General features: G+C 37.0%; 3 protein-coding genes and 1 long non-coding RNA gene across 5 annotated transcripts; 2 read left to right on the plus strand and 2 right to left on the minus strand.

Moving 5' to 3' along the window:
* The first annotated feature begins 14,111 nt into the window (after positions 1-14,111).
* Positions 14,112-26,191, plus strand: IGFBP3 (insulin like growth factor binding protein 3). The gene is made up of 4 exons (XM_007500448.3): positions 14,112-15,025; positions 19,793-20,022; positions 21,550-21,669; positions 23,431-26,191. The coding sequence occupies exons 1-4, from the start codon at positions 14,650-14,652 to the stop codon at positions 23,554-23,556; spliced, it is 852 nt and encodes a 283-aa protein (XP_007500510.1). The 5' UTR covers positions 14,112-14,649; the 3' UTR covers positions 23,557-26,191.
* Positions 26,192-43,931: 17,740 nt separating this feature from the next.
* On the plus strand, positions 43,932-113,237 carry CCDC201 (coiled-coil domain containing 201). Of its 2 annotated transcripts, none has more exons than XM_056804873.1 (4): positions 43,932-44,161; positions 93,442-93,909; positions 111,308-111,769; positions 113,024-113,237. In XM_056804873.1, the coding sequence occupies exons 2-4, from the start codon at positions 93,892-93,894 to the stop codon at positions 113,108-113,110; spliced, it is 567 nt and encodes a 188-aa protein (XP_056660851.1). In that variant the 5' UTR covers positions 43,932-44,161; positions 93,442-93,891; the 3' UTR covers positions 113,111-113,237. The 2 variants fall into 2 exon arrangements, with proteins under 2 accessions (XP_056660851.1, XP_056660852.1); XM_056804874.1 differs by lacking the exon at positions 43,932-44,161 and adding an exon at positions 90,044-90,092.
* IGFBP1 (insulin like growth factor binding protein 1) lies at positions 47,248-56,374 on the minus strand. The gene is made up of 4 exons (XM_001379919.5): positions 55,887-56,374; positions 52,854-53,038; positions 50,905-51,033; positions 47,248-47,963 (listed from the first exon to the last, which is right to left on the minus strand). The coding sequence occupies exons 1-4, from the start codon at positions 56,278-56,280 to the stop codon at positions 47,832-47,834; spliced, it is 840 nt and encodes a 279-aa protein (XP_001379956.1). The 5' UTR covers positions 56,281-56,374; the 3' UTR covers positions 47,248-47,831.
* LOC103101805 (uncharacterized) lies at positions 78,921-101,040 on the minus strand. Its single transcript, XR_470904.3, has 3 exons — positions 100,908-101,040; positions 99,837-99,949; positions 78,921-90,654 (listed from the first exon to the last, which is right to left on the minus strand). It is a non-coding gene; the product is annotated as an uncharacterized LOC103101805 (long non-coding RNA).
* Positions 113,238-144,179: the final 30,942 nt, after the last annotated feature.

Genomic DNA, 144,179 nt, shown 5'->3' on the forward strand with positions numbered 1-144,179 from the left:
TTGTTAAAGCTAGCTTTAACAACTTAACTGAGTTGTTATCTCTTCCCTTTAAGAGGAGGAATGAACTCTTCTACCTCCTTTTTAGATGGGATTTATAGCGTTCTTATTTTGTGCTATATACTGTAAGTAGGCACTAGTGATACAAAGATGACAATAAATTATTTCAAGGAACTCATATTATTATGATAAGAACACAACCTGTGCAAAGAATATGATACCAGATAAAGAATGATTGGGAAAGAGAAGAGATCTATGTTTGCTAGGAATATTTAAGATGAGGAAGAGAAAACTATTGGATTAGGGATGGCATAGGACCATCTTGTAAACATGTGCCCTTTGGCAACAGTGCATTGGTCACAAGCGAGGCTAGCCCTAAGGGAAATTATGAAGGCTAAAATGTTTCTTTAGTACTCTCCTGCCCCACTTTTCAGGGACTCTGTCCTACCTTCTGCTACACCAGCCCTCATCCTCTGGCTACCTACTTCTAGCTCACCCCTACTCCCACACAAATCCAGTAACTAACCCATAGAACCTTGCCCAGATAGAAGGTCATACTCTAGACTTTTCTCTTTATTATCTTTTCTATAAAAACTTACTTGTTCTTTGTCCCAGTTCAACTGAGAATCTAGCCTCATTTGGTTATCAATAAGTGACCACCAAAGTATATAAACAAGCAGTTCTCAGAAGAAAAATGTAAAACTATCCAGTCATAGTCATATGAAAAAATTTTCTAAATCACTATTGATAAGAAAAATGCAAATTGAAACAACTCTGAGATACCACCTCATACCCACCAGATTAGCTAACATGACCAAAAAAGAAAATGATAAATGTTGGAGGAGGCGTGGGGAAATTGGGATACTAATATACTGTCGGTGGAACTGTGAACTACCACAACCATTCAGGAGAACAATATGGAACTCGGCTCAAAGGGCCACAAAAGTATATATATATATACCCTTTGACTCAGCAATACTCAGTCTTTGGCTCAGTATATCTCAAAGGGGAAAGAACCTATTTGTACCAAAATATTTTTAGCAGCTCTTTTTGTAGTGTCAAAGAATTAGAAACAGAGAGCCCATCCATCACTTAGAGAAAGAATACTATTGTGCCACAAGAAATGAACAGGGTCAGAAAAACTTCGAAAGACTTCTATGAACTGATACAAAGAAAAGTGAGCAGAAGCAGGAAATAATGTATATAGTAACAGACATATTATAAGATAATCAGATGAAAAGTCTTCAAGCAAGTCTCCAAAATTATCACGAGGCATTCATGATCAAAATGCTATCCATAGCCAAAGAAGGAACTGTTAGATTCTGGGTACTGATCAAAGCATGCCCCCTTCCACTATATTTCCTTCATGAAATTTTTATTGCATGTGTGATATGTGACTTCTGTCATGACATGAGCAATATGGAAATATGTTTTACATGAAAGAATATATATAACCTTCATCATGTTATTCATCGCCTTGGGGAAGGAGGGAGTGTAGAAAAGGAAAAAAATTGAATTCTAAAATGTAAAAAAGAAATCATATTGATCAAAAATTATTTCTCCATGTTACTAAAAATTAAGAAATAATTTTTAAAAATCAATAACTGACCTATGAAACCACTTTCAGATTGTTCTTTGTTATGCTAATAGTGACAAACATCTTAAAAGGATGCTCCTCCTAGGAAATTTCACTTCCTAAACACTGAAGCAGTAATCTAAAGGAAAAATAGTGGAATTTAAGAATGCTAATCCTTTACCAGCATCCCTTAAGTCACAGCCCAAAGACAGTCCCTCTCCTTACCTATATGAAAGATGCCCTCTCCCCACCATGGAGACAATGAATTGTTTGGATATTCCTTTGTAATACAGGTGTAAAATAAGAGCTTCTCAGTTGACAGTGGAAAAAGAAGACTGGAATAGAAGCAATCTCCAACTTATAAAATGATTGTGTTCCAGTAGTGCATGTCTTAGTTGGTCATTGGAACTCACAATGCATTTTCCCTCAATACAGCTATGATTAGCCACTCTTACTGAGGTTTGTGTATTGGAGAAGGACTGGGTGGCTGCATCAGAATTCTGACTGCCTTGGGCCCTGAAAGGAAGAGACAATTTCAACCAATGGAACGAGGCAAATTGGTGGGGAAGGATAGTGGTCAGAGGTGGAAGTCTGTGGAGTCTGAGTTCTTCTATGGGAAAAGGGAAGGGGGTGGCTTCTTCTAGGCGAATAATTATTGTGGCTCCAGTGGTGATATGAATGCCCTCAGGGACTGCGGAAGTTCTTGGCACCAGTTCCCAAGCTATTCATATGGGTCCTCCAAGAAACAGGAGTCTTAGTGCCACTGTGGCAATGTTGGCAGGCTCTAAAGCAATGACATCAGGGGCTCTGTGCCAGGCATTTGTAACTTGGGAACTACTTGTAACTGGAATTCAAGAAAAGGCCAATAAAAGACGAGGACACAGAAAATAAAAGGTCAGCTGGAAATGAATGAGAGATGAATTAGATTAAGCAGAGGAGAAAAAGAAGGAAAGTATGGACCTGAGAAAGAAGGATAGAGGAAGAGAGAAGAGGAGTGACAAGGAAGGAAGGAAGAAGACAAGAACAATAACTGGAGAGAACTAAAAGGAAGAGGAAACTGAAAAAGAACAGAAAAAAGGAGTAAGTCAAGAAAAGTAAAAAATCAAAGGAGTTAGAAAGGAACAACAAAAGAGTGATAAGTGATTATAGTTATTATATTGACAAAAAAGAGGGCAAAGAAAAATTCATTTTGCTCTAAAGAAGCAATTAAGTTAATTAAGAACAACAAAAAATGCTTAGATTTCAGAAAAGAAACACTTGTAAGGAAGTGACAGGCAGAAATACCTGCTAAGATGAAAATCCAGCAATTCCTTGTAGTGACTGCTTCTGTTTCTTTCTCTCTCTGTTTCCTCCCTTCCTGCTTCATCCTTATGGTGACCAGAATCATAATCTTCTATCTGAAAGGTACCTTAGGAAGTTCTAAATCTATCCACTCACTGACCTCTGGGAATTGGGGCCTGCGTAATAAAATGACAAAAATACTGAATTCAGAGTCAAAAGATTTTGTTTCCGAACTATCCTGAATTACTAATGGTCTGACACAGACTGAGTCACTTCACTTTTTCTGTACCTCAATTTTATCCTTCAGAAAATGGGGACAAAAACCGGTACTTCATAGGGCTCTCATGAGAAAAGCACTAAGTGAGCTCTAAGAGTAATATGAATGTGGGCTATTATTCACTTAAGTACTCCCAGATAGAACAATGCCTGGTTAAGGTCTCCATGAATCACTTGGGCTGTTCTTCATTTCAAAATTAAATGTTATTTAAGTATATTCTATGAATAGGAGGGAGTGTATTAAAAATGGCAAAAATGCTTTTCAAATGTGGCATCAGTTCTAAATCTGAAGTCCTTTTTTAAAGGAGAAACTTAAATAGATACATAAGAAAACCAACATGATTCTCCAAGAAAAAAAAGGCTTTCCATGTAATATTTTCTAAATATTCAATTTAATCTGACAAGAATTTATTAGGCATTGAATGTGTTCTGGGAATTTTGTCATTATGTCCCCAGGATGGAATATTTTCCGTAGTTCCAGATGCGGAATGTGGATGGATGCATTAGGTGCTGGGGATACAGAGAAAAAAACTAAACAGTCCCTTGTAGACTCTAAATGGTCATTCTATTGCAAATATCAATAATATGGAAATAGGTTTTGAACAATGATACATGTAAAACTCAGTGGAATAGCTTGTTGGCTATGGGAGGGGGGAGGGAGAAGGGAAGGAAAAGAACATGAGTCATATAACCATGGGAAAATATTCTAAATTAATTAAATAAATAAATTTAAAATAAAAAAAAATAAACAGCCCCTGTGCAAAAGGGGCTCAAATTATTTTAGAAGAAAGCCATGTGAACACAGAGCAGTAAATATAAAATGCATGCAAAGTCAATAAAAAATAATTGGGGGTGGACCACTACGTAGCTTAATGAATTGAGAACCATGTCTCAAAATAGAAGGGGGGGGGGGCAGCTGGAGACTCAGGACAGCATTAGCACCAATTTTACATAGATTAGCAATGGCTTCCCTTTAAGAAGGCAGGGAGGCAATCCTTGAGATTTGACTAGTCCAGAGGAGAGTTAGTGTACCTGAGATTTTGCAAACTTAAATTTGAGTTAGTGTTGCATTCAAGAATATGTTTTAGGGGGGCAGCTGGGTAGCTTAGTGGATTGAGAGTCAGACCTAGAGATGGGAGGTCCTAGGTTCAAATCTAGCCTCAGACACTTCCCAGCTGTGTGACCCTGGGCAAGTCACTTGACCCCCATTGCCTAGCCCTTGCCACTCTGCTGCCTTGGAGCCAATACACAGTATTGACTCCAAGACAGAAGGTAAGGGTTTAAAAAAAAAAAGAACATGTTTTGTTTTACTCCTGTTAATAATTTGTTTTTATAATATTGTTAATGATATATTTAAAAGTATGGATCATAGATTTAGAGTTAGGAAAGATCTTGGAGATCATCTAGTCCAACTTCTTCGTTTTTTAAATGTGAAAACCCAGAGCAGTGAAGTGATTTCCCCTCATTCATCCAGGTCTGTTGGAATTGCTGATATTTGAAATAAGCCCCCCTGATTCTCAAATGATTGCTTAATCCAATACATTACACTGACCAGTCATTCTTGGTATTCTGGGGATATAGGCAGCCAAGGGTACATTTGTCCAAGTTTTCTGAGTGCATGCTATAGTCCAAGAAATAATAATAACAATAATAACTAGAATTTCTATAGTGCTAGGTTTACAAAGCATTTTCCAAATATTATTTCATTTTGTTGTCACAATAGCAATGGGAGGTAGGTGCTAGTATTATGCTCACTTTACAAATGAGGAAACTGAGGCTTGGAGACATGAAGTGACTTATTTAGGGTCACATAGCTAGTAAGCCACCAAAACTGAATCTGAACTCTAGTATCCCTGATATCAGATCTGGGTTCTATCCATTGGCCATCCAAGGATGGTCCCTAGAAATATTTCCTGACCCTTATTATGAGTCAATTCCTAATTCAAAGACTTCAAGTGCAAAGATATATAGCCAAATTCTTCATCCAGTCATTGTTTCATGAAGAAATAACTTTAGTAGATTTCACCTGGGACCTTGTGTGTATAAAATCACTATGACAAGGGAACTTAGAGTATGCCATATCCAATTTCCTCATTCTACAATTAAGGATAGGTGAGCTTAGAGAAGTGAAATAACTTGCTTAAGATCTGTAAGAAATAATTAGCAAAAACAAGGATAAGAAGGAAGCTAGATCTCCTGATTCCAAAGTCAGTGATCTTCCTACTACACCGGTGTTTAGCAGAGTGCCTGACACACTGAAGACACTTAATTAACATGTATTGATTGGTCGATGCCCCTTGCCAGGTGGAGAATTTTGCCCAGACTTCCTATGCATTTGAAAGCATCTTTGTGTGGTAGAAAGAGCACTGGACTTGATGTTAGAGGGCTCTTCCACTTCCAACCTGGGTAGCCCTGGACAAATCGTATTAGTGGCCTAGGCCTTAGTCTCTTTGGCTGTAAAATGAGAGGAGGCTGACCAAAATGACTTTCCAAATCTATAAAGATCCAAAGATAATCAGAGATTATGCCTATGCAAATCTAGCTGAAAACCGTGAGTAGCAAATGACTAGATTCTTGGTTTACTCCAGGATGATGACCACAAGATACAGATTTAGAACTGAATCAGTTTTTTCTAGAAAAGTTGCAACAAAAATACATAAGCAGACTCTACTTTTAAATGAAATGGTTTCCTAGAGATTCTTTCTAAGCAGATCACTGAAGGCAGAATTTTAATGGCCAGAGCTTTTGCCTGCATAAATATTAGCAGAAACCATCAAACGATGGCTAAAGGGCAAAAATCAAATGATGAGTAAACATAGTAAGAAGTATAGTTTTTTATTAAGCAATGTTTAATGAACACAGTAATGGAAACAGTCTAGCCAAACTAGCCTTCTCTACTCTCATATATCTCCTTTCTCCATGCATTTTTGTACTGGCCTTTTCCTGTGTCTATAATGCACATCTTTCTCATCTCTACCTTTCTTTTGATAATCAACTCCTTTACAAAACTTCTCCTGATTCCCTTCCTCCATTTACTAGTTCCCTCTGACCTTAACTACCTTGCATTTATTTTGTACTTATTTTTTCTATCTGATTGTATCTTTTACATTTATCCTGGAGAGTCTAGCATAAGTGTCTAACACAGGGTAGACACTTTCTGATTGGAACTTGGGGCAAGGAAATTCCAGGGATTTCAGGATTCTCCAGTCTCTGACACTGATATGATTTGAGGGAAAAAGAAAATGTGTCATTGATGTGGTGATGCCAAGGGACCCTACTGGAAGAGATCCTGTGGCATTCTCTGTGCCTTGGATAGGAGGCAGGATCATTGCCCAGGAATAGCAGTCCAATCAAAAGTAATAAGTTCATTGAGAACAGAGATGGTTTTATTTGGAGGTATTGGGAGGGTGGAGGTGAATCCTCATCTCCTTTTCCCCTGTCTTGAACATACTAAGCATATGAGTTCAAATGAGGTAAGATATCTGTGTATATGTATAGATAAATATGCATATATAAAGACATGTGTATCTATATCCATTCACAGCCCTATATTACCTCTCATTTGATTTCATATACATAAAGGTCACAGCAAACCTTCAAGTGCTAAACAAATGTTAGCTATTATGATTAGTCTGATTAGTCTGATTAATTGCAGCCCCACCAGTCTGCTTCCTTAACTCTAAGTCATTATTGAAGGCTTAAGATCTGTTTTGCCATCCCCTGTGGTTCATTTATTTGAAAAGCAAAGTCTCTGTGTGGCTTTATCCTTCTGACCCAAATTTTAGTAAAGGAAATAGCCAGTAAACATAGTGATTTGATATCAGTCTATAACATGTGTTTCCCTTCATGTCAGATTTTGTTCCCAAATCCATGTGGTATGGGCATCCTTAATCGAATTCAATATTCTACTTTTCCTTTCCATGTTTATGCTTTCCTTGAATTGACATTTTGACAAACCATGCAACTGTAGTTAACTTATCAAATTCATGCCAAATGTTGGCAAGTAAGATAGAAATCCATTTAAACTGTGCAAATATAAGATCTCCAAAGTAGTTTGATGCCAGATACAACTGCAGACACTTACTTGATAGAAAAAAATAAGCAAGAAATTGGTATTTCCATCAAAGGCAGGGAAGTTGGGAGGGAAGGAAGGGAGAGGAAATGTCTCTAACCTCATCTTATTGGATCATTGATTTGGGAAGCTAGAAGGAATGTCAGAGTTCAGCTATTCTAAACTCCTCATTTTACAGAAGAGGAAACAAAGGTCCAAAGAGTCAAGGCAATTTGTCTGATGAGGTTGTTATTTAGAAGACAGCTTGTATAGGCCTAGAGATGGGAGGTTCTGGGTGCAAAGCTTGTTTCAGACACTTCCTACCTATGTGACCCTGGCAAATCACTTAACCCCCATTGCCTAGCCCTCACTCTTCTGCCTTCAAACTAATACACAGTACCGATTCCAAAATGGAAGATAAGGGCTTTAAAAAATTAAAAAATAGAGGGGGTGTCTCTCGATCAGGGAATGGCTGAACAAATTATGGTATCTGATGGATATGGAATAATACTATTATGCTGTAAGGAATGATGAACTGGAGGATTTCTATGTGAACTATAAAGACCTCCTGGAATTGATGCAGAATGAAAGGACCAGAACCAGGAGAACATTGTACACAGAAACAGAAACACTGTGGTACAATCAAATGTAACAGACTTTTCTACTAGCAGCAATGCAGTGATTCAGGACAATCCAGAGGAATTTATGAGAAAGAAGACTATCCACAGCCAGAGAAAGAACTGTGGGAGTAGAAAAGCAGAAGAAAAAACATATGATCCATAACCTGGTTCAATGGGGATATGATTGGGGTTTGGGCTTTAAAAGATCACTCTATTGAAAAAATAACAAACAAACAAAAAAAAACCCAACAACAAAAATTAAAAAGAAATTAAAAAAAATGTTTTGTGAACTTGAAAGTCTTATAAAAATATGTCACTTGTAATAATTAAAGGGATTGTAGAGGATACAGGGAATAAGGAAGGGTTTGTCATAGGGAATGGAGGGGGTGAAGGGAGAAAGGAGATATGGCTGCCAATAAGGTAAAAGGAGATCCCCCCTGCTGAGAGGCTGTCTTTGAAATTGGGGGTCCCAAAAAATGGGCCTGAGGGGATGTCTTCTCTATTGATTGATGTTAAAGATATCCCCAGGAAGGTAAGCATGGACTCTCTTGAGGGACAAGCCTCTCCCCAGGACCAAGGTCACCCAGTAGGGGTCCAATAAGGACTGTTTATGGTTGAATGCCTGTCCTTGTGTGCAGCTCCCTCTATGTCCCCCTGAAATGATAGTCCTCTTATCTGACTGTGGTTTGTTTAAATAAAGGTGAATTTTAATAACAAGTTTGGATTGGGAGGTATCAGGGAAGAGGGAATCTGGATCTCCCTAGATTGGGTTTGAGTCTCTCTCAGTTTTGAGCTAAGGCCAGGCCTCACAGGCTGGTGGAGGGTTTCTTTTATTTCTGTCTATGCTAATCGGTGCTAGTTTTCTTAAGTTCAAAGTTTTTAGCAGTAGTCAGCAAGAAGGATCTTCAGAGCTGGTTGGGCCTGTCTCTTCGGGCTGACACTCCTAAAGAATGGCCTTACAGTTCAAATTGCTCCCCTTAAATCTTTTTTTCCAATGAGATGATCACAGGAATCCAGGTAGCATAGACAGTTGAGGAAATCCAGGAATAGAGGTACTTCTATTCTGAGACAGGGAGAGAAGCTACTTCCAGTCAGAGGGCCAGGAAAAGAGAGGCAGTCAGGAGACCAATTGACACTCCAAGTTCCCCTCCCCCCACCAACTGTTATTCTTGTCAATATCTTCTCCCTAATATTCCAACTGCTATTTGTTCCACCTGAGTGAAAGAAAATCCAAAACTTGCTTCCGTTTTCCTTTCCACACACTATTATTATAGTGAAAATAGCCCAATTGTAGGCAGTCATCTTGTTGAGTGTATGAAGTATCATGCCACTGGGTCCATCTTGGTATTATCTTCTGAGGCTCCATCTCTCTGTGAATTCAATGGACTGATTATAAAATTACCTGTGTGGGTCTAAGATCATGGCTTTTGCTGCTCTAGAGCCTACACAATCAGGCAACAAGCATTTAAGTGCTTACTATGTGGTAGACACTGGGGATAAAACAAAAGCAGAAATAATCCCATTTCTCAAGAAGTTTGTATTCTAACAGAATAGATAGCATGCGAAAGAAAGAAAGAAAGAAAGAAAGAAAGAAAGAAAGAAAGAAAGAAAGAAAGAAAGAAAGAAAGAAAGAAAGAAAGAAAGAAAGAAAAGAAAAGAAAAGAAAAGAAAAGAAAAGAAAAAAGAAAACAAGCATTCAAGATATATTGTGTAATAGAAAGTAATCTCAAAGGCAAGGCATTAGCATGAAGCATTGGGAAGACCTCTTGCAGAAGAGAGAATTAGAGCTGCATCTTTAGGGAAGCCAAGAAGGCAACAGGCAGAAGAGAGAGCATTCCAGACATAGAAGACAACTACTACCATACATAAGGAAGATGAAGGGCATTGTATGAGATTACAGAAGGTGTAGAGGGGAGTAAATGGTAAGAAGGAAGGTAGGAATGAGTCCAGATTGTGAAGGGCTTTAAATGTCAAATAGTACACATCCTACTTGGTAAAATCAATAATGATAAATTTGGGATCTGATTATTAAATAATAGCACATTGGTTTATTCTTAATTGTGTGCTTGCAAGAAACTATGATAGGTATTGAGAGATAAGGCTAACTTCTATTAGAAGCAAAAAAAAAAAGCCAATTGTCACCACAACTCTATTTTTTAATTTTTAATGGTTATTTATTTATTTTGCTTAATATCACATTCATTTCTGAATATTTGTATAGATACACTATATATACATTATATATATACATAAATATACACATGAATATGGGTATATATTATATACATATTTACAATTCTTATAACAAAGAAAAAGGGAAACAAAGACAGTAAAAGTGATAGACAGAAAGATAGACAAGCAGGCAAACAGAAGCAGCTTAGTAAAATTGAGGGTATGAATATGATCTGAGTGATCTGACCTGGGATGTTTCCATGGAACTAACAGGCAAGTGTACCATCTCTATGGGGACACAGCTAACAGTTCCTCCTATTCACCTCTATTATATAACCAACATATTGACCAAGCCTAACACTATATGCAATGTTACACAATCACAGTCTCCTACCTCTTCAAAGAGTGTATGTGAGGCGGTAGGGGGAGGCATAAGTGGAGCTGCATTTTTCTTCCTTAGGGCTAAACTTAGTCATTATAATTACATATAAAGTTAACTATTGACTTTTGAATTAACCAGAGACAAGTGATTTGATCTAAGAAAAAAAATCTTGAAAATCAAGTTTGATTCCAATCCAATTTACTGTTTAGGGCACCACTCTCCTCCCTTCTAGGCTAGAAACCTGAATATCATCCTCAATTCTATTCTTACACTCATTCTCATATCCAATCTGTTGCCAAGTCCTGTAGATTCTACCCTGGCAATACACATACACATATACACTTACACAAGCAATGAGTATATACATACATATCAGATCTTTCTATATACATATACATACATACACATACATTATATACATCCCCTTCTCTCCCCTGATATTGCCATTACAGGTCATCATCACTTCTTTCCTGGATTATTAAAATCCAGGATCGTCTTCCTGTTTCATATCTATTCCCCCTGCCAAACCATATACAACTCAGAGGTCAAAGTGATTTTCCAAAAGTTCAGGTCTGTCTCCAGGTTCAAATTAAGATGCTTTGTTTGCCCTCACCTTGGCCTCCTAGTTTCTTTAGCTTCCTGCTGTTTTCACCTAAAAAGCCCACCAATCAATCGGAAAGTAGCCTTTCCCTGTCCCACTCAGTGCTAGAATCTTCCTTCTGAGACTATATCTATTTTGCCTTCTCTATATATGTAGTGATTTTTGTATTGTCCCCCCCCCCCCCATTAGAATGTAAGCTCTTTGAGGGTAGGGGCTGCTTTTGCCTTTCTTTGTGAGTGCTTAGAACATAATGTGATTAACAAATGCTTGTTATTTTTAATTTGCTCATGCAATGGTCTGTGCTTTTTTTTTTTGCACTCCTTTTTTTCTAGGTAAGGAAACCATTGTAAAGTTTCATTCATGACACAAAAATGCTAGAGATGTGCTTACTTTATTACAAAGTATATGGATCAAAGTGATTGAAATCTGTATAAAAATTCAATATTTTGGAACATTTTGGAAAACGTTCAATTAGCTTTTAACCTGCAATGCTTTTTTTTTAGTCTCTCTGATATTGTGAGAGATTCAAAGCAGCCGCCCAGTAACAATGGTACTCTGGCTCCCCCTAAGTCCTCTAGAGTATTAATGTTCCCTATATATAAAATATAGATTTCTTCAACGCTGTAAAAACTGCAAAAGAAATTCTCACTTTCTTTTAAAGGGAATGGAAACAATAATAAAAGGTTTTTTCATTTAATTTTTCTCATTTTCTGACATTTCACAAGGACGTTGATTAAAAAAAATCTGGGTCAATTTGCACACATATTTTGTAAAATACTTATCAGTCAAGGTCTCACAGTTAACATTTTCTTCAACCAAGAGGCAGAAATGTGATCTTAACTATTTTATTTTGAATGCATACCCAAGTTATTTTAAGTCTCAAGGTCATTATGGCTATTTTAAGAACCAGATCTAACTGGAAAGGTTTGCTTTGTGTCCATTTATTTTCACATGAGAGGAGAGACAGTGACCAGTGGGTAATAGAAATATGACGAGTTTTCAACCTGAAAGAGCTGAAAAAAATGTTAATATTGATAAAAAAAATCATGTGATAATTGCATTATAGTTAGGTTCATATGTAATCCATATGTTTAAAAAAAGATAAAGTAGAAGGATTAAAACAACCCTATGTATATGTGATAAAGGGAAACAAATTTTCTCATTTCTAACTATTTATTCCCCTTCCACCTTTCTTTTTCTTTTTCTTTTTTTGAAAGCTCCTTTACATTTTTGTTTCACAGATACAGAGAATAACCCAAATGGTGTTTACTTTTCCGAACAGCACACATTTTTTAAAAACATAATCATTTTCCTATAGTAAACTGTTCATAGTAGGATTAGAAATGGGAGTGAAATAATTTCATATTTCTTAAGGACCACTTTTCTGGATTTCCTTTCTATCTAAAATATCCAACTGAGCCCCCAACATATTTAAAAGTAATAATGCATAAGGTATTAAAATAGTAATATAAAATCTTCCCACAATAGTTTCTACATAAAATTCTCTTAGTTTTGAGCTAGGGATCAATAACTTCTTTGTAAATGAACTCCATTAAATCTGCAAATTTAATCCTGGACAGCCAGCGACCTCTCTTGGTGAATTGGGAAAATGACTAAGAAGACAAAGAAATCAGTAAATCATCCTTTATGCCAGGAAAGAAATTAGATATGAGATAGCTGAACATTTTTAAAAGGAGTTTTCTCCTTCGAAACATTTATAAGTGATTTCAAAACATTTTTGCCACGAAATTAAATTTCAATTTCAATTTGGGTTTGATGTCTAAGCATTAGAAAAGTATGAGTAAAGGACAGCAAAGTAGTATTTAGAAATTGAAGTTTCCAAAATAACCTAATTTAAAGGACTGGTTGTTAATTACCTGATATAATTAATGTCCCCTTATTTTTAAACATAAATGAAGCATTAATTGGATGAGGTAAAAAAAAGGATCTGATTTGTGCATTTCAGAAAATGTCTGCAAACCAAGTTCAATTACACTCCCTATTTCCCCTTCCTAGCACCAAGAAATAAGAAGTCATATCCTTGAGATTTGGAAGCAATAAAGGTGAGAAAAGAATATTTTCACTTATTTTCACATTTCTTGATTTGAAAGCAGGCCAAATATACATATTCAAATGAATTCTCAGCATATCTAAAGTTGTGTCCACATGAATTAGTATTGATTTCATTAGGAGTTTCAGGATCATTAGGACCCTGCAGAAAATTCTTATCCCTTTCCTTCACATGCTCTGTAATTTTTAAAGTAACAGTGGGTGGGGAAGGGGGGACGGGCAGGGATTTGAATTCGGAGATGTTTTTGTTTTTTTTTTAATTCTAGTTAGAGGATTTCAAAACAAACTATGCTTATCTAAAATTTCAAGTGGGCAAATAATAATAAATAATCGATTTCTAATTATTCACCAGGGGTGCGCTTTGAGTCTGCTACTAGTGGCTTCCTTTGCCTAGCTGGTTCCTCTGTCCATTCAGTTTAACAAAGAGTTCTGTCTTAGAGCTAGAGAAAGCTAGGAGAAAAGGCAAATATGTCAGTTAGAACCACCGTGCCATGTGGAAGTGCTGGGGACAGAGAGGAGCTGGAAACATGGAAAGAGGGGTGTGGTGCGGAAAATGAGGGGGGGACCGCAAATTTTTTCCAATTTTTGTCAACGAATTGCATGTCATGTGAATTCTTTCCAAAGTATTTGCTGGAAACTCGCTCCATGCGTGTGTGTGCATGTATGTGTGAGTGCGCCCGGGTGCGTGTGTGTTGAGAGGGCACACTCCACACACCGCCCAGGTTGTGTGTGCTTTAAGCCAAAGCCAAAGAGCACAGGATTGAAGATGGAAATCCAGAAAGGCAACTCCCATCCAGTCCTCGTGTAATATACCTCATGGTGCCAAAAACGAAGAAATATTGAGAAACTTTTTCCTTGAAACAAGAGACACATGATGCATCTTTAAAAGATTCATCCCGTGCATCTCCTTAAAGGAGAGTTTCTAAGAAACGCACTTGAACTCAAACGAAGGGCCCAGCCCTGTATTGCAGGACTTTCTAAACCAAAACCTGAGTTTCTAAGTCACACCCCTTTAGCATGAGCGCCAGTTATTCATTATTCATGTTCCGGGGCGTGTCCTAGGCTGGGTTTCTATATAGGCAAGACTTCAGCTGAATGAGAGAACAGATGGGACGAAAGAGTTACAGGGAGCAGGAGCCTACAAAGAGAATAAAATAGGGAACCTTGTTTCCTTATTTTATTTTAAAATAGCATCTTTTTCTTACATCAGCACTCAGTTTTGTAGCAGTTCTTCTGACTTTAGAGCTTATATATTTTGCTGAGTTTTTTTTTTTTATTCCCCCCTGGTGGGGAGGGAAACAGTAGGAAGTAGGTATTAGAAGGAATAGATTTAGTTAGGGTTTAAAGGATTGATTGTAATTTGAGAAGTTGGAAATCAAAGTTGGCTCTTTACTACTGGTCTTATTGTATCAGTATATAATAACACGATTATTATAGGGGAAGAGTTGCGGAAGTGCTCCTGCAAAGAGACTTGCTTTCTCCCAGGTTTAGGGGCTGTACTGTGTGTCCTTCTGTTTCCCACCCTCCCCCAGCCCCTCTCTCTTCCTATCCCTCTTTCCCTCACTCCCTCTCTTGTGGCCGCCTCTGCAAGGCTTCCTTTAGCCCTCCCCTCTGCTGGTTGCTATGGTGTCCAAGCTTTACTTGCTCTGGGCAGTGGCAGTCGCTGCACTGGCGCTGCTGAGCCGCCTGGCGATAGCCGTAGGTCCGGTGGTCCGCTGCGAGCCATGCGACTCACGGGCCCTGGAGCAGTGCAAGCCTCTGGTGCCTGACTGCGCTGAGCTGGTGCGCGAGCCAGGCTGCGGATGCTGCCTGACCTGCGCCCTGCAAGAGGGTAACTCGTGCGGCGTATACACGGAGCGCTGCGGGGCGGGTCTCAGCTGCCAGCCCCAGCCCGGAGAGCCCAGACCCCTGCAGGCGCTCTTAGATGGCCGGGGCCTCTGTACCAATGTGACGGCCAGCAAGCTGAAGACGTTCCTGATGCAAGGACCGCATGCTACAGGTAAGAACCTGCAGAAGAGTGTAGGGAAGGATGGAGGGAGGCAAGAATGGGGAAAGGGGGGTTGCCGTGAAACCTGCAAAAAAGTAGCAATGTCTTACTAGTTAGACCTAAAAGAGATCTCAGAGAATGTCCTGTCCAACCTCCTCGTTTTACAGAGGAGGAAGCTGAGTCTTGGAGTCCTTCTAAAGACTTGACTCACGTTTCAGTAGAGAACGAGAACTATGTTCAGGGCTCTAAGCATACCAGACTGTCCTGCTAGTTGGGAGACCAGAAGATGAAACATGATACTATTTTCTTGGGGGCGGGGGCTCATGATCAGCGCCAACTATTTTCTTAGAAGCTACTCTCCACGAGAAAAGGATGCAGCGGGGAGAAACGAGGAAATGGTGATGTTGATGGAAACCAAACCCTGCAGAAGGGGGGTGGGGGGGGGGTGAATTGTTAAGGCGTCTGAGAACGCATATACCTGGGTGGATTTAATGGAAAATCCTTAGAGAAGGCGACCCGGTGTAGTCCCCCTAAAACCTCCACCTTTCAGTGGAGCCCTTGGTTCTCCTCTGGCTGGTGTGGGTGCAAATGACTGGAGAAAAGGAGAATGAGAGTGCTGGGGCATCCTCCCGTTGGCACGAGGTGGGGGAGGGGTGCGGGGAAATGTCTTGGACTAAGGAAAGCCAGACATAAAATGTACTCTTCCTGCCTAGTTTAACTGCAAACCAGTTAATTACACTACCTTGGGTGGGGGGGAAGGGCGCGGTAAGAGAAGAAGGCAAATGAGAAGCAACTCTTCCTTTCTGCAATTTGTTGCGGGGGGAGGGGTGACGGAGTGGGGAGGAAATTTGTGGAGGGGGTAGGTGAGAATTTGAATGAACTTGAAGGAGGTACTGAGAAGGGCTGGGGTTTTTATAAAGAAAGCTATACACTCAATACTGCCGGGAGTAGCCACGTTATTTATTAATATTTTTCTTAAAAACGGATCTGGCAAATTTTCTGCTGAATTCCAAGCCCCCAAAGAGGATTCTCCTTACCGTAATTATGGTAGGGAAAGTCCTCGCAATGTCACTATGAAGCCAGACGCCAGTAGTACTCACCATCAGCATCATCGTGACTTTGGAAAATGTGCGTTAGTAATTAACTCTATGGGATCCGAGAGAATTGTGGTTCCTTTTTAATGACCACCGAGACCAAAGATTTACATTCAGTAATAATAGTTGGAGAAGCAACACAGAAGAGTGGACTGGGGGCTGGCCTCAGTCACTAAGACCTAGGTCCAAGCCACGCCTCTGACCCGTTACTGGCTGTCACTTGTCTCTGCCCCCAGCCACTCAAAGGCTTCAGGGTGCCTTCTAGCAGATCCGGAGCTAGGGAAGGGAATTTACCCTACGGGAGTGCCTTCGCCTTCCACTCACTAATCAAGACCAAATTAAAAATAGGAGTAGGTGATTTGAATAATGCCTTAAGATTTGCAAAGCATTTTACACATATTCTCTCATTTGATTCTTGTAACAGCCCTGCAAGGTAGGTATTACCAGAGCCATTACTACCTTCCATCTAAGGAAACTGGGGCATAGTAGTTAATTCATGGTCACCATACACTAGTTTGCACTGCCAATAAGTACAAGATGGATGATATGAACCCAGCCCTAGCAGTATGGCAAAATGTCTTAATGTCTTGTCAAGTGAAAAATCATTTTTTGAGTTTTGATGATGGGAAATAAGAATAGAATTATTTAATATGTATCTTTATAGATGTGTTTTTTAATTAATTAAAATGGAACAATAGATTTTTGTTGATATTTAAAAGATGATTACATAGAGGTTTTGTTATAAATATTTAAGTAGGTTTTAATGGGCACTGTGATTAATAGATAATAACACTGTTGCAGAGCTTTGAAAGATTGTATATAAAAGGGAACAGGTGACTTATCAAAGTCATTTGGAAAAATATCAAAAAAGTAACACAGTATGCTCTGTCAAAAGAACACCAACACATACTGCCAGAGTCATATTTTTTAAACTTCATAACAACAGCTTATATTCAAACCAATGAAGCTTCATGATTTTGGGGGGGAGGAAGAAGAAACCTTTTCTAAGGGGATTTACATGTCCACTTAAGTCAAGTTTTCTGTCCTTAAATTATTTTAATATCCTTCAAGGGAAAAGGACATGAAATTAAATATCTAATGAATAGCTGCTCTGTACACTGTTAAACATTAAAGACATTCATATAACAAAATAAAGGATACAGGGTAATTCAAGTAGGTAGCCTAGGGTCTGTCCAGTCTGAGGGAGAGAACACATGTAAAAATCAAAATAACAATAAAAAGGGGTCAGCTGGGTGGATCAGTGGATTGAGAGCCAGGCCCAGAGATGGGAGGTCTTGGGTTCAAATGTGGCCTCAGATACTTACTAACTGTGTGACCCTGGGCAAGTCACTTGACCTCCCATTGCCTAGCCCTTACCACTCTTCTGCCTTAGAACCAATACCCATTACACAGTGTTGGTTCTAAGGCTGAAGGTAAGGGTTTTAAAAAAATAATAACAATAAAATAGCACAACTAAGAATTATAGCCAAGTACCAAAGAGATGCAGGCTTCCTATGAATAACTTCTCTGGCAAGTCAGAGAATTTCTTTAAAACACAAACAACATATTCAAAGATTTAGATACCATTGCCAAGACAGCAAGATTTTCAAAGTCATCTGATTAGTAGTGGTAATATGTTATAAAGTAATAATGATTTATATTTACTGAATACTTTTCAATTTACATTATTTCTGTGGATCCTTGTGGCAAGTTTATGAGATGGATATGATAGGTGTTAACCCCATCTTACAGATTTAGACTTTGAAGCCCAGAAAATCTGAGAGATCTTTCTATCTTCACAAAATTATTAAAGAAAGAGCAGAGTTTTAAACCCATGTCTTCCAACTCTAAGGAAGCTCTCTTTCCATTACTAAGCACTTTGTGTCCTGCCTTTTTTGTTTAAGATTAGGTCTCTGGCAAAAAGAAAAAATAAAAATACTGAGAAAGGAGCTCCATTCTTTTATATTTTGATTGTTGTTGTAGTTATTTATTTATTATTCGCCCCCATAGAAGTTTCCAAACTGAGTGTCTACCCAGGCGTTACAAGTAGGAAGTTATGATGGGATTTCCCTTTAGACTGTGGTACTTGAATGATACCATACCAGTGAAAATCAGACTAGTCTCTCTCTCTCTCTCTCTCTCTCTCACACACACACACATGAATATATCTTGGTATTTATTTCACATTTTAAAATCAGAATTTATTTTGAGCATTTATTTCAAAGCATAGAGTTTAAATACCTAACAATCCCTATTAAATGAGTGAAACAGATTTTTAGTTTTAGAGAACTCTGTAAGCCATTCTAACTCATTTAAACTTGTTTTTTTTAAATCCTTACCTTCTGTCTTGGAGCCAATACTGTGTATTGGCTCCAAGGCAGAAGAGTGGTAAGGGCTAGGCAATGGGGGGGTCAAGTGACTTGCCCAGAGTCACACAACTGGGAAGTGTCTGAGGTCAGATTTGAACCCAGGACCTCCCATCTCCAGGCCTAGCTCTCAATCCTCTGACCTACCCAGCTGCCCCCTCATTTAAACTTTTAAAAAACAGAAGTTTTAAAAGCAATTCAATGCCCACTCTCACACAGGTGGTGAATAGAGCAGAACAGAATTTGAACTCAGACCCTCTGACTAACCTCCCCTACCCCCACCCCACCCTCTTTCTACCATCTGCTGTTTCTTTGTAACCTTGGATATATCAAAGGATATTTGAAGTATCATATTTTGTAGATGGTACTTCAGTTCATCTAATCCATTTGATGATTGAATCTGACTCTGAAATAGCTGTCTGTGTTTAGATACTTAGGTAACTTGCATTGGTTTTGCTGCTAACAGATTTCTGGTTTAGGTCCAGATTCTAGAAATGATCACAGATGATATCTGCCCCCTTCTGGTAGAAAGTGACAAAAAGCAAGACAAACTCCCCTGGCTCTGTAAAAAGACTTTTTATTTTTTTTCAAAAAAAGCATTTAAAATAACCCCCATCTTTAGTTATAATTAAAAATTACAAGAGAATTTAGAAATTTCAGTTAGTAAATCCATTTAAAATAAATGTTTTAATAGTTTCTAAATTTGAAATGATGAGTAATTTTAGGGAAAATTTTATAAATTTCAAAAATTATTAGTCTCAAGAATAAGGATAAGGCCTAGTAGACCTATAATTTCATTGATATTGGAAGATCCTCCTACTGATTTAGATGTATACTTTCATCTTTAACTTTTGGCTTTCAATTATTGCCTAGGCAAGAGGTATCAAATTTTCAATCCCCCAAACTTTCTGAGGATTAGTTAGATTTAAATGCAAATGGGAAATGCTTAACAAAATAAGTAAAAATACAATGAAATATGGATAATATTAATTTGTAGTTTTGTAACTCAGAAATTAGTTTCTTTTTGAATTTGACACACTGGCACTGGGAATTTAAATGCCTTGCCCAGGGCACAGATCTGACATGGGTGGGAGGCAGAACTTAAATTGAAGTCTTCTTGATTTCAAGGCCAGCTCTCTATCCACTAAGTCATGCTTCATCTTAAATATATCAACAATTAATAAAATACTCATCGTTTCCTGCCCCTTCCCATTTAGGTAAATGATTATATCTCCTTGTGGAATATAAGCTCTATTATTGCAAGTTTTGCTCATGGATTATATTATATTGTTCCATTTTTCTGTTTGGTCTATTTCCAGGAAATGCCAGTGATGAAGAAGAAGACCGAAATACCAGCAGCATGGAGAACCAAGCAATCCCCAGTGTACCCCGGGTACCTGATTCCAAATTCCATCCACACCACACCAAACTAGACATCATCAGGAAGGGACAAGCCAAAGACACTCAACGCTACAAATTGGAGGAGTATGACTCACAAAGCACAGATACACAGAACTTCTCTTCTGAATCCAAACAGGAGACTGAATATGTAAGTATTTTAAGTTTGCATTATCCTCCTTGATCCTACATGTTCCCTCCACTCAAGAAGCAGTAAGAAGGGAACACTCATCTATTGGCTCTTGACATACAGCATCTAGAATATTCATTACCAAGTATTTTTTCTGTTACCAGTAAAATTGGAAATTGGCACTTGAAGTGTATAATAATAAGGGGAGAAGAAACCCACTTTGTGGCTAGGCTTTCATTTTTTATTTTAATTAAAAAAAAAGAGTATTAATAATCTCCATTTCTACTCAATAATGAAATCTATTAAACATGGAATTATGCCATCCAGAATCTAAGCAAAGGCAGAGTGGATAGGATGTGGTGGACTAATTGTTATGAAGACATATTTATGAAATAATAGCATTTTTGGAGAAAGGGATATCTTTTGAAAGCTACCCACCCCCCACTAACCCCCCAAAACTGCCCCACCCACCCACCCTTCCACTTCTTCTGCTTACATTGTACTCATTCAGTCAAGCCAGTATGTATTGAACTCCAGCCAGATATAAGATTGATGATAAGGGCTCAAGGGCTTTCAGGTTTCAATAAGATCCACACTTTGCCCTTCAGGGACAATATGGGCTAACATAAGAGTCAGTAGGATACAAGCAATATAGTTCAGAGGAAGATACTTTTTTCCTAGTTGCAGGGATCAGGAACATCTCTGGTGGACATTTTTAAGTCATACCATATGGTATTAGAGCTAGACTTTGAAGAACTGATAGAATGTGGATAGGGAGAGGGAAGGAAAAGAGCAGTTCTAATTAAAATTCTGTTCTAATCAATTTTATTTTAAAATGAGGGTAATAATAAGCCCTACTTATTAATGTTAATTATTAATAAATATCTAAATTATAATAATCGGCTATGTTAATATTAATAAATCTTTATAGTATTTTATCAGCCTAAAAAAGAAATAATGCATCCAAAAACACTTTGCCAACTTGAAGGCAGTATATAAATGTTGATTATTATTATTAAACCACAAATAAATATCCTTCTTGGCATTCTTCCTAGAGGTGGAAAATGGATGTAGTGGTGAAAGTGTATGTGTTTATACAAGGGTGTGAACATATAGTTCCTATTTTAGCATGCTTACATACCAGATGGCATCCATATCTCATCCTTAAGAGGAAACACCTGAGCCCTAGTAGGAAGCATATCAAGATCAAAGCCATAGACTCAGGAACAGGAGCCCTGTGTATCCCTCCTGTCATTCACTTAGCAAACATTTGAGTGTCTCCTAGATACCAGGCACTCTGCTAAAAGCAGGGTGGGCAGAACAGAAGGGAGGATGAGACAGAAAGAATTCAATATAGTACCTATCCTTGGGGAAATTTAAAGTGTAATATCACCAAAAATATGGTCTATTCACATTTTCTTTAAAAAATTTTAAATATTAGTTAAATAATAATATTTATTAAGACATTAATAAATAATAAGTAAATGTAGTTTTAAATTACTGGAGGGAAGGAGGTTTTAATTTTTTTTCCTATTAAATAATCAACAGGGTCCTTGCCGCAGAGAAATGGAAGACACCCTGAACCACCTGAAGTTTTTGAATGTCCTGAGCCCAAGAGGAATTCATATTCCAAACTGTGACAAGAAGGGATTTTATAAGAAGAAGCAAGTGAGTAATATTCTTCCTGAAGTTTTTTTTTCCTTTTCATGCCCCACCCCACCATTAGCATTTGTTCACTAATATTCAGGAAATATTGCCTGACATAACAGTGAAATCTTAAGTCTGTCACAGATACTTCTCTACTCTGTCTCTTAATTTGTATATTACACTTATTTGGGTCAATAAACTGTTAATACCACCTAGGAGGAGGCCAAAATTATAGTGCCAGTAGTGGAGAAAAAGTTCATTGATTAATGACCACTGGCTAATTTTAATTTGGATTACAAAGGACAGCAGACTCCCTTGACAACTGCTGTCCCTCTTCACATCTAAGCTGACCAAAATTACAAAATAACTAGTGTTGAAAAACAGCTCCATTTTCCAAAGCACTGCTTGCTTATGTAGCTTCTTGGGGCAAAAGGAAACAGCTTCCATACAAATACAGTAGGGATTTGCTTATTTGTAAATGGATGTGGGAGAAATCCCCAAAAGAATCACTTTGGGTCATATTAAAATTATTTGAAAAAAGGCCAGATTTTGCATCTCTATGAAATTTTAGGTAAAGTAGCATTACGAACAAATAGCAGCAAAGGTATGATTCCTTCAGGGTAATTTAAATTAGGAATCCATATATCCATGTCCAGATAGGACATGGGCTACATTATAGGAAATCATGTGTGGAAAGATCTAATGGACCCAGCAATTGGGATAGAGATAAGCCTTAAGATTTTTATCCTCCACAAGAGAACTGATACAAGAAATTGGCATGTTTAGTTTGGAGAAAAGGATCCTCAAGTATTTGAATGGCTGACACAGAAAAGTCTGTCCAGTGGAATTCCCAGGATGGATTGGTAGAAGTTACAGAGAGACACGTTTAGAATCCTGGTAAAGAAAAACCTCCCAACAATTAGATATTTCTCTCTGTTAAAGTGAAATAGATTGCCTTGGGGTAGCAGGCTTTCTGTGTAGTCAAAGTATTTAAGATTTCTTGTTACCAATATTGTAGAAGGGATTTGGGGTCAGGTATTGGTTGGTTTAGATAGCCTATGAGTTCACTTAACCAATATAAGCTATAATATTGAGTAAGTAAATATGTGCCTAACCTTAGCTTTCAAATCAGAATGATGGATGGACTTTTTTTGGTTATCACATCAGTACATGGAGATTAGCTATGGGATTATCACTTCCCAGGATCAGAGACCTAAATTTTGAAGGAGACACAGAAGCTATCTAATCCAGCCTTCTTATTTTTTTTTCCTTGCAGATGAGAAAATTAATGAGAAATTTTCAGGGAGATTAAATGGCTTGCCCAGCATAGCAAATTGCAGAGCCAGGTGCTCTGACTCCAAATCCAGTAGTCTTGTATACACCAAAATGTCTTTGTAGAGCATGGTAACTTCAGATAGTTGTTTCTTTACCCTAACATGCAAAAAAAATTATTTTTTTCTGAATGGACAGTGAACAATGTAGTCTTCTATAAACACAGCAAAAAGGCATAATATTTATGAGATAGTCCTTTGTGTTTATATCATCTTCTAAGAGCCATAATTTTTGTTCTGTATAAATTAGACCTTTGATGATCTAATGGAGTTGATAGTGAGCTTACATCTCCCCACCGCTGCCCTCTGAGGCTAGAAATCAGAACTCTTTACACTTTTTTCACCAAAGGGTTGATATGTCCTTTGCTCAGAGCAAGAATGGTCAGAAACTTTTATGATAGTGTGGCTAGGGAGAGAGGCTTCCTCCTGACCCCTGTGCTTTGTCCCACAGTGCCGTCCATCCAAAGGAAGAAAGAGAGGTTTCTGCTGGTGCGTGGATAAATACGGACAGCCACTTCCTGGATATGATGCCAAAGGGAAAGGAGATGCCCACTGCTACAACTTGGAGAACAAATAAGTGCCAGATGCCAACTCCTATGGAATCTCTGTATGGCCACAGAATTCATCCATCAGAGACCTTTGGAGTGGTTGGGAGAAGGCATGGACCACATTGGAGTTTCAAGTTCTGCCTTCTCTTATTGATTTAGGGGATTTTTTTTAGACTCTGTGGACACTGCAGCTGTGCCCTGCCATTGCTCCTGCCTTCCTCTTTGCCTTCTCTACAACACCGAGGGAGGTCTGAATTCCCATGTAAATCTGCACTATTGATCCCCAGAGACAGAGAAAAAGGCACTTCAGAAAAGATTCAGGGAGTCTCCACTGACTTTAAAAAAACAACAACAAAAAACGGCCTGTGACCCATTTGATCCCAAAAGATACTGTGTGTTATTTTAAAGAATTTATAGAGTGTACACTTTTAAGATATAAAAAGGAAAAAAAAAACAAGGAATTTAAAATTTTAAGTTTTTCTTTAAACAGGTCTTTATGGGACAAAAAGTCTTCACGGGTAAAATGTTTTATAAAAAAATCTCAAAGAACTTTTTAAAGAATCATGTTTCTAAAATAAAGACATGGCTATTTTTCTCTGTAAAATATATTATGAATATTCTGTTAGTCTGTATTTAATATAATTTTTTAAATAAACTTTATTTAAATGTAACATGTGAATATGAAATGTTACACCATCATTTTGAAGTATGCCGTTGAATCTGTGCAAGTTTAAAAAAGAAAGAAAAACTATCATAATAGTGATAACCTTCTCCTTCCAAGATGAATTTATCAAGTGGAAGAAAAATTTTTTATGAAACTATTATAATAGTAATATCCTTCTCTTTCCAAGATAAATTTATCAAGTGAAAGAAAAAATTTTTAATTAAAATTTGTTTTGCTTTTTGGAGAAAAAAACCCTTCAAACCATGAGGTTTTTGACTATGAAATCTAGACAAATTATCTTCCACAATTTTTTTTCTTTCATTAAGATATTTTATCCCACAATGTACATTCACCACATAATTTGACTTCAGTATGTCTTATGTTTGTATATGCAAGGGCAAAATGGAGCCTTTGGGGTTTTTTCCCAATTTTATGTCAATGTGTATCTTTTTTCTTCTTGTTTTAGTTAATGTGGAGCTCAATTTCGCCTTATTTTGCACAAGTGACCACCACTGCCATCTGTAATGTGCATGGATCAGCTGCAGGCTACAGCCTTGATTTTCATTTCTTGCCGTGGTGAACTGATTTTTAACCAAAGTTTAGAAAGAGGTTTTTGGAATGCCTGATTATTGCAAATAGGAAGCTGAGTGTATTTCTAGCAATTTGATTGTCCTTGTTGCTTCATATAAAGAAAGTGTCATAAGCATCAGCCAAATGTTGCCATGACTCGTAGCCTATGGTACACTGCATATTCAATGAACTGATTCTCTGACTTTGCTGGTTATTCCTAAACAATTTTGAATGGTGTGGGTTGAATAGAATCCATGCTGCCATTTTCATGCTTTGTAAAATGGAAGTGGACATCACCAGGAAGGAACAAAAACATTTAACTCTCCTTTTCTTGAAATACTGACTCACTCCTGTAATGGGTAGCCTGATGCCTTCTGTGACTGCCTCTGAAACAAGGGGATGGTTTCATGTAAGGAAGAAGAAGTCAATTTTTCATGTTTTTGAAATCATGTGGACTGTTTTGTGAAGCATTGAGGAAATATGCTAGAATTTAATCTGGAAAGAAGGAGAGGAATCCTTTGAGAAGTCAATTGTGGACTCTTAGCAGGCAATCCAGACTTTTTTCCCCTTGTTTTTGAGTTCTAATGAAGTTAACCACAGTATAGAACTCTTAAGCATTTCTATGGTGCTCCCAGGTCAGATGACTCCAAAAGGAGTAAAATGAGGCTCTGGCCTACAACTTGAAAAACAATAATCATCCTTCTGCTGCTTGTATAGTAATATGTGCAAACCCAACAACTTTAAAAGCAGACATTCTTGTTGGGAATGTTTTCTAAAGCCAATAATTTTTTTTTCTTAATTACCATCCCCCCCCCAACAATGTAAAAATAGCAAAACAAAGGATAACCAAACAGTGGAGACTCATCAGTAACACAGTATATAGCAGTACATAGAGAATCATCTGTATTTTTAAAGTTTGAAATCTTTTTTTATAACATACAAATATATGCAGAGAAGGAACATTTATAATGCATTTTGAGCATATTATATTCCATATAGTCAAAATAAGTGTAATAGAAACATATACTAGATAACACTAGATAATGTGCTAGAAATACTAGATAATATAAATATATAGACAATTGATTAAAGGATTCTATATATTAAGGAACAGACCTGCTCTATTTTTAGAAGCCAATCTCATTTCCATTAGAATATTGACAGCTCAAATGAAATGGTTTCTGATGGACTGAAGCAATTGGAGTCATCAATGCCTTATGTTGATTTGATTCCCAAATATGTGTAGTGTACTGCCTTTGCACCTCAAATGGATTTCTCTTGGGAGGAAATAAATTAACCAGCAGATTCTGGCTATTGACAAGGTTTTTGTTTTTGAGAGAAGGTATTTTTTGAAAAAAAAATCAAGTCTTGCGATGTATTTGCAAATAGTAAATAAAATTGTTTTTGCTATTAAAAAAAATAATCGCTTACCCCCTTGTTCAAGAGTTGACTGCTTCTGGATTTTAAACCACTCTATGCTTTATGCCCAGCAAACATCCCTGGTGTGAAATGCAAAGTATTCTTATCATTATCATAGACACACTCATACCAGAGAAGGAGACCTGCTCTTTTCTCTAGCTTCCATTTGCATTAAAACAAGGGCTCTATTTAACTAGCAAGCTACATGGATATTCATTTGTTTTCCTATAGAACCATTGCATGAGAGTGGAAACACTTTTATCATTCATAAAAATGAATGATAATCACTTACATCACATAGCATTTCAAGATTTACAAAAGCACTTCCCCAAAACAGTCCTGTGAGAGGAGTACTAGAATTAAGATCATCAACTCCATTTTATAGATGAGGAAACTAGCTTAAAGAAAATAGATGATTTACCCATTGGTACACAACTGACAAAAAAGGTCACAACAACCCATATCTACCTGGCCAATTTCCCACCAGGTAAAGATCATTATTCTCATTCTTTGCTTCCAATTTCTGAAGCAAAGATGTTAGTAAAATGCTAGTGAATTCATTTCAGCCTAACCTTTTCTTTGGCCACTTCTGGGTAGTGGCATATGAACATGATTCCACAAACTTACCACTATTTTGTTGTTGGGTGTTTTATTTTATTTTGTTTTCCTCTCTTCTGAGGCATGACTAATCTCTGTCCTTCCGCTCTTTGTGGTTTGTAAGTAATAGTTATCTTTCCTGAAATTCTCAAAAGCTAGAACCAATCAAAGACAAGATAAAACAAAGGATGGAGCAATTTTGTGTGCCTTGGCCACAAACAAGTTAAATGAGCTCTATTCAGACTACTTTGGTTCACCTTATTCCCTGGTACTTTCTGCCTCACTCTTTAATGAACAGATGATGAGCTTGGAAGAGGATAAGAACAGATTTCCATGAAGGCCCCAGGAAAGATCTGAAAGATTAATAGGTTTATGGCATATAAAGTTAGTAAACAATCCTTCTATTTTACAGATGGGAAAATAGACCTCTAATAGTTTTTTTTTTTTAAATGGGATTTTTCAAATGTCAGTGTACTTCTCTGCCTTTTCTCTTTCTCAAAGGTAAGTGCCTTTAAAGCAGGAACATCAACTGGAGTTTATTGAATACAAGGCTTATAAAAGGACTCTAATTCTCTATTTTTGGAGATGTTTTATCAATTGATCTTCAAATGTTTGTAGAGAACATATTTTGTACAAAGCACTGAGTGGTCTGTGGTGAGATGCATCTATTAGATACCTTTGGAGAGATTCATAATCTAGTTAGGGAGATAGGATGAATAGATATGAAAAGACAGCTTCCAATACAATGGACCATATGATAAATTCTCAAGTGACCAATGCAGACAAATCAAGAGCATTCAAAAGGAGAGGTTATTTGTAGGTTAAGGTGGCAAAGAAAAGAAAGCTTTGTAGAGAGGATGGGACTAGTTCTGGACCTCCCAGCCCAACCTTCTAATCTTCTGCCTCTTCCCATTCCTTACTCCTGTTGAATTTGTTCTTCACCATCTTTAGAACTCCACTCCCCCTCCCCCACATATCTCAAATCCTTCTTCCCTTCCTATTCTCCCAATTCTGCCCTTCCTTCTGGTTTCACTTGTCTTTCATGCTCCAGGGGCCTCGTGATTAGCCATTTCAATGATTTGTTGGAGCATTCTAGAGTCTTTTACTTCCTTGACCTCCAGCCATTACTTATCCTACCAATTCTCAAAGCTAGACAAAAGCCATCTTTCTTTTTCTGTTCCTAGAGCCAAATGCAGATGCCGGGGTCCACTATAAAATCATGCTATTCAGCTTCCACTTTGGTTGGACTTTTTTTTTTTTAACACATCCCTGATGAGAGATATAACTGAAGTGGGGTTAATAAAGTTTTGTCACAGAGCATCAAAAATAAATGGTGCTGATAGCACTGAAACTTTCAGCATCAAAGAAACAATATAGCACTGAATTAATAAGAATATTAGTTAAAAGAGTTAAAGTAAGAAACTACTGGATGATATGTTCCATCCCTTCTCAGTAGCTGCACAATCAACTGCTACTGCTTCCCCAGCAACAGCTTCTTCTTGGGTACCCATAAGGCAGGTTGGCAATATTCTCCCTAACTCCTAGTTAGGCTCATTCAGAGTCAGCCTAGTGCTCTATCTCATAACAGTTATTACAATATTAATAGCTAACATCTATAAAGCATCTACCATGTATATTTCATTCCTAACAACAAGGAAAAAGAGGTGTGTAATGTTATTATTATTCCCATTTTATAGATAAGAAAACCAAGGTAAACAGAAGTTAAGAGACTTGCCCAGGTTCACATAGCTAATAAGTGCCTGAGGCCAGATATAAACTCAGGTCTTCCAGACTCCAGGACCTGTGCTCTATTCTATCTATACTATATCACACAGTTACATTTATTTTAATGAGATTCTTGAAGCAATTTATTCAGTAGATAAAACATTTATTAAGTGCCTACTATATGTCAGACACTGTGCTTAGTAATTGGACATAAATTCAAGTTAAAAATGTCAGCCCCAACCTGGAGGAGTTTATAATCTAAAGGGGAAAGAAAACACAGAAGAAAGTTTAAAATTGGGGTTGGGGAAGTGGGAAGTAGCAGGAGCATAAAAAAGAAGTTTGGGAAGTCCAAAAGCAGTGAAGGTAGTGGAAAATAAGCCTGAACTGAAACCTTTCCTTAAATAGAGGCCTTGGACTCCATGGTCCTGTCCTTGGGTCAGAGGGTCCAATGAGATGGATACTGATGAGATGTCATCCAATCCAGGCAAATTCAATCTTGAGAGATAATGCAATTTCCAAAAGATGAGTTTAGGGGGGGAAGAGGCATGATGATGAGGTCCAAAAGCAGTATAAGCTGGTAGGAAATAATAAATAATAGATAAAATTTATATAACACTCATAATAAACCAGGCACTAGTAGTAGTAGTAGTAGTAGTAGTAGTAGTAGTAGTAGTAGTAGTAGTAGTAGTAGTAGTAGTAGTAGTAGTAGTAGTAGTCTCTCGGTAACCTAAGATGAGTGTGCACAAAGACACTTGTGCATGAAGATATAAGTGGAAAAGCCAATGCACAGAGACAGTCCCACTCTCTCGGCATTGGAAGCCTGGGTCCAGTGGCATGAAAAATCGTTACACCTGGAGACTTCCTCAGCTGCATTGGATGGCCGTGTTGTCCTTTGTGCTCCAACACGCCCTGAGCACTCCACAGTGCTTTGCTGCATCACCCTCTCAGCCGTTGAACCTTCTTATTGGTTTCTTCCATCTGTTCAGCCAAAGCAGTCTTCACATGCTGGGTGAGCAAAGCCCTGGTTCACCAGGGGTCCACAACGACCCGATGGCTACCCACACAAGGTTTAGCCGGCCTTTCGAATCCATTGCCCACGGTGTGGCTGTTGCCGCATGCTAGCAGCTACTGGGAGCCACAAGTGAGAGCTGGGTGTCAGTTGAGGATCAGAGGCTGGAGAGCTGCCCTAGGAGGGCACGACAAGCCCTCCATACCAAAGATATTACTCCTCCCTGAGCACCCCATACACCCCAAACTAGGCACTAAGGAAAGTGATTTTATAATTATCTCATTTGATTCTCAAAACAGCCTTGGGAGTAGATGTTATTATTCCCCCTATTTTACAGATTAGGAAACTGAGGGAAATAAAGGTGATATAACTTTTCCAAGGTCATATAGCTAGTAAGTGCCTGAGGTCCAAAATGAGCTTCTGGCTCCAGGTCCAGTGTTCTAAATTTCCAGGCTACCTAGCTACCAAGCTCTCAGGACTCTTATCTTCTGAATTTCAAAATGTCTCAGTATCACTCCTTCCCTGGTCATTCAAAGTAAAGAAAGTTTGGCTGTCATTTGACACATATGCTCCCTGCCCACTGAACCTGTTTCTTCTGGAACTTCTAGAACACTGGAAACTCTTGATTCTTTTCCCATTTTCCAATCCTCAGTTTCTCCATCACTTACCCAACTCTTCCTTCTCATATACATCTCTCTCTCTCTCTCTCTCTCTCTCTCTCTCTCTCTCTCTCTCTCTCTCTCTCTCTTCCCACTGCCATCCTTCAAGTTCAGGTATTTATTACCTGTCAGCTAGACTATTATAAAAACATCTTATTCCCTAAATCCAATTTCTGCCTTATTCAATCTAGCTAACCCATGGCTGTTATTTGAATCAGTTTGTATCTGGAGGGGATTATAGAAGACATCTATGTCAACACTTTTTTATTACAGATGAGGAAAGTAAAATCAGGAATTATTAAGTGACCAGTTTTCCCACAGTCATATAGATGGCAGACCTGAGACTTGAACCTAAATTCTCCAATTGTGAATCCAGTTACCCCTTCAGTATTTCATGATGCATCTTTCTTCTGAAAACTGCTCAGATACTGCTGCCTCTGTGACTAAGTCTTCAATGGTCCCCAATATCTACTGAATGAAGTCTTTTAATCATTTAACTTTTCATCTAAAAACCATTATGATCTGGTCCCAAATCATGTCAGAATTGAGTAGAAAGGATACTTAACAGATTTCATTATCTGATTTCTTCTCTTATCCATGCATTAGTTAATCTTGTCATTTAGGATAAGTAAATCATTTAGATTCTCTGGTCCTTGGTTTCTTCACCTACTACATTAAAGTACTTTCCTGATCTAAAATTCTATACTTATACCTTTCTAGCCATAGCAATAGTTACATGACACAGCAGATAGAGTACCAGACCTGGAATCAGGAAGACTTTTTTTCCTGAGTGCAAGTCTGTCTTCACCCACTTACTGGCTGTGTGATCCTGGACAAGTCACTTAACCCTATTTACTTCAATTTCCTCATCTGTAAAATGAGCTGAAGAAGGAAATGGCAAACCACTCTATTATCTTTGCCAAGAAAAATGTCTCAGTATCACTCCTCCCCTGGTAGTTCAAAGTAAAGAAAGATTGACTGTCTTTTGACACTGGTGCTCCCTACCCACTGAACCTCTTTCTTCTGGAACTTCTAGAAGACTGGGGTCACAAAGTAGGACTGAAATAACTGAATAACAATAAATAACAACAAAGCCACATATGAGAGCCTTTTCACTTTAAAAGAGACTTTAGAAATTATCTAATCCTAATATATGTATAAGCCAGTGGAATTGTTTGTCAACTCTGGGAGGGGGGGAGGGAAGTAGAGAGGGAGACAACATGAATCATGCAACCATGGAAAACATTTTTAAAATAAGATTTAAAATAATTTAAAAAAAGAAATCATCTAATCTGACCCGTCCGCTCCCAATTTCCCTTCATTTTTCAGAAGGAAGAATTGTGATCCATAGAAATTATGACGACCAAAATCACACAGGTAAGTGATATTCTCTGTCCGATACTGCTTTATTCTCATCCTTCTCAACTGAACCCCCAAGCCTACCAGCATCCTACACTAAAACCCTTCTACTGGACTCTTTGGAATGTCTATTCTACAGATTATCAACTTGCTTTCACCTTAACACTTTTCTTTTCCCATTACTTCTGTCTTCTTCACTTCTTCTTCACTCAAACTTGGTTCCCTCCTGATGTCACAGATTCCTTGGCTGCCATTTTCAGCCCTGGGTGTACTCTCACTCATAATCCCAAATCAGTCATGTAGCAGAATTGGGATTCTCTGCTCTCCATGACCACTTCTAAATTCAACCAGTTCAACCCCATACTATTCTCTTCTCTCTAAACTTTTGGCCTCTTATCTTATTACTGGCCTTACCTTCTAAGACTGTCTTGGATTATTCCCATCATCTGAGGCCTGCACTCCTACTCATATGTTGTTGAATGAGAAAGTCATGAAGTCTTGCTGATTGGGTCCAATACAAATATGTGTTACATAATCTTAAGGGATCCCTCACAATAACAAAGCAATCCTTTTACTCTTATCAGTTCACTATTTTACTTCTTCCAAAGCTCTTCATTCCACCTCAAACTTCTCATGATTCCTTCCCTTCTCCCTACTTCCCTACCCCCACATTTATCAGTTAAAAGCCTTTTTATTAGGAAAAATTGAAATAATTTGCAGAAAGCCCTTCTCTTCTTTTCCTCATCTCATGCCATTCAGACACTTTCCTCTATTGTTTCCTCCTTCATTCCTATTAGGCAAACACCAGAGATCCCATTCCATCCCATCTTCTATAATAAATTGCTCTCTCTAGTACTCCTACCTTTTTACTAATTTCCTCTCTCCCTATCTACTGGCTGCATCTCTATTGCTTCCAAAATGCACATGGCTCCTCCATCCTCAAAAAACTCTATCTATTCTTCCCCTCCAATTATATGTCTCTTCTCTTTTGAGGCTAAATTCTTAGAAAAGATCTGTCTTTGATACTCAGTGCCTCCACTTCCTTTCACTCTCAACTTTCTGTAGGCTGACTGGCTGGCTTTCAATCTTATCATTCAGCTAAAACTTTCACACATCCCTAAGCCCTTTTTTCTTCATAACCTCCCTATTATTATTATTGAAGAAATTACCATCCAGGATTGCAACCTAGGGGTCAAACTCAACTCTTAATTGTGTTTCACCACTCATAAATAAAATTTGTTGCCAAGTCTTGTTGTTTGTACTTTTGTAACATCTGTTGTGTCTGCCCCCTTCCTTCCTCTGATATCAATACCACCTTTATCAGTTCATGTCTAGATGATTACAGAGCTTTCTGCTTGGTCTTCCTTTTTCAAAGGTCTTCCCACTCTAGACCATTCTTCACTAGGCTATTAAATTGATATTTCTAAAGTGCAGCTTGGACCATCCCTACCACTCCCATATAAGAAACTCCAGTGACTATGATTTGCAGAATCAAAATATAAAATCACCCCGTTGATATTCAAAATCTGTCATAAACTGGCGTTTGTATCCCTTCTTCTTAGCACAGTACCTGCTACATAGTAGGTGATTAATAAATGCTTATTAACTAATGGACTTGATTTGCAACTATGCTTTTTGGTTCTAAATCAGGCTTTCTTCCTATTTCATCATGCTTCTTTTGACCTTTATGAACTCTATGTTCCATAGACCACAAAGGCTAAAATTGGTCTAGTGAGGGAAGTTGTGAACGTTAAGGTCAGTGGCAGAAATGTGGCAAGGGGGGAGATAGACTCTATTATTATCACCACAGAGAGGGAAAGAAATGTAAGGAGTTGCACAGAGAGCACTAATAATGTATTTCTACTTCATACAATCTTAAATTTGAGAACAACCTCAGAGATCATTTATCCAATTTATATCTGCCCAAAATTAGCTGCCATAATATCTCCAGTAAGTGAAAATTATCCAGATTCTCCTTGAACCTCTTCAGAGAAGGATACTTATTAACATTCCAAGAAAATTGTTTTTCCTTTACAATGAGCTGTTTGGAGGCTATCCACAAATTACCAAACAGAACAAATCTAATCTTCCACATTTCAGGTCTTCAAATACATAAAAACTGCTATTAATCTCAGCCTACTGTCTTCTCTTCCCCAGGTTTTCAGGGGGCCTTATCCTCTCCATCTTCTGATTTCACTTCAGCTTGTCATCTATATCCTTCATAAAATGCAGTGTCTAGTCTTTAACATAGTACTCAAATGCATACTGAGCAGGACAGGGTATACACAAAACATTTAATTTTTCACTCTCTAGACTTTACCTTTCTAAATGCAACAGAGGACAGAATTAGCTTTTATTGTTTCTCTATCATTCTACTGTGTCATAGTAACTTTATGAGCTATTAAAACTTTAATTTTCACATTCTGTCCTTGTGACATTGATTTTTTGAATCCAAGTATAAAACTTTACATTTATGTCTATTAAATTTCATTTTATTCTAGTCAGGTCATCATTCTAATCCATCAACATATTTTAGAATCCTGAAGTGGTAGGCCAAGTGTTTGCTTCCTCTTCCAGTTCTTTTCATTTGCAAATTGGACAAAGGTAGCCTCCCTCCTAAGACTTCATCCAAGTCATTGATCAAACCTTTGGGAGCTCCTAACTGACAATACCTCAAGGCAACTAGTGTTTGCATTGGGCCAGGACTGGACTTTTCTAACTGACAATCAATGGCAGAGGAGTAAGCCTACTTATACCACAACAAAAGGCCCAAAACAGGTGATAAATAAATAAAGCCTCTTCTAAAGCCCCCAGCAACTCAGCAACAGAGCTCATTGAAGTGTGGCCACCACACCTAACTGGCATGAGAATGAGCCATGAAAGTGATCAATAAGAATGACAATCACCTGAGGCTCTTGATTCCAACAAGAACTAGGCTCAAGGAGAGTTTTGCAAAGCCTTGAACTGGGTACTTTGCTCCTTTTCCCTTTACAGCTTAATAATAGCTAAGTATACACAATTAAGGAGGTGAATACTTTTGCTGAAGGGAAGGTGAAAATGCTAGAAGACCACTTTTCTCCTATAAAAAGGGAAGAAAGAGTTCCTTGAATAAAATAGAAAAGTGAGAGAGAAAGAATCTGAAAATTAAAAACAAAAAAACAAAACAAAAAAACAAGAACCCAAAGGAACAGTTATGGTAGGTGGAATAATATGGCAGAAAAGGAAAATCACTGTTCTTATGTTGCCCCATGTAGAGTAAAGCTGAACCCTGACATTGAGAAGTAGTTTCTTATCCTATAAGGAATGATGATATACATATCTTTTAGTGCCAACTTTCCCCCCTCCCTGGGCTGATATTCTGTAATGAGCAGAGCAAAACTAACTCGGTGACTTCTAGATGGTGTGACAGACACTTTTTCTCTAGTGCCAGCCTGTCACAATGGAGATAATTGAAGCAGTAATCTGACTAAATATCAATTTATTTATCTGTATACATGTAGACATGCATACATATATCTATATATACACATATGCATATATACTTACTACTATATAAATATATATTTAACATATTTGTTAACATTTTTGTTAAATAAATAATTTATATTTATCTAAATAAATAAATAAATAATAAATAATAATAAATAAATAAATAAAAATTTTATTTGTTAAATATATATTTATACTTTATATATATAATGTATATGTGAATATATATGTAATATATATGTGTATATATATGTTATATATATATATATATATATATATATATATATATATATATATAATGTGTATGTGTATTAAGGACAGTGTTCTAAAATTCTGTTTTTTTCCTGGGGTATGTATCTGAGTTATGGACACTCTCCTAATACTTGCCACTCTTGACATTATTACACTTTTATTTTTAAACCCCTACCTTCAGTCTTAGGGTCCATACTAAGTATTATATTCAAGGCAGAGAAGTGGTAACGGCTAGGCAATGGGGGTTAAGTGACTTGCCCAGGGTCACACAGTTAGAAAGTATCTGAGGACAAATTTGAACCCAGGACCTCCCCTCCGGTCTTCAGGACTGACTATCAACTCAGCCACCTCTTTGCTCCATTATTACACATTCCTGCTGATTCTTATAGGGATAAAGCACTACACAGGTGGTAACCTAGAAATGATGAGCCTGGCGTTCAGCGCAATTAACTAAAGGTCTTAGAGGCACAAGTGGTTTTCCTCATTGCTACTAACTTTAAAAAAAAATTACAAGGATCATCATATGTGTATACAAGCCAATAGAAAAATCTTAATTTTTTTTTGTTTTATTTTCACAAAGACTAATAGGCAAGTCTGCTCTACTGAACTCAATGAAATAGTCCGTCCATCAATAAGCATTTATGAAGCACTCACTGGGAACCCTCCTTGTCTTGACTTATCTTAGGATCCTCCAGCAATCCTCCCAGCAGTGGCAGGTCCTTCCAACATGGAAAGACTTGAGTGAAGGGCAACTAAATGATGGATTCTGGTTATTGTTTGTTGTCCAGCACAGTTAGGTTCAGAGAGGTTCCTCACGGAAGGAATCTGTGATGAATTTTGACACGTCAAGACAACATTTAATTGAATTTGATCTGCACTGGTGGAAGGTGGCCCCATATTAATGATCTCACGGCTCCTTGAAGAAATGAGGCAATAGGCAAGTTAGTTAAGATGAAGAGGCAATTTATGTTGGAGTGGGATTGAGAACATTACTTAAAAAGACACATTTCAGGGGAAGCTGGGTAGTAATGAGAGTCATGCCTAGAGACAGGAGGTCCTGGGTTCAAATATGACCTCAGACAAGTTTTCAGCTATATGACCCTGGGCAAGTCACTTAACCCCCATTGCCTGGCCTTTACCACTCTTCTGCCTTGGAACCAATACCAAGACAGAAGGTAAGGGTTTTAAAAAAATACATATTTCAAACTAAAATGAGAGGTTGATGAAAAGTAGAAAGATTGTATTGTTTTCTTTTAGCCTTCCTAAATTAGGGAAATGAATTTCATTGCTTTTTTTAATCATTAATTCTCAAGTGGTTACTTCCCCAGAGCAGTATAGCACCTTTTCTTGACAGAACACACATCTCAGAGGTCGATTATGTCAAAAACGGTTGAAAGTCACATTGAAATTATTTATAATTAGATCTGTTATTGTTGTTATTTCAGGAAATCTTATTTGACTAAGTCCAGAATATCCTTTTCCATCCTCATTTAGTGCAGAAACCCTTATGAATAGTCACCATTCCTTCTTATGATAAAGAACCTTTAATGAGAAGAGAACCACAAAATTGATCATTTATTAAAGTATCTGACTTTTCATGACAACATTCCATAAATATATTATTGAAAAGAATTGTAAAACAAAGGTCTTCTGGGAATTTTATTTTGGTTTGTTTTATATGTGTGTCTATTCATTTTTAAAACAATAATTATGGATGTTTCCACAGAGATTGTGTTTGTTAGTCATAAAAATTACATTAGAAGGAAGCAGCCTTGGTGAAGGGAGCCCTGGGCTTAGAATCAGGGGACCTGCATTCTGGTTCTCCATTCTTTATTTACAAGCTGTAGGACCTTAAGCAAATGATTTAATTTCTCTGTTGGTTTTGGCCTATAGAATAAAAAGATGAAGGACCAAATGATATCAGGCATGTAAAGAACAATAAAAGTAGATGTGAGCTTTCATCATCTTCATCTTAATCAACATAAGTATCACTAGGGAAAGCATTAAAAATGCAGAACAACTTTAGTTGAATGCCAAGACTTAACACTTCCAATTGAAAGGAAGTGTGTGGGCTTCTAGCCTTTGGGCCCTAGAAATGGGCCTCATTTTGCAATTCAAAATGAAAATTTATTTTATATTCCCATAATGAAAATTAGCTAGCAATAAAAATGACCCATCTGGGATACTCACACCTCCACTCCAAAAGGCTGGTCTGTGCCTTTTGAATATTCAGGACCCATTTTTGGCTGCTGTGTGCATTTGCAAATGTATGAATTGTCTTCTGTTCTGTGCCTTTAGCTGGGTTGGGGCCTCTGGCCTTCCCTTCTAAGGGAAATATGCAGATTCATTCAACTGTAAGTCATTTATTCTGTCAGCATGTGGTGACTTGGTGCCCAGGGAATTACTTACTACTGAGGCACCAGTTTGGTTGAGATAAAATGATTAAGTATATATTTCCCCCTAAGAAAAAAAATGAAAAACAAAAAATAAAAATAAAATAAAATAAAATAGGGGCTGGGGAGAAGGAGATGGGACTGGTTGTTAGAGAGAATCTGAGATCAATGACATGAAAGGCTGGGTTTACCTGCAGGCTGGACTTCAGATTCCAAATCCAAAATTCTTCACTACCCCAGAACCACAGATTTGAGATGAGAGATTTGAGATGGAGGGAGCATCACCTTTTAAGACAGCCTTGAGAACAGCTCTCATTATTAGAAAGTTTTTCTTGAGATCAATCCTAAATCCTGCCTGTTGTTCTTAGTAGTGGTGTGAGCCTGAGCAAGCCATAACCTCTCTGTGTCTCAAGAAGCTCTTCAATACTTCTCTATTAAGTCATGGACAAGATATAAGCATTGGAAACCACAGATTTAAGCTGGGAGGGATCTGAGTGGCCATCTACTCTACTATGCTTAGTTTTCAGTTGTTTTGGTTTTTTTTTTTCAGTCTTGTCTGACTCTCTATACCCCCATTTGGAGTTTTCATGGCAAAGATACCGGAGTGGTTTACCATGTATTTCTCAGCTCATTTTACAGATGAAGAAACTGAGGCAATCAGGGTTAAGTGACTTGCTCGGGATCACACAGCTAGTAAGTATCTGAGACAGGATTTGAACTCATGAAGATGGATTTTCCTGATCTGAAGGCCAGTGCTCTCATCCATTGTACCACCTAGCTGTCAATCTCCTAAAAAATAAAGGGTAAAAAAAACATGAGGCTTAAAGGATAGAAATAACTTGGCCCAAAGTCATTGGATCCTAGATTTAGAACTGGAAGGTATCTTAGAGGCTGTCTAGAGCAAACTATTCATTTGATAGATGAGAAAACTATGACAAGGAAGATGCCCTGCGTAAAGTCACAAAGTCAGTGCATAGAGCAGAACCAGGATTTGAATGCTGGGCCTTAGATTCCAAATCCAAAATTCTTCACTATACCAGAAGCAAAGAATTTGAGAGCTGGAAGGTAAACCATTCAGTAAAAGGAACCTTTCTGTTTAAGACTTCAAAGGCAGGGGACATCACCCTTTACAATATAGCCCATTACGCTTGAGAACAGCTCTGATCATTAGAAAGTTTTTTCTTGAGATCAATCCTAAAAATGCCTAAAAATGAGGCATTCAGATGTTGTGGTGAGCTCTGGGGCTGTGCTCAGGAGGATCTAAGAACAAATTGCATCCTGGAAAAAATCACTTTCTCCCTGCCTCAGTTTCCTCATCTATAAAATGATGATAATAATATCACTTACCTCCTAGAGTTATTGTGAGGATCAAAGGACATCATAATTGAAAAGTGCCTAGCCTGGTACCCAGCACATAATAGCCATTATAAAAGTGTTGATGATGATGATGATGATTACTATTCAGAAGACAGACTTTTGAAATACTTAAATAAAAAATATGTTCTTCCCCAGATTGCCTCCAACTCTTCTCCAGGGTCAGACATGCTCAATTATGTCAAGAAATCTTTATATGTAACTCAAAGCTCTTTGCTGCTCCCTTCTAGGCCCTGTCCAGCCTATCCATGACTCTCTTCAACAGTGGAGTCCAGAATTGAACAGAATGCACCAGAGGAGTTCTGACAAGGTTTAAAAAATTGCCATAATAAGACACTCTTGACTCAAAGTGAGCTCTGGGGGCACTAAAACGCCTAGATCATTTCCAGAATAGCTGCTGTTCATTCATGCCTCGCCAATCTTATATTTTAGAAGCTAATTTTTGTACCTACTTGTAAGACTTAAGCTGATGCCTGGTTTATTTCATGCTATTAGATTATATATGTATTATATATATATATACTATGTAATGTTAGAACCTATCAAGACCTTTTGCGTCCTGACAATAATACTGTGTGTTGGCTATCCCTCTGTGTCATGCCCCGTCACCCCCTGTGCTAGTTATCCCTTCTAACAGATCCTTCATGTATTCGTGTGTACTATGGGTTGTTAAGATCCTGCAGAGATACCCCTTACCTTTTTTCTGGCAAATAGTTAATAACAAAATTAACAACATTAACATCTATACGTCTTTAAGGTTTGCAAAATGCTTTCCATGCATTATTATATCTGTTCGTATATCCCCATTTTTCAAATGAGGACATCAAGGCTGAAAGAAATGAAGGGACTTGCTCAGGATGAAGTAAATAATGCCAGAGGAGGGACTGAATTCAGTTTTTTGACCACAAGTCCTGCACTCTATCCACTGACTCTTGGCTGCCCCTCGTCTGCAAACCACACATGTAATTTAGCATTCTGGCACTTCAGAGATGACACAATCTCTGGCTGCTTCTGGCCACACAATGACCCAGCACCATGGTAAGGACTTGAAATTTGGGTTTGACGTGGTAAACCTTGAATGGTCTTTGGTCCCCTTCAGTCCCAAGGAAAGGGACGGCAGAAGTAGTGAGCTATGTCAGTTAAAAGAAGGAAAACAGCTTCTGGCTCAGGCTTCTGTTTAGACTCTCATATTTAGCAGTCTGTCTCCCATGCCCGGATGCTCTCTCCCTCCACATTTCTGCCTCTTGGCTTTCCTGGCTTCCTTTAAGTCTCAACTAAGATCTTACCTTCTGTAGGAAGCTTTTTCCAATCTTACTTCATGTTAAGCTTTTGTTCTGTTTTTCTGCCTCTATCTTGTTTGTGCTATGGCCTTTGCATGTTGCATCCCTTATTAGATTGAGAGCCTTTTATATTTCTTTTTTCTTTATTGGTTAGCAAAGTGCCCAACACGGAGGAGGTCCTTAATAAATGTTTATTAACTGACTGACGGACCGACTAGCTTTCTGTCTTCAAGGATCTGAAAGGTCATCTTCTAAAAAAAGGATTAGATTTATTTTGCTTATTCACAGAAGAAAAACTAGAATCGAACATGTATGTATTTCAGAGAGATAGAGTTCAAAGAGAGAAGGCAAGTTCCCTTACAAGGAGACCTGTGCCAATGGGGAATGGGCAACCTCAGAAAGGCATTAGATCCCTGTCACTTCAGGGTTTTCAGGAGAAGTTAGAATGATTATTTGGGATATCATAGGAGGGATTTTTAGTCAATATTGGATAAGCTGGATTGCTACTACTAGGTTTTCTTCCAACTCTGAGTTTCTGTGATTTCGTGAACTCTCCTCTGACACTTCCACCACCCTTTCTTAGGACCTCATTACTTCATGTGTGGAGATTGCAAGAGCCTGTTGGTGGGTCTGCATGCTCCAAGTCTCTCTCCACTCCAGCCCAACCTCCACTTGGCTATCAAGTTTCTCTTGCTACCTGACCACATCATCCTGCCTATTAAAAAAACTATAGTGGTTTCCTATCACCTCTAGGAACTTATAAAGTCCTGTTTGGCATGCAAAGCCCTCCATATCGCAACCTCCTCCTACCTGCCTCGTTTTTGTACACTTCATCTATTTGCTCTACAATATGATAACACTGGCTTCCTTGCTGCTCTTTGAACAAGATATTCCAATTTCCTGATTCTGGGAATGTTCATTGGTTGTCCTTCATGTTTGGAATCTCTCCTTTCTCATCATGGCTCCTCTAGTTTTCTTCAAGTCCTTACTAAGGACCCATCTTCTTCAAGAAGCCTTTTCCTATCCTACTTAATCTTTTTTTTTAAAACCCTTACCTTCCATTTTAGAATCAATACTGGGTATTGGTTCTAAGGCAGAAGAGTGGTAAGGGCTTAGGCAATGGGGGTCAAGTGACTTGCCCAGGGTCACACAGCTAGGAAGTGACTGAGGCCAGGTTTGAACCTAGGACCTCCCATCTTTGGGTCTGGCTCTCAATCCACTGAGCCCCCCAGCTGCCACCCCCCCTACTTAATCTTAATGCTTATGCTCTGTAATTATTTGAAATTTTTCCTGTATATAGTTCTTTCCATGTTGTCTCCTCCATTAGACTATGAGCTTCTTAAGAACAGGGATTGAGTTTCCCTTGCCTATTTTTGTATCCCTAGAATATAGTATCTGGCATTTGGTAGGTGCTTAATAAATACTTGTTGGCTTACTGAATCTACTTAAAGACAAAACACTTAGCTACTTTTGAAGCAGATTTTCCCACTTGTGGATAGCTCTAATTGTTATGAAGATTTTCCTGAAATAAAGCTAAATTATGTTTCCTTAAAATTCTGTCCACTAATTCTACTAGTTCTGGAGCCAGAACAAACAAACCAACAACAAAAGTATGACCCTTCTTCCACATGAGAAATCTTCAAATGTTTGAAAGCATTAGTCATATTTCACCATGTCTTCTCTTCTCCAGGCTAAACATATTAAAATCCTTCAATCAATCCTCTTATGGTATGGTATGGAGTCCTTTCACATTCTTATTCAATCTTCTCTGGACCTGCTCCATTTTGTGAAGAAGAGACATCTGGCTTATGTGTAGAAGAAGAATTATAAATAAGAATGGAAGGGTACAGAGAAATTCTTGGCTAGAATTTAGGGACTAAGAAGAAAGAATTTTACAAGGTCCAACCTGCCTTTCCAAGCTTATGGTACATCAATCACCTCCATGCACTGTATGCTCCAGCCAGACTGGCCTTCTTGCTCTTCCTCCTGTACAATACTCCATCTCCTATCTCTGGATGCCCGAATGAACTCTCTTCTCATCTCTACTTTGTGGAATCTTTAGCTTCTGTCAGTGTTCAGTGTGGTTTTCACGTCCTACAGGAACCCTAACTTAATTCCTCTAGTTGCTAGTGTCTTCCCCTTTGATGTGACCTAGTCAAGCATTTATTAAGTGACTACTGTGTTCCAGGCATTGTTTCATGTGCTGGGAAGGCAAAGAAAGGCAAAAAACAGTCCTTGATCTAAGGGGGTTCACAGTCTAGTGTGAACTATTATGTACAAACAAGCTATTTGTAGAGTACATAGAATATAATACTTAGGATATAACCCAAAGGGAAGGCACAGTTCTAGAGAGTTTGGGAAAATCTTCCCATGGAAGATGAGATCTTAACATGGGACTTGAAAGAAGTCAGAGAAGCCATATGGCAGAGATGATGAGAGAGTGCTTTGCAGGTATGGAGAGCAACCAGAAAAAATGCCTGGAGCCAAGAAATGGAGTATCTATCTCATTCATAGAATAGCCAAGGGACCAGTGTCACTGGATAGAAAAGTATATGGTAAGTTGATAAGGTATAAGATTTCAAAGTGGAGGGGTTCGAGGGTGGATCAAGTTATAAAAGGTCTTCAACACCAGAATGAAATAGTATTTTAGATCCTGAAGGTGATCGGGAAACATTGAAATATTAAGTAGAGAGAAGACATAATAGCCAGACCTACGATTAAGAAACTCTCTTCAGCATCTGAATAGAGACACACTGCAGTGGTGAGAGATTTGTGGTAGTCAAACCATTCAGTGGGCTATTCCCACAGGACATGAGAAGATGAGGGTCTGCACCAATGTCAGAGGAGAGAAGGGGGCTTATTCAAGAAATGCTGCAAAGGTGAAATGAACAGGTCTTGGCAAGAGATTGGTTATGAGGAGGTGAGAGACAATGAAGACATTTGGATGGCACTTGAGTTGCTAGCCTGGGTGTCTAGGAAGATGGTGATTCACTCCACAGTAATAGGGCAGTTTGTTTCTACTTTGCTTATATCTTGTATTTCATTTTCTATATACCTATATATGTAGCTCCCCTTCTCTCCATAGAATATAAGCTTCTTGAAGGCAGAGTCTGTTTTCTTTTGTCTTCTCTATAAACACAGCACTTAGTATATTGTCTCTCACATAATAAATGCTTAATAACTATGTATTGAAAGAATGATTGTGTGGAAAATTAATATTGAATTGTAATGATTTTTATGTGAAGCCCTTCTTGAACCTTGGATTTTGAAGGTCAGTCAGCTTCCAACCAATTTACTCCTAGACCTCAAGCCATCTCCCTGGGCTGGATTTTGTTACCGGAAGAGTAGAGGCATGCTCCTTATTTTTCTGTAAACAAGAACTCTAAGATAAATGAAGCCAGAAAACCATTCTGGACTGCAGTGACCCAGCCATATGATAAAGAGGAAGGGGTGTTGGTGTCCTCCTAAGACCCATCTGTTCCTGTTATGAAGTAATGAGAAATTGGAGTCTTTAAATTTACCTCCTAGATGGCTATTTACCAGAGATGTCTCTATAGGTCCAGGGGAGGGACTGGATGATGAGGTCACAAGGGGTTTAAAGAAGTGGACCAGAGTCCTCTCACCTTCACTTGTCCTGCTTACTCTCATCTGTGCCTGCTTGGTTTATGGAAGGAGTTTACTACATAGTTTAGATTTTCTTGAGCAGTCAATTAATAAATAATTCTAAAATTAAGAAATACAGCCTTTCAAGAACTTCAATTATTACAATCAGGAAGTATTAAACACTGGAAACCAAAATTGTAATACTTTGGGGAATAAGCCAGCAATTTTGACCAGAGTATAGGTAAGCATTTGGTTGATAAAACATCTCCATAATGTAAGTATATTAATATTATATTATATTTTCTCTTTTATAGATAATATTTATATTTACATATTTTCTGTTGTTTACTTATCTATGCTCATTTTGTACCCTTACCCATCAAAAGAATTTAAATAGGTGCCTAGCAGTAAGTGTTGTATATAGTATATATTGTTGTTTTATATAGTAATTATTGAATAAATGGTTTCTTGATTAAGGGAATTAATTTGTATTTCTTTTTTTCCAATTTAAATTAGTTTATTTAGTCAATTTAGAACATTATTCCTTGGTTACAATAATCACATTGTTTCCCTCCCTCCCTTCCACCCATCGTTCTCGCAGCCAATGCACAATTTCATTGGGTATTACTTGTGTCCTTGATCAGAACCTATTTCCATGTTGTTGTTTGCACTAGGATGTCCATTTAGAGTCTACATCCCCAACCATATCCCTTCAATCCATGTATTCAAGCAGTTGTTTTTCTTTGGTGTTTTTACTCCCACAGTGTTTCGTCTGGATATGGATAGTGGTTTTTCTCATAGATTCCTCCAAGTTGTTCAGGGACATTACTAATGGAGAAGGTCATTACATTCAATTGTACCACAGTGTATCAGTCTCTGTGTTTTCCTGGTTCTGCTCCTTTCACTCTGTTTCAATTCTTGGAGGTTGTTCCAGTTCCCATGGAATTCATCCACTTTATTATTCCTTTGAAAACAATAGTATTCCATCACCAACATATACCACAAGTTGTTCAGCCATTCCCCAATCAAAGGGCATCCCCTCATTTTCCAATTTTTTGCCACCACAAAGAGTGCAGCTATGGATATTCTTGTACAAGTCCTTTTCCTTATTATCTCTTTGGGGTACAAACCCAGCAGTGCTATGGCTGGATCAAAGGACAAACAGTCTTTTATTGCTCTTTGGGCATAGTTCCAAATTGCCCTCCAGAATGGTTAGATCAATTCACAGCTCCACCAGCAATCAATTAATGTCCTTACTTTGCCACATCCCCTCCAACATTCATTACTTTCTTTTGCTGTCATGTTAGCCAATCTGCTAGGTGTGAGGTGATACCTGAGTTTTGATTTGCATTTCTTTGATTACAAGAGATTTAGAACACTTTTTCATGTGCTTATTAATAGTTTTGATTTCTTTACCTGAAAATTGCCTATTCATGTCCCTTGCCCATTTATCAGTTGGAGAATGGCTTGATTTTTTACAATTGGCTTAGCTCTTTATAAATTTGATTAATTAGATATTTGTCAGAGGTTTTTGTTATGGAGATTGTGTCCCAATTTGTTGCTTCCCTTCTAATTTTGGATGCATTAGTTTTGTTTGTACAAAACCTATTTAATTTGATGTAATCAAAATTATTGATTTTATATGTTGTGATTTTTTCTAGCTTTTGCTTGGTTTTAAAGTCTTTCCTTTCCTAAAGATCTGACATGTATACTACTCTGTATTTGCCTAATTTGCTTATAGTTTCCTTCTTTATATTCAGGTCATTCACCCATTCTGAGTTTATGTTGGTGTAGGGTATGAGATGTTGATCCAAACCTAATCTCTCCCATACTGTCTTCCAATTTTCCCAGCAATTTTTATCAAATAGTGGGTTTTGGTACCCAAAACTGAGATCTTTGGGCTTATCATAGACTGTCTTGCTGAGGTCACTTACCCCAAGTCTATTCCACTGATCCTCCTTTCTGTTTCTTAGTCAGTACCAAACTGTTTTGATGACCACTGCTTTATAGTATAGTTTGAGATCTGGGACTGCAAGTCCTCCTTCCTTTGCATTTTTTTCATGATTTCCCTGGATATCCTTGGTCTTTTGTTCTTCCAAATGAACTTTGTTATGGGGTTTTTTAACCCTTACCTTCTGTCTTTGAATCAACACTATGTTTATATATTATATATTATTATATATTAATATATTATTACATATTATTAATATATTATATTTCTTAATGGGGTATATAGTGATGACATACCAAATTAGTGAAGGCATATACAATTCCTATTTGCAATGAAGAGATCTCTTAATCATTCTAACACACTTCTTCCTTGGTCAAGTAGTTGGTCAATTCTGTTTTTGTTTATTTAATTGATGTCTTTTGTTTTTACATCTGAATATATCCATGGCTATCTCTTACTGAAGAGCCCTCCCTAAGAGCAAAAATTAACAAAAAAAAGAGAAAAAACTCTTAGCCAATCCAACATTTAAACTACATGTAATCATATGGGTTGATGGGCATATGAGTGGGGATGTAGGCTCTAAGCGATCACCCTAATGCAAATATTAATAATATGGAAATAGGTCTTAATCAACGATACATATAAAACCCAGTGGAATTGTTTGTTGGCTGGGAGGTATGGTGGGTGGGAGGGAAAGAACATGAATCATGTAACCATAGAAAAACATTCTAAATTAATTAATTAAATAAAACTTTTCAATTAAAAAAATATAAACTGAATTTAAGCACCTGCAATATCCCATACCTTGTGAACCTTAGGAAAAAGACAATCTCCATCAGATGGGGCCAAGCCCAAGCCAAGTGACTCTTCTTACCTCCAGAAGCCTCTCCCACTGTATCACACCCTCCTTTCGATCAAACTCAGGACATTTCAGCTTAGGAGACTGACATGCTACCTACTGCACTAAAGAATCACTTGTCTTGGGCTTGGCTCCACCTGATGGGGATTGCCATTTACCCAGGGGTCCATTATTCAGTCTGAAACTGCTAGCCTGAGATTCCCCTCAGGGTGGATTCTCACAGGAACAGGGAACATGTACAAGATTTGGGGTCTCCAACTTACAAGCTAGTCCTTAAACTTGGGGTTCATCAGATCTTACTAGGCTACAAGTTTGGGGTTTCTAGATTCCATGTTGATAGCACCCTTTCTATCACTCGGGGCCACCCAGAGGTTAAAGGATTTGCCTTTGGTCACATCACCAAGTATGGGGCAGGGGCAGAACTTAAACCAGAATCTCAGGAATCCAAGACTAGCCTTCTCTCTACTATGACATGTTACTTCTCCAACCCATTAATAGAATAAATACACTAATAATATTTATGTGTGAAAATTTTATTCCAAAATGTGTTTATGTGCTACATATAATACAACATATCCAGTGCATATACAGCTAAAATATAAGACAAAAGTTTGTTGAGTTTTACCCATTTAAGTTTACATTTCATCGTAAATTAACATCAAATTCTGGTGCAGAGGTCAACAGTGAAATCTATTTTCTAAAAATCTCTTAAGATTATTTTTACACATTTCAATTGAATGCCAACTTTCTTATAGTTTTAAGCTTATTTAATTTGTATTATTCTAATCAAATTTTTCTAGGCTCTTTAAAAAAAGGATATATTCCACATATTTTAAAGAACAAAAATACAACTATTTACAATATAAAATTATGAAGTAGTTCATGATATATAAATTAACAGTACCAAGTTACTGTGTAGAAAAAAATAAATTTACTGTGAAATAAATAATCCAACAGCTTTACATATACTGTGGAGTACAAAAGTAGTTGCTATATATAAAATATATACTCTGTGTGTGCATGTATGTGTAAAGAGTTGAGTATAAATAGAGTGTACAGTGTTAAAAAATTCTCATTTACATTGATACAAATAATAAATTTTCAATGATGCACATTAAAATACTGATGACAGCCAGGGTCTCCTCTTATCTCTGGTGTGCCAGGAATCTTTTTTCCACTCCAAGGGTAGACGCACCAGCACAGGCCAGGGTCTCCTTCTAGCGAAGTCTCACACTAAAACAAGATTCACAAAAGAACATATTCAGTGATGGCAGCAAGGTGAGCACCTTAGAAACTCTTTAAGACTTTCTGCCATGTCTTTCTTGTGAATATAAGTGGGTAAAAGAGATTATAACTTTATTATCACAGATCTTACTCATCAAAATAATAGAAAGAATGTCCTTTGTCAAAAACTAGTTTGGGGTTCATAAAATACGGTCATCATAGTTATGACAAATACGTTTTTGTGAGCTGGTCCAGAAGACAGCCACCATTGATAATATTGGGCAAACACATTCCAAACTCCAAATTCCTAGTCTGCAGACAAGTTTTCATATTAGGTCCAGAGCAGAAATTTGTTGAGTTTAAGTAATGTATTAACCTAGACATCTCTTCGCTTCAGTTGAATAATGTATGCTCTTGAAGTCCAGCTCCAGACACTAGGAATCTATCTATCTCCGTGGAGGCAGTAGCTATTCTTGACATGGGTATAGAGGCTGGGGTAAGGGTGCTGTAAGGGTCCAGTTGATATTCCTGTTCACCTTACTAAATCTTGACATTCTCATAATAAAAGCCACCTCTACCTATTTTTACCTATGGTGACAATATGCAATAAAAACATAAAGAGCTGTAATGAGATAATTTCAAATAGCATTCCTAAATGTAAAGCAAAAATTGTAGCAAGTCTACATTCTGACATGCAGTTTCATGTCTTCACATACCTTGGGCTCCAGATAAGTTAAGATTATTTGCCATTTTTCAACATGTTTTCAAGAGTTTGCATACTCTATACACTGTACCCTTTGTCCCAGATGCCTTTGCCTACTCATCTCTGCTTATCTAACTCATTCATCCTTCAATTGTTCAATTGTTTCAGTCATATACAACTCTTTATGATCCCATTTGGGATCTTGACAAAGATACAGTTTGCCATTTGCTTGTTTTTTCAGCTCATTTTACAGATGAGGAACTGAGGCAAACAGGTTTAAGTGACTTGCCCAGGGCCATATAGCTAATAAGTGTCTGAAGCCAGATTTGAAATCAGGAAAATGAGTTTTCTGGATTCCTGATTGCAAATCCAGTGTTCTAGACATTGTGCCACCTAGCTGCTCATCCTTCAAGGTCCACCTCAAATGTTTCTACTTCTCTCTATGATTATCCATGTTCTAAAATCCCACAAAAGCTTGACCCTCTCTACTTTTTTAAAAAACCCTTATCTTCCACCTTGGAATTGATACTATGTATTGGTTCTAAGGCAGAAGAATGGTAAGGGTTAGACAATGGGGGTTAAGTGACTTGCCTAGGGTCATATAGCTGGGAAGTGTCTGAGGTCATATTTGAACCCAGGATCTCTCATCTCTGGGCATTACTCTCAATCCACTGAGCTACCTAGTTACCCCCAAGCCTCTTTTTTTTTTTTTACAGTAACTTTACATGTTGCAGAAAAAATACTGATCTACATTAGTGGAGGGAGTTTTCATACAAGAAATTTCTTATGCAAATTTACTTAAAGGTCTGGACCAAATTCATGTTTTGAGCAGGCTATATACATCATATGACAAATGAAGAATTATGCAACAAATAGAGAGCAAGATGTTTTAGAGACATATTTGCATTCTGAGCATCTATGTACAGGTGTGATATTTCCTCCATCCTTTGAGCTCCTTCTGAAGGCAGGGGCCATGATTTATCTTTCTGCATCCTCTGATGTATCTGACACAGGGCCTTACACATAGTAAGTACTTGATAAATAGTCATTAAATTTTATGACAATGTGGTCATTGTCACAAAGGACACTGTCAGAATCCAGAGACTGGGAGATCCAGGAGGATGTGATAGCTTCTGATGCAAGAGGAACCTTTAGATGGGCACAGGGCCACCCATTCTACAGGGATTGCTAAAACACCTGACCATGTTTCAATATGGTTCAAGGCAAGGAATGCTAAGAGTTTGTGATACCTCAGTGGAATGACTGCGTGCCATTTCCCTGGGCCGATAAATACTACTCTGTAGATGAGGAAACTGAAACAGAGCAACCACATGACTGTTATGTTGTCTAGCTGTTTGTCATGGGTGAAGCAAAGAAATAAGACCCAGAATTCATGCATCCAATTAACAGCATTTAAGTGTAGACTTTAAGCGATTTACTACTTGCTTCAATAAAACCCCTCAGAATGTGTATGTTTGTATAGTTAACCAAAAAAATGCTGAATTTGAATTCAATAAATGTTCACTTCACTTTCCTCTCTGGGAAGATATTTATTTGTTTTGTTGAATATTTGTCTTTCAAAAATATCATTATTATATTCAACTAGGGAAGTTATTTATTTATTTATTTTTAATTTTATTATTAAACTATGCTCAGGCAAAATGGCTGAGACACAGAGCTTTGGGTTTGGAGATAGAAAGACTTGGGTTCAGATTCTTGCTCTGACATTAGCTTTGGAACATTGGGCAAGTAATGAACTTTTATGTGCCGCTTACAACTCCTTGTATATAACTTTGTATTATAGACTATAGGGTCATAGGAGAAGAGATACAAAGAGATTTGGAAGGCATTAAAGAAGCCATATAGTATAGAATATTCATTTATAGGTGAGGAAACTAAGATCCACAGAAATTAGATGATCTGACTATGGGCATTAAGATGGACTGCATCCTGCCTTGATGAAGGGTATTCCCACAGTGGTAGCTCCCTACTTAGAAGCAATTCCAGCTCCATCTCTTATCCATATTAGATTATTCTTTAAGATGGGAGGTTTGTCTCCCATATTCATCTTACATTCAGAGGTGCATATTTGAAAGCATTTATCCATGGTTCCTTGAGGTATCTTTTAGGAGTCAGATAATATTTGAAGATAAAGGTCAGGGATCCCAATGGGAATTGAGAGCAACTTATCAGTTCCTTTGTAAAAGGTCACTTTCAAGCTCTTGGTAAGAGTAGAACATCACTTACCTGTTTGCTGTGATAAAATCCATTTTTGTTGCAGTTAGGAAGATAAAACCTGTAAATTTCTTCTCCTGCTTTCTGCTGGGCTTTGGCTAATCTGTCCAACACCTTGTACAGTTCTCTTTGACATGGTTCCTGAAAGAAGAATGTGGAAGGAAGGATAAGCGACAAGATAAAATCGAATTTAAGATCATTGTTGGAAGTACAGAAACCTATTCAAAATGGAACTATAACCATATGGGACATTCATTCCCTGCAAAAATAGCTTTACTCTCTGATGGACTTTCTGTTCTGTTCTGTTTTGTTTTGTTTTTTACTTGAGATAAGCTATATTTTAAACTGAAATCACATCTGATGTTGGCTTGACTTTCTCTATTAGAGGCCAGACTTGGAAAAAATTCTCTCTTGTCACAGTGGCCTTTAATAGCCATTCAAAAAAGGTAACAGTGGGGGCAGCTGGGTAGCTCAGTGGATTGAGAGCCAGGCCTAGAGATGGGAGGTCCTAGGTTCAAATCTGGCCTTGGACCCTGGGAAAGTCACTTAACCCCCATTGCCTAGCCCTTACCACTCTTCTGCCTTGGAATCAATACACAATATTCACTACAAGATGGAAGGTGAGGGTTAAAAAAAAAGGTAATAGTGCAATGAAACTATGCCTTAACTGAGGCTTCTCTAAATATTCAGTCAAGAGGAGATAGAGGCATACTTAGATAATTCCTGAATTACACAAGCCAAAACAAAACAAGGTAATGAAATTACCCAGGCATGGCACACACAATAGGGACATTTTACTTGTCAGCATCCAGTGGTGAGCTCAAGCTGAACTCCTTTTCAATAGACAAGATTCTTCAATTCCAATTCCTATTCTTTGGCTCCCTCATGTGGTGATCTTTAGAATATGGTCTCCCATAGTAAAAGCTTTCAATTTCCTAATTAAGCAGGTGCTTTACTCAAATTAGCTTACACACTTCTATATTAATGTGCATGGTTTCCATTCTAAAAGACCCGAAAAACCTTGCGCTAGAACTTTTGGCTACAAAACTAAGGCAGTTCTAGATCGAAATGTATGCATATGCATTCTCCCTCTAATTTTCTTACACATCTGGTTTGACTATATCTATTAGTATTATTTTTTAATGCATGACTAAATTTTTTTTTTATTAAGGCATCTATCTCATGATAGGAGTTTAGGCTATATTTGAACCAATATATAATGGTCATTGATAGGTAGAATGTCATAGGAGATGCACGGTCACTATGGGAGTCAGCAAGACAGATTCAAATCTTGCTTCTGATAGTGTACTGGTGTGCCATGAGCAAATTGCTTACATTTCTCCTGGATTCTGGCAGTTTTCTAAGACTTTAAGTTTTAGATTTTATTTTTAGAAATATAAAACCTATAGATTTTAAAGTCTCCAATCTATATCAATGTCAGAAGTGTCCACATGAGGAATTTCCTATATCTGTAAACAGCTGGATTTCAAACAATAATCATCTTTTGCTCCTAAAATTGAAACTTTCCAAATGTAATCATGTATAACGTTGTCAGCTAGAGAATCCATCATAATAATTGTCTTGATTTTTTTCTTTTACTTCTTGATCATTGTGCAATTACTGAATATTTTGAAGGAAATTAAATGTCTTCATGGTTGTCATTTTGAAAAATCTAGATCTTTCAGTTAAGTACTGTTTTAGTTTAAATACTTATCTGAAAACATGAAGAAATCAAATATACAAATCACTCAATATCTTACTCTGTTTTTCCTTATCTATAGGGAAGTGGAACTAGACTGTCTCTCTCCAAAGACCCTTCCAGATAGGTGATTTCCTCCAGGCCCTAAAAGTATATCCAAATATGGAAAAAAGTTGGGTTTTTAAGGAAAAGTGAACTATGAGAAGGAAGAACAAGTTATAAGGGGCTTATGTCTAGGGCAATGCTACCAAGGATCCATTACCTTCCATTTTTTTATGTCAGAGATTTTCTTGGATTTTATATTTTCATAAGTGCTGATGGCATTCCAAAGGATGGATCTTTCCTCATTTGGGGGAAAGACCAAGTGATAATTAGCCAGAAGTTGTTCTTGTGTCATCTCTGCACTCTCTGGGGTTGCATTTTCAGGAACTACATCAGTCTTGGCATCTATAAAATTAAAAGTAAATGTTTAGTCAAATCTGTGATTCATCTTTCCATACCCTTTTTTTTTTTTAAAGATCATGGTCATGTATGATATAGTTTAAAGTACTATTTTTTCCCAAACAGGATTTACTGTTTCCCCCTCAGTAGACAGTAGAAAAGGTCTAACCACATGACATATTATCTTGTGTTCTGAACATGACCAAGGCCAGATCTATAGAGAGGGATAATTAAACTTCCTTCTCAATGTCTGGTGCCTATAGAAGGAAATTGTTTATTTTCTAATATAACTAATAATGTAGCAAAAAACAAATAGCATTTTGGCAAAACATTTTTTTAAAAATTCTAATTCTTTTCTCTGCCTTCCATCTCATGTGATAGTTCCTTTGCCATTAAACCAGGTTTGCACTGGTACAGAAAAGAGCATAATAAAATCCTCACATCACAAGGATGCTGAGATGATGACTAGTGCTAGAGTGGAGGAGGTCTTAAATTTGGAAAGGACATCATGAGTGAGACCTGACCTCCTAGGTCCCTTCCAGTTCTCTATTTCTATGATCCTGAGTCTGCCTGGGGGTGAATTCATGGCCTAATTCTCTACCCTTTCCCAAGTGGGTTAGGGAAAAATGAACTTAGTGTCTATATTGTGGAGAAAAGTAGAAGTATACCAAAGCAGTGGAAGAATCCTGCACACACACACACACACACACACACACACACACACACACACAATCTTTATGATATTCTGGGTAATAAACACTGACTTTATCAGACTCAGTTCCCATATCTATAAAAGCAGGCAGTTGTGGTTGATATCTAGAATCCCTTTATTTCATTCAGTTATCTACTACTTATGTTTTAGGCATCTGAGCTTGTCATATTGGCCAATTGAATTTACAACAATATTGTGAACACTGATAAGTCTAACCCTTACACTTTATTTGAAATATCTAGATAATTGCTTCATATCTTTTTCTTTCCTTCCTTCCTTCCTTCCTTCCTTCCTTCCTTCCTTCCTTCCTTCCTTCCTTCCTTCCTTCCTTCCTTCCTTCCTTCCTTCCTTCCTTCCTTCCTTCCTTTCTTCCTTCTTTCCTTCTTTCCTTCCTTCCTTCCTTCCTTCCTTCCTTCCTTCCTTCCTTCCTTCCTTCCTTCCTTCCTTCCTTCCTTCCTTCCTTCCTTCCTTCCTTCCTTCCTTCCTTTCTTCCTTCTTTCCTTCCTTCCTTCCTTCCTTCCTTCCTTCCTTCCTTCCTTCCTTCCTTCCTTCCTTCCTTCCTTCCTTCCTTCCTTCCTTCCTTCCTTCCTTCCTTCCTTCCTTTCTTTGTTGTTGTTGTTTAGTGTGTGAGGGCTGCCAGTGGGGGCAGGATGGGGAGGGACAGCTAGCAAGGTTTTAGGAAATTGCTTAATCTAAGCCCATCCTTTGGCAGATTAGAAAACTGAAGTCCAGAGTGGTAATGCAATTGCTACTCCTGGACAAACTGGGAATAGAACCCAAGCCCACTTCCTCTTTGCTGGGTATTCTTCCCACATTCCATTGCTTCATGTTTTGCTCAAAATTAATTATTTTCCTAAGGAATGTCTGGGACCAAAGAAGAGAAAAGGGCCAAATAGGTCAGGTGGAAGCTAAATCACTAGTTGTCTTAGAGATAGAATTCAATAGTTTGGTTCAACATAATTAGAGAGATGATCTGTAACAGCACCCTAAGAGAAACAGGTTCTTCTCTAGTTATTGTTTAGATATTTGCCTCACCTTGAGGAGAATAAAATAACAGTTAATTTACCTTAGCAAGATGAACACCCTCTCTACCTCTTCCCCTCCAAAAAGAAAAATGAGCAGTGGAGTCAGAGGCTCTGGGTTCAAATCTTGTCTGGGATGCTAACTATTCTTGTGACATTGGGCAGATCATTTAATCTTCCCTGGTCTCAGTTACCTCATCTGGAAAATTAAAGGTGTGAACTAGAGGTCCTCCCCAGTCCCAGCTCTAAACTGATGTTCATATGATCCTCTGAATTTTGCCACCCTAGGTAGACCACAGAATCACATCTAAGTAGAAACATGTTGCTCCTCTTGCAGAGTAGAGACAGGCATGCAAGCTCTGGCTCAGATTCTTATCGAGTTTAGTTATGGGATTTCTCCAAGATTACACAGGATGTGAATCAAGCCCAGATGGGGAGATATGAAGTGGAGGGGCAAGGAGGAGGCATTTCCTCTCACTCACCACTACAAATAAATCACTGCTAAGTAAGTAAAGAATCCGATTGTCAAGTTCTGAGGAAAAAAGGTGCAACATAAACACCCCAACCCGCTTTTATAAGGTACATGAATGGAAGTGCGATGTAAGCCTAAACTCTAACATTATGTACTGTAAACATCTACTGAGCACATAGTGTAACCACTGCACACATATACAAAGCAAATTCCAGACGCATTTGATCTGGGTTTTGCAGGATATATTCACATCCTAAAAGCGAGGGCATCCTCTCGGGCTCTTGACAAGCGCCCAGTTCACTTTCCCGGTTTTCCTGCACAATTAATGTTTCCACTGTTCTCCCTGACCTTCCAAAGTGACTCATCTGTCTTGGGTATCTTGCCTAGCTGGGAGGGCCTGTGAAAGATGCAGGGCGTGTGGAGATGTTGGGGAGGTGGGATGGAGGGGACTATGGGGCAGCAGGGAATGCGAATTCAGCAAATATGCATGAGCCCGGAAGGCGGAGATAGAGGGAATCTGGGGAAGCAGGGAGTTTGAAGGGGCAGAACGAGGGGATGCAGGAAATGGAAAGTAGAAAAGTTGGGACCTCTGATGTGGTGCTGGGTAAGGGCCGAATCCCAAAGAGGAGGGGATGGAGGGGGAGTTACCTGAAGCCTCCGAGTCTTCAGATCGCTCCGCATCAATCGTCCGGATGCAGGCGCCCTGACCCCGTGTGAGAGCATGCAGGGGCCGGGATTCACCTGGACGAGCCCGGCAGCTTAGCCCTTGGCCACAGCGTGCGGTATACACACCACACGCATCTCCTAGCTGCAAGGCGCACATCTGGCAGCAGCCGCAGCCAGGCTGGCGAGCGAGCTCTGGACAGTTAGAGGGTACGGGCGGGCAGAGGGTCAGCTTCTCGGGAGTGCAGGGGGCACACTGCAGAGGCTGCGGGGACTCCACCGCCACGGCGGACAACACGTGGAACTGGAAGGCGAGCAGGAACACTGGGAGCAGCGGGCAGCGGCGGGGGCAGCACCTCGGGGTCAAGGCTTCAGTCATTACCGAGAGAGATGTGAGAGAAAACTCTATGAGAAGATTTCAGTGGATCCCAGAAGTTTATGCCTAGGTCCCGGGCCGTTGGGCCTTATAAAGCGCAGGAGCCATCGATTTTGCCATTCCAGTTAATCATTAGCGGCATCGGAGGATGGGTCGGTGCCCCTGCCATTGGCGGTGCCCAGGGGCCCTCCCCTGAGCCTGTTTTTTCTCTCTTTTCATCTATCGTCATTCAAAAGACATTTGTTTTTCTTACTCCCCCACGGAACTCAGCACAAACGAAAAGGCAGTTCAAAAAAACAGGGGTAAAGTTTGGATTTGATAATGGAAGTCAGGGAGGCAATGTGGTCCAGTGGTGAGAGCATCACATATGTTCCCGAAAGCAAACCTATGTTTTTGAAGCTAAGCTCTGCCAGTTACCAACTATTGCATTGTGAAAAAGTCCCTTCACCCTCCTGGGGGTCAGTTTCTTGTCCAAAAATAAAGGGGTTTGGGATAGGAGGATTTGTAAAAGAGAGGCAGCCCATCTTAATAGATGAAGAGGTGAATATTATCAGATATGGAATGAGGAAGACCAGAGTTTGGATATTAGTTACTCAAACAAGCACTGGGAACCCCCCAAATCATGGAGTTCCCAGCCTCAGTTTCCTTCTCCACAGAATGAAGATAATAATAGTTACCTACCTCTAGGCAACTAGAGTTAAGTGACTTGCACAGGATCACACAACTAGGAAGTATGTTCCAATTCCAGTGGTAGTACTCTATCCACTATGCCACATGGCTGTCCTTTATGAATCTAAGCCAGTCACATAATACCCTAGGTAATTCTAAGAATAAAAGTTACAAGGGAGGTGCTCACCTGCATTGGTGAAGGGAGTTTCCTCATCTGGGAGTATCCTATTACAATACAATCAGAGTTCCAGGCATTGTCCTCTAAAATAAGACTTAGATGACTTCTGAGGGTCTCTTCCAAGTTCTCAAGTTTTGATCACAAGCTTATGTGCTCTGAGAGAAATGTCATTTACTTCACTATATCACTATAGATGATAAAGTTCCTTCCAGTCTTTAGTCTCTCAACCTAAATGCATGGTTAAGTGGTTAAAGTTAGAGGACAATGGACAACCAAAAAAATGGGACTGAGGTCTTTGAGAAAGGTTGGATCATGCTAAGACTGAAGAAAAATAAATGTATCTATTAGGGTTGCTTGCTGCTATCTTATATTTCTATTAGTAGGCACTGGTTTGAAGGTGTTTGTTTTTGGTTTTAAATTAAAACTTATTATTCCTTAGCAATTCGGCTGCGTGGTGTAATGAGTATGCAGAGAGCTAGATGCTCTTAGAATTATGAAGATTGAAGGTTCCAGGTCCTCCTCTGTTATATACTGTCTCGGTGACCACTTAGTAATTTACTTCTTTCCCCAGTGCCATAGACAACTCTCCAAAAGCTGAAATTGCAGATTTGCAATGGTAGTTTCTTAATGGGCTCCCGTCCCCCCCCTAGTATCCCCCCCCCCCCCCAGCCACACTGAGTCTTTTTCAGTTATGTCCAAGTCATCAAGACCCCATTTGGGGTTTTCTTGGTAAAGATATTGGAGTGGTTTGCCATTACCTTCTCTAGCTCATTTTACAGATGCGAAAAATGAGGCAAACAGGGTTAAATGACTTGCTTGCCCACAATCACCTAGCTAGTAAGTGTTTGAGGCCAGGTCAAACTCAGAAAGATGATTCTTCCTGACTGCAGATCCAGCACTCTCTCCACTACACCACCTTCATGGTCTATACCAATGAAATCATACTTTAAAACTTTAAAATAGCAAGTTTTGCTGTCCAGTTTCTATAAAAATATTGATAAATATATATGTATATAAACTAGGAAGTTTAATTTAATTTTATTCTATATCACTTTTCTCCCTTCAGAGTAAAGAGCTGACATCACTGCATGCTTAGCATTAACATCCCCAGGTGGATTTGGAATCAGAAGACTCAGGTTGAAATTCTGGCTCTGCTGATTTCTTGATTAAATCACTTTACCTTTGGGGGTTTTAGTTTACTCCTCTATAAAATGAAAGAGTTAGACTAAGTAATCCCCAAGTTCTGACCCAGTTCTAAATCCCATGACCCCCCAAATTGGACATAGCTTATATTCACACAGATCTGTAGTTGTCACAAAATATTTTATTCTCACAATAATCCTGAGAGAGAGCTATTTTGCAAATGAAGAAACTGAGTCTTATTAGAAAGCAATGAATGGCTGACTTGTAATCAGTCACCTAGCTACTTAAAAGTCAGAACCAGGACATGAACTCAGGCCTTTTGACTCTTATTGTTCTAATATGCTCTCCAAAAGCAACAAATGATATTTCCATTGACTGTCTGAACAGAGATGGAAAAACTGGAGCAATCTGCATTTTTCCATCTGTAATTGAGCTTATTTCTAAGCCCTGCAACTGGGGAGGGAACCTACCTACTACCATTTCTACCATCAACCATATTGGACAGCATCATTCTAGGTTACAGAATATAAATAGTAGGGAAGAGTCTTCACTCAGTTATGCCAGCACAGTCACAAGAGAAAGAGTCCTCCCTTTAATAAAATAAGACTAAAAGGGTCAATTTCTGAGACTTTATTCTGACCTCTAGTCTATTATGAGTTAAGCTTAATATCTCTGAATTATTGAAAAGACCATTAGACATGAAACCTCTTCGTTTTATAGGGGAGAAAACTGAGGCCTAAAGAGGGACAATGAGGAGCCAGATCATGTTCACAGTGGTAGAACTGGGTCTAGACCTTGTTCTCTGGATGACTGTTTTGCTCAACTTTCTATTCTACTACCATCTCACCTCTTCTTTAATCTCAATAAATATGCTTTCCTTCCTTCCTTCCTTCCTTCCTTCCTTCCTTCCTTCCTTCCTTCCTTCCTTCCTTCCTTCCTTCCTTCCTTCCTTCCTTCCTTCCTTCCTTCCTTTCTTCCCTTCCTTCCTTCCTTCCTTCCTTCTTTACTCCCTCCCTCCCTCCCTCCCTCCCTCCCTCCCTTCCTTCCTTCCTTCCTTCTTTACTCTCTCCCTCCCTCCCTCCCTTCCTCCCTCCCTCCCTTCTTTCCTTCCTTCCTTCCTTCCTTCCTTCCTTCCTTCCTTCCTTCCTTCCTTCCTTCCTTCCTTCCTTCCTTCCTTCCTTCCTTCCTTCCTTCCTTCCTTCCTTCCTTCCTTCCTCCCTCCTTTATTCTCTCCCTCCTTTACTCTCTGCCTCCTTTACTCCCTCTCTCCCTCCCCTCCCTCCCTCCCTCCCTCCCTTCCTCTCTTTCTTTCTTTCTTTCTTTCTTTCTTTCTTTCTTTCTTTCTTTCTTTCTTTCTTTCTTTCTTTCTTTCTTTCTTTCTTTCTTTCTTCCTTCCTTCCTTCCTTCCTTCCTTCCTTTTTTTCTTTCTTTCTTTCTTTCTTTCTTTCTTTCTTTCTTTCTTTCTTTCTTTCTTTCTTTCTTTCTTTCTTTCTTTCTTTCTTTCTTTCTTTCTTTCTTTCTTTCTTTCTTTCTTTCTTTCTTTCTTTCTTTCTTTCTTTCTTTCTTTCTTTCTTTCTTTCTTTCTTTCAACAGGAAAGGCCCTTAGGTACAAATAAGCTTAGCATTATGTTGGTCTTGGTGAGTCATCTGCAGACATTTAGGTTATTTAGGTTTTTAACTTCCTTTTCTGCTTTAACCTCAACCCTTTGTCTGCTCATTCACTCACTAAAAGAGATAAAGCTAGAAGGGAAAATTTATAGAGGAAATTCACTATCCTCAGGAGAGTTGCAATAATCACTTTACCATTTTATTACCAACCTTCTTATATCCCAAGCTGCCTTTAAATTGTAAAGAAAATCCCCACCCATTCTTTAGGCCTGGAGAATTTAGTGCTCAAAGGAGACTTAGAGATTATTTGATCTCATCTCCTCTTTTTCCAGTTTAAAAATTGAATCCTGAACCAAAAAAGTGTTGTGCTGAGTCATGTCAGATTCTTTTTGACCCCAATTTAGGATGGTTTTGTTGTTGTTGTTGTTGTTTGTCAAATATACTAGAATGTATTACCATTTCCTTCTCCAACTATTTTAGAGATGAGGAAACTGAGGCAAGCAGGGTGAAGTGACTTGCTCAGGATCACACAGTGTCTGAAGTTGAATGTGAACTCAGGAAAATGAATCTTCCAGACTCCAAGTTCAAGGTTCTATCTACTGCAGCACCCATTTTCCCACTTAGTAAATAGTACAACTGAGAGTCATATCTTGAGAATAAATAAATATAGGGACAGGGACTAGACCTCACATTTCATTGATCTAGGAAACTAACAAGACAGAGTAACAACTAAAGGTAGTGTAGGAGATTGAAAGCTGGTCTTCTGAATGAGGTACACCTTACAGGAATGCCTTAGGAATACTTTCTTTCCCTTCTCATCTCAGCCTCTTGGTTTTCCAGGCTTCTCTCAAAATTCTGCTCAAATTCCATCTATTTAAAAAGGCCTTTCATAGTCCCCACCACACCAATACCTTGCTTCTGAGTTTACCTTTCACTTCCACTCCATCTATCTTGTATATACCACTTTTTGTTTATTGTCTCTTTCATTAGAGTATGAGCTCTTGGAGGGCAGTGGCTGTTTTTTCCTTTCACAACCCTTAGCACAATGCCTGACACATATCAGGCACTAACTAAATGCTTCTTACCTAATTGGCTAGGCAGGTCACATCCTTTCAACACTCAAGACTATAAGCTGCAAAAAGAAATATTCTTTAAAAAAATCAGTGATTTTATAATACTTTCAATAAACATCTCAAGTAAAGCCAATGGGAAATATATACCATTACATCTAAAGTATTTATATTTTAATAAAAGGAAAGATATGCATTTAAACTAAATAAAAATAAGATTGCATATTTTGTGCTCCTCTATTCAATTTTTTCTTTTAAAAATAGGCTTTATTGATACCCTTTTTTCTTTATATTATAGTCCTTCTCTACGTCTTAAAGAAGCCTCCCTCCCTTATTATTAAAGCAAAAACAAAAGTAAGTAAAACATCCATTAAAGAGAACATGTCTAAAAATGTTCATACATTGTTATGTATGTGGCTCCAGTGGTATGTCACTGCACTTCTCTGGGATTTTTACTGATTTTTGCATTACTTAGAGGTCACTTGCTTTCAGTGATCTCTTCCTTTGCATTGTTGTTCACTGTGGTTATTGTTCTCTTGGTTCTGCTTATTTTACTCTGAATTAGTTCATATACTTCTTACCATATTTCTCTGAATTACTCTTCCATCTCCTTTTCATCTATGAACCTACAAAGTCTAATATTGATATTTGTAAGTAGCCAGAATTAAAGTGTTTCTTTTTCTATTCTGCTTTCCTTACTTTGCAAAACATATCTTTCCATATTTCTTTGTGTAATAGGAATTAGAGACAGAGATAAGGTATAGATTCCTTATGTTAATAGACTTGACCATTGTCCAAACCACTGGTCAAAATAGGCTTCATCTAGTTTATCTACCCTCACAAATGAATCAAGTATAACTATGTAAGCATAAATAGGCAGAATAATTTTTCCTTTGTAAATAATCCTACCAATGAGTCAAGAGTTATGATGAGTTTTGTAACTCCATATACATTAATATACCTTCCAAAAAAGAGGACACCAATTTAAAATCTCATCAACAAAACAATAGCGATCTCATTTCATTCTGTCGTTTTAAGCAATTTTCAGTTAATAGTAAAGGCACAAGGTAGAACTTAACATTTGGTTTAACATTTCTCTTATTGTAGACTTTTAACAGATTTTCAAAAGTTACTTATATTTTGTTTCAACTTTGAAAAGGAGCCTTTAAAAACATTAAGCCATTTGAAAATCAGAATTACTTTGGTCATTTTGATGTTTTTGATGTCATATTGTTATCAAATATATTTATTGCAAAATATTTTCCCAGGGGAAGGAAGAGAGGTGGGAAAGAAAATGAGTCATGTAAACATGGAAAAATATTCTAAAAAATAAGTAAATAAAAAAATAAAATATCCTCTCCTTAAAAATATTTTCCCATTTTGTTTCACTTCTTTTTGTGTATACACCAAATATAGTTTAAAATAACATGGAATGTGATCATTCATATATATATATAATTATACATAATTGTATATATACACACACATATATATGCACATAGATATTAATGACTGCTCTTTGGGTAAGACTTTAATTCAATGATTTTAAATTCCATTTAGCAGTAGTATTCACCAGCTCACATCTATACTTCTTGTCCTCAAGGACAATACTTTGTCAAATGTTTTGCTGAAATATGGATAGAACATAACTCCAACATTCTCCTAATCTATTTGTCTTATAACCATAAACAATGAAAGGAAATACAATATTGTTTGTCTGTCATGACCCACTATAGATGAAGCCATGCTGGCTCTTGGTTATCACCACTTTCATTTCTAGATGTTCCCAAAACATCCCTTTAATAACACATTCTAGAATTTTGGCAGGGAAGCAAAGTCAGGATTTGTTAGTTTATAGATTTCATTTGCTTCCCTTTCTCTTTGAAAATCAGGACAGTATTTGCCCTCCTCTAGCTCTGCAGCAGCACCTCTCCTGTTCTTCAGTATCTTTCAGGAATCACTGATTAAACTGTGTAATAACATTCTATAGTTCTTTCTGTTCCCTAGAGTATAGTCTATTTGGGCCAGATGACTTGAATTCATTGAGGATACTAGGTATCCTGCTCTTGATTCCCTACTCTATATTCCCCTTCCCCATGTTTTATAACAATGGATTTATCAAACTCCAATTTCCTGTGTTCCGTATTCTATTCCATTCATTTATTTTTCTTTCTTTTTTATTTAAAGACTTAGAAGTTCTACTATCTCCACTAAGCTCTTATTCAAATATATCACCATGATATGGAAGTATCTAAAATATCTTTTAGTTTCACTCAAAATTTTATTCATATATTTGTTACATTAATGTTTCCAGGGATTTCTTTTCTTTCTTCTCCTTCCTGAACTGTGTTTATACATAAATACATATTTATATATACATACACATACATATAAGTTCCCATTTAATTTCTTTTGCTGATCCATGATATATTAAAACCACAATTGGGAATTTCACAATGTAGAAAAGCTACCTCTATGTGTGTGTAGGTATGTTTATATATAAACTATCTCTTGCATGCTTAACCATATGCACACACATACACACACAGATGTCCCATATCATGGAGATTAGAGGGAATAGTGTGCTACCATGATCTGCAAAATGACTTTTTAGAAATAGAAAGATAGTAGATAGATAGATAGATAGATCTGATCATGCCATTTAGTGGCTCTCCACTGACTGATAATTAAAGATCATGCTACTTTGATTATATGTTACTTTGATCACGCCCCAGAGATCTGGAAAATCTGTGTAAAACTTTTTGGCCTTCCCTTCATACTGGAGAAGTCTGAACTTTTTTCTTTTTCTTTTATGGGGTGTTTACAGTTCCTTATTGTAAATTTGGGTTAAGTATTTTGTCATAGGCTACATGCAGGTCAGTGTTGACTTTCCAGCCTTCAAGTGTCATTTGCGACTTTGGAAAAATTCCTCCTAAATTCCCATTTAATTTCTTATGCTGATTGGTGATATATGAAAATCACAATGGGAAAAGTCAAGATGTAGAAGGGATACTATATATGTCTTTGTGCAAATGTATATTTACATAGAAATATGTCTTGCATGTTTCTATTTATCACTTCCTTCTCTGGAGGTGGGCATTCACAGTTGTTCTTTGGATAATATTTCTGTTAATGTATATAATGTTCTCTTGATTTTGTTTATTCTTTTCTTCATAATTTTCATTAAATTTCATTATTTATTATTTCATATTTTCACATTCACATTTCAATAAATTTCATTAAAACATTAATGTGTTCATCATTTCTTAACACACAGTCTAAAATATCTTAAAGGCTATACCACAGAGGGTAAGACCAGGCAGAATAGGACCTTTGAAAAAACAGAAAGATAGAAAGATAGATTAATCTGACATGCCATTTAGTGGCTCTCCATTGACTGATAAATAAAGATCATTCTGCTTTGCTTATCATTCAAAGCTCTCCATAGTCCCGGCTATTTGACCTCTTCAGTCTTATTTCATATCACAATCCTCCACACACCCTAGGGGCCAGTCAAATTAGTCTTCTTTCTGTCCCTCAAATATCCCTTACATCCACTTGTCTCCATTCCTTTGCTTCTGTGGTTCCCTTAGTTTGGAATTTCCTCCCTCTTCATTTCTCTTTTGGCTTCTTATTCTGTCTTTAAACTCCAACTTGGATGGTTACTCCTTTAGACAGATTTCTCTTAAATTCCAAGTTGGTAGCCACTTTCCTCCTGAAGCCTTTTATAGTCCATTGTTCTCTATCTGTTAGATGCATTTACCATGTAGTGTTGTATATGACAGCTGTTTAATTGAACTTCATGATGGCTGGGATTATATTTTATTTAAACCTCATAGTCTCTCCGGTCCATAAGACAGTATTCTCACACAATAGGTACTTAATACATGTTTATAAATATTGGAGTTGGGTGTTAGTTGAATGCATGAGAGATTCTGAGGTTTTGAGGCTCAGAGACTGAGGAAATTAACAATGATAGCAATCCTCAGAGGTTGCTCCTCCCTTGGGAGGTAGAGATTGATTTTGTGCCATTTTGAAATTGGGATGGTGAAAGGATATGAAGGTGGAAATACATAGAGGGTTTTAGATGCTGGGCTAAGGCTCAGACAAGAGATGGAGGGTGGCACAATTCCCACACATAGACATGAAAATCTATACTGTGGGAGTGGATGAAATTCTCAAAAGCAAGAGTGTAAAGTATATAGGGTCAAGGAAAGATAATTGCAGAATACCCAAAGTTAATTGGAGGTAAATGATAAACAATAAAGAAAGCAGACAACTGTACTGAATAACTGGTAGTTATAAAGTAGATTTTTAATATTATATTTTGTTTGCTTTCTTCTTTATTATAACTTTGCCTTCTCTTGTATTTTGGTTCAACGGATGACACTACCATTTTAGTCATATTCAAATTGCATTTTTAAAGCACCTAATGGCAACTGTGAGTTGGAGGGCAAAGATAACCTTAGTTAATGCCTCATGCAATGACCTTACCCTGCTTTGTTCTCAGTGGACAGAACCCCATGAACTACATATTTCTTCCCACCTTCTTTCCACCCAATATCCCTTATGAGACCAACCAAGAGCCCTTAATATAAAAGATAAAATAACTAAGATCTAATGAAAAGGCAAGTCACTCTTTGTCTCTCTGCATCCTCATTTCCTTGTGGAAAGTAGGAGTGAGAGGCATCTCGTTATGGTAGATAGAAGGCTAGCCACACAGTCAGAAAGACCTAGCTTTATTTTCTGCCTTTTTCATGAAAAAGCTATTTAATTATGAGGATAATACTTAACACTATGCTATTTTACTGGTTTATGAAATTACATTGCCTTATTGGTTCTAGTACAAAGGTTGAATATCATAACCAAGTCACTTGAACTCTTAGTTCCCTAGGCAGTTCTCAAAGATAATAAATTATAGGTCAATCACTTTGGTGGAAGGAGTTTCCACATGAACAATATCCTTCACCAATTAAATCACAGATCTTGTCCAAATAAAATAAAATAAAATAAATATATTTACTGAAAATAATCCTTGTTATAGATCCATGTTCTTCGATCAATATTGTTATTGTTCAGCTGTGTCCAATTCTTCATGAACTTGTAGACCACTGTCCATGGGTTTTTTTTTTGGTAAAAATACTAGAGTGGTAAGATGAATGTAGTATACCCATAATTTAATTGTGTAAGAAGTCTAAAGACTATACTAGTGATGATTCTTTTATTGCTTTCAACTTGAAAAGCCCTAGATCTTATATGAGATTGTAGAATTCAGTGTTAGAAGAAATATTTTGCCCATTTCTCTATTTTTATAGAAGAGGAAATTGAAGTAGAGATTAAATAATTTGCATGAGGCCACACAGGAAGTGAGTATCAAAGCCAAATCAGTCAACCCTCATTTGCTTCGCACCCACTATGGGTCAGACACTGTGCCAAAGGACAGTGCTACAAAGAAAGTCAAAAGGTCTTCCATATTCTCAGGAAGCTCACCATCTAATGAGGGGAACAACATGCAAAAAAATGAACAAAAAAGCTATATAAAGGAAAAAAAACTGAAAATGACTATCAGAGGATAGGCAGTAGAATTAATAGTGATTGAGAAGGAGTTCCATTAGAAGGATGGATTTCAGGTATGACATGAAGGAAGAGAGGGTAGCCAAGAAGGGGTGAATTCCAGTCATGGAGGGAAGAATTTGACTGCATTCTGTCTTAATGGAAACTGGATAGATGCTTTCAGCTGGAGTGCTGCAGCATTTAAAAATTGTTATTGATATATTTTGTCTCATTACATCAGCCATTTAAATCAGCTATTTTTACCATAATCCATATACATACTCCAGAGAAGTTTTACCTTGGAATTATGAACACCAGCAAAACTTTATCAGACAGAATATCCAGTATTTCATATTGATTATTTTTGTTCCCTACCTCTCCAACAAAGGAAAGTGGTGGATTCCCTGACTTCTAAATATATTCTTGCTAAGAATATTAGAATTTATTTGTCATTCCCCAGTGTCAAGTACTATCAGAATGACTGGACCACTCTGGGAGATCAGAGCCATGTTCTTACCTCTGAGAAGGTTTCTATGGGCATTGTCCATGGTTACCAGAAACTTCCTTTCTTTCCTGAGCTTTAGTGCATAAAATGTATGGTCTTAGCTTTGGAACTAATCTAAAAATACCAGATTGATTTGAGCAGTAACCCCTCTGGTTCCTTCATTTTCCATTTTGGAGTTTCTAGACATTTGGTCATTTCTACATCAAAGTATCAGATCTGATGATCACACACCTAGGGGTGGAAGGAACCTCAGAGGTCATATAGCCCAACCTCGCTCATTTTCTCCTCTGGGAAACTGAGGGCCATGGAAGCAAAATGACTCTGACTCGCTTCAAGTTTCACAGGTAGCAAACATTAGAGGCATAATTTGGGTCGAAGATCTTTAGCTGCAGTCATTAAGATTTCTCCTTTACCACTCTGTCTCCATGTGACCATGAAGTCAAGCCTTGCTACACCATAGGACATGATGCAAGATACTTTTGTTTTTACAACAGTAATGAATTGGAAAGAGAAATCCTGATTTCATTTGTTTGACTTAATGGTTTTAAGCATCCAAACAATGGGAACATTTTTAGAACCATTCAGTGGATGCATTAGTCTCTTTGGATCTGTAGAATGTAAATGATACATGATTAGGGTCTCAATGCTTAGATTCTAAGAGACTCTGAGTTAATTTGGCAAATTTAAAGCCATGGGTGGAAGGTTGTTTTGTTTTGTTTTAGTGTTAGTGTTAGTGTGTGTGTGTGTGTGTGTGTGTGTATGTTTTTAAAGCTTCATTAAGAAACAGGATCCAAGGTTACTATTGATTTTATTCTGACTATGCCCATGTGAACAAAGAAAAATAAACTTGAGGCAATGATCCAAAAAATTCAGGTCAAAAATTCCTTATTCCAATCATTTACCCAGATAAAAATCAGAGACTAGTTAACCTTCCACTTCACTTGGCCCCTAGAGACCCATTTCCATCAAAATCAAAGCATTAACTTTTTCTACAGAGTTCTACATAATTTCCCGTTCAGGGAATAACCCTTTCTTCTTTTGTGTTGCACGTGTGCATTGCTAGAGCAAAGGCATCCATTGGACCTCATTTCAGTCAATAATGTGGAACCCGTCCCCAGTGTATATTTGAGTTCAGTGTTTGATGTAATACTACAGCGGCCCCCTAACCTTCACCAAAGTGTAAAGGACAGACTTACTGCTAACAGAAGACAAATAAGTGCCAAATATACAAAACTGATGACATTGAATGCTGTTTATGGAATAGCTCTCTACAAGTGGAAATTCCTGTGTTCGTCAGTCCTTTCCCTTATCTGAAAAGTCTATCACATGGAATATAGACATCATGTATTTTGGTTTAGGAATGTTTAAACTTCCTTACAAGCTCCTCTATGAGACTGAACTGAAGAGGAATATACATATGCACATACATATATTCATGTGCATGTGTATAATGCACACATAATGCATACATGCATGTTTATGTCTATGGGCATGCCTAACATATATAGATGTATGTGTATACATATACATGTCTATTAAGCCCAAACTTATTTAGTATATTCCAACTCACGTGAAATGCATTATAAGTAATCAGTCAAGCATATAGAACTGCACTCTAGAGTTTTAGGTATCTTATTTTTACCTATTAAGCAATGAGAGGCATGCTTCCATTGCTAGAGGTTGTAAAAGGGAGTACGTCTCATAAATTTAGCATCTAAAATTCAATTCAGCAGAATTTCAAGTTTCCAAACAAAGAGACACATCCATAGGAACTAATGTGACTTTGCAGGGATCTCTCTAAATGGCTGAGTTTTTTTTTTTTTAAAGACGTATGTCCAAAATGAAAGGTAAATCATGAAACCAAGGGTGAATACAAAAGTGTAGTAAGGATTTAGAAGAATAAGATCAGAAAAAATGAAAACCCTCATTAAGCTGAGGATCTCAAGAAAATGGCAGGAACTAACAATGTGGGCTTTTTTGTTAGTTTTGTTTTTCTTGCTATTTTTAGAGTAAGAAGAACAAAGAAAGAATCCTCCTGTGGATGAGGCAGATGGTACAATGCAAAGAATTGATGGAGAAAAGGCAAAACCCTTTAATTCATACTTTATATAATTAAAAAAATTCATTCTTTTTAAAATTTTATTTATTTTTTTAAACCCTTACTTTCCCATCTTAGAATCAATACTGCTTATAGGTTCCAAGGGAGAATGGTGGTAAGGGCTAGGCAATGGGGGTCAAGTGACTTGGCCAGGCCCACACAGACCTCTCATTGCATATCCAGGGTTCTTTCCACCAGAACACAAATGCATTGATCAGTTGGAGTCAATATGGATTCAAAACATTACATATCAAAACAAATCATATCAAATTAATCTTTGAATTAGGTGGCTAAGTTGGAAGGAATAGCACAAACATAGCAAGTTTTGATTTTTATTTCACAATATTCTAACAACCATCTATTTAATGCTAAAAATGAATTAAATTATATGGTTAAATGCAATAGAAACATTTCTAGATCTGGAGTCAGAGGAATTGAGTCTACTCCTTATGATCTGCCTAATTTTGAATAATTACATCTTTGTTTCCATTTTCTCATTTATAGAGTGAGGGAGCTGGCATAGTTAAAAGCTCTCAGGTTATTTCCATCTCTAAATCAATGATCTTATAAACTTCTTAGGAAAGGATCAAAACTCTCAAAGATATATTTTTGTATGTTATTATTTTTCTTTTCTATATGAAACTTTCAAATGGCTCTCAGGTTAGTTTTTTCCTTTATATTATTATTTCTTTTTGAGTGTAATTTTTACAACCAAAGTAGGTCTGGTTCAAGTTGTTTTGAAACTAGGACATTGTTTTCCAGGAAACTTGTTTTCAGCCTTTTTACTTGTGTGTTCCCTCTAGTTATGTTTTCTCCATACATCAGACTCATGTTGATGGCAAGGAGTGTTTTGTCTATGAAACAGACTAGTATGTGTCATCCCAGACTGCAGATGCTGCAACCTCGTGGGCCCGTAACCCACTGTTCTGTATTTTGTCTTTATTCAGCATCATGCTTACTCATTATCAGCAGGAGAATTGTGCAATGCATGTCCTGAAAAACAATGCTAAAGTCAAGGACAAAGTTTAATTTTCAAAGGAAAAGTCCTGTCATCCAGGGGACCCTCCAAAGGGAAGTTGTTTTGAAGCTAAAAAAAATGTTCTGCTTATATTCGAGAGACAACATAGCGGAATGATGCAAACATTTGCAAAATGCTAGTTTTATTTTCCATGATCTCCTAATGGGGTGATGAAAGACCTTTATCTCACTTGAGCAATTTGGTTTCCACAATGCAAACTTGTGTAAAGGTTAAGGGGAAAAATACTCTGGGCCCATTTGAACCTTCTGATCAAGTATATTGAATGATAAGAAAGGCATAACCTGAATATATTTGAACCATGATTTTTAAAAAGTCCAATTGAATGTATTATCCTTTGAGTTAGTTATGATTCAAGGATAGAAAGACCTGCTGACAGCAAGTGGGCAAGTGAGCAGGTGTGATCTCCTGGCAAGATTCTTCATCTCTCTGAGCCTCATTTTACTCATCTCTAAAATGCAGGGTTTAAGTCAGTCCTACAATTCTGATCATTTTTAAAGTGACAGCTTTTAAGACAATGAATGGTGTTCTTATGAAGACCTGCATCTACATCCAGGACATATCAAAGAAGGAAAAAGACTACTTATTTTTCCTATCAATTGCATTATCTCTGAAGAAGGATTTTCATGTGAACTAGTAAACTCCTTGAGAGCAGGGGCGATGTCTCATTTATTTTCCAATCTTCCCTGTACCCAGAACAATGGATTGCATTAAAGTGGTCATTATAAATTGTTTATTGATGTAGGATGAGCCAGGAAATACCATTTACTGAGAATCTGTGGTGTGCCTAACTTCTTTTCTTGATACCTCTGCAGTATATAGCACATTGAAGAATGTGACTGAAAGCAATGAACACTAATTATAGTATTTTAGATGCAAGTTGAAGAAGACCTGAAATTACAGTGGTCTCAGATGGAATAGAAAGGAAGAGAATGGATAGAAGAAATGGGATAGAAGAAAAATCTAGAGGAACCTGAAGCTGACTGGGTAGAAAGTGTTAACGAAAGGAAAGAGTTGAAGAAGATAAAAACTTTTAAAGTTGGCTACTAGAAGAATGATGGCACCTTTAAGAGAAAAAATGTTGGGGAAAGTTTAAAGATTTGAGGAGATGGGAATGGGGAGATAATGAGTTAAATGTTGGACATGTTGAGCTCAAGATGCCAGTAAGAAAATCAGTGTGACATTACTAGAAGGAAATTGGAAATATGCCACTAGGATTAAATAGGATATTGGATTTCTTATGGCATTTCAGTGGAGTGATGAGAATTAAAATTAAAATGCAGAGGTTTATGGAGTAAATAAGTAGTGGTAATGATGTAGTAGAGGCAATGTCTATGGATTATTCTTCCTAGAAGTAGAACACTGATCATAAGGATGGAATCATAGAATTCCAAGAGTTAGAGGGGGCACCAAATCATTTAGTCTAACCCATTACTAAAGAAAATCTTCACTGCAGTAATCTTACAAGTGGGTATCTAGCCTTTTATTGAAATCTGTACATGATGAAGGATCCCCCAAGCATCTCCCAAGATAGTCCACTACATGTTTAGACAGCTCTAACTAAGTTTTTGTTTTTTCCTGACATTAAACTGGAATTTTCTTTCTTGAAACTTCTACCCATTGTTCTTAGTTTGGTCTTCTGAGGCCACAGAGAACAAATCTAATACCTTTCCTTTGTATTGGTGTGGAGTGTGTTTTTGTTTTAGGATATGAGAGACCTGAACATAGTTGTAGAAAAAGGAAGAATAGCCATAAAAGACAGAGAGATTGAAAGTGGGGTGGGAGAATGATTCAGAAAAAAGTTCCCTAAGCTATGGAAGAGATAGGAACAAGGGGACAAATAGACACCAATCTGGGTGAGGCAGACAGCCACCTCATTCTCTAAGACTAAAGGAAGGGTTAGAGAGGTAAAAATATAGAGATTTTTTGATTTATAGAGGATAAGAAATGAAGTTCATGATTATAGACCTCAAGATTGCCACACTCCTGCCTTTTGAATGTTCATATTTCTTTCCTTCATGTTTTCTATACTCTGGTCAAATTCAACTTACTGCTCCTTGTACATTCCAGATTTCTTTCTTTTTTGTCTTTACTTATGACATTCTATATGTCTTCCTATACCTATTAGCAGGAGTCCTTTTCCTGGAATAAATGTATGATCCATTGTTTATAAATAATTGATGGAACAATTCATTCCTGATATTAAGGATGGACACAATTGATATTAAAGTTTGTTTGGGACTCATCTTTGAATTTATACCACTACACGGTTTCCATCATTTTCCTTAATTCATACTGATATCAGAAAAATCTATGCTTTTAGGTCATGCCTCCTCTCTACTTAAGTACTAGTGGCTTTCTGCTGCCTACTGAGTAAGTTTATAGTGATTTTGCCTGGCATTCAATTCCCTGCAGGTTCTAGCACCACTTTGCTCTTTGAACATTATCTCCAGTTGCTCTCCTCCTCACATTTTATGTTTCAGTCAAACTGGACTTCCCTCTCTATCTTCTATGAATGCACTCTGTGCTTCCTGGCCCCAGAGACTTTGCACACATTGTTCCCTACATGGAATGTACTTCCTCCCCATCACTGCCCATTAAATTCCTACCTATCCATCAAAGCCTAACTCAAACACCATTTCCTAAATGAATTCAGCTAAAAATTATGTGTAAAGTACTGTATTAGGCACTGAAGATAAAGAGACAAAGATGAAATAATTTCTTCTCTTAAAGAAGCTCATTGGCTATCATTTTCTGAGTTCTGCTAGGAATAGGGGGTAGAAATTTCAAAGAAGCAAATTGAAATAATAGAAGGAAAAATATGAACAATTCAAGCTATCCAAAGATGAACTGGACTGCCTGAAGAGCTATTGCATTCTCCCTCACTAAAGATCTTTAAGCAAAATCTGAGTAATCTGTTGGATATGGTATAGAGGGGATTCTTCTTCAGCTATGAGTTTAACTGAATGGCCTCAGGTCTCTTCTAAACTCTGAGTTTGAATGATTCTATGAAATCCTACTCATCCTTCAAATTCTCTCATCTGGCATGTATTTTTAGATAACTACCTTGTTCTGTGGAGTTAGTAATAAACTTTATTCCCTCACATTACATTTGGTACCTGTGTTCTATTGTCATTCCTTACTTTATATATTTAAGTATTGCATTTCTCTTATTAAGCTGTTGGTTCCATAGTCCAGGAACCTGTTTACATGTATTAAGTATTTTTTGTATTCCTTCCAGTGCCAGATTTAGTTCTTTGCTATTTAAAATTATTTTGATTTCACTAAATATTTCCCAGATTATATGTAAGAAATATTTAACAATCATTTTAAAAATAGTGTTCCAAACTATTTTCTTTCATTCTGTCTTCCTTCCCTACTTGAGAAGTCAAGAACTTTGATTTCAATTATTTATGTGAGGTCATGCCAAATACATTTTCATACCAGTCATGTTACAAAAGAAAAATAACTAATCAACAACAAAAAAACCCCAACTAAGATAACAAAAATAAAGTAAAGCAAAAGTATTCTTCAATTTGTGTTAAGAATTCATGAGTTTTCTCTGTGGAAATGGATAGCAGGTTTTCATCATTAGTGCTCTGAAATTGTTTTTTGAATCATAGTCATGATTGGTGGAGCTCTGTCTTTCGAAACTTATCATTCTTACAATATTCCTGTTATTACGTATAATGTTCTCTTGATTCTTCTCACTTCACTTTGAATTATTTCATATAAGTTTTCCCAGGTTTTTCTGAAAGTGTCTTGCTGTTCTTTTCTTGTCATTGCACAATTGTATTCTATCACAGCCATTCTCCAAGTGATAGGTATCCCTTTAATTTCCAATTCCAAATTCCAATTGAGCCACAAAAAGAGTTGCAATATTTTTGTTCAAATATGTTCTTTAACCTTTTCTTTGATATCTATGGGGTACATATGTAGAAGCGGTTTTGTTGGGTGAAAGGGTTTTCTCAGTTTTATAGCCCTTTGGGCATAGTTCCAGTTGTTCTCTAGAATAGTTGGACTAGTTAGAAACTCTCTCAACAGTACATTGAGGTCCCAATTTTTCATGTTTCCTGATGCAATCTGATAGGTGTTAAGGTGGTATCTCAGAGTTGTATTTACATTTTTCTAATCACATTTTTTACACGAGACTGCTGATAGCTATGATTTCTTCTTATGAAAACTGTCTGCTCCAACCATTTGACAATTTATCAACTGGAGAATGACTCTTATTTTTATAAATTTGGCTCACTTCCCTATATATTTGAAAAATGAGATTTTAAACAGAGAAACTTTTTAAAAATTTCCCCAATTTTCTTGTTTTCCTTCTAATTTTGCCTGCATTAGTTTTGTTTGTGCAAAAGCTTTTTAATTTTGTGTGATCAAAATTATCTATTTTACTTCTAGTAGTTTCATTTATATCTTCTTTGGTCATAAATTCTTCCCTTATCAAAAGACATGACAAGTACATTTTTTCATCCTCTCCTAATTTACCTGTATCACACTTTATGTCTAAATCTTTTACTCATTTTGATATTATCTTGGTATAGTGGTAAAATGCTGGTCTGTGTCTACTTTCTGACAAACTACTTTCTAGTTTTCTCAGCAACTTTTATCAGATGGGGAATTTTTGTCCCCAAAGCTTGGATCTTTGTGTTTATCAAACACTTGATTACTATAGTATTTCACTACTGTATATTGTGTACCTGATCTATTGCACTGATCCACCACTCTGCTTCTTAGATAATTTTAATGATTATTGCTTTGTAGTATAGTTTGAAATCTGGTACCATTAGGTCACCTTCTTTTACATTTTTTTCATTGATTCTCTTGATATTCTTGAACTTTTATTCTTCCAGATGAGTTTTGTTACTATGTTTTCTAGCTCTATAAAATAATTCTTCAATAGTTTTATTAGAATGGCACTGAATAAGTAAATTAAATTAAATAGAATTGTTATTTTTTTATATTGACTCAGTCTACCCCTAAACAATTAATATTTCTCCAATTGTTTGTATTTGTCTTTATTTGTATGAGAAGTGTTTTGTAATTGTGTTCATATCATCTCAGAGTTTTTCTTGGAATGACAGACTCCAAAGTATTTTATATTGCCTGAAGATATTTTAAATGGAAATTTTCTGTCTTCTGTTGCTGGGTTTTGTTGGTAGTACATAGAAATGCTAGTGATTTATATGGGTTTATTTTATACCCTGCAACCTTGCTGATATTCTTAGTTGAGTCTTCAGTGTCCTCTATGTATATCATCATATCATTTGCAAAGAGTAATCTTTTTTACTTCCTCATTGCCTATTTTTTATTCCTTAAATTTCTTTTTCTCATCTTATTGCTGTAGCTAGCATTTCTACTATATTTTTTCAACTTTAAAGTTGGTTTTTAATCTAGATTTCTATTTCTACTGATTCCTATGCTTTCTGATGTTTTCCCCCCTATTTCCATTGTTATAGTAACATATTTATTGTTGTTATTTATATGGTCAATAATGTTGATGGTTTTCCTTAGAATGAATCATTCCTGGTATAAACTCACATGTTCATAGTATGGTATATTGCTGTAATCTTATTGATAGTATTTTATTTAAAAAATTTCCATCATTATTCATGAAGTAATTTAGGGTACAGTTTTCTTTCTGTTTTTACCCTGTCTGGTTGAGGTATGAAAACCATATTTGTATGATAAAGGGAACTGAGTAGAACTCCTTTACTACCCATTTTTCCCTCATAGCTTATAAAGTATTGAGATTCATTGTTCATTAAATGTTTGATAGAATTTACTAGTGAATCCATCTGGCCTCTACATCATATGTTCTTCTCTTCATTCTTTTCTCTTTTATACTCTCCATTCTCTAAAATATGTTTTGCTTCTGACCACTACCTCATTTTATCTGTCCTCCCTTTTATCATACCACCCTCCTTTCTCTTCTCTCCTTTCCCTCTTCCTAGTTGAGTAAGAAAAATTTCTATGACCATTTTTGTATATATTTTTTTCCTTTTTATATATTTTTATATATATATTTATATGAGATTCAAGCATTGCCCATCTCCTACCACCATTTCCTCCTCTCTTATAAAACTCTTCCTTGTGTACCTTTTTTATGTGAAATAATTTCCCCCATTCTTCTTCTCCCTTATTCCTTCTCTCAGGGCATCCCTCTTTCTTGCCTATCCATTTTTATACCATACCAACCTAATCTTATACCCCTTTTCCATGTAGAATCCTTCTAAATGTCTTAATAATGATAAATGTCTTAGAAGATACATTTATCATCTTCCTACATATAAAGGCAAACAGTTTAGCCTTATAAGGCATTTTATGATTTAGCTTTCATGTTTACCATTTTTATGCTTCTCTGAAGTTTTGTATTTGAAAGTTGAATTTTTTATTCAGCTCTGTTTTTTTTTTCATCAGGAATGCTTGAAAATCCTTTATTTCATTAAATATCCACTTTTCTACTTGAAGGATTATACTCAGCAGGCTTTTGTACCTCTCTTTTCAGCTGGTTAATTTTGCTTTTTAAGAAATTCTTTTTGAGTAAAAACACCGAGAAAAGGCAACTGCTTGACTACAGGGGTTGAGGGGATATGATTGAAGAGAGACTCTAAATGAACACCCTAATGAAAATACCAACACCATGGAAATGGGTTCGGATCAAGGACACATGTGATACCCAGTGGAATCATGTGTCAGCTATGGGAGGGATGGCAGGAGTGGGGGGGAGGAAAAGAAAATGATTTTTGTTTCCAATGAATAATGTTTGAAAATGACCAAATAAAATAATGTTTAAAAGTAAAAAAATATATAAAAAATAAAAAAAGAAATTCTTTTCATCAGCAAACCTTTGTACTTTTTTTTCATTTGTCAAATTCTTGTTTTTTTTTCTTCAGTATCTTCAGTATTTTGGTGCCTCTTTTACCCAGTTTTTAACTGTCTTTTCATAATTTTCTTCCTTTGCTTTTATTTCTTTATCTAATTTATAATTTACTACTTTTAACTAATTTTGAAAGTAATTGTTAGCTCTTCCAAGAATTCTTGTTGGGCTTGTGTCCAGTTCGATTTTTTTTGACGTCTTACTTATAATTGTTTTAACTTTGTTGTCTTCATCTGAGTTTGTGCCTTGTTCTTCCCTGGCACCTTAGTAGATTTTTATGGTCAGGTTCTTTTGTTGTTGTCTGAGCATCTTTTCATTCAATTTCTTGCTATTTTCAGAGCTAGTTCTGGGGTTTAGAAGTTTTCTTGCTTCTAGCATTGTATGATCTAAAGAGTGGAGTAATAACTTCTTTCTGGGTATGTACTCTGTTTCTTACCTAGGAAAGACCCTGATTCCTTTGGGTTTACAAGTGATACTTCTTCTCAAGGCTCCTGCTCCCTTAGCACTGAAAATCAGGATATTAGTGTCATAAATAAAAATTAGACACTGTAGTTGTGGAATTCTGTGTTCTAAATTTGCTTTGCCCAGAATTTGTCCATGTGGGGCTTTAGGAAGACATAGGGTCAAATATCTTAAGTGATTTGATCAATATTCATTCATTAGCAGCAGAGCTCAACATTGGATAAAACATAGGAGATTTAATTCCAATTATTATTTCCATAGCAGTCTAGTAGTTACTGTTCCTACTACAATATATAAGAGTAATAATTTTGAAATTAAGCATTGTGGGCCAGTGGCCATGATGAAGTATCACAGAGTGCACTGCTCTTAAAGACTATCAAAAACTAAAATGTCAAAGCTTTGAAAACACATTCTGCAATTTAGAGAATAACAAGCAAATTCCCTTGTCTGGCATAGAGGGTAATTTATGAACATGATGAAATACAATGCATTTATTATCACCTGGTGGCTCTGTGAGTAGCATGTTGGATTTGGGAATCAGGAAGATCTGAATTCAACTCCTACTTCAGACATATATGACTGTTTGACATGAGTTAACCTCTCTCATCCTCAATTTCCTCATCTGTAAAATTGTGAATGATAATTGCATTTACTTCACAAGATTTTTGTGAGGATCAGAGGAGATAAGAGGTAAATTTTGTAAACCTTAACACGCTATATAAATACGAGTCATTTTTATTATCTTGACTTTGATCTTACTTTGTTTGCTTTTTTTGTTTTACTTCCTAAAGAACCTTCCTCTTTGAGGGAGTTCTACAAATAGCAACTAAAGGTCAGAATAGTCAAGGTACTTGTCCAAGGTTACACACTTAATTCATGACTAGTAAAGTAAGATGGTAGAAATGGATAATAATGGCCAGGGGCAGGGAGTGGGGGAAATGGAAGAGAATACTGAAGGTCTTTAATATAAGATTAGGGATTTTAATTTGATATGGTATCTAGACCACTACTATACCTATATCTTCAAAGAAATCAATGAAAGGAAAAGGATGTATGTGAATGTAAATATTTGTTGCAGCTCTTTTCATGACAGCCAAAAATGAGAACCTAAGATCATTTCCTCCTATTGGGAAATAGCTAAACAAATTGTAGTTTATGAGTATAATGGAATGTTTTTGTGCCATAAGAAATGACAAAGTGGATAGTTTTAGGGCAAATTGAAAACTGATGCAAAGAGAAGTGAACAGAAAAAGCAACATATACAATAATAACAACTCTATAGAGAAAAATAACTTCGAAAGAATTTAGAACTTTCATCAACACAAGGATAAACTCCACATCCAAAAGTATGAAGATGAGAAACATCATTCATTTTCTGTTAGGGAAGTGATAACTTAGAGTGCAGAAAGAAGCAAATGTTTTCTGATATGGCCAATATGGGAGTTTGTTTTGATGAATAACACATGTATTACTGAGGATTTAATTTATTTTTTTTAATTTTGCTCAATGAATGTGGGATAATGGAAGGGACAGAATAATAAAAGGAAAGTTAAAAATTAAATGTTATAAAAAGTATCATTAAAAATAAATGTAAGAAAACATACACAGGGTAACTAGAGGGAATTAATATAGGATCTTGAGCATGTATTCTTCCCTATGATAATATGTGAAGTTATTATCAGTAAAAATGTCCATCTGGGGGCAGCAGGGTAGCTCAGTGGATTGAGAGTCAGGCCTAGAGATGGGAGGTCCTAGCTTCAAATCTGGCCTCAGACACTTCCCAGCTGTGTGACCCTGGGCAAGTCACATGACCCCCATTGCCTAGCCCTTACCACTCTTCTGCCTTGGAACCAATACACAGTACTGACTCCAATACAGAAGGTAAGGGTTTAAAAAAATAAATAAAAAATAAAAAAAATGTCCATCTTCTTTCTTCTAACAAGTGATGTTTTTCTTTTTGCTTGAGCATTGCACTCAGTGATACTATTGTAGGATAGGAGTAGAAGGAGGAACCAGTAGCTGAAGGAATCAGGAATATATTATTTCTTTTCTTGGCCTGAATATATTAGTTTTATACCAACTTAACATATGCAAATTCAGGTATATGCAATTGGTGGCAATCAAAATAAAAAAATAAAGGTAGATTATCTCATTTATAATGTAACTGAAATTTTTATCTCTCTGAGTCTCTCCATCCTTTAAGTCTCTTTTATCATACTATTTTTTTTTTTTGCTTAAGAGTAGATGAAAGAGGCTATGAAGAAGAATAAATTCTATTACATTAACTTTGGGAGTTGGTCCTCTGATTGTTGGAAAGAGATAAATACTGGAGAGTCCTTCTACAACACAACTATACTCCCAGTCTGGCAAAGAATTAATTTCATTCATCCTTTATGAGTTTTAGCTTTCTATCTGGAACATGGTGGTGACAACCACAGTATTGTAGACCTGTCCCTATGGCTTGTGTGAGGATCAAATGAGATAATCTAGGCAAAGTATTTTGTGAAATTTTTAAAAATGATGACAGGTCAGCTACTTATATTATTCTCCCATCATTTAGTGGACTATCCTGATGGAATGATTACCACAGGGACATAAGATCAGGAATGGTAGGTGAAAAGGAACTCTGAAGTACACTAGTTTATTTTCTCATTTTCTAGATGAAGAAACAGATCCAGAGAAATTGTGTCTTGTCCAACTTTGCACAGGCAATAAGTATCATAGGTAGGATTTGAACCTAGATCCTCTCATTGTAGAGACAGTATCTTAATGATGACACAAGGATGGTGGTGGTTGTGGTGGTGATAAGTGGATGCTTTTGGTCCTGGGATTTCATCTATATGGGGAACTCTGAGAAAAATCCTTCCATCAATGCCAAATAACCACTGTTTTACAACTTCAAAATTTCAAGAGAGTTTCCAAGAACACAAAGAGGTTAAATGACTTTCTCAGTGTCACATGAGAAATACATGTCAGAGGCAGAACTTTTACCCATGTTTACTGGACTCTAAAGTGGCCCTCTGATAGCTATGTCTTAATAACAACAGCCATCACCACCACAACAAATTATATGGTTCCTTAAGGTTTACAGAAAACCTTCTGGGCTGATTTCCTTACAATCCTATGAGATAGCATGAAATCCTTATTATTCCCATCTCATAAATGAGGGTAATGAGGCTATGACTATAATCACTCAATCAATAAATATTTAGGGAAGGGTTTTAATTAACCAGCCCAACACTTTGGACACTCTGCCAGGTTCCCTAATAAAAGAAACAGTCTCAAAAAAGGGAAGTAACTAGACCAAGGTCCAGGACTCCAAATGGGACTCCAACAGAAATGGAGGCTTAATTTAATTATTTTAACCTATCTAATGATCAAAATGGACTTTTACAGAATCCACTGGGCTAAATTAGTCATCAGGAGTAATGAGAGAAGGCTGAAATGAGTGCCTTCATCTTGCGACTTTGTTTTCTTTTGCAAATTGATCAAAGAAGTCATGCTACAGAACAAAGTGTTTCCACAACTTCCCAGAACCATCTCAAGAAATGCAGAATCCCTTCTGTTTGTCATTGTATTGTCATCAGAAATCAATTATGGAGGCATGAATGTATTGTATTGAGTTAGTGATGGATAGTTACAGTGCCCAGCCCATTCTCAATGCCTAATTCACTCTACACCAGTCCAACAAGGACATGGTATATCAACATCTCATTATGCCTATGATGAAATTGATGCTCAAAGAACTTCCAGTAAAAAGAGGATTCAAAATCACTACATTTCAAAGATTATTCTTTCCATTATGAGATCCTAGGGAGAAAGGTATCAGCCTTGGAGGATAATATTCTCTTAATTTTCACATTCATATAATTTCTAAAGACTATGATGCTTTTGATGTTTCATAAGGTGAATTTTTCTGTCCAAAGACCTTTCTGCATGCATTATATTCATAAGGTTTTTCTCTAGTTTGAATTCTCTGGTGGACAGTAAGGACTGATCTTAAAGAAAAGATCTTTCCATACTGATTACATTCATAAGGTTACACAACTATTATATGACAGAGTTGTACACTAACCCATGTCATTTAATGTCAAGCTCAATATATCTACAATTGTAATTCATGTGCCACAATTGTTCTCTGATAATGGCCAGGCATTTAGTAAGTGGTTCCTAAATTGCCACCCTGTCATTTATTTGTTATTTTGGACAATTCCAATACATTAAAATGCATATTGTCAAAACAAATGTTTTCAAAGTTTCTTTTTCTATTAAAATGGAAATACTAATTAGATTGTGGAATTTTTGTATGTATGCCCCAAATCAGCACTAATAGATTTGAATGAGTGTGTGTGTGTGTGTTATAGGTATTATTATAACTACTTTGAAAGTATCTCATATGTATCTATTTATTTAAATGTTGGTTCCCCCATTTTATGTAAGGTCCTTAATAGCAGGACCTATTTTAATATTTTTGTCTTTCATTGTATCTAATTACTTCTGGGTTCCTATATATAGTAAATGCTTAATAAATGTGAATTGATTAATTAAATGGTAGATAGGTGCTCTAAAAGATTGACATTATCTAAGTCCGAGATGCTGCATGAAACCCTATTTGCCATATACCCTTTTCTCCACAATATGAGTTCTAAAATCTCTGGTTCCATAGACCATTCAGTACTAAAGGGCAAGAATCACAGTCAACAGGTCAAACAGATCCTAGTGAAGCCAAGTATTCAATAGCAGCATTCAAGAAGCATAGTGAAAAAGAGACAACTACAAAAAGAAGATAGTGGACCTCTAGCATAGTTTTAAGGGATATCTTTGGGCAGTTGCATGGCTTAAGCCTTTTGACCCACAAAGAATATCCATGATGAGCTCAATGCAAAGCTCTGGAAAACAGAGATATACACTATCAATCACTAGTTAAATCTGTACACATATGCAAGGTAGCACATCTGATCTGTGGTCACCCACGCTTTTGCCTTGATGTTTTTTCCCCCAATATTTCCTTTGGATTCTAGTCCTCTGTTCCAACTCTGTTGCATAATAGAAGTGCTAAAGGGCATTTGTGACATTGTCACACAGTCAAAGCAATGCTTATAACAGGAAACTAAAGAAGAAACATTTGTCATATATTACAGATTTCCTAAATTCTTTTAATGTTACAGGTACTTTTAGAAATAGCATCTTTCAGTTTTTGCTAGAGTAAAAATAAACAATTAAAAATTTTGGCTTTTCCCAATTTTTTTTGTGTGTGGAAAAGCTGAAGAGATGTGGCATAGACATTGACGACAATTACTTTCCACCATAATAAAGTTAGATGGATTTGGAACTGATTAAATGCCTGATTTCAAAGAGTAATCATTAATACTCTTATGCCAAGTTTGAAAGGAGGCTCTAGTGGAATGCGTCTACAAATCTGTCCTTGGCCCCAGGTTTAACATTTTTATCAATAACCTGGGTGAAGGTACAGATAGTATGCTTATCAAATTGGCAAATGGCACAAATATGAGAATAGCTAGCGTGTTGGATGACAAAATCAGGGACCTATTTGAATAATTGTGCGAATCTAACAAGCTGAAATTGAATAGGGAATTTAAAATGTAAAAGTCTTATATGTAACACCTGGTTATATATATAACCAGGTACAATATAAAGTGAGTTGCAACTAGTGAAGAGGCGAAGAAAGTAGAAGAAAATTTTAGCTGATTGCAAGTTCAATATTTGCCATCTTTTTAGTTAAGAATACTGAAATTGTCTTTGATTGCATGAACAAAGGCACAGATGTTAGAATAGTTGTTGTTCTTCATTGTTTTTTTAAACCCTTACCTTCTCTCTTAGAATCAATATTAAGTATTGGTTCCAAGGCAAAAAAGTGGTAAGGGCTAAGCATTTGGGGCTAAATGGCTCACACAGGGTCACACAGCTAGGAAGTGTCTGAAGTCATATTTGAAACCAGGGCCTCCATTCTATAGGTCTGTCTGTCTCTCTGTCTACTGAGCTACCCAGCTGTCCTTCATCGTTTGTTTTTGAAGAGAACCAATGTTTGAATTAAAGCAGGAATCAGATTTAAGTGACAGAGTTGCCCAAAGTCGTCAGTCTCACTCTTTCTTTCAGAGTGATCAAAGTCCAATGGCAAGACAAAAGTCAAAATGCCTGGCAGCAGCCAATGAAGCAGTGGATGACCTTGACATCTTGATGTCTGACCAAACTCTAAACTCTCCTGAAATTCCTGCTTCAGCCATCTTCATGGCCATTAGAACAAACTGTTCTCATCTGTCCATCCCACTAGGGGAAAGAAGTCTTCACATCCTTGGGGTAGACATTCCTTTAACCCACTGATATATTTGAGGCCTGTCTGTCATTGTTATTTAGCCTAGTTTAGCCCTTTGTTGAGATAGTTTTACTGGAGTGTGTGACCAGTATACATGCTACAATTTCTTGTAGCCACAGGTGGGAGTTGAGTGAAAGGTAGACAACAAAAGTGGATGAGCAGCCTTGAAAAGGGTTCAGCAAGCCCTAACGCTAGAGGTGTTGTCCTTCCTGAACATGCCATAGACCCTAGAATATGGATTCTGTTAAGACTCATATTCAACTCTTGCCATATCATGTATGGAATATAGGATATAGTTCTGGAAGCCATCTTTTGAGATTTATTTGATAAATTGGGGATGAATGGGGGAGCAGAAGAGGATAGCAGGCTGTGTGATAGAATTAAGATTTTGGTGAAGGGAAAACTCAGAATCTAGGAAAGAGAAAATGTGGGGATGGTATGGACAAAAGCCATCCTTAAGTGTATGAAGGGTTATCAAATAGAAGAGGATTACATTTATCTATTTGGCCCCAAGGCAGAACTAAAAACAGTGGGTAGAAATCAATGACAGGCAAGCTTAATATTAAGGTAAAATGTCTTAAGAATTCAAATTATCCAAAAAGAAGAAGATAACCTCAGAAAGGAGTTATTTCCCCTCTTGGAGGGAAAGACCCAATTGTTGGGAATACCATGGATAAGGACTTTGTTCAAGAATAAGTTGGACTTAATAGGTTCTGAAGTTCCTTGTATCTCTGAGGTCCCATGATTCTATGAAGATGGAAAAAGCAGCAGATGGATTTAAAATCAAGAAACTCCTGGTTACTATGTGATTTTTGGCAAGGTTTTTCTCTCTGGATGCTATATTACTTCATCCATAAAATGGGAGGCTTTGATTCTAATTTAAGGCCCCTTCTAGTTTAAAATACCATGATCCTAGGATTGGAATCTTTCCCATTCCTTTGTTCCAACAGGCAAAGTAAGAATTGAGATGAATTAACTACTTCACTTCTCATTACATCTGAGTTAAATTGAAAAGAAATTCTTCTCCCTGAATATTTTTTTGTGCCATGGATTGAGTACTAAGTAATCTGGTACAAGAGGCATGCCACTTTTAAACTATGATTATCATAAATAAAGTATCCCATTTACTGATAAGCTCTGGGAATGCTCAGGATAATTTCTGATTATTTCTCTAGCCTGATGCTGAATTCCCTTTTCTAATGGAGGTAGCAGTTTGGGCACATTCCCAATCCAGGCTGCTAAGTGCTGAAAGCAATAACTTTCAGTGCTCCTAATCCCTACCCTTTTGGCCCTTGAAGACTTGGCCTTATGATTTTTGGTGATAACTCTTAGTTACTCCTACTCGACTGAAGTAAAGACATGAAAATATCAAGAAGAGTACTTGGCAAATAACAAGGGTACCTGGGAATCCACTAGGGGACAATACCTGAAACACCCATAAGGTTTTTTATTATTAAAAAAATATCTCCAGCAGTAGTTTAATCCTTCATCTGTGCCTCTTGTTCTTTCCTCATGTTCCCTGATAAATGCAAAAAAAAAAAAAACCCTAAAAACACTATGTTGCATCATTTTTGATTACTCTAGATAAAGAAGCAATCTCTCTTCCAGTTAGTGTGACTTATCCTGGAAAGCCATCTATGTCCTGTGAATGCCTGCATTTGGTATAATTTCAATTTAGTCTCTTTAAGACTGGGAAATCTCATTGAGGTTCAAGAATTCTCTAGACTCACTTTAGCAGGCCCTGCTTAGGAAGGGATCGTTGATTTTGATCACAGTGATGTACAGGGATTGGCTAACATTTAGAGAGCAATAAAACAATCCTATCTTTTTCATGAACTGACCAGGGATAGCTCTCTGGGAATGGGGAGAAGAAAGGAATAATGGAAGAAAATTTTGTTATGTAAATTTTAAAAATTATATTTTTTTCTTAAAAATTATGAGGAATGCTAAATAAAACATAATTTCTGATAGATGAGGGGCAATGTAAAGCTATGCTGTCAGAGATATAAGCTTGAATACTTTATTTTGGGTAGCAGCTTATCATATTCATAGATTCATAGTAGGTTAATGGAATGGATCCTTAGAGATCATTCAGTCTATGACTTCTTTATCTAGGTCTATGGACTAGTTTTTCTTTTTTAAAAAAAATTTGGATTACTGTCTTTTACTATGACTTTTTTTTTCCATAATGGTATATTTTAATGTCTTCCTCTCTCTTCCACCCCACATTCCTGAAATAGAGCCCTCTAAGGTAACTTACTTCTGATTCGACCAATTCAAGGTCACCAAATAACTTGCAAACCTATCTATCCAAAGTCATTTTCTTAATCTTCATCTTCTTTCACATCTTGGTAGTATTTGACCATTGCCTCCATGTCAAGACTTTCTCTTCTTTAGCTTCTGTAATATTCTTCTCTGGTAACTTGCCTACCAATTTGACTTCTTCACAAGCCTTCTTTCTAGGTGCTTTCTCTTCCTTGATTCCCTAATATAGTTACTGAACTGCAAGATCCAGTGGATGTAAGCTAGGCTTTCAAAAAATTTGGAATGATAGAAATTGGACATAATGTGAGTCTTTGCAGGGTCAAGAGAATTGTGTTTATATATATATATATAATATAGAAGAAGACTGTGGGAAAGGTCATGAAGGAGGCCATGATTTCTTCTGTGTGGGAGTATAATTTGTCTCTGTCTTAAAGCTGTATTAATTTATTATAGTTAAGATGTAATGTGACTTGTCCATGATGCTATAGAGTATGAATAGTTAACTCCTTCCCTCTTTCCCCTCCCCCACTAGAAAAGACATTATTTGACAAAAAGATATAGATAGAAAGATAAATAGATAACTATTTCTCATTTCTATTTATTAGTTCTTTCTCTGGAGGGAAACATACATGTCATCCTTCAAACAATATTTCTTTTTCTACATATAATGTTCTCTTGGTTTTGCTCATTTCAGTATTCATAATTTCATGTAAGTCATTCCACACTTTTCCCCAAATTAATCCACTTATCCTTTCTTGCAGTGCAGTATTAGTCTACCTCAATCATATGCCACAACTTGTTTAACCATTCTCCAACTGATGGGCATTCCATCAGCATTCAGTTATTTGCCACCAGAAAGAAAGCTGCTATATTTTAGAACATATAGGTCCTTTTCTTTTTCCCCTGATCATCTTAGGAAATAAACCTAATAGTGATATTGTTAGATAAAAAGGTTTACCCAGTTTTATAATTATTTGAGCATAATTAGAGTTATTTCCCAAAATAGTTGGATAAGTTCACAGTTTCACCAATAATGTATTAGTGTCCCCATTTTTCAACATTCCCTACAACATTTGTCATTTTCCCCTTTTATCATTTTAGCCAATCTGATTCGTATGAGGTAATATCCCAGAGTTGTTTTGATTTTCATTTCTCCAATATAAAGTGATTTAGAACATTTTCCATAAAGTTATAGATAAGAATCTCTTGACTCTGAGTCTAGCAGTGTGCCTAGTATATTATGTTAATATAGCTGAAAAACTTAGGATTAAGGAGAGCTAGATTTCAGTCTCAATCCTGCCACTAATGACCTGTGTCATTTTGGACAAATCACTTACTCTCTAAGCCTCGTTTTTCTCATTTATAACATGGGAAAATTAGACAAGATCAACTCTAGCAGCCCTTATAGCTCCAAAATTCCTTGACTGTATGAGCTATCACAAAAAGATCATCTATAGGCAAGAAACAGACAAATAAATAAAAGTTCCTTTCTCTGGAGCTCTATACATAGTTATTCTTGGAGCAGTCACAAAGTATGAGAAGGGTAGATTTTTTTGTCTGGTCCCTTGTTAGCAGTTCCTTTCCAATAAGACAGTATGCTACCTGGTCATACATGACACCTTTGGAAGGTATGCGTATTACCATGAGGTATGCTGCTTGATTCTCTCTTGTCACTGATCATTTTTATTTGAAGGATAATTGCTTAGAAATGTAGTTTCTGGCAAGAAAACAGAGGCTGTGAAGTGGGTTTTTAAACATGCACCATTGGTCTTGTAGACTATCAAGAGTTGGAAAAGACTTCACAGGTCATGTAGTTCGATTTGCATCTGAACAGAAATTCATCCTACAACATCCCCCCAAAGAATTCAACAAACCTCTGCTTGAAAATCTCCAGTGAATGCTAGGTTTATACCCCAAAGAGATCATAAGGAAAAAGACTTGTACAAAAATATTTATAGCTGCACTCTTTGTGGTGGCAAAAAAAAAAAGGAAAATAAGAGGATGCCCTTTGATTGGGGAATGGCTGAACAAATTGTGATATCTGTTGGTGATGGAATACTATTGTGCTCAAAGGAATAATAAAGTAGAGGAATTCCATGTGAACTGAAACGACCTCTAGGAATTGATGCAGAGTGAAAGGAGCAGAACAAGGATAACATTGTACAGAGAGACTGATACACTGTGGTTCAATCAAATGTAATGAACTTCTCTACTAGCAGCAATGCAATAATCCAGGACAATTCTGAGGACCTTATGTGAAAGAACACTATCCATATCTAGAAGAACTATGGGAATAAAAACACAGAAGAAAAACAACTGCTTGATCATATGGGTTGATGGGGATATTTTTGGGGATGTAGACTCTAAATGATCACTTTAGTGCAAATAGCAATAATATGGAAATAGGTCTTGATAAATGACACATGCAAAACCCATTATGTGTTGGCTATAGGAGGTTGATGGGGAGGGGAGGCAAATAACATGCATCTTATATACATGAAAAATATTTTAAATTGATTAATTAAATAAAATTTTCCAAATTAAAAAAATCTCCAGTGATGGGGATGCTACTACCTGTAGTGGCTGCCCATTACAGTTCTAAGCATCAGTGATCCATAGGGATTTCTTCCTTTCATACAGCTCTCAAGGAAGAGAAAGCAGAAGAGAAAGAAAGCTTATAAAGAAGTCACACTGATTGGACAGTTACCAGAGAAGTCTGAGCTTCTCTCTTTTGACTCAAGCTACTACTACGGTACTTGGTCACTGGCAGGTCAAGTTGAAGAGCATTTGTTAAGAGAATATATGTCAGGAATTGTGCTAAGAAATGGGAGTAGAAATACTAGCACAAAGATAGTTCATGTTAAGCAGCTGACATTCTAATGGAGAAACACAGCATAAAAGAGAAAGTTGGGGCAGGGAGAAGGTATCCACATTAGGCCCTGGAGAAATAAATCTGAAGAATCAGGAGTGGAGCCCTGAGAAGAATGAAGAAATGAAACTAGGTTTCCAGGTCGAGTATTTCAGAGCTTTAGACTCTAGGCTGGTCTTTGTCGAGGCACCCTATGTGGAACACAGAGAACTACATACCCAATAGTTCAGTGAACCACCATAGGTAGTCTATCTCCTATCCCAAGCTTCAGGGGATGACTGCTTTATCAGCCTTTCCTGAAACTCTCACCTCATCTCTGAGGCCTCCCTTTGAGGGAAATCCTTTCCCTCCTGGGAACTACCTACCTCTCCTTTTGCCCCTTCTCCATTTCCCCTTTTAGATTCATCACCTATTTCAGTCCAATGGATTAGTCTCCCTGGGTTGCCCTGGTATTTCCAAATTGCTGTCACTTGCCCATATTGTTTGGTATTTTGAGATCTCTGTTCAGACAAAACCAGCTTAACTCATCTTTAAATACTGGACAATCCTTCAAATATTTGAAGATGGTTATCCTATCCTGCTTAAGTGCTTTTATCTCCACTCTAAATAAACATCCCTACTTTTTTTTTCATATAATTTAAAGTTATTTCACCATCCTGGTCACTTTCCTTTCAACTTGATCCAGGTGACTTATAAACTGTCTTTCTAAAATGTGCTTCCCAAAAGTATAAATAATAATGAATGTAAGAAAAAATTATTAAAAATTATTAAGTACTTACTTTTTGTAAAGTACTGTGCTAAGACTATAGGGTACAAATAGAAAAGGAAGACAATTCTTGCTCTCAAGGAACTCATATTCTTATGGAGGAAACAAACACATCAGGGATTTCAGCTGGGAGCCAGATGTCAAGGTCCAGTAGTCCCCTTGGATGCAGTAGCAATGCAGATGTTAATCTATCTCTCATTTGCATAAATAAAAATATTGATTTTGTTTTTGTTGTTGGAATATTTAGTGGTGCCAAGGACTTAGGTGTTGAGAACTTTTAAATAAAATTCCGTGTCTTTCATAGCTATGGCTACTGAGGATGTGGGTGCTACAGCATCTGGAGAGGCAGTTGCCAGGTCACATCTTTGAAAGGGTAGCTTTCCAGCAAAATGGCCATTGGGGCAATCTCTATAGGAGTGGGGGAGGGGGTATTGCCATTCCTAGGGGTCTTGAGCTTACCTGCCCTTATAGTGGCAGTTGGTTGGCAGTTGGTGTAGGTCATGGTGAATAGGGTCAGCTTTTTCTCCAGGGTTTGCTCTCTTGTGGTGGCAAGGTTGGAAGTAGAGATGGTGATCTGGCAAAGTTGGCCAAGGGAGGTATATTGCCAAAGTTCCCTGGACTCTTGGACTAATCTGCCCATCCATTGCAGTTGGTTGGCTGCATCTGGTGGTGGTGATGAAGATGGAAGGTCCCTTCTCTTTGGGTGGGGTGCTTGCCAAAATGATCATTGCTGTGATCAGAAGGAAGCAGAGCTGGTAGTCTTGGAGATACTGCTAAACCTGGGCAGATAATGCAAGTATAGTCTGACCATGACAATGAACAATGGAGCTATAATCTTCTAGACATTGTGCTGCAGTTCATGTAGACTAAGATAGTTCTTTTGAATTCTATGCCAGCTTGTTGATTCATTTTCAGCTGGGTATTCATTCAATTCCCTAGATGTAAAACAAAACAAAACAAAAACTGTTGTAAATTAGAATACTAGAACCTTAATAGGAAGAGACCTCATAGATGTTCATGTCTGAAATCTTCATCTCCTAAAATGGCACTGAACTCCATTAATTAGTTAACCAAGTACAGACTTGTTTGGAATCAAGGAAATTAAAAAAAGAATTGAAATAAGATCTCATGAGTATCTATCTAGACACTGGCTTAGATTACATCACTGACATAGAGAAACACACTTTAATTTTATCTAGTCCACCCCATTTATTTAACAGAAGCAGCCAAGGGTTAGCAAGATTGAGTTTCCAAGGTGATACAGGTAGTAAATAGCAGAGGCAGGATTTGAACCCAAGTACTCTGATTCCAAAGCCAGCATTTTTTCCAACCTATCACTCAACCTCAAATCCAACACCCATTCCATGACATCATACTGATTCTGTCCCTGTCCTTCTGTAGATCCTTTGTAGAAAAACAAATCAAAACACTAGAGTCCTTCTTATAGGTCTTTAAACATTTCATAAGTACCAAGATAGCCCTGAGATTCTCTATTTATTATTGTCCCCCTTTGTCATGTGAGGTAGGATAACCCCTGACAATCTCATCTGCAAGAAATTTCCAGATGGATCCATGTCCCCGATCAAACACCAAATCCTCTAGAACCTTCCAATTGCCCAAGTCATAACTCAGCTGAAAATAATAAAAAAATTCAAGCAGATCACAATCATTCAAACTCCAGTGAATCCAATTAACCTGATTAATGTCTTTATTTTGTATATGAATTCTTTTCTTTGGGTAGTTCACTGGGAGTCCTATGACTATAGTCCCATGTGGCTTTCCAGATTATAATGTGTTTTAATTAAAAACCCTTCTTACCATTCCCTTGGTGAGGACAGCTAGGTGGCTCAGTGTTTTGAGAGCCAGGTCTACAGCCTCAAGGTCCTACATTCAAATGTGACCTCCCTAGGTATGTGACCCTGGGCAAGTCAATTAACCCATTGCTTAGCCCTTCTCACTCATCTGCCTTGGAACCAATGCACATTATTGATTCTAAAACAGAAGGCAAAGTTTTTGTTGTTGCTTTTTAATCTACCTTGATAGCTTTCTTATAGATCTACACCCTCATAATGATATCTTTTTGCCACTTATTGTTCGAGTCATAATTGAAATAATGAAATAATATCTAGAAAGATGAAATGATTGCCTGGCTTGTTGAGTCTAACACAGTCTTTATTATGAAAATGGTGTTTATCAATTAAAAGCATGTCATTTCCCTCTCCATCTCCCCCATACAATGAATTACACTTCAGCTACAGTTTTATCCTTTTGACACAAATGTGCCCTTTCCTGTCCAAAGATTAATCTGCTGAACATCTACACTGACATTTCCTAAACTAGTATACTCACTCTTGTCTTTAAACTTTAAATCCTGTTATTTTAGTTGGGAGAGGTAAACATTTATCAAGTGTCAACTATGTGCCAGGAACTGTGCTAAGTAGTTTATTATATGTAAATATGTTATATGTTATAACATTTGATCTTTATAACAACTCTGGGAGGAAGGTGCTATTATTATTAAACTTTTATAGTTGAGGAAACTGAGGCAAATTGAAGTAACTTGCTTGGGATCACATCATTAGTGTTAGCTAAGAATGGATTTGAATTCAGTTCTTCCTTACTATAGGCCTAATCAGAAATCTATCCATTGAAGCTTCCAATTGCCTCCAAAGGCCAATCTCCAGTGGTTCAAGGAGTCAATATTTTTTTTAAATATCACATTGTTCATTCATAAACTGATGCTAATTCACAGAGTCCCCTTGACCAGTGAAGGACATTTCACTCTAGCTTCATCACAATTAAGCCATCTGCTCATGAGACAGTTTAGTTTCTTCTGGAATTTTATGTTTTTCTGCCCCTAAATTCAGTAGTGAAAATGTACCTCTCAATGGTTCGTGCACTGGACTGACATCAGGAAGACTTCAATTTGAATCCTGATTGAGACTCCTACAAGTTGTGAGGTTCTGGTCAAATCACTTAACTTTTCTCACTTTCAGTTTCTTCATCTATAAAATGAGGATAATAAAAGAATCTTCTTTTATCTTCTTATATGAGGATAATAAAAGAATCTTCTTCCTAGAGTTGTAAGGATCTAAATCAAATGATATTATTTATAGGAGACAGTAAAGCGCTTTGAAATCCTTAAAATGCTGTGGTAAAACAAGCACCTATTGCTTTTTAAAAAGTGGGTTAACTTTCTACCATCATCTAGGCTGACTGACTACTGGAGTTCAGAACTCCATTCCTTAAGTTTTCATTTTGACATTTTGCTTTCTGCATAGAAGGAAAATGTTTTCAAAACTTCAATGAGGCACACTGGAGAGGGAAAGACTTTTCACATTGGTTAACAATTATCTCTTCCAGTCCTAAAATCAAGGAGATAAAAGTAAGACTAAGTGCCAGAGATTATTAATGAATTATACCAATTCTTCTTTAAAATTTGTTATCCATGGGGGCAGCCAGGTAGCTCAGTGAATTGAAAGCCAGGCCTAGAGATAGGAGGTCCTAGGTTCAAATCTGGCCTCAGACACTTCCCAGCTGTGTGACCCTGGGCAAGTCACTTGACCCCCATTGCCTAGCCCTTACCACTCTTCTGTCTTGGAACCAATATACAGTATTGATTCCAAGATGGGAGGTAAGGGTTGTTTGTTTTTTTTTTTTAATTTGTTATCCATGATTCTTCACTTCTCTAACTGCTTGTCCCATTGATTATTTTTTTAAAGAGAGAAATGGAGAAGTCCAGCAACAACTATCTGAACTGATGAGATTTAAAGGTGAATGGGAACCTTGAGGTCAATAAGTCTTATTCCATTATTCTACAAAAGAAGAGACCCAGAAAAGGGATATGATTTCTTTTTTGATCAACAAGAATACTTAACTTTAAACACAGATGGAATCCATCAAACCATAATGAACATGCTAGAGAGCAGGTGTGGAAAATATCTATTTGAAACTTAAGAAGAGAAGATTTCTCAAAAGGCCCATCTGTGGCTGAGAATGGCTCTTTTTGCTTTTCATTTGTTTTTTGCAAACAGGTGAGGGGTCTGCATATGTGCTCCTGTTTTTTCATGGGAAAAGGATTAAGCACTAGAAGGGGTTCACTGTCTCTTCTATGAGGAACTGAGAAGTTTCATCAATAGAGAAAGCAAGCCCAGGTAATCTGAAAGAAAAGAATGGATTCAAAAGAAGGGGTAAGAATTGCACTTTTTATTTTTTTGAGAAGGATCCGAGTAGATTGTGGTGGTAGGAAGTGGGAAGAAGAAAGACCAAAAGAAGCCTGCTAAGCTTGGAGAGCTAATAGTTAAGAAAATAATTCAGATCTATGAGTGAATTTCATCTTTACTAATCCACTATGCTCTCTGCCAATATTTTATACTTACTTTAAAATGAGTAGTTTAAATATGAAATGAGATTAATTTTAAGCTACGAAGAACTGTATGATAGCTCTCTGAGAGCCCTCAGCAAAGATCTTAGTAAAAATTGCTAGGCTGATATTTGATTTTACAAGATAAATGATACATCTCTCTCCCAAAATAACCTCTTGTACTGGGATTTTATGCCTCACTCTTTTAAATCCTGTGAATGTAGTCCTGGACAAAACAGCAGAGATCAGTTAGCTAACTTCTGGTTAAACTATCCAGAGAGAGTTAATTCTATCTGTAAAGAACTCTGCTATCTTTCTCCTTTGCCTTCTGTCCTCAGTATTCAAGTCTTGAGCCGTGAGGCTGAACCCATATCCTATAATTTGATGGGTCATTGGTGATAAATGAAGTGTAAGATCCGGAGAGTTTATTGGTTAGTCTGTTGTGAAAGAGACCTCAAAATCTCTTAAAGTAGAATGAGAAAGATTTAGGTTTAATGTGGAAAAATTTAACATAATATAGATTGTGAGCCCTAGGCATATGTCGAGGCAAGGTAGTATGGTACATGAGACATTAGCCTTGACATTAGCATGACCCAGGTTTAAGTCCTGCCTCTCAGTCATACTGTTTATCAGGGCAGGAGTGAGTCCCTTAAACTCTTACTGCCCCAAAGTAAGTTAAAAGCTGAATTACTGAACTGCATCATGGGAGGGATTTTTGTACTTATGAAAAAATAGATCCTCCCTATCTTGTCTGTGCACTAAGCAGCATTGTAACAGTATGTATTGTTCTCCCAACCAGATAGTAAATTCCATCTGGATGGGGGCCTCATCTTGTTTAAACCCATGGAAATGGTCAGTAATGGTTCTGCCATTTAATCTTAGAGTTTCCTGAAACATTTAGAAGTTAGATGTCTTTCCCAAGGACATCCAGCTATTTTGTATCGCTATGCATAGATACAAATGTATATATATATATATGCCTATATACATAATTACAAACACACACACATATGTGTGTGCCTGAGCAAGCATTTTACAAATATTGTTTTGGTTTTATATAGAATTCTGAAATAGAATTTTTACTGAGCATTATATTTTATTTAGTAATATTATATGTAGTATTATATTTAGTCAACCTGAAAAAAAAAACACAAACCACCAAAGTAGTTTGATATAATAAGAGTCGTTAATCAAGATAGGAAGATTAATCTGGGAAGACAAGTACAGAACCTCAGTCCTGGGACTAGCACTGAGCCACAGAATGCAGTGTGCTTGCATAGATTTTAGAGAAGAGGGAAGGCTTATGCCCTGTCACTCCCTTGGGATCTGCACTAGGCACAGGTACTTGAGAGTAGTCTGATACAAAAAGAGAAACTAAGAAAACCAAAAGTGAACTTGAGACTTGATTATATGTACTAATTCTACCTAAAGTGATCATGGGGTGCTAGATGGTTTATGGTTCAGTCTGGGACAAAAGTCAGTGAGAGGGTTTCTTGAAGACCTGTTTTCTAGGGTCTATTTGAGTTTTCATAGAACTAGGTTGTCATTGTCCCCTTCTGATCATAGGAATTCCACTATCAACCGTAACAACAAACAGGAGGGTCCGGGAGGGCCCAACAGTTGACCCTCTTGTTCTCCAGAGTGGGTCAAGAGAAAAAAGGTCTCATGTGTGGATGACTAATTAGCCTCTGGGCACACTATCCATCAGCAAAGGTAGACTGGCACTCTGCGTCTACAAAAGCTTACAATACCAAAAAAAAATTATCCCATTTTCCACAATCTGTCATCTTCAAGTCCTAGAGACTGAGGCAGACTCCAGTAACCTTTTTCTTCATCCAGGGAAGTCTCTCTCTCCTTTGCAATAAAGTGGTTCTTACATCGTTTCATTGTTGAAAAAGAAAACATTAGAAATCTATAACTAAATTCTCAATTATGAACTCATTGACTCTTCCAATATTTTCTCATGTGCATATGCAAGATTAAATTATACTGTCAGCCACAGAAGACATTCAGAAATTTGGATTGATTGAATGTTTTTATGGTCCTAAAAAAATTATTTGATGTTTGTGCTTAGAACAGTAGAGAAAAACAACCTCATTATCTAGCTTTTAGCCACATCTTATCACATTTCTATTCAAATCTACTTCTGGCAACAAGGCATATTAAGCCACACTTCCTAGGAAAATGTAGTTTGCCTTCCAAACAGGCTTATCACGGTTTGTAAACCTGGCAATGAAACAAATCACTATTTGTGGAAAGAAATAAACCGAAAGAAAATACCAGATAATACTAAATAAAAATTCTATTTCAGAATTCTATTATAAAACCAAAACAACACTTTTAAAATGCTTGCTCAGGCACATATCAGACCACCATTGATAAATCTAGATGCTAAAAGTAATTCCATAAAAATTTCAGTTTCAAAACATTTTAAAAATTAAATAAAAAATTAAAATTTAAACTCAAACTTCTCTCTTCTCTTTGTGGAGAATGAGATGCTAATTCAACTTTCTCATTTCCCTCTTCTGGAGAATGAGACACTGAGGATCTAAAAACAAAATCCTTTAATTCACTTGAACTGCTTTTTAACAACCACAACCATGCTCAAATGGATTGGACATTTCACTCACATAAAGTGTTATTTAAATTTTTTTCATATCCCTTTGAATTTATTCCAAATGATTGGATGTCTTTTAAGGTACCAAGATAATAGGTTATTCTTTTCTGCTGATAACTTAATTTACTGCTGATAATTAACTTAACAGAAATTAACCTCACTAAATCCAAGAAAGAGGGCACTGACATCAAATATCTCTCATTTGGTCTTAGGCAGAAGCCTCTTCCAAGAGCAACTTGGGCTGTTCAGAGAAGATGCTCTGTCTTTTACCATTAGTCACCAGATATTTCTTTTCCATCTGTAACAAACATTCAGGTTAGCAGTTTATCAAACAAAATTAACCTTTTAATATTCTACAGTGCATAACTGTTAATCAGAAAGGCTGTTTCTTCTCTATATAGAATATAAAATAGCTTAAACTTTTTGAAATGACTGCATTCAAATCGAGAGGAGTTAAGCCATAAGTTAAAAATTCATCATATTACTGGAACATCATTAAAAAATCAACAGCACTATATACAAGATGTCTCACTTCCATTCTGGCCAGAAGTCATAAAGAAAACACTAAAATATAAAAATATGAATTTAACACACGATGCCTAGATCACATCTGCTGATGGGGAATCAAATGTTAGTACAATTTTAAACGTTAGTGACTAACATTTATAAAGCAGACATTTAATTTAAGGTTATTAGAATTTCAATAGACAAAACCCAGAATTTAAGTTTCTATAAGAAGCTTTTTAAAAACCATTATCCCCAAAACTTTAAGTTATGGCATTCAATATCCCATGAGTAATTTTTGTTCATTTAAATTTATCTAAAGCAGTAACCAGACTTAGATTAAACACAATTTAGGAATTTTAGTGTTGGATGTTAATTTAACCAAGACTCTAACACTCCAGATTAAATTCCATTAAAGCTTCAGTCAGCCATTTAAACTGATTCTTTCTTTTATTTGTTGCTATTTACATCTATCATGTGTACTACACACACACTGTCCTCTCTCCTACTTATCCTAGGATAAGGATGGGGAGAGAGAGAAACGTCTCGCTTTACTCAGATACATACACACATGGGTTTACCACAAAAAAAATGATAGCGAAAACCAACACAAAACATTTCATGTCTTTGACATCAAAGGGCCTGCCAAGGAGGCCACATATGTTCTCCCAGGTAGACCAGAGATGGCATGTATCTATGGCTACCACATGGTCCATAGTCTATATACCTGGCAGCCATCTCATTGGGGAATGGACCCCCAAATTTGCCCATGGGTCTTTAATAGACCTTCAATTAGAGAGCCAACAAGAATTCCAACCAAACAGGATTTTGGGGGTCTTTGATTGAAGTAGAAAGATTAATTTGGGGAGAGGCACAGAGCCACAGTCCTGGGACCTCCACAGAATGCAATATGCTTATATAGATTTTTGGAGAGGGAGGAGAGGGGGGTAGGGCTTATGTCCTGTCACTCACTTGAGTCCTACACTAACCAGCTTCTAAAATAGGGAAGAGGTCTAGATGCAGTAGCTAAAGGCAAGGGCACCTAGGAGTAGCCTAGATACAAAAGGAGAAACTAAGAAAACAAAATATATATATGTAGATATAGATTAGTTTACTAGTGGGATGAAGAATCTGTGAGGGAGTTTCTTAAAGACATATTGTCAAGGACAAGGGGTCAGTTTGGGTTTTCATAAAACCAGGTTGTCTATGTATTATCTATCTATAATCATCTCTATGTAGAATGAATAAAATAGGACTGGATCCATGATTTAATACAGGTAGTTCTCAGCGAGGAGACTCAATGTACCAATGATTCACAGCATTTACTCTGTAATTTATAATTTTGGAGAGTTACCTGGAAAACTGAGAGATTAAGTGAATTACCCATGGTTACATAACCAGTTTGAGTCAGAAGCAAAACTCAAGCCCAGGTTTCACTGACCCTTGTGTGTGTTTGTGTGTGCCTGTGAATGCACGGACACAAGCAGTTTGGACTGAAAGAGAAGAGTTATCCCTACAGTTAAATTCATAATTGAATTGGACACTGAAGACATGGGCTTTTTAAGTAAAAAATACAAAGGCTCTATCTGTGGGTCTCCTTTTCCTAAGTGACATTTGAGATCCAGGTTCTGCCTCCCACCTCATCTCATCATGTGAATATCTTCCCCTGAGATCCTTTTTCATTCCTGTCTCAAAAGAATTCCAGTTCATTTATTGTCCCTCCCCCTTTTCCCAATCTGCCTTCCAATTTCATCATTGAACCAAAACTTCTCTTCAAAGGTACCAATGATCTCTTCTTTGTCAACTGTAATACTAATTGTCAAATGTCAATCTTTTCGCAATCTTTGTCTTTCTTATCAAATGTCTTAGATACTTTTGATCAACACATTCTCCTCTCTCCTCCTGTCTCTGATTTCTGAATCTCCTTTTCTGATTTCTAAAAATCTTGCCATGATCACTCATCTGTGTCTCCTAGATCACTGTTCTGAGACCTCTTCTTTTCTCTCTAAACTATATTGATAATCTCACCGGCTCCCATGTAATTATCCTGAAGATGAGTCCTAGATTAATTTATACAGCTCTGGACTCACTCCTAAATTGTATTACAGTTTAGGTAACTTATATGTTCCATGGGTATTTTATACTCAAAACCAAACTCATTCTTTCACTCAAACTCTCTCCTGTTCCTACTATCTGTCTCACTGAGGCTCACCACTTCTATGTCATCCTTAATTCCTCACTCTCACTATTCAATCCATTGTCAAATCTTGTCATTTCTATTTTTTACATTTGTCATCTATGTCCCTTTCTCATATAATTGCCACTCTAAAATCAGCTCCCATTATTTCTCTCCTGGACTTGTGCAACAGTTCTCTATTTGGTTTCCCTTTCTCATATCTCCCCAATCCAATCCACCATCCACTCAGCTACCAAAATGATATTTTCCTCTAAAGTATTGGTCTTAACATATCACCTCCCTCACCCCTGTAAAATTCAGTGATTCCCTATATAGGCTCCAGGATCACCTTTTTGGTACTTAAAGCTCTTCATCACTAGGCATATGTGAATCTCCTCAGTCATTTTAAATCTTATCTCTTTCACACACATTCACACAGCTATATTGGTCTACTTACTGTTCTTGAACAAGATGCTCCATTTCCATTTTTCCATCATTTTTAATGACTGTCTGCCATGCCATGAGTGTTCTTTCCCCACACTTCTTAGTTTTTATGACTTCTTTTGAGACCTAGATCAAATTCCAGCTTTTATAAAATCTTTCCCAGACCTCCCAATGCCCTCTCCTTTCAGATTGCCTGACACCTACTGCTGATGAACACACACACACACACACACACACACACACACACACACACACACATATAAGTACCTAATTATTTACTTGTTGCATTCCTCATTAGAGTGTAAGTTTTTGAAGGGAGGAACTTTTTTTGCCTTTAATCCCTCCTGTTTGACCAAGGTTTTATCACATAGAAAGAGTCCAATATAAATAATTAACTTGGATGTCTTAAACTTTCAGAAATTGCAATTGACTTAGAGAACCATTCATTGGTTTTCATCATCACTATGAACAGAGTTTTTTAATGTCTGGGAAGGAAACAAGGAGGTAGACTTTATCCTTATAGGTCTTTTGATGCTCTGAATCTTATTTAACAAATTACTAGATTACTTGCTTCCTTATGTGTGTATCTGGGCAACTAAAACTTTCCTCTATTATGTCCAATCTATTTCCAGAAAAATCTAGGACTTTCTACTTGGTTATGCTGAGATTTTATATAAATAGTGCAATGTGTTTTTATTCTCACTTTAGGTTACAAGTACAATTTCTTCAAAGTTTGGCATTGCTCTCCTATAAATTTCAAATGTTTTGTTATCTCTATTAAATTTTTTAAGTTTAAAATCTGCTCAATATTCTTTTTGAGGGGGGTGGGGGAATTAAAATTTAGCTGAAAGTCAACAAAACTATTTATTCCTAGTTAAGGAATATGACTAAAACAGAGACCAACATTTAACGCCTTTAAATTTTCATCAATATGTCTGAGATAAAGAAGATTCTCTGTTTCTTAAAAAAATTATTAATTTAGTTAAACTAATTAAACTAGAATATTTTCCCCTGGTTATATGATTCGTGTTCTTTTCCTCCCCTCCTGATTCTCTGGTTTTAATTGTAATTTTTATGCAGTTACCTGAAGCAAAACATTTTTTTTTTGTTCTTAAAATAATTTCAGTGTTCCTTTTCAGTCCAAACCTGTGATCCTAATAGGTCAAATCTTTCTGGTTCAAACTGTAACCCAGCAAAGTCTGCTTCCTATGGAGATTCCAAAGAATCAGAACTCTTGTTCACTCAATTATTATTAAATAAGAGCCTTGAGAGTGCTGTAACAACAACATTCTACACTGGTAGAACATGTGATACTTCTTAAAGAACTGGTACTTTAAAATATAATCATCATAGCTCTATCATAAAAGGTATTTTCATGTTACATATTTACAATTCTATTCTAATTACCTTACCAATCATTTCTATTAATCACTACCTATCAAATTCTCAATTATTGTTCAGATATGTCCAACTATTCATGGCCCCATGAACCATAGATATCCATGAGGTATTCTTGGCAAGGGTACTGGAGTGGTTTGTGATGTCTTACTCTAGTGGATTCTTTTGTCAGGCAATCAGAAGTTAAGTGACTTACCCAGGGTCACACATCTAGGAAATGTCTGAGGCTATTTTTGAACTCAGGCCTTCCTGCCTCCAGGCCTTGTGCTCTTAACCACTGACCAATGACTGCCTCTTCTTAAAAACTTGTTCCAACTTTCAGTGTTTATACCTAATATCATTTCTTCTCTTTTATTTCACAATGATGTAAAAAAGTATAAATCATCTAGTGTTCTCCCCTTTTACAAAGGAAGAAACTGAGGCTTGGAGAGGTAGTGAGATACCCAAAGCTAGTAGGAACCTGGCTCTCTACCTCTCTTCATTAAAATACTGGCATTCTGACCTATTTTCTTATTAGGATTTTTATCCTTCCTATTCTCGTATATGGCTATGCAAGGATATTTAATTTTTAAAAATACTTACTTTACCTATGTTTGCACGATTTAACACAATCCTAAAGAAAAAAAAATGCTTTGAGTGCCAGTACCATGAGTTTTGTGAAAGACAGTTATATCAAGTAAAAAATCTGCCTTTATTTCCACTCATTGGTCCTTCTGTTCTCCAGAAAAACACAGATTTTTTTTTTCTCATCCTCATGACAATCCTATTCAATATTATCCTTTCTCCCTGCCCCCAGTCTTCTCTCCTTCATTCTAAACACTCTCAAACCCTTTAGCAGAAATCCATGACAGTGGTTTGGAATTCCCTTTACAACCCCATCACCCTCCTCTGGGTATGCTCTACTTTGTCAATATTTATAGTAAAATGTGTCCCAGAACAGAATATTCCAGATGTTGTCTGACCAGGGAAGAACATAGTGGAACTTTGGTCAACTTTGTTCTAGACACTCCAATTTTATTAATATTGCCTAAGGTTATTAACAACTTTTTTGGGGGCCTGGAACATCACACTTATTCACAATCATCTTGCAGTTAGCTAATTTTTTAAACAAGAATTTCAATTAAGCCTGGCATGTTTAGCCTGCAATGTGAGATTTTTTACTTATGGCTAAACTTAATTTCATTCTTTCGCTAAAATGTATTATATTTGTGAAATACTTAATACAGTGCCTGAAACATAGTAAGCATTGATAAATGTTTGTTCTGTTCTCTTCTTCCTCCAAACTATTCGTCTTTTGCCTCATCTTGGAATTAGGGAATGATGCTCAGTTCTCAAAAGCTTAATTAATAGAAGAGAAGTTTTAGTAGACTCACTAAGCTGGAAATGCTTTGAGTATGGGTCTACCAGAGTTAGAAGGGATCTAAGTGATCTCTTTTCATCCTATTCAATGATTATATAAAACAAGATGGAGCATTCATTACTGACTGATCTCTTCACTGATCTCCCATTTTCCCAAGGGCAGCAGACTAAAATTTCCTCAGTTGTTTGTAACAGAGGCATAGACTATGTGTAGTCATATTTGCCTTTCTTGGTGGGTTATTCAGAGTATATATGCTGATATTCTCTGCTTGGTTAAAGCCATGAGATATAACTTTGGAGGTCTGTTTCTGGCCACATGCCTGAAAGACGTGCTCTGATGATGATGGAATCTTTCAATTGGTTGCTGAGCTGGAATTTGGCGAATATATAAGAAGGATGCTTTGCTTCTCTGACTCTCGACTTGGAAACATGAAGGCTACTGTGAGCTGTCCTGCTAGATTCAGGTGGGGAAAGGATGGCTGCTCTCTCTCCCACACTGTTATGGTGGCTCTGAGCAGATGGCCACCACTGCTTTGTTTTGATCTTTCATGATTTTAGAAAAAACACATAACCTAAGATGAAAGTGTCTGGAGACAGAGGGAGTAATTTGCTCCTGTGACCAGGAGAGAAGGAGACAAAGCAGCTCTGCATTTGACTTTTAGGAGATAGGGCAAAATAGACAGCCCCAAAAGAGAGAGCAGTGGAGGAGTAGGTGGTCCCTCTTCATATCCACTGAATTCTGACTTACAGACAATTGAGGGGCACCTTAGCTTCACACAGGTAGGTCCAGGAACAGACTTTTGAATGTCCAAGTCATGGGCTTGAACCAAAATGGGAAAATCAGCACATGCTGTGCAAGATTCAACAAGAAGAGAATTTCTGAGCATGCTTTATACCCTCTGTTACTTATAAAGTGATGGGTTTGGACTCAATAACCCTTTGAGGTTACTTTTGTATAGAAATCTATGACTCCATGACTCCTCTCCCCAAACCCCAACAGATCTTGGGAGATTGAGCAGAGATAGACTAAGAACTAAGAGGCTTTCCTTTCTAAGTAATTGCTTATTCTTTAAGTAGTAATTTCTACTTTCCAAATAACCTTTTTCTTCATTAGCCTGGAATGAATTTATGTCCCTTACCCCTTCCTGTAGATGTTGCTCTTGTGAATAAAACATAAAACATTCAATTTGTATAGCTTTTTCCCCTGATCCCATTTTAATCATTTGTTCTTTAAAGGCAAACCTACCCCTTTTCTTCTATAATCAGGGTATCTCTAGCTACTACCATTTTTATTTACTGAATCTGAATTGGAAAGACCAAATTTGAGCATGTTTCCTGTAAGTGATATGTTTGAAGACCTTTAGTGAAGAATTCCCAAGTCCTCTTAAGGCTTTTAACCAATTCTTCTATACCATGGTCCTTTTCAAGAAGTTTCAGTGGCTTCTTGTTGTCTTTAGGATGAAATATAAACAATTCGTGCACTGTCATAGCTTCAAGCTATCTTTCTGGGCTAATTTCACATTATCAGGCCTTCACAGATTGTACATGCACCTACTTTCTGTTCTGTGTAAATGACATTCCATCTCAAACTTCAATGCCTCCCCTGGCCCCAATACTCAGGATTCCCTGGTTCCCTTCAAGACTCAATTTTAGGGCCACCTTCTACACAAGGTATGAACATTTCTTATTTCCTATTCTTCCCCTATTCCCAAATTACTTTGTCCTTATTTTTCTGACATTTGTCCCCATGTACCTATTACATTTGTAAGCCTAGAACCTGTATAGGGCCTCACATACCTTTTTGGGGAGGGTTCTGGAACTTTGATTAATTAAAGAGATGCCTATACTCAAGTGCTCTGTAACTTTTAAAAACTCAGAGTTGTCTGGGAGATTAAGTTGGTTTACAAAGCCAATATATTTCAAAGACAGAACTTGAAACTAGGTCATCTTGACTTCAAGGCAAGCTCTCTATCCCATTCTGCTACATTGCCTTGAACATATTAGGATCTTAATAAACTCCTCTTTTTCAAAATATTTTTTCTCCAATTACACATAAAAATAATTTTTAGAATTAAATTGTTTCAAATTCTCTCTCCCTCCTACTCCATCCTCCCCAACCTTGATTTGAGAAGGCAAACAACTTGATATAGGTTATACATTTGTAGTTACACAAAATATCTTACCATTAGTCCTGTTGCAAAAGAAATAAGCAAACAAAAAAAAGAAAGTAAAAAGAAAAGTATGCTTTTATCTGTATTCAGACTCCATCAGTTCTTTCTCTGAAGGTGGGTAACATTTTTTATTATATTTTTCATAATTGTCTTGCATCATTGTATTGCTCTTACTGTGTACAAAGTTCTCCTGATTCTGCTTATTTCACTTTCCATCAGTTCATATAAGTCTCTCCAGGCTTCTCTGAGAGTATCCTGCTGGTGATTTTTTTTCTAGCACAATAATATTCTATCACCGGCATGCCACAATTTGTTTAGCCATTCTATAAATGATGGACATCCAAATAATGTCTAATTCTTTGCTACCCCACAAAAATGTTTTTGTACAAATAGGTCCCCTTCCCTTTTCTTTGATCTCTTTGGGATATAGAGCTAGTAGTCAAATTGCTGGGTTCAAAGGGTATGCACAGTTTTATAGCCTTTTGGGGATGAATCCAAATTGCTCTCCAGAATGTTTGAATCATTACACAAATTCACCAACAGTAAATGTGTGCTTCATTTTTCCCACTTCCCCTCCAACATTTATCATTTCCCTTTTCTATCATATGAGCCATTATGATAGGTGTGAGATAGTGCCTCAAAGTCATTTTAATTTGCATTTCTTTAATCAAGAGTGATTTTCAGTATTTTTTTATATGACTATAGATTGCTTATTTATATTTTTAATCATATATCAATTAAGGAATGATTTGTATTATGAATTTGACAAAATTATATATTTGAGAAATGAGGTCTTTATTAGAGAAAATTGCTATAATTTTCCCCACATTTATTATTCCTATTTTCACCCTGTTTGTTCAGCTCTCTCTCCTTTAACCTTATCCATTCTCAAACAAGTTTTGTTTCTTACCACTGCCCTCCCAATTGTTCCTCCAATTTATTCCCCACCCCTTTTCCTGTCTCCTTTCTTTCCTTCTTTCCTGTAGGATAAGATAGATTTCTGTCTCAAAATGTATGTTACTCCTTCTTTGAGGCAATTCCTTTTTTAAATTTTATTTAATTGATTAATTAAGAAAAAATTTCCATGGTTACATGATTCATGCTCTTTCCCTCCCTTTCTCCCACCCCCCTCCCACAGCCAACAAGCAATTCCACTGGGTTTTACATGTGTCATTGATCAAGACCTATTTCCATATTATTCATATTTGTGCTAGGGTGATCCTTTAGAGTCTCCATTCCCAATCATATCCCATTGATCCATATGATCAAGCAGATATTTTTCTTCTCTGTTTCTACTTCCACAGTCCTTTCTCTGGATGTGGATAGCATCCCTTCTCATAAGTTCCTCAGAATTGTCCTGAATCATTACATTGCTGCTAGTAGAGAAGTCCATTACATTATTCAGTTGTGCCACAGTGTATCTGTCTCTGTGAATAAGGTTCTCCTGGTTCTGCTTCTTTCACTCTGTATTAATTCCTGGAGGTTGTTCCAGTTTGCATGGAATTCCTCCAGTTCATTATTCCTTTGGGTACAATAGTATTCCATTACTAACATATACCACAATTTGTTCAGCCATTACCCAATTGGAGGGCATCCCCTCATTTTCCAATTTTTCGCCACCACAAAAAGTGTGGCTATAAATATTTTTGTAAAAGTCTTTTTCCTAATTATCTCCTTGCGGTATAAGCACAGCGGTGGTATTCTTTGAAGCAATTTTGTGGAAAGTCAGGTTCAAGTGCTTCCTAAAACACTTCCCCCATTCTTCCTTTCCACTATAAAATCTTTTTTCATACCTTTATCATGTCAGATAATTTACCTGATTTCCCTCCCCCTTCTTTTAATGCATTCCTATTTCTCATCCCTTAATTTTTTTTAGACATTGTCCCCATTATATTGAACTCAAATCTATGCCCTCTATGCATACTCCTTGTAACTACCCTAAAACAATAATGTTCTTAGGAGATACATGTAATGTTTTTTCATATAGGAGTATAGTCAGTTTAACTTTTTTGAATCCTTTATGATTTCTCTTTTCTTGATTACTGATAACTCTCTTCAGTCTTGTAATATGGTCAGCTCTGGTCTTTTCAAAAAGAATACTTGAAAATCTTCTATTTCATTGAATGACAATTTTCCCCCCTGAAGGATTATACTCAATTTTGCTGGGAAGGCTATTCATGGCTATAATCCTAGCTCCTTTTTCTTTGAAAATGTTATATTCCAAACTCCCAGATCCTTTACTGTAGAAGCTGCCAGACTTTGTGTTATCCTGACTGTGGCTCCACAATGTTTGAATTGTTTCTTTCTGGCTGTTTACAGTATTTTCTCCCTGACTTAGTAGCTCTGAAATTTGGATATAATATTCCTGGGAGTTTTCATTTTGGGATTGTTTTCATGAGGTGATTAATAGATTCTTTCAATTTCTATTTTTATTCCCTTCATTTAGAATATCAGATCAGTTTTCCTTGATAATTTCTTGAAAGATGATGTCTAGGTTCTTTTTTGATCATTACTTTTAGATAATCCAATAATTCTTAAACTATCTCTCCTGTATTTTCCATGTAAGTTGTTTTAACAATGAGATTTCACATTTTGTTCTATTTTTTTCCTTCTTTTGAATCAATTTTAATGTTTCTTGGTATTTTCTGATATAATTAGTTTCCACTTCCCCAAATCTAATTTTAAAAATTTATTTTCTTTAAGAGCTTCCGTACCTCTTTTTCCATTTGGAATTCAACTTTAAGTTCTTTTTTAAAGTAAGTTTTTGTGTTTTTTAAGATGTTATTTTCTTCAGTGTTTTTTTTTAAATTTGGTGTCTCCTTTGCCAAACTGTCAAATTTTAATTATTTTCTTGCATTACTCTCATTTCTTTTCCCAATTTTCTTCTCCTTTCTCATTTGATTTTGATTTTTAAAATCCTTCATAGCTCGTCCAGGTTTTTTGCAGGGACTGAGACTAATTCATATTTCTTTTTGAGCAGTTTTGAGCAGGATATAGCAGTTTTGACTTTGTCATCGGCTTCTGAGTTTGTGTTTTGATCTTTCTTATCACTATGATAATTTTCTGAAGTTAGGTTCATTTTTTGTTTGCTCATTTTCCCAGTTCTTTCCTGATTTTCAACTTATGTTAAAGTTGTGATCGCCACCTAATGTGAAGGAGGCACCATCACTTCTTCCAAGATAGTGTGATCTAAAGAGATGTGTATTTACTACTTTTCTGGCCTCTGTTCTTATATCTGCATCTCTGATCAAATGCTCTTTCTTGCCCTGGAACTGTGATTCCAGGACCAATGTATGGACACTCCAACAAAATCCTGTACTCAATGCCAGCAATATTCTCCTTATGACCAGTTGTTTAACCCCTTTATTGTTTGTGGACTGAGAGCTCCAGAAGATGTTGCTACCAAATTCTGTTGTCCCCATGCCTTGCAACAGACTCAGAGAGGTGGCTTACAATATTCTTGTTGGGGGAATTACCTGTACTAGACTGTGATTCACTCTCACTCTGGTTCAAAAGACCTTTCCTGCCAACTTTCTAGGTTGTCAAATGTTTTATTTTATCTGCCATCCCAGAATTGATTTGGAGGAATTATTTTAAAGTTGTTTGTAGGGAAATTTATGAGAACTCAGGAGGGTTGCTGTCTTTCCACCATCATCGCCTTGTCCCTCCCCACCTCCAGTCTCACCAAGGTCAACAGGTTATCTTCCTATTTATTTTCAATATGAATTCCCTAGTAGTCATTTTTGTTCTTAATAGGCCAAAAATTATTATTTTCTTTGGCAAAGAACATAGAAAAAAGCAACATAAAGGATCATCTCTTTATCAATATTCCATCTATTATAAACAGAAATTCTATAACTTTTATGATTCTAACTATTTCCCCAATAAAGCTTACACACACACACACACACACACACACACACACACCCATATATATATATGTCTTTTATTCTTAGTTTCTACCAGCCTTTTCTTCTTCTGTGTTATAGTTCCAGGAATTCACAGTCCATGGACAAGGAATCAGGTTTTCTTTCTGAATAGTTAGACTACATTTCTTTCCATCACATCATTATCTCCTAGCCTATATTATTGCAATCTACTCTTTTGATCTAAACAAATATTGTTCCTTACACTGATTCCTATATGTCAAAATTTCCAAGCCTTTCATTTTTGAAGAGGACTGATAATAATAGGGTGATGTCGTGAATTGTGCATGAATTGAATTTAAGTGCAGCAGTGGTTCTATGAGATCTTTAGTCAAACATTTCTCCAGTTGATATAGCTCCCATCTTGTACTTATGAAGTTGATCATTTTTTAAAAATTGAAGTATAAGTTGTAAACCTCAAAATTTCCTTAGACTTATAAATGTTGGAAATTTCACCATTGGGATATTTCATACTTGGAAAATTTCTTACTGATAGTCTATTGGAATGGGAACCCCATTGGCATGGGAGGTTCTTTCTCTTCCCTTCTTAAGATTACTTTAGGACAGAAACCCTTTGCTGAACAATGGAAAGGACTTTGACCTATGCTTAAGCATAGAACAGGAATTTCTTTGAGTCTTGATTGATTTTAGAATTGATACAATGGAGATACTTGGAATAAATCTCCACCCTATTCAGTCCTAATAGGATTGAGTAAGGGCTGCAGCCTAGATCAAAATTTAATTATTCCAATCTCTACCATACTCAAGTTAACAGGATTTAGAAAGGGCTGTAGCAAAGGAGTAAAGATTTAATCATTTGAAAATATGACCTTCAACAGACATGTGCAAAGGCCAGAAACCTCTGGGCGGTCCTGGGTTAAGCGAGAGCCTCCATTGACAGGGAAATTGATGAACAGTGATTGGTAGATGTGAGGACTGAGGGGAGGCAACTTGGAGGGTTTCCTTAAAGATAGGGGGTCTGAAGACGCGGGAGGTGGTTGAGGTTTTGGTCGGTGTGGTTCCTGGGCTCTGAGAAGGCTTGCTCTGAAGGAAGCTGAAGGTGGGGGCCTCTGAGACTGTTTCTCCATTTTGGACACGTGAGTAATAGGGACCGATCTCTTTTCTTTGCCCCAGCTATCTAAGGGCTTGGGCCTTTTGGCCCAGCCTAAACAGAAGGGGTATTTAAGCCCTATTCCCTTCTCTCCCTTTTTCTCTCTCTCTCTCTCTCTAATTCCTTTCTTACTCCTATTGTAATTAAACTCCAAAAAAGGCTGACGGCTGACTTGAGTTTTTCGTTTAGGAATTACATAGCTGATTCCTTGGCGACCTTAAATTAATATATATCAGTCTTTTAAAGTGATTCCCTTGTTACAAAGTATACCTTTATTGCTATTAAACCTCATGTGAATTAATTTCCTAGAAGTCAGGGTTGTAGGCCCCTGATAGAGAATAGATCTAATGGCTTTGTATCAAAGATTCATTAAAATTTTTCTATTCTTTTTAATAGTTCTCTATCCACCTGCTCTACTGGACTTTTCTGATTTTTGAGGTTGGGAGAAGAGTTACACATTTTGAGACAGACTTAATTTTTGTATTATCACCATAAATTTTTGTCTTATTTTAAAATAGGAGAGAAATGGAGGAGTCCCATGTATTGAGAATTCTAATTTACCCCATATCAATACTTAATGTAATTCTCAATTCTACCCTTGAAGTCCAATTTTTTTTGACATTTTCCCCTCAAATCTCCAAATTTACCCATTTTAATTGCCATTCTTTGCATGTAAGCATGCATGGGAAGAGTAGAGGTTACTTAGCTCAATGAGTATCTATTAGTGTATTATGTTTTCCAAATAAGTTTTAATATGGAAGTATGGTGCGTAGGCAGAGCAATGAATGTGAATTCAGATTTGGCTTGAATTCTAAGTGGCTTTGATACTTATCACCTATTTGGCCAAATCACCTCATATCTCTGACCCTTAGTTTTGAAATGGGGACATTGGCCAGGAAAAGGGGTCAGCGAACACCAACCAATCTGTCCTTGCCTGGTTTTACTGGTTTACTATCAGCTAAGAATATTTCTTACATTTAAACATAAAACTATTTTAAAATGTAACAAAACACTCTAGGCTTGTTGGTCTAACACATGACCCTTGTGCTATATTGCTAAGGGTCCTTCAAGCTCTAAATCCCATGACTCATTTAAAATACTTGTTCTTTATGAAGGCCTTCAAGGTATAGTGATGATGATGATGATAACAACTCTAAGGAGTATTAACAGATTGCTAGATGCATTTAAAGATTCCTTTTTCCTATTTGAGAAGTAATACTTTCTCCTGCAATTATTTTTATTTTATTATTATTTATTATTTTATTCAATTTATTATTAAGTTTAATGTTCAAGGTAAGGAGCTGCCTTATTTATATAGGTAACGTTAGCCTTGTATATAATGAGTAATCTCTTTGGGGTCTGGACCAGGATGTTCAAGGAAGGAAATGAAAGGGAATAAGGTCAAGTTGAAGCCTTTGACCCTTCTAATACAAACAATTATTATTTTCTAATTTATTCAAATGCTATTAAGGGCTTGATACAAGTTTTGTTAAACAACTACAGATACTTTTCATTGTAGATGTTTGATTCTGTGGTATCCAAGGAAGAAAATTCATCTTTAAAGTTCACTTCAACCAGAAAAGTCATAAAACATAGCACACCTGTGGATACTACACTGTCTAAGAGCTTGATTTCCATAGAAAGTATATCCTACCTAAAAGAAGCTGGAAGTGAAAGGGGGAATCTTCTGGAGTCTCCCCTACCCCTAACACCATTTCTAGAATTATCAACTCATCCAGAAGCAAGAAGTGTCAAGCCGATTGGTCAAAGGAAGAGACTTTCTACAGTTTCTGCTTCTGAGGACTCTAATGCAGAGGTACAAAATAGCTTGAATTTCTCTTCAGACAAGCAGGGACATCAACTTCCTGATCCAGTATCAAAGAAACGGAGTAAAATGTCCTTCAGAAAATGGCACTGTTATGGATTACCTGGGATAAAGGACCCTGCTGAAAGAAAAGGCCGTATGAAGAAGAAACAAGTGGTATGTAAACATTCCAAATATTCTTAATTATAACCATATTACTTATTGGTACTTTGAAGCTTTTGAATACTGGAATTGCATTTGTATTGAATATTAAAACTTGCTGACTTTTTAAGATCTATTTGGCTTAGGTTCCTTTCTAGTGTTAATTTTGGGTGGCACCTGTTTTAAGACTATATGGTATTTATGACTATATGATAAGTGATATCACTTAGGTAGAGAGAAGACTCATGTTAATGGTGGAGAAACTCTTCATCTCTTCCCTGGTGATCTTCCTTTAAGCTTGGTGATTCCATCCTTAACTTTCTTCAATGGCTATCATTGAGGTCAGGCACTTTTTTCCCCCCTCTGTTTTACCATCCTCCAGAATAGGGTTAATCACATCTCCACATATACCTCACCAAGGCTGCTGCTATGGAAATCCAGGACTTGCCAATAATATTCCCATAGAAGCCACTTTCTCTTCTTGGCTCTCTTGCTTGACCTTTTTATTATTATGGGAAGAATGATAGCAAAGGAATGTCCAGTCATCATAAGTTGGTGATTGTCTACATTAGGACACCAGGAAAGGATTAGATTCTTTAAGTCTCTAAGATTTAACACATAACAATTAAAAAGATCTTTGATTTGAAGACCAAGATATCTAGATATGCTGTGGATCTCTTTCAAATGTAGAAGAGGTTTCCAAATTTCCCATTGTCAGACGTGTGGTCAGAGAAGATAGTTACCGTACTCATCAGTGGCAATATTTGAGTCTAGGTATAAATCTAGTCTGATTTTCTAGGATTCAATATTCTTCTTATGTATGTAGGTTGGAAATGAAAAATCAGGGCTATTTGGAGAGCCAATAAGTTCCAAGGAGTGTTGGGGTGAATTCCATGGCTTTGTATCTTAAGTTAGCCACATTCAAAATGGGCAAGAAAGCAGGAAGGCAAGTAAGGTTTGGTTTCCATTGAATGATCCAGTTTCCTAGTGATTCTTCCATATCTGGGTAATAAGGAGAGTCATCTTATGTTGATCCCTTTGGAATCCGTTTGTTCTAATGATGCTGCTATTATAGATTGCATAAATCTAGGAGACCCTGTAGAGCTCTATTTTAGCTGTCTGAAGGCAATTCCTTATCCTAAGAAATGGTCTGTATCTCTAATAAAGAAAGAGCTATAAAGTTGATATATTTGGGATTATTATTTTTTCCCTAAGTTTGGTCTTGCATTCTATGGCACAATTTTATAGAAATGATTTTCTCTTAAATAGACAAACAATATGAAAGAATGGGAACTTCGTCAACTCCAAAACATTGAAGAAGCCACGCATCATGAATTAATTGTTGAAGCCACATGATGATCTTTCAAGCAAGCCTTCAAATGGAATCTCTTTGAAACTTCCATAATTTCTCTCCACATGAAGATTTTAAATGAATGTTGTGTTCTGTTATACCTGCACAAATAAATCTTGTTTTGTGGTGTAAGGCATGCTTTTTTACCATAGAGATTTAATTGCATAAATTGGTTGAATGAATTCAAATGTTGAAATCCTCAGATCTAACCTTAAAAACATAGTAATTTCACTGGACACCAAAAACCTTAAAGAATAAAAGGATATTCTTACAGACTTAGATTCACATTGTGTTAAATCTTCTCAAAAGCAAGTGTCTTATGAAAAGAGAACATTTTTCACTCACAGAAGAATGCCTTACCCCTCTTCTCTGGATTACAAATTCTCTCAAAACTGTTGACCCATTTATAAGTGATGCTAGTGCTACTGAGACAGTCAGAATTCTGAGTTACTCAGATATTGAAGGGATTTTTTTTAATTGACAACTTTCCCAAACTGATAGCTTAAGGTAATGATCTCTAAGGTGGGATTACATGTGATAATACATGAGGGTTAGGAACCAACCAATAATAAGATATGTTGCATCTCACTCTCACTGTAATTGTGGGGCATGTCTTAAACTCCATACCACTAACCCCTTCATCTGTGATCATCCAATATTCTTCGAAGTCTTCTATTTTGTTGAATGCCCATACTTTCCCCTGGAAGTATATAGTCAGTTTTGCTGGGTAGCTGATTCTTGGTTGGAGACCCAGCTCTCTTGCCTTTCTGAAGATCATGTTCCATGCCTTACGATCATTCAGAGTAGAACTTGCAAGGTCTTGTGTGACCCTGATTGGTATTCCTTTATATCTAAATTGTCTTTTTCTGGCTTCCTGTAGGATTTTTTCTTTTGTTTGATAGCTTTGGAATTTGGCAATTACATTCCTGGGAGTTGTCTTTTGGGGGTTTAGTGTAGAAGGTATTCTGTGAGCTCTGTCAGTGGCTGTATTGCCCCCTTGTTCTAGAATCTCTGGGCAATTTTCTTTGATTATATCTTGTATCACCATGTCCAGTTTGGTGTTTATTTCTGGCTTTTCTGGGAGTCCAATTATTCTTAAATTTTCTCTTCTCCCTCTATTTTCCAGATCTATCACCTTGTCAGTGAGATATTTTATGTTCTCTTCTAATTTCTTGGTGTTTTGGCTTTGCTTTATTAGTTCTTGCTTTAAAGCCTGGTTTTCTTTTACAGTTTGGTCAAACTGGTTTTGTAGATGCATGAATTTCTTTTGCATTATTTCCCACTTTTCCTCCCAGAGGGCTTCCATCTTTTTGGTCATTTCTGATTCAAATTCTTCATGGGTTTGTGGAGAGTTTCTATTTCCTTTGGAAGATTTTGGAGAATTTTCTTGTATATCTTCTTCTATCTGCTCTGTATTTTGTATTTTGGCTCCATAGAATGTGTCCAAAGTCGCCCCTTTCTTCTTATTTTTCTTGGTATTTTGGGGCTTCTGTGCTTCTGTGGAGTTTGTCATCTCTGAATGTGGAGGATTAGCTTTTCTTATCTCTGTCTGGAGATCAGAGGCTTTAGTCCTGGGCAGATGTTGGTTCTATGAGCTTTCCCTGGGTTAAACTGAATATGCCTCACTGGAACTGGAATGGAAGGGTCAGACCACGAGGCCACACTCTCCCCCCGGCTCACTTTCCAGAAGTTGCCTTCAGAATCGCTGGCCGTGAGGCTGTTTCGTCGGCCTGCGGGGGGATGGGCTGCAGCTTTCCCAAGCTCCGAGGGCAAGGACTTTCACTGAGACTTGGATAGCAGGATCCAGCCCGTGAGGCTGTCTTGCCCGCCCTGAGGGTTGCTGTTGTTTCGACCAGCTCTCTGCAGCGGAAGCCCCAGGCAGTAACTTTCACTGGGACTCGGGTAGAAGGCCCTGAGGGTTGTTGTTCCGAGGACCCTGCTCTCTGAGCCCGGCGGGGCTGCGGCTTCCGGGAGCCTTGGACTCTGCCTCCTACCCCTGAGGTCCAAGTGATCTCGGGTTCTGGCTTTTGAGGGGAGCCGTACCTTTTGAACCGGGTCCAGGTCCAGGAGGAGGGTTCCCAGGGTCTGTGCTGTTGATCGTTTTGAATTTCGGCGCCTTAGGAGCTTATAGTTTGAGATCGGTCGGGAAGGGTTTTCCGGAGATCTGAACTTTAGCTTTCTCTAAGCCGCCATCTTAACCGGAAGTCCCAATATTCTTCGATTTCTGCTTCTTCCTTCTGTCAATTCAGCCTCACTGAAGGTCCCAAATTCTTTCCTTCTGAACTTGCTATGAGGTATTTGGGTGTTCTGAATCCAAACACCTGCAGCAACAACACTTATCACCAGTAGGGAATTTCTTTCTCACACCTTATGACCCACTAGTTCCCATTTACTAGTTCCTGAGATTACCTAATAAATGTAAGTAGAAATTTGCTAGCTTGATTCTTCCTCCTTGATTCATTCTTGTATCTTTTTCAAATCCTACAGAAAATCTACCTAGTGAACTGAATGCTTTCTCTGGTCTTTTAATATTTGGAGACTTAAGTCCTATACTCACCTGTTGCTCACTGTTCTCTTTTTGGCTACATAACTAAAACTAATCCATTTTTTTGCAAACATAAATGACTTAGCTGAATTTTCCACCCCTTACATACTTTTGTGGCTCAATTTAATAAACATTTATTAAGCACCTACCATGTTCTAAGTACCACAATGTGCTGGGAATATAAAAAGAGACCAAAAGCAGTCCTTGCCTTCAAGAAACTTACAATCTAAAGAGGGAGACAATATGCAAACATCTATACACTGTGAACTATATACAGGATAAATTGCAAATAAAAGTACAAAGATACTAGAGCTAAAGAGCAATTGAGGAAGCCTTCTTGTAGAAGGTAGGATTTTAGATGACTTAAAGGAAACCAGAGAGGTCAGTAGTCAGAGTGGGGGAGAGAGAGCATTCTAGGCATAGGGGAGAATTTCCAGAGCCAGGCTGCTTTAAAAACTCTGTGGGAGAGGATATAAGCCCAGAAAAACTGGAGGCAGGTGGGTTGTGAAGGGCTTTGACTATCTTCTGTGGGGTGGTTCAGCCTCCCACAGGGGATGGGGTCTTAGAAGTGGGATGGTGTTGGCAGAATGATGGATGGGACACAGCTTTCTATTCAACATGCAGCACAGGTTTCACCTGCTCCACCTTGGCTGAGGCTTAGCTTTATTTTATACCCTCATGATTACACATCTACTTGGCATACAATTTCATTCTCAACATACATGTTTCCATAGAACCTAACAACAGACATGAAGCCTAAGGAAAGAGTCAACAAAACATTGTTGCTAAGTGCAGGGTCAGAGGGTAGAATCAACATGACACAGATTTGCCAGAAGTTTTTATGCCTAGAAAAGAGGGTCCTATCTAAGTGTACATAAGAATCCTTAGGTTTAATTTTGTAGGTGGGATCTCTTGGTAATATTCTGGGGGGACAGAGTAGGGCATCTGTATTAACCCTGCAAGCATGTTGCTCTCATCTATTTTTCCTGGGGCTAAGTAAAAATAATAATGATAACAATTCTAATAATAAGGGGGTGTTACTAAGGAAAGTCACTTAGGGGGGGTTTCAGTGGGTGTTTCCATCCTTCCTGGGGGCTGCTTTGCAGTCCCAGATTTCCACATGTGACCATGTCAAACACCATGGTCTTTGATGGCTCCTGGCACCTATCAGAGCATTTTTTATTTGTTCACTATAGGAAGCCACTAGAGTTTACTGAGGAGCAGTGGGGCATGGTAGGGTGGGAGGTTGACATGATCAGACCTGTATTTTAGGAAAAATCATTTTGGTGGCTCAATGGAAAATAGATTAGTGTGGGGAGAGACTTGAGACAGATCTCTAGCTCTCTATTACAATAGTCCAAGATTAAGGTGATGAGACTTTGTGCTAAAGTGGTGGTCGTGACAGGAGAGATGTGGACATTTTCAAAAGATATTGCAAAGATGAAATCAATAAGCCTTGGCAGCAATTTGGATATTGATGAACTTGCAAAAGTTCTACCCTTCTATAAGAAGCTTTTCTTCTAAGACTCCTCCCAATTTATCCAGTATATGTCTTTATCCATAGTTATTTGTATATTATCTTCTAAATTCAGGTAATGACCTCCTTGAGAACAGGGAGTTTTCCCCCTTTCTTTGTAGGACTTAGCTTAGAGCCTGTACACAATAGACACTTTTAAAACACTTGTTGACTTCTTTGGCAATATGTTCTAATCTATTTACACTGGCAATCAGAGTAAATTATTAAGAATGATAATTTTGAAATATTTTTTTCTATTTCAATGAGCAATTATATATCAACCAAATGCCAGCACTATGGTAAACAATGGTGATACAAAGATAAAAAACAAATAGTACCTAACCTCCAGGGCCATAGATTATACTAACACCATTATTTCTTGTCATTTTGTAAAGGCAGAGTAGACTAAGGGAAAAGGAGGATCTTTTCTTACAATGAAAGAGTTTTGGATTCAAGTCTTGCCTCTAATGCCCACTAGCTGTGTGATCATGAATGAATTATTTTATTTCTCAATGACGCAGGCATATCTCTTAAATCACATAAATTAATAATTTCAAGCTTTCATTAATAGAAAATTTTCACATTTGAGTTCCTTATGTAGGTGAAATCAGAGATTTTGACCAAATACATACTCATATTTGATTTCATATGCCTATGATTTCAAAAGTCCAAGGAACTCCCTATATAGAAACAACCTCTGTCACCCACTGCCAAATGAGTTTATACACACATCCTTTCTGGTTACCATAAGGACAGTATTGCTTTGAATGCAAATATGCAGTAATAGTGCCCCAACGGCTAAAAAAATTCATCAGGAACTGAATTATTCACTATAAAGACATGATTACAACATATTCCAGTAGAATTCTCTATGCTGATCACATCAGATAGGATCATATACCTAGAGCTCAAAGAAACCTTAAAAGTGGTCTAGTCTAACTTGTTAATCTTTAAGATGAAAGAATTGAGGCCCAAAGAAATTAAGGAATTTGCCCAGTGACATAGAAAATAGCAGTCAGGTTTCTAACTTAGGGCGTTTGACTGAATCTGGTGCTTTTGTACCAAATTTAGAGGAAAGTTACATTATTATATTTCTCTGTAGGGCACTGAGAAAATCTATTAAAGTTTCTCAAACATCTGTCCTACTTTATGAGGATTAGAGCAATTAGATAAGGCAGTTTCAAGGTTTCTGGAATTGTGCTAGGTGAATTGGTCCAGAGCTATAATAGATAGAAAAGATAATTAGGTAATTAAATTTATCTTCTTGTTTTTGTGGAACATACAATAAATTATTTTAAATTCTCATGATTTAGAACTTGAGTATAAGAACTTGCATATTTCTACATTGGAGTTTGTTTTGTAAAATAAAACCTTATCTCATTTATAGTCTGATTTTCAGAGAATTGCATGCTTTAGTTATTATGTTAACATTAGACTATGATCAGATGATTCTACCAGGACCTTTCCCAGCAAACAGACTTAAGGACACAGGCTTAATGGGTTCATTTGACAAGAAAATATCATTGGAAGGCAAGCTATTGAATGAATCAATTTCTATTGTGACATTGGTCCTCCGAGAACATCAATTCTTTGTGTTCCTGAACCATCCCTGTCAATGAGTTTACCTGACATTATGGGGTAATAGAGAATCCATGTGGATTAAGCTAGATATTTGAATAATGAAAGTTTTTATACTAAATACTTAACTTGACAATTCTGCTTAAAAGGTATGAAAAGTTAGTTTGAGTAGCATCACATGTAATCTAAGTTCAAATTCCCCTTGAGACAAAGCATAACAATTATAGCCCATTCTCCTGAAAATTGCAATATCACTCTTTGCTCAACTCTTTCCAAGGGTCAGTCAAACATCAATCCAAGTCATGATGTTTTTGTTGTTTTTTTTATCCTTTAATAATTAACACATATTAGCTCAATCCAAGTTCTAGCTGACCAGAAAAGTCTTACTTCAATTGAATATTGGGGATTAAGTTCATCTTCTAGTTAACTTGTCTGAAGCTCCCCAATTCTATTTCTTGTTCTTTGTTGGCAATCTCCTCTTGTTCATGTCTAATCAGTTCTATTGTGTTGGTCTCAGGGTCTAAGAACTTTCATTTGTTCTCTCCTTCCTACTTGTTGTATTATTGAGAAAAATACCTTCAACATTATATTGTTAAGAAAAAAGCTAGGTCATTATAAATACTGTTGAATGACCTTGTCCTTCATATCTCTGGAACCTAAAACAGTCTCCCCTTAGACCTTCTATGTCTAAGTTCTTAACTACTCTGACCCATTGATTTTAATAATCATTCCCAATTACATGTAAAAAAAAATTAAACCATTTTAAAAAAAATTGTGAGTTTCAAATTTCCCCCCTCATTTCCACTCCATTCGTATCCTTGAAAAGGCAAGCAGTTTGATTTTTATTTTACATGTGAGGTCAGACAAAACTCATTTCTATATTAGCCATGTTATAAAAAAACAAAATTAAATAATAAACATAAAATTTTAAAAAGCTTCAGCTTCATTTTGCATTCAGAGTTCATAAGTTCTCTCTCTAGAGGTGGATAGTGTTTTTTATTATGGGTCTTTTGGATCCATCTTGGATCTTGGATCATTGTCTTGATCAAAATAGCTAAGTCTTTTACAGTTGATCATATTTACAGTATTATTGTAACTGTGTTTAATATTCTCCTGTTCCTGCTCACTTTACTTTTCATGAGTTAATATTAATATTCTCAGGTTATTCTGAAACTATCCTGTTCATTATTTCTTTTTTTTAAATTTTATAGAATTTTATTTGATCATTTCCATGCATTATTCATTAAAGACAAAGATCATTTTCTTTTCCTCCCCCCCACCCCCTGTAGCTGACGCATGATTCCACTGGGTATCACATGTGTTCTTGATTCAAACCCATTGCCATGTTGTTAATATTTGCATTAAGAGTGTTCGTTTAGAGTCTCTCCTCTGTCATGTCCCCTCAACCACTGTAGTCAGGCAGTTGCTTTTCCTCGGTGTTTCTACTCCCACAGTTTGTCCTTTGCTTATGGATAGTGTTTTTTCTCCTATATCCCTGCAGATTGTTCAGGGACATTACACCGCCACTAATGGAGAAGTCCATTACGTTCGATTATACCACAGTGTGTTTGTCTCTGTGTACAATGTTCTCCTGGTTCTGCTCCTCTCGCTCTGCATCACTTCCTGGAGGTCGATCCAGTCTCCATGGAATTCCTCCACTTTATTATTCCTTTTTGCACAATAATATTCCATCACCAATATATACCACAATTTGTTCAGCCATTCCCCAATTGATGGGCATCCCCTCGTTTTTGTTACAAGGGAATCACTTTAAAAGACTGATTTATATTAATTTAAGGTCACCAAGGAATCAGCTATGTAATTCCTAATTGAAAAACTCAAGTCAGCCGTCAGCCTTTTTTGGAGTTTAATTACAATAGGAGCAAGAAAGGAATTAGAGATATATATAGAGAGAGAAAGGGGAGAGAAGGGAATAGGGCTGAAATACCCCTTCTGTTTAGGCTGGGCCAAAAGGCCCAAGCCCTTAGATAGCTGGGGCAAAGAAAAGAGATCAGTCCCTATTACTCACGTGTCCAAAATGGAGAAACAGTCTCAGAGGCCCCCACCTTCAGCTTCCTTCAGAGCAAGCTTCCTCCGAGCCCAGGAACCACACCGACCAAAAACTCACCCCCCCTCCCGTCTCCAGACCCTCCTATCTTTAAGGAAACCATCCAAGTTGCCTCCCCTCAGTCCTCACATCTACCAATCACTCTTCATCAATTTCCCTGTCAATGGAGGCTCTCGCTTAACCCAGGACCGCCCAGAGGTTTCTGGCTTTTGCACATGTCTGTTGAAGGTCATATTTTTCAAATGATTAAATCTTTACTCCTTTGTTACAGCCCTTTCTAAATCCTGTTAACTTGAGTATGGTAGAGATTGGAATAATTAAATTTTGATCTAGGCTGCAGCCCTTACTCAATCCTATTAGGACTGAATAGGGTGGAGATTTATTCCAAGTATCTCCATTGTATCAATTCTAAAATCAATCAAGACTCAAAGAAATTCCTGTTCTATGCTTAAGCATAGGTCAAAGTCCTTTCCATTGTTCAGCAAAGGGTTTCTGTCCTAAAGTAATCTTAAGAAGGGAAGAGAAGGAACCTCCCATGCCAATGGGGTTCCCATTCCAATAGACTATCAGTAAGAAATTTTCCAAGTATGAAATATCCCAATGGTGAAATTTCCAACATTTATAAGTATAAGGAAATTTGAGGTTTACATTTTCCAATTTTTGGCCACCACAAAGAACGCAACTATGAATATTTTTGTACAAGTCTTTTTGTCCATTATCTCTTTGGGGTACAGACCCAGCAGTGCTATGGCTGGGTCAAAGGGTAGACATTCTTTTATCGCCCTTTGTGCATAGTTCCAAATTGCCCTCCAGAATGGTTGGATCAGTTCACAACTCCACCAGCAATGAATTAATGTCCCTACTTTGCCACATCCCCTCCAGCATTCATTACTTTCCATAGCTGTCATGTTAGCCAATCTGCTAGGTGTGAGGTGATACCTCAAAGTTGTTTTTATTTGCATCTCTCTGATTATAAGAGATTTAGAACACTTCTTCATGTGCTTATTAATAGTTTTGATTTCTTTATCTGAAAACTGCCTATCCATGTCCCTTGCCCATTTATCAATTGGGGAATGGCTTGATTTTTTGTACAATTGGCTTAGCTCTTTATAAATTTGAGTAATTAAACCTTTGTCAGAGGTTTCTATGAAGATTTTTTCCCAATTTGTTGTTTTCCTTCTGATTTTAGTTACATTGGTTTTGTTTGTACAAAAGCTTTTTAATTTGATGTAGTCAAAATTATTTATTTTACATTTTGTGATTCTTTCTATGTCTTGCTTGGTTTTAAAGTCTTTCCCCTCCCAAAGGTCTGACATGTATACTATTCTGTGTTTACCCAATTTACTTATGGTTTCCTTCTTTATGTTTAAGTCATTCACCCATTTTGAATTTATCTTGGTGTAGGGTGTGAGGTGTTGATCAATTCCTAGTCTCTCCCACACTGTCTTCCAATTTTCCCAGCAGTTTTTATCGAATAGTGGATTTTTGTCCCAGAACCTGGGATCTTTGGGTTTATCGTATACTGTCTTGCTGAGGTCGCTTGCCCCCAGTCTATTCCACTGATCCTCCTTTCTGTCTCTTAGCCAGTACCAAATTGTTTTGATGACTGCTGCTTGGTAATATAGTTTGAGGTCTAGGACTGCAAGGCCCCCCTCATTTGCGTTTTTTTTTCATTATTTCCCTGGATATCCTTGATCTTTTATAATTCCAAATGAACTTTGTTATGGTTTTTTCTAAATCAGTAAAGAAATTTTTTGGGAGTTCCATGGGTATGGCACTAAATAGATAAATAAGTTTGGGTAGGATGGTCATTTTTATTATATTGGCTCATCCTATCCATGAGCAGTTAATGTTTTTCCAATTGCTCAAGTCTAGTTTTAGTTGTGTGGAGAGTGTTTTGTAGTTATGTTCATATAGTTCCTGTGTTTGTCTTGGGAGATAGATTCCTAGGTATTTTATTTTGTCTAAGGTGATTTTGAATGGGATTTCTCTTTCTAGTTTTTGTTGCTGAGCTGTGTTGGAGATATATAGAAAAGCTGATGACTTATGTGGGTTTATTTTGTATCCTGCAACTTTGCTAAAGTTGTTAATTATTTCAATTAGCTTTTTGGTTGAATATCTAGGATTCTTTAAGTAGACCATCATGTCATCTGCAAAGAGTGATAACTTGGTCTCCTCCTTGCCTATTTTGATGCCTTCAATTTCTTTTTCTTCTCTAATTGCTACTGCTAGTGTTTCTAATACAATGTCAAATAATAGAGGTGATAATGGGCATCCTTGTTTCACTCCTGATCTTATTGGGAATGCATCTAGTTTATCCCCATTGAAGATGATATTAGCTAATGGTTTTAGATATGTACTGTTTATTATTTTTAGGAATGACCCTTCTATTCCTATGCTTTCTAGTGTTTTTAATTAGAATGGGTGTTATATTTTATCAAAGGCTTTTTCTGTGTCTATTAAGATAATCATGTGATTCTTGTTGGTTTGCTTGTTGATGTGGTCAATTATGTGGATGGTTTTCCTAATATTGAACCAGCCCTGCATCCCTGGTATAAATCCTACTTGATCATGGTGGATGACCCTTCTGATCACTTGCTGGAGTCTTTTTGCTAGTATCCTATTTAAGATTTTTGCATCTATATTCATTAGGGATATTGGTCTATAGTTTTCTTTCACTGTTTTTGACCTGCCTGGTTTTGGAATCAGTACCATGTTTGTGTCATAAAAAGAATTTGGTAGAACTCCCTCTTTCCTTATTATGTTAAATAGTTTGTATAGTATTGGGATTAACTGTTCTCAGAATGTTTGATAGAATTCACTGGTGAATCCATCAGGCCCTGGGGATTTTTTCTTAGGAAGTTCTTTGATGGCTTGTTGGATTTCATTTTCTGATATGGGATTATTTAAGAATTCTATTTCTTCTTCTGTTAGTCTAGGCAGTTTGTATTTTTGTATATATTCATCCATATCACTTAAATTGGGTTTTTATTGCCATATAATTGGGCAAAGTAATTTCTAATGATTGCCTTAATTTCCTCTTCATCAGAGGTGCTGTCCCCCTTTTTATCTTTGATGCTGTTAATTTGCTTTTCTTCTTTCCTTTTTTTAATTAGATTGACCAGTACTTTGTCTATTTTGTTTGTTTTTTCAAAGTACCAGCTTCTTGTCTTATTTATTAAATCAATAGTTCTATCACTTTTGGTTTTATTAATTTCTCCCTTAATTTTTAGGATTTCTAGTTTGGTTTTCTGCTGGGGGGTTTTAATTTGGTCACTTTCGAGTTTTTTTATTTGCATTTCCAATTGATTGATCTCTGCTCTCCCTAGTTTGTTAATATATGCACTCAGGGATATGAATTTACCTCTGATTACCGCTTTGGCTGCATCCCAAAAGGTTTGAAATGATGTCTCGCCATTGTCATTTTTCTTGATGAAATTATTGTTTCTATGATTTCTTCTCTAACTAAACAATTTTGGAGTATCATATTGTTTAGTTTCCAATTAGTTTTTGATTTGGTTTTCCATGTACCATTACTGATCATTATTTTTATTGCCTTGTGGTCTGAAAAGACTGCATTTATTATTTCTGTTTTTCTGCATTTGTATGCCATGTTTCTGTGACCTAATGTATGGTCAATTTTTGTGAATGTGCCATGTGGTGCTGAGAAGAAGGTGTATTCCTTTTTATCCCTATTTATTTTTCTCCATATGTCTATTAATTCTAATTTTTCTAAGATTTCATTCACTTCTTTTACCTCTTTCTTATTTATTTTTTGATTTGATTTATCTAAATTTGATAATGGTTGGTTCAAGTCTCCCACTAATATGGTTTTACTGTCTATTTCTTCCTTCAATTCTCCTAGTTTCTCCATTAGAAATTTGGGTGCTATATTATTTGGTGCATACATGTTGATTAGTGATATTTCCTCATTATCTAAAGTCCCTTTTAACAAAATATAATTACCTTCCCTATCCCTTTTGATCAGGTCTATTTTTGCTTTGGCTTTATCAGATATCATGATTGACACTCCTACCTTCTTTCTATCAGTTGAGGCCCAGAAGGTCTTACTCCATCCTTTAATTCTGACCTTGTGGGTGTCAACTCGCCTCATGTGTGTTTCTTGGAGACAACATATAGTAGGGTTTTGGATTCTAATCCATTCTTCTATTTGTATAGTTTTTATGGGTGAGTTTATCCCATTCATGTTCAACGTTATGACTGTCACTTGTGGACTCCCTGGCATTTTGATATCCTTCCGTAATTCTAACCTTTCTTCTTCAGCTCTACCTTTTAGTCCAGTGATTTACTTTAAATCAGTCCCCCTTGTACTTCCCTTTCTACTCCCCTCCCTTCTTATTCCCTCCCTTATTTCCCCCTGTAGTCTTTTTAAATCCCCCCCACCCTCTCCCTCCCTTGTACTGCTTCCCTCCCCACCAGTCTGTTTTTTACCCTTTTACTCCCCTATAGGGTGCAAATCTATTCTCTTCCCCAATGGATTGGATTGTTCTTCCCTCTTTGGGTCAGTTTCAAAGTACCTAAGAGTTGAGTATTTCCTGTCTCCAACCTCTTTACCCTTCCAGTGTATCGAAATTTTGTTGTTGTTGTTGTTGTTTTTCCTCTCTTTTTTAATTACCTTTTGATGATTCTCTTGAGTTCTGTGGCTGGACTTCAAATTTTCTGTTCAGGTCTGGTCTTTTATTTATGAATGCTTGGAACTCTTCTGTTGTGTTAAATGACCATACTTTCCCCTGTAAGAATATAGTCAGTTTTGATGGGTATTTTATTCTTGGCTGTAGGCCTAGTTCCCTTGCTTTCCGGAATATCGTATTCCATGCCTTTCGGTCCTTCAGTGTGGATGCAGACAGATCCTGTGTTATCCTCACCGTGTTTCCATGGTATCTGAATGGCTTCTTCTTGGCAGCTTGTAATACCTGTTCTTTCATCTGATTGTTTTTGAATTTGGCTATAACATTTCTTGGTGTTGTTAGTTGGGGATTAAATACAGGGGGTGATCTGTGGATTCTTTCAATCTCCACTTTCCCCTCTTGTTCTAGGATCTTGGGACAGTTTTCCTGGATAATTTCCTCTAGTATTATGTCCAGGCTTTTTCTTTTGTCTTGGTCTTCTGGTAGTCCAATAATTCTTAAATTGTCTCTTCTTGAATGATTTTCTAAATCGTCTGTTTTGTGAATGAGATGCTTCACATTTTCCTCAATTTCTTCATTCTTTTTGTTTTGTTTTATAGTGTCCTGCTGCCTTGTGAAGTCACTTGATTCTAGTTGTTTTACTCTGGTTCTTAAAGATTAGATTTCATCTCTGGCTTTTTGGTCATCTTTTTCCTTCTGGTCTGATTTTCTTTGAAAATCATCTTTCATCCTTTTTATCTCATCTTTCATCTCCTTTGCCTCATTTTCCAACTGGATGATTTTGGCTTTCAGGACACTATTTTCTTGTTTTAGTTCAAGTGCCTCTGTTTCCAGATGACTTATCTTAATTTTTAAGTTCTTTTCCCAATTGTCTTCAGCCTCTCTTAGTTGTGTTTTGAGTTCTTCCACAGCCTGTATCCAATTCACTGGGATTTCTGGTTTATTGTTTGTTGATCTCTTCCCCTCTGTTCCATTTGGTGAGTAGTAGCTGTCTATTGTAGTTTCTTTCTTCTGTTTCTGTTGTTTGTTCAAATTCACCCCTTCTTTCCTCCCCGTATTTGTCTGTGCTCTTGTTCCTCTCATTTTTTTTGTTTTTTTGGGGACTTCTATCAGTCTCCCCTCTTGGAGCTTTAACAGAGGATCTCTTGGTGTAATCTCTCAGGGAGGGTTGTTGGGTGTTTGAGCTTTCCTGTCCTCTGGAGGCTTTTGATTGGCTTAAAGTCCAGCAGTCAATGAGGATGGATGGGGAGCCGGGGCTTCCCTGTGTTCTGGAGACTTTTGATGGGATTGAGTTCAGATTAGTTGGGCTGGGTTTACTCTGAGTTTTAAACTTCCTGGACGGCTGGAGCAGATATGGAGGATCTCCAAAGCTCTGTCCAGGCTGCCAGGTCTATGCTCCTTCTAGGCTGCCATCTTGACTTTGACTCTAGGTTTCTGTTTTTTCAGAAGAACCTGCTCTCTAAGGGGGGAGGGGTCGTGGCTTGCCTTGGCTATGAGGGCTCCTGATGGGATTAGGTTCACCTGGTTTGGGTGGAATGAGCCCTGATGCAAAAAGCCTCCTCCTCCACAGTCTGTGTTGAATGCCTGAAGACTGGCCAGGGTTGTTTTCAAGGTAAGCCCTTCACTGGCCCTGAGGTTTTTGTTCTTTCAGAAGCTCTGAGGGCTCCTGATGGGATTAGGTTCAGGTGGTGTGGGCCAAATGATCCCCGAGCCAAAAAAAAGGAAGAAAAAAAAATCAGCAACCTCCTCTTCCACAGTCTGTGTTGAATGCCTGGAAACTGGCCCGGGTTACTTTCAAGGTAAGCTCTTTGGAGCAACCCCTTTGCCAGCCCTGAGTTTTCTGTCCTTTCAGTAGCTTTGAGGGCTCCTGATGGGATTGGGTTCAGCTGGTGCCCTAAAGCTGGGACCTCCCTTGAGACTCAGATGGAAGGACCCAGCCAGGGGGTTACCGGTTTCCCCCTTCTCTCTATGTTTCCCTGCCATCTGTGTTGGGCTCCCCGGAGACTGGCTCAGGTTGCTTTCAAGGTGAGTCCTCAGAGCCCTGAGGTTCCTGCTACTGCCATGGGCTCAGCACTCTGGGTTGGGGGGGATGGGTCCTGGGTCCTTCTTTCTGTCTACCCCTTAGATCTGAGTGATCTAGGGTTCTGGCTTTTGGGGTGCGGTACCTTTTGATCCAGGTCCAGGAGGAGGTTTCCCCAGGTCTATCCTGTTGTTCAGCTTGAATTTCGGTGGCCTAGGAGCACTCTGTTTGCGATCAGTAAAGAAGGATTTCCTAGGTCTGAACTTTCACTGCTTCTACGCCACCATCTTGACCAGAAGTACCCTGTTCATTATTTCTAATAGCACAATTATATTCCATTACAGTCATATACCATAACATGTTTAGCCATTCCCCAAGCACCTCAATTTCCATTTCTTGGGAAATCACAAAAAGAAGTGCTATAAAGATTTTTTGCAACAAATAGGTCCTTTTCCCCATTTTTTCCCCTAAAACCCTTACCTTCTGCCTTGGAGCCAATACTGTATATTGGCTCCAAGGCAGAAGAGTGGTAAGGGCTAGGCAATGGGGGGTCAAGTGACTTGCCCAGGGTCACACAGCTGGGAAGTGTCTGAGGCCAGATTTGAAACTAGGACCTCCCGTCTCTAGGGCTGGCTCTCAATCCACTGAGCTACCCAGCTGCACCCCCCTCCCTTTTCCCCATTTAAAAAAATCTCTTTGGGATACAAAACTAGTGGAACTGCTAGATCAAAAGATCTACATACCTGGTCTTGGGATATAATACCTAATTGTTTTCCAGAATGTTTGGACTAGTTCACAACTCAACCAACAATGCATTAGTATCACAATTGTCCTATGTCCCCTTCAGCATTTGCCATTTTCTTTGTCATGTTAGCCAGTACAATAGAGTAAAAGGTATGAGGTAATATCTGAGAATTGTTTCAATTTTTATTTTTTGAATCTATAGTGATTTATAGCATTTTTACGTGACTTTTGATAGCTTTGATTTCTTCTTCTGAAAACTGCATTTTCATTCTTTGACCATATATTAACTGGTAATAGCTCTTATTTTTTTCTTAATTTGGCTAATTTCCTTAAATGTTTGAGGAATGAAGCCTTTATTATAGAAACTAGCTGTTACTTTTAGGTTCAAATCTGGCCTCAGACACTTCATAGCTGTGTGACTGTGGGCAACTCACTTAACCCCCATTGCCTACCCCTTACCACTCTTTTACCTTGGAACCAATACACAGTAGTAATTCTAATATGGAAAGTAAGGGTTTAAAAAAATAAAATTTTTTAAAAATTAAAAGTTAAAAAAAGAGGGGGTCAGATGGTTGGCTCAGTGGATAGAGAGTCAGGCCTAGAGATGAGAGGTCCTTGGTTCAAATCTGGCCTCAGACACTTCCCAGCTGTGTGACCCTGGGCAAGTCACTTAACCCCCATTGCCTAGCCCATACGACTCTTCTGACTTGGAACCAATATAAAACATTGACTCCAAGATGAAAGGTTAGGGTTTGTTAAGGGTAAAATTATGGTTTGTTGACTGAATATACTATTTTAGTGGTCTCCTGGGATTAAAATTCAATCGCAATAAAATACTCAAATCATTTGTGAGTTTTATAGTGATTTAATTACAATAGAAGGAGAGAGAGGAAAGGGAATTGTACTGCTCTGGCAAGCAAGATAGGAGTTGGAGGTCAAGGAAAGGAGGAAAGGAGGAATCAGTTACCTCACCTTCAAGCTGCAAACATCAAAAAAACTCATCAAGATCTATGAGCATGCCAAAATGCCACCCAGCACACACTGCCAAGAGAGCTCAACATCTCTGAGAGAGCCCAACATCTCCGAGAGAGAGAGAGAGAGAGAGCGAGAGACCCCAGAGAGAGGAAGTGACGTAAAATATATAGACTGTTCTTTACATCACTTCCTGCATCTCACATGTACCAATGGTAGCTTAAGGACTTAGGACAGCCCAGGGGGGTCTGTCAATTGTTTTTGATTTGTCACTTGTTAGCACATGTCAGTCATAGGCCATCCTCCTCAACACTTAATCCTTAAGTAGGGGTGTATTCATTCCTGGTTGCTAGAATTCTAAGACTAAGCAGAGTGGAGAAAAATCTAAAATTCACAGGTTTAAAAAGAAATTTTTTCCTGTTTTCCTTCTAATTTTTCCACATTGCTTTTGCTTGTGTAAAAGCTTTTTAATTTCATGCAATCAAAATAATCCATTTTACTTCCTGTAATCCACTCTCTCTCATTTGTACATCAACTTTTCCTTTATCCATAGATTTGACAAGTACTTTTTAATGTCCTCCTCATTTACACAAAATCTTTTATCCATCTTCTTCTTATCTTGGTATATGGTATGAAATGTTGACATACTCCTAGTTTCTGTCAACCTGAATTCCAATTTATGCAGCAATTTTTATCAAATAGTGAGTTCTTTCCCCCAAAGCTTGGGTCTTTGGGTTTATCAAACTCTAGATTACAATAGTCATCCACTACTGGGTATTGTGTATCTAATTTATCATACTAGTCTACCACTATTTCTTAGATAGTACCAGTGTTCTGATGATGACTGCTATGTAATGTTTTGAACTCTGGAACTGCTAGGCTGCTTTCCTTAGCATTTTTATATTGATTCATTCCCTTATTACTCTTGAACTTTTGTTCTTCCAGATGAATTTTGTTAACTACTTTTTTCAAGGTTTTTAAAAGAGTTCTTTAGTAGTTTGTTATGGCACTGAATAAGTAAATTCACTGATGTAAAACTGTCATTTTTATTATATTGGCTCATTCTATCAAAGAGCAATAGATATTTCTCAAAATCTGAGAGTTTTTCTTGTTAGGTAGATTTCCAAGTGTTTTATATTGCCGATAGATATTTTAGATGCAATTTCACTCTATATCTCCTCATTCTAGGTTTTGTTGTGTAATAATTGAAATAATATTTCTACCCAGATATATATTTTATAAAGTTTATTAGAAAGGGTAGACAATCATTCCTCTAAGTCAGTGGTTCCCAACCTTTCTAATGCCATGACCCTGCAATACAGTTCCTCATTTTGCAGTGACCCCAAAACAAAAAAAAATTATTTGGTGGCTATTTCCAAACTGTAATTTTGCTACAGTCATGATTTGGAATGTAAATACCTGATATGCATTATGTATTCTCATTGCTACAAATTGAGAGGTTGAGAACCATTGCTCTAAGTAACCTGACCACATGTTGCCTAGCCTGCAAATCTCTTCCTCCTACCCTCTATCTGTCTGCTCTGTTCCGGACTTCTTCCTTCCTCATTCTCTTTTCATTTCTACCTCTTCTCATGCCTAAAGCCTTGACTTTTATTGCTGCACAACACCTATAAGAACTCAAACCTGGCGCAACTGTGTTATGTCAGGAATGTTTGATGGACAGGTCAAGCTACTCAGGAGGGGGATGGAATGAACTTCCTTGACACCACCCCCCCATGATCTTTTGGGAGGCCCATCTCCCCAATGGATCATTTAAATATAACTATCTTATAAATTTAAATACCTTCTAGCTAAAAGTACATACACTTTTGTATTTTTCTAAAAGGAAGTTACAATTGTTAGAGATGAGAGTAAAAATTAAAAAAACTGATTGATAGACACATTGACAAAATGCCAATTAGGGGGCAGGCCTCTTTGGCATAAGAGTTTACATTCAGAATAAGTATGTTCAACTTCCTTCAATTCATTTCATTATATCCAAAAGTTCATTCTGGATCTTTTGATGCAGTGTGTGGCTTCTTTAGGTATCTTTACAACATCTTTTCCAAAAGGATCCACTTTCTTGATTCAGAGTGTTGGTAAGTTTCTTTTCTTGAAATTTCTCCAAGAATTTTTAAATCTTGGAGTTTTAGGATGATTATACAACCCCCCCTGAGGAGGGTGTTGACCAACACCAGAATCAAACTGAGATATATGACTGAGTTATAAGGTATATGAAACAATTATCAAAAGAAAAACAAACCAAAAACAAGCCACCCAAAAAATCCCACATAAAAAGTAAAAAAAATGAAATTCTGTATAAAAATAATAAGAAATACAAAATGATAAAAAAAATATACCTGTAACAGGGTCTTGAATCACACCAAGGACCAATTAAAATGGCTTATGCCCCACAAGCCTGTGTATTTTAATTTAAAATCTAAGAATTTTTGAGTTTTTTTTGTTTAAGATTGTATTTTTATAAAAATCCAAGAATTTTGATTTTTTGTTTAAGATTGTACTTTTATAAAAATTCAAGATTTTGATTTTGTTCGAGAAAAGATCTTCAAGAAAGAAGCTTGAAACTTTTATATCCAGAGAATGAACTGTTGCAGAAAGATGCCAAAAACCTACACTTCATCAAGAAGATCAAGAATGAACTTTGGATATGATTGATTGGACTGAACTTTTGATTGAACATTTATTGTAATTGTACACATTTATGCCAAAAGGGACTGCCCCTAATTTGGCTTTCTGTCAATGCGCCTAGCAAAACATTGTTTTTGCTTTCTTTTCTTTTCTATTTCCTCTCTCACTATTCTAATTCTCTTAGAAAATTGAATATTGTGTATATCTATAGTTAGAAGTGCATTTAGAACTACAAAATGATTATGTTAAATGATCAATGGGGAGACTAGTCTCCCAATGATCATCAGAGGGGATTGTAAACCTTAAAATTTCTTAGACTTATTAATGTTGGAAATTTCACCATTGGGAAATTTCATACTTGGAAAAAATTTCCTACTGATAGTAAGAACTCTATTGGAATGTGAAAACCCTTGGCATGGGAGGGTCCTTCTCCTCCCTACCTAAGACTACTTTAGGACAGAAACCTTTTGCTAAACAATGGAAAGGGCTTTGACCTATGCTTAAGCATAGAACAGGAAGTTCTTTGAGTCATGATTGATTTTAGAATTGATACAATAGAGATACTTGGAATGACAGAACCAGGTCTTAGAACTTACAATCTCCACCCTACTCAGTATAACAGGATTTAGGAAGGGCTGCAGCATAGATCAAGATTAATTATTTGAGAATATGACCTACAACAGACATGTGCAAAGGAAACAGACCTCTGGGTGGTCCTGCGTTAAGCTAGAGCCACCATTGGCACAGGGGAGACATCGACAGTGATTGGTAGATGTGAGAACTGAGGGGAGGGAACTTAGATGGTTTCCTTAAAGATAGCGGGATCTGAGGAGAGAGGAGAGGAGGTTTTGCTCTGAGCGAGGTGGCTCTGAAGGAGGACTGAGGAGGTTGCTCTGTGGGAGGACCAGGAGAGAAGGCTGGCTCTGAAGGAGGAGAATTCTCTGGAAACATTTCTTGAAAGGAGGCTCTCTTGAAGGTGGAGCCTGAGGTTGGCATGAGAAGCCTTACCTAGAGAGATCTTGGGTGAGTGATAAAACCAACTGATTGATTTATTCATTCTTATTCCTTTCTTACTTTCTCTCTTTTTATATTGATTAATCAGTGTATTATAGATTAAATTTCTCTATAAAACCCAGTTGGCTTGGGCATATTCATAAATTGGGAATATATTCCCTGGTGACCATCTTATATTTATATAAAACCAAGACACAGTAGAAAACATATTTCAGTGGTCATAATTGATATATATATTTCCCTTGCTCCCAAACATTTTAATTGTCACACATGTAGGATAAAAGCAGCAATATAACACTTTACCCATTTGCAGCCAGGACTACAGAAAATTGCCAAAATATAAGAGAAAAGGACTGTTTCAGCAGCAAATGGGAAAATCACTTCCTTGTCTGATTTTACCATAACTGTCAGGGATAAGGGGAGTCAGGATGATAGCCAACCTGAGGTATTTGACTCAGAATATTAATTCAAGGGAGTCCTGCATCTTAATATATGTCAAGTGCCACAATCTCAATTCTCATACTAGGTTCAAGTTCTTTTGTATAGGCATAGAAGTTCAACAATCCTCCCTGGTTTGGGTTTGGTCCTTTTTGACCTCATGCTACTTGGCACTGTATAGTGACTCTTTTGTTCACTTTTCTTGGAATCAGACATAATCATTTAACAAAGACCCATAACATTTATCAATAAATGGCAGATTTCCATAGTTGAAAGCTTTTGGGTATGAATATTACTAGGGCTAATCGATACTGTAAAGTTATACTATAAACTATATCCATCTAGTAAAAAAAAACCACTAATACTGATTTCATGTACATCAAGTATCACAAAGGGTAGGAAAAAAGAAAGAAAAAATGAAACATCCTATCACAAACATAAAGAGAAAAAAATTAAAAAAGCATAATTTCACAGTTCACATTCCATGTGACAATGTGTTAGCCAATCAGAGGCACAACACAAAAGGTGCTCACTCAAAAATGAAATTTTTATCACTCTTAACTTGGCTAGGAATCACAGTGTGATTGTATATAATTTTTCACCAGGTAAAAGCCTTTTAAAAGCAGTAGTACAACAACTAATACAGATTCCAAAGAGTCCCAAAATCCCAAAAATTATAAGAGCCCATTTAATGACAATAACAAACCATCATTAGGATTCACATGAGTTGTTGTGTGACATCCAAAAAACCTATGAACACATGAAGATTTGTCACAAGCTCTACAGATTTAGCAGATCTTTCAACCTTGGCAAAGATATTAACAAAGATTATTATTACCATCATTCTAAAATTTGGTGGGATAGAAACCCAGAAAAACCTCTGTACTGGTGGTGAAGAGTTACAAATATAATAAATCTATTTTGAAGCTACTAGGATTCACAGGAACAAAATCATTCCTACCTACTGGGTGAGATTATAACACATCACAAGTTATCTAAGCCACTTAGGTACCTCCCTCCCTCTTGGTATGACACTGTAAAAATGTAACAGAACTGTCTCCAATATGTCCCAACCATTTTTTTTTTGTGAAGCCGAGGATTAAAAAGTGAAAATTACTGTAGATATGTCATCCGTTACATTTAAAATAAATGCAGAGATGGGAAAATATAACAGTGTTAATGAACTCTATTTCAACTATAAATGAACTCTTACCTTTTGTTACAAACAACTCAGAGGCAGGAAAATGAATGATCAGAGGTAGGAATGCTCCCAAATATCTGAAAATCACATCTAAATACTCATTAAAATCAATTTAAATTATTAGGCTATTAAATTCCCAAAATTTGTAAACAGGTTGAAACCAATGTGATGGAGTTCATTCATCACCTCTGTGTGACAATTAACAAAGGTAAAAAAGGAATAAAATGCTTTTTTTTGGGCTTTTAACAAAGATATTCTTCAGTACAATTGTAATCATAGAGGAGGTACAAATAAAGACAATGTAACATAAAATTTTAATTCTGATAGCTTATAAATTGGTTAACAGTAAATTACATACATCTTGTATTTAGAATTAAGTTAGAGACTTCTTCATTCTGGAGAGGGGAACAAACTGAAACAGTTAACATCAATAAGGCAATAAGGTTGAAAAGGCTTAAAATCCACCTCCAGACTCTTTGAGGTTCCTTCCCCTCCCAAGTACCATTATTCACCACAATCCCTTTGTTCATACCTCTAAGGTCCCCCATACTGAGAGGAGTTCCCACACTGAGTACAGATGTTTGGGTATGAGTTTTGATTTGCCTCATTTCAATTACCTCATATTAATTACCTCATATTCAATTACCTCATATTACCATCATTATTCCTGAAGCTTCTATGCCTATTCTCCTGATTCCTCTTCTTACAATTCATAATTACATGATCCACTTTTCCACAAAAATAACATGTTAGTGGTTGTTTTGTGGATTCTTGTAAGGGAGCTATGATCTCTCCTTGCTTTACTTTTCCAACTCTTTCAGTTAGTTATTTTATTTCCTTCCTCAATGTCTCTACTAAAGTAGCATTTTCTTTATCCTTTTCACCCTGTTTAGCAGTCAATTCCTTTATTTCCTTCCTTAATGCTCCCAATAACTAGTATTCTCATTCTCCCTTTCCTTATGTCACTCAAATGCATAAATTGCCACTCTTTTCAATTTTTCAAGGTCCATAGTAGGCCAATTTGGACAGCTAGTCATAAAATAATTCCTAACTACCTTACAGCTGTTTTTCACAAATTGTATTCTGATTTGTCTTATGTCCCATTCTCTATCAAGACTGAGCTCAATAAGTCTATCCATAAACTGGGAAGGATTTTCATTGTCTTTTTGCTTAAGATTTTCTAATTTAGTCCATGTACCAGGTCTATCAGAAAAGGCTCTCATAGCTTTTAACAATGCATTTCTAGCCTGGTATAGTGGTAAGTAATCTTGCTCTGAATTTGATTTGGGTCCAATTTATGATATTCAGTTGGCCAATGAGTTGTTCCCTCTCCTTGGTCTTGATTAACAACAGAAAGAACCTTATTCCTTTCCTTTTCTGTTAGCAAGGACTGGAGCAAATCTTCCACATCGACCTATGAGGGGTTATGTGTATGAAAAATATTTTCAACCCTATTTATTAACAAAAAAAGTCCCCGTTTCAAATGAAGGCATTTTTTCTTTGAATCTCTCAGTGTCTAGTGGAGAAAAGGGGGTATGATGTCTAATGTTACCAAATCTACACATCTGTTATATGTAGGGACATCTCTTAGAGGGAAAAGACCTTTATTTGAATCATCTGTGGTAACTGGTGCTTGACCTCTGTTGTGGAGTTCAAAGGAGTGGGTTGTGGTGAGGCTAGTAGGGGAAGGAGGTGAGGTGGTGGAATGGAACTGGTCAGGAGGTGGGGAGGCAGAGCAAAAAGATCGGGGGTGGGTCTGGGGGAAGGGTGGAGAATAACATGGGAGGGGCTAAGGGTGGGGTAGAGAGGAAGGGGATTAGGACCAGGGATGGGGTGGAGAGGAGTAGGATGGGTGAGGTCTACAGGAGTCATAGTAAGGTGGGTGAGAAGGAGGTTATGGAAAATGATTGAAGTAGGGATGGTATAGGTGGGGATAGGGGAGATGGGTGGGCACTGGGTAGTAAGGGTAGTGAGGTAGATTGGGGGAAAGGGGAATGGGAGGAGTAGGGGATGAGCAAAGTCTGACAGGGAGAGGAGCTGAGGGGTTCAAGTCCTGGTTTAGGTCAGTATGAGGAGAAACCTTCTCACAGGCCAGGTGGGATGATAGAGTGTGTTCCTTGCTAGATTTCACTGAAGGAGTTAAGCTAGAATGGTTTGGTTCCAAAGAATGGTTTCCTCATTGGAGGGAATGGTTGATTTATCAACATGATATGCCCACAAGAACCAGTATTTATAGTCTTTGGAATCTTTGTTTTTAATGGCTAACTTCAAATCTTTCAAGATCTTGAAGTCAAAAGAGTCATATTTTGGCCAGGTGAAAGATATTTCCATTCATGCCTTACAAAGATTTCTACCTTCTTTCTTTGTAATCCAATTCTCCTTAGGTAGATTGGGATCAGTCCAAGAATTAAGAAATTTATGCAGGGGTGAATCAGGAGGAATATTTCCTGATTTCCCTTGATTTGTTGCAACTTTCCTCATATTATTTTGTCTGTATGTTTTAGTCTGCCTATTTAAGCTAGTTTAAGTATTGTTAAATGGTCAGCTTAAGCAATGAAAAGTTCCAAAAACGTAAAAAAAATGGAGACACAAAGTTCTTCAGTGTTATTGTAGAAGGCAATAAGAAGAGGTTTAAAATAAAAAGACCAATGTAAGGAAACAGTAAGTGTTGCACAGCAATAGTATCAATAATGAATGTGTATTTAGTTTGATAATGTTATTAATAATCAATAACAATAAACATAAACAAGTATTAATCATCAATAATAATCATTAGTAATTAATAATAGAAGGTAGTGACTAATAGTAGTTATTGAAAATTAATAATTATTATTATTGATAGTATTATTAATACTATTTTGTTCTAACATTATTCCTTAATATTTCATGTAATTAATTTAATTTAATGTAGGCTTTGTTCAATTTTAGAAATTTGGTTTTAATTTAAATTAAATATTATAAATATTTCCTATTAATAATCCTTTTATTTAAATGTATTCAATTTAATAGCAGTTTTAATTCTTGGCAGTAGGTGGTGCTATAAATGCATTTAGAGTTGAAGGCACTTGTGGGTAGGCCTATTTAAACAAGCAGGGAGAAAAGGAATGTGTGTGAGGGGGAAGGGAGAGACCAAAAGGAAGAGAAAGAAAATGTGGCTTTTTGATATGCTAAAGGAGACAGGCAGACTGCAAGGAAAGTTAGAGGGTGGAGGAGGGAGAGAGAAAAATTCAAAGTGAACTTCCTAGTAAAAACGCAGTCTAAAGAAAAGTGCAGAGGGGGGAAGGGGAGAAAAAAAATAATAATTCCAAAAAGCAATTCCTCTTAACCCAGTTCTAAGGACTATTTGAAGGGAGAAGAGAGAAGGGAATGAAAAATAGAGTTAAATCCCTTCCCCTCCTCCCCTCCCTCAGAGCAAACAGCCATGTTTTTTCAAAGTTGGGGGGGGTAGGGAGCTCCCAGCTCTAGTTCACATCCTGGAAGGACTCTCAGGATTAATTTAATGGCTGTCTCCTAGCAGGTCCCTGCAGCAGCTGCCCAACTGAGTGTCTGAGTCAGGGAAAGTCAGGCAGACACTGGGCTGGGAAAGACCTGTTGGGTCCTAGTGCACCTTGGTTAAAAAAAAATAAACAAAACTTGGTCCTGTTTGGAATGGGGGGGGGGCTATGCTGAGCTGAGGAAAGGCACCAGGCATGGGGAGCCCATTTAATTTCCCCTGTATTGGGCACCTAGTAGAGTGCAGAGGCTGGGAAGAAATAGGAGTTTGCATTTTTTGCGCCTGGAGAAAGTTGTACAGTCAGAGGGTGTGCAGGATACTGCCCCCATACTCTACCGAACCACTCTTGGCTAAAACAGGGGTGGGGGTGGGGTAGAGGGGTGGTGTGTAAGGGGGTGTGGGGTGGGGAACCACATAGGGAGAGTCCTTAACGATCTTGGAGCAGGGGGGGGGGGGAGGGGGAGCAGCTGCTCATCTGCCTGGGTCTTCAGTTATGTTTTGGCAAAAAGCATCCTTTCACTTCTCTATTGCCCCGGAGAGCCCCTAACTCTAATCCACAGCCTGGAAAGACCCCCAGGATCTGTTCAAGGGGTTCCCTCCCCACCCTGCATTGCACTAGGGTGAATGATGGAGCACTAGGGCCTTGTGTGCTGTGAAAAGTAAAAGAGCAGGGACCCTAAAACCCACGGATTCCATATGGGCAAAAAGGCTCCTTCATCCCTATTCAAGCCAAAAGGAAAAAAAAGGGGGGGGGAACTCCACGTGGGAAGGAGCTTTCCTCACCAATCCAATGTGATCTGACCTGGGAAAAACAGCAGCCTGTTCCCTCTCCACCAAGGTTTGTTTCACATATGAAGGCAGACCAGCAAATTGAAGTCATTTTTATCTTACCTAAGCTTTATCTAAGTACTTACTCAAAACTTCTCTCAGAAGAAAATTAAAGGTCCTTTTTTAAACCAAAGTGGTTGCCATTCTGTAATAATTGAAATAATATTCCTACCGAGATATATTTTTTATAAAGTTTATTAGAAAGGGTAGACAATCATTCCTCTAACTAGCCTGACCATGTGTTACCTAGTCTACAAGTCTCTTCCTCTTTCCCTCTACCTGCCTGCTCTGTTCCTGACTTCTTCCTTCTTCATTCTCTTCTCGCTTCTCCCTCTTTTCAAGCCCAAAGTCTTGACTTTTATAGACGTATAGCACATATAGGGAAACAAACCTGGCTCAACTGTTATGTCAGGAATGTTTGTTGAACAGGTAAAGCTACTCAGGAGGGGGAGGGAATGAACTTCCTTGACACAGTTGGTAGCACATAGAAATGCTGATGACTCATGTGAACATATTTTGTATCTTGTGACTTTGCTGAAGTTGTTAATTTTTTTAACTAACTTTTTTTTCAGTTGATTCTATACGGTTCTCTAGGCATACCATTATATTATCTGTGAAAAGTGATAATTTTGTTTAATTATTGCATATTTTTATTCCTTCAAATTCTTTTTCGTATCTTATTGCTGTAACTAGCCTTTTAGTATAATATTGAATAATAATGGTGATAATAGACATCCTTGCATCACTCCTAATCTATTTCCTCTTTTATTCAGCTGGGCAATTTATGTTTTTGTAAATAATCACCCATTTTGCTTAGAAAAGACTTCAAGATTATCCCCATTACAGATGAGTGTGAATCTTAAAACTGCTCAGACTCTACTTTAGAAGATTTGGTTAAGCTATTCCCCATTTTAAACAATGCAGGTACTTGGTCAGAAATGTATTGAGAACTTTAAAATTACTCCACTCTACTCAGACAGTGCCTTAGGGGAAGATAAAGTTGTAAACTCCTGATGGAACAATGAAAAGTCCCTAACTCAAACTTATAGTAAAGCTAGAACCTTAAGCTAGGTCTATTTTTAGATCTAACACAAAAGGGTGCTAAGTAACTATAAAGGTTAAATTAATCACTACAAGGTCAAGCAACTTACAAAAGGCAAGCTTAACAAAAGAGATGTGAAATACTCAGAAGATATAATCTACCCAGAGAAAGGTGAGAAATAAAGAAGATGTGAACTAAGAATGGACAGTCCTAGGGAAAACGGCTACTGTGATTGGTAGATGTGGAAATTTAGGGGAGGTGACATAAGAGAAATTTCTCTTTAAAAGGAGCTGGCTCTCTGAACTTGGTTGGAGTTTGAAGTTAGTTGGAGGAGCTGGGTCTCTGAACTCAGTTCAGGAGTTGAGGATTTCAGTGAAGGACTGGAGTTTTGCTTTGGACAAATCTTGTGGTGAGTGATAAAAGACTGACTAGTCTCTCTTAAGGCTCAGGCCTAGGCCATTTGGCCTAGGCCCTTCCTACTATTTCCTCTTACTCTGTCTCTCTCCTTTCCCTTAATTCCTTTATTTGTATTAATTAAAATCTCCCTAAAAGCCATCTGACTTGGTTATATTTTAATATTTGGGCATTTTCCCATGGCGACCACTTATTTTTTATTAAAATCAAGACACTAAAAATTATCTTTACAGTTTTGGCAATTCACAGTCTTGAAAACCATATTTTCCCGGTCACATAAGTCTTGTTGATATTTTCAGATAGATGCTATTTAATATATTTTTTTAAAGTTTCATTGATTAGGAATGGGTGCTATATTGTGTAAAAGGTTTTCTTTTTTTCTGCGTTCAGTGATATAATCATACTATTTTTATTGTTATTATTGATATGGTCAATCATGTTGACAATTTTCCTAATACAGAACCAGCCCTGAATCATTGGTATAAACTCCATCTTATCATAGTGTATGATATTTGTCATATATTGTTATAATCTCCTTGATAATACTTTATTTAAAATTTGCATAAATATCCATTGAGAAAATTGTAGTTTTATTTCTCTGTTTTTGCTCTCTCTGGTTGAGATGACAAAACCATGTTTGTAATATAAAAGGAATTTTTTAATTTTGGGGAAATTTTATTTAATTAGTTAATTTAGAATATTGTTTCATGGTTACAAGAATCATATTCTTTTCCTCTCCCCTAAATCCCTACCCCCCCCAATAGCTGACACACAATTATACTGGGTTTTACATGTGTCATTGGTCAAGACCTATTTTATATATTTTATGTTTGCACTGGGGTGATCATTTAGAGTCTATATCTCCAATCATAACCCTACTGACCTATGTGATCAAGCAGTTGTTTTTCTTCTGTGTTTCTATTCCCACAGTTCTTCCTCTGAATATGGATAGCATTCTTTTTGATAAGTTCCTCCAAATTGTTCTGGATCATTGCATTGCTACACAATAGTATACTTGTCAGATCTTTGGGAAAAGAAAGATTTTAAGACCAAACAAGAGTTAGAAAAAATTACAAAATGTAAAATAAATAATTTTGATTATATTAAATTAAATAGGTTTTGTACAAACAAAGCCAATGTAACCAAAATTAGAAGGGAAGCAACAAATTGGGGGAAAATCTTTATAAGAAAAACCTCTGACAAAGCTCTAATTACTCAAATTTATCTAAATGAATTGTACAAAAGAAATCAAGCCATTCCCCAATTGATAAATGACCAAGGGACATGAATAGGCAATTTTCAGATGAAGAAATAAAAACTATTAATAAGCACATGAACCTTATACACAGAGACTGTGGTACAATTGAATGTAATGGACTTCTCCACTAGTAGCAATACTATAAACGTAATTTGATAGGACTCCTTTTTTAGGACTGATTTTTTCAAGTAGTTTATGTAGTAGTAGATTATTTCTTAAATGTTTAGTAATATCCACTTGTAAATCTGTCTATATCTAGTCTAATGACTTCTTCAATTTCTTCTGAGATAGAGCTATTTAAGTATTTTCTCCTCTCTTATTAAGCTAGGTAGTTTACATTTTCATAAATATTCATCTATTTCACTTAGATTATCAGTTTTCCTGCCATATAGTTGGGCAAAATAGCTCCAATAATTATGTTAATTTCATTGGTGGTACATTTATCCTTTTTAGTTTCCATACTAGTAATCTGGTTTTCTTCTTTTTTAAAAATCAAATTAGCCAATGGTTTATTTTATTGTCTTTAAATACAACCAGCACCTAGTTTTATTTGTAAGTTCAATGATGTTTTTTTTTATTTTAAATGTTATTAACCTCTCTGGTTTTCTAGGATTTCCATTTTAATATTTGTGTTTTAAAATTTTCTTCTGTAGGGTTTTATAATAGGTTTTTATTTTTAAATATTTAATTAATACATATTAATAATTAATTAATAATTATTATTTATACATAACATATAATATATTCATATAATTTATTTATATAAATTTTTATAATTATTTATTTTAATATATTTATATAATATATTTTATATAATATATATTATAAAAATAATAATTAATAATAAAATAATTAATATTTTAAAAAAGGTTTTTATAAATAAAAAAAATTACTAGGTTCAATTGTATCTACGTTTTCATAATCTACTAGATTAGAGCCTTATCCAGAAAAAAAGAGAATTATTAGTCCAGTATGATTTATTCTAAATGAAGACTTGCTGTCTCTAATCAGTACTTCCTTTTCTAGATATTAACTATGTTTTTTTTAATGTCTTTTAGAATTTTACTGAGAATTTGAAATTTTCTTACAAGACTTTTGAATAGAAATGAAAGACATCAGACCCTGGATTCAGGAAGACCTGGATTCTTGAAGACCTGTCTCTGACAAATACTAACTAGATGACCCTAGAAAAGTCATTTACATCTACTGTATTTATGCCAGACATGTTAAACATGTCGGCCTCATGTGGCCCACAATACTCCCTAAAGCATAGATTGAACCAGATTAAAATATAATTGTGAAACAATTAACAAAATGAAAAAAAACAATAAAACATAGATAGCATTACATTTTATAAATGTCAACATGTGGCCCACAGATCCTTTTGTGCCAATTAGTGGTCTATTTCTATTTGAGTGTGATACTACTGGACTAGGCAACTATATAAAACTCAAGTTTCAAAGAAGGTATTGACTTGCCTAGGTAGAGGGAATTTACTTATTTGGAAGTTTCTTATGCCAGTGAAATCACTGGTCCAGTCTCTTTAGTATCTTTGAGTAGAGGGGTGAGTGATACATGAGTAGAAGAAAGCTTGGTTGAATGATGAAAATAATAATAATATTAATAGTTCTTTACGTGGCTCTGTCATATACAATATTTTATTAAATCCTTGCAATGACTGTGAAATTGATGCTCTGCAGTTTTGTTTTCAGTAGTTCTAATTATTCAAGGTCAGTTTGAAGTGCTGGAAGTCTACCTGAAAAGTGCCCTCTCTATCTGTGGCAGGGGTCTACCCCAAGCAGCAGGCATTTCACAGATGACAACACTAAGGTTCGTGAAAGTCAAGAGTCCAGGGTCACAGACCAAGAAGTGTCTGAGGCAAGATTTGAACCCAGATCTTCCTAGCTACAAGATGAACTCTCACATTGCCTTCAGTTTATATAAAACAATGTCAATTGCTGAGGAATAATGCATTGCTACAGGTCAAAGAGCAAAGAAAAGTGTGCTGAGAAGAGAAAGGGAATTCTGTTCCCAGAGATTCATCTTGTGTCTAAGGTATTCACTTTCTTCCCCACAACATTGATGGATTTTGAAGCTCTTCCTTGAATAGATATGAATAGCACCATCAACAGCTTTGAGTATCCATTGGCCATTTGGCTTCAGAGCCTGGAGATCTCGGCTTAGCCCAAAATTTTTAGAACTGCATGTTCTGAGAGGCTTTCAGCAAAACCACTCCATCATTTAACTGATCAGGGACACTTTGGGTGGTGACAGCTATTTGGCAGAAATCAAATCATGTTCCTAGAACTGGCAATGGTCATGCAAACATCACTGCCTCCTGAGCCCTTCCTGGCTTGGTCACTATGGTTACTATGTTTGTCGAACTTTGGCATTGGTAGTTCCTGCTCCCCACAATAACCCTGCCAACCTAATTAGGGAGACACCACACAAGGGGAATGAATAAGACTCAGAATGTGGCAGAGGAAAAAAAAAAGTTGCTGATGGCTAACTGACTTGAGCAAAGAGCAACTGAATGTCTTCCTGCACAGCAGCTGTGAAAAGATTGCATTAGCTGAATGCATACATGGAACTCATATAGAACCCTGTGTGTGTGGCATTCATTAGGCATGGATTGGAACAGAGCA

The sequence above is a fragment of the Monodelphis domestica genome, chromosome 7 (genome assembly GCF_027887165.1).
Source record: "Monodelphis domestica isolate mMonDom1 chromosome 7, mMonDom1.pri, whole genome shotgun sequence".
Lineage (NCBI taxonomy): Eukaryota > Metazoa > Chordata > Mammalia > Didelphimorphia > Didelphidae > Monodelphis > Monodelphis domestica.

Bases quoted from the DNA above. Each gene is read 5' to 3' on its own strand.
- IGFBP3 (XM_007500448.3), top strand. From the start codon at position 14,650: ATGGTGTCCAAGCTTTACTTGCTCTGGGCAGTGGCAGTCGCTGCACTG. The intron at 15,026-19,792 runs GTAAGAACCTGC...GTCTATTTCCAG, and splicing joins GCAAGGACCGCATGCTACAG to GAAATGCCAGTGATGAAGAA. The intron at 20,023-21,549 runs GTAAGTATTTTA...AATAATCAACAG, and splicing joins CCAAACAGGAGACTGAATAT to GGTCCTTGCCGCAGAGAAAT.
- IGFBP1 (XM_001379919.5), bottom strand. From the start codon at position 56,280: ATGACTGAAGCCTTGACCCCGAGGTGCTGCCCCCGCCGCTGCCCGCTG. The intron at 51,034-52,853 runs GTAATGGATCCT...TTCTTCTTTCAG, and splicing joins CTGACATAAAAAAATGGAAG to GAACCATGTCAAAGAGAACT. The intron at 47,964-50,904 runs GTAAGTGATGTT...ATCTTGTTTTAG, and splicing joins GATTTTATCACAGCAAACAG to TGTGAGACTTCGCTAGAAGG.
- CCDC201 (XM_056804873.1), top strand. The intron at 111,770-113,023 runs GTATGTAAACAT...TCTCTTAAATAG, and splicing joins GTATGAAGAAGAAACAAGTG to ACAAACAATATGAAAGAATG.